The sequence below is a fragment of the Vidua macroura genome, chromosome 1, assembly GCF_024509145.1.
Source record: "Vidua macroura isolate BioBank_ID:100142 chromosome 1, ASM2450914v1, whole genome shotgun sequence".
Taxonomy (NCBI): Eukaryota; Metazoa; Chordata; class Aves; order Passeriformes; family Viduidae; genus Vidua; species Vidua macroura.
The window spans coordinates 3,802,522-3,946,700 of NC_071571.1; the positions used below are offsets into that span (position 1 = coordinate 3,802,522).

The window sequence follows — 144,179 nt, forward strand, 5'->3', positions numbered from 1 at the left end:
CTTCATGTTGCTCAAGTCTCTGTCAGCTCTCTGAGACACCCCTGAAAATTCCTTCCATTATTCTACTGATAAAAGAGGAATATTTCACAGAATAGCATATACTGATAAGAGGTGAGGGCTGAGATGAAGAGGTGCCTTATGAAACCCAGTTAAGAAACACTTGGGTTATCTCAACCAGATGTTATGAAACTCACCACAGGAATTACTGGCTTAGATATGCTGGCCTGGGTTAGGAAGTGTTCAAGGCACATAATTAAAATGATCTCATTTAGCTTTAAAATCCACCTATTCTTGCAGCTATTGAACTTGCTAACTTCTCTGGAATGCATGGGACAATATCAGTTTCTACTATTTTTTTTTCAGAAAATCATTTGCAAAGAAAGGCTTAAAAAGCATCAAGAAAACAAAAGGTTCCCTATTCCTTTAATAATTTTCAAGTCAATATTGAAATCGGGAGTCATCTGCCTCAGGATTTATAAATTATATGAAAAGTTAGAGTTCTTACCTACCATGTACATTTTTATTTCATACTCATCCAATTGTTTCTGGACATGCCCAGCTATATCCAAGGAAAACTTAATTAATCTTGACTTAAGTCAAAACAAACAATTTAAAGCATTTTAAAATCCTCTCTGGGGCTCAGAAAAACAAGCTTTGTAACAGAAGACATGATTTCATTTCACAGGCTCTTACTAAGTTTTCTTCAATTTGCTTGAACATCTGCAGCGATTTTCCAAAAAGAAACCAACAAGTATTGCTTGTAGCTACAGAGCTTGAGTTCATGTCCCATCTGATTTTTCCTGACAGTCCTCAAGATGCTCCTGGACTTTTTTCTGTTTTATTTCCCCTACTCCTTCCTTCATATATAGCAAAGAGTCCTGGGAATTCATGATAGAGGGAATGGGGGCATCAGTTGCTTGTTCCCTTGAACAAAGAGAGTGTTCCCAGTATCCCAGGTGTGCATGGGGATGGCAGACCTAGGGTCCCCTAAAACACTGAGTTAATCTTGCCTACAGGTCCTTTTTGGATGAAGACAAATAAAATGTTTGGTTTAGGTTGATATCAGGAAAAAGTTCTTCCCTGAGAACATGGTGGGGCACTGAATGGGCTCTCCAGGGAAGGGGCACAACTCCAAGTCTGCCTGGTTTCAGGAAGCATTTGGAAAACATTCTCAGGCCCAGGGTGGGATTTTCTGGATGTCCTCTGCAAGGCCAGGAGCTGGATTCCATGATCCTGGTGGGTCTCTTCCAATGCAGCATATTTTATATTTCTATGATAATGTATTTTTGCAACCAGCTCCACATGCACCTGTATTTACTTAACTTCAAAATGAAGTCTGTGCTGAACATTGCTGGATAAAGTGTCATCCTCTATAACCTCTATAAAGTTAAATTCTTTACTCTCTTCAGAAAAAAACCCTCTGAAATTGTTAAAGACAAGTGCTAAATTCATTTCAGGGCATACAGAAGGTGATCTAAGTGGGTGGTTTACACTTCATTGAACTATCACACATCCACTGCTTAGCCTGGAAATATTTCCAAGATACACAGACCAGCGAGGCAGGATGGAGCAAGGAGGTATCAAAGAGCTCATAAGAGCTGGTCAGGGCCCAGGAAAGAGAGTGACTGGAGAAAGGAGCTCACAGTGAGGTCAACAAGCTCCCATCAGAGACCAGCAATGAACAGCAACTTCCAATCCCTCCTAGGGCTGATGCCAGTGTTTGGTGATGCCATTGGGAACCCAAAGACAGCCCTCAGCTTCATCCTTCCCATGTAGATAACAGCAGAAGCTGTCTGTGTGTTGTCTTGAACCTCAGTGTCACAACGTTCATCCTGTTCAATTAGTCAGTAGAGGGCCGTGACTCAAGAGGGAACAGAATAAGACAGGAAATCAGGGATATTAAGGGAAAAGTTATATCTACTGGTCTGTTCCTGAAAGGAAAAGGTTATGGAAACTGTATCCTAAGCAAAATGTGAGAAGAGGGAAAAATTATATTTTGCTTTTTTGTTTGTTTCCAAATATTAAAGGAAGAGAATTCCTCATTACTTTATACAGGGCTGCACAGTTCTGGGCAGCAAAATCAATCAACATTGAATTTTGGTGCTGAGGAAGGCAAATGTTTCAAAAGCTGAGAAAACTTCCCTTTAAAAATTCCGAAACAGTCTTAATATTTACCATGAATGATATCAAGATCATCAGAATAAGAGCCACAGCTCTTCTATGTAGAATCTTTGAGGCAGAAGAAACATTGACATATGACCTGTCCTCCCACCAGATTTGGGAAGGAGAAGCAGAATTCTTTTAAGGTAGATGAAATTTTCTTTTGGATAGAAGTCCACTTTCTGTTAGTCACCACAATGGAAATCTGGTGGAATTCAGCCATAGACAGTTGAGTTCTGCATTTCTTTACTCTTTATGAGTTTCTTCTTTATGTTCATTCCCCTGTTTGCTTGTTTGTTTTACTTCAAGACAACAATTTGCTGTCCTTTATTTCTTCATTATTCTTTCACTCAGGCATGGCTTTCTATTTGTTTCTCTTTATCATATTTGATCAATCTTCTGAAATGCTAAATTTGCAAAATTGATTTTTTTAATAAAAAATTCTTTTGAACTGAAGGAATTATTATAAAAATTAAATCAGGAAATACTTTCCTGGTGGTGTACATACACATGACTTCTTAGCTCTGATACTGATTCATTTTTATAAAATCTTTGATTTGAAAACTATTCATAGTTATAGTTCTGACAGATATGTGCTTGCTTTGTCTTTGAGGGTATTTTTTTTCTTTTTGAAAATGAACTTATAGATGGTTTTAAAATGTAAACGTAAAAGATGTCTATTAAAACAGAAGACGAAAATGTAATATGAAGTGTCCTGGTTCTGTGCCACTGCTCTATTCTGGATGAAATATCAGACCTAACATTGATTCTGTGTTATTTTTTCTTCGTGATAAGCATGTCCATGCCATAAAACCACAAAATTCTAACAGATCAATAAAATATCCCGCTGCAGAAAGGCTTTCTGTTTGGTGGAGCAGCAAACGCATAACCATTTCCACCACCAGCTGTAAATTTCCAGTGTCACAGGAATGGGCACTTGCTCGGGAACAGTCCACCCATTTATGCAGCCTCTCAAAGCCATGGCCTGTTCCCAGCCCGTGTTTGCTGTGAGCAGTGAATGCCATCCCTGTGGGGTCAGTGTCTGATGGGCCAGACCAAAACGCCCCTTGGCAGAACAATTCCCCCATGCTGAGATCTGTGCTGCCCTGGCTGCTCCACCTCCAGAACAAGAGCTGGCTTGGCTGAAGGTACCAGCTGAAAATAGGTGATAAATTCGTGCCGTGCCACCAGATGTGTCTCATTTACTGTGCAGGGCAAGACTTTGGAAAAATTCCCATTTACTCATTGAAAACAAGGTTTTATTAATGTAAGGAAGCTTTAAGTCCTCGGTGTTTCAAGGCAAGCACTGAAGATCTACGTAACTGCAGTGCTACAAAGGTGAGGTCTGGAATTCATAGAACCTGAAGTTTGACCTACATGTAGAGAAAAGAAAGAGAATGGGAAAAAAGTTCCTCATCCAAGCTGCCCAGGTACCAATTAAATATCAAACAAAGCCCTTTCCCTCTGTCATCAAAGCTGTCAGGAGCTGTTGTGACATTCTACCCAGCAGAGCTCCTGAAACAGGCTGTTAGCTTTGGTCATCCTCCCTCTCCTGCAAAACAAACCCTCCATCCTTGTGTTCCACTGCAGAGCAACAAAACAGATAATGGAGATGCCAAAAAAGGTCATTTTGTGTATTTCTTCTCCTTCCCGTTTCATGCAGCTTCTGTGAAAGATGCTGACAGGTGGTTTGAATAAAACATCCCACGTGCTTTCTTTTTTTTTCCCACCAAAGCCTGACAAAGGAAAATTTGTTTTGCTGCATCCCTCCTGCAATGCCTTTATTGGGAAAAGCTGCAGCAGAGGCATTTTTTGTCGCAAGAGTGCTCCCAAGCATTTCTGGGTGGCTGAGCTGAGCAGCAGGTGTGGGCAGACAGATAGATCAGACTGCTCTGATGCACTGCAGCCCAGCCACACCTTCTCTCCAAGCCAGCCGGGGCTACCAGGGATTCATTACAGCCAAGTCTTGGCCAGTGGGTGTCACTAAAATTAAGCTGCAAGGAAAATTAGGAAAAGAAAAAAAAAAAAAAAAAAAAAAAAGCATGGGGGCAAGATAACCTGAATTTTAAAAGCTTTCCAGACCTTATTTTTGGCCCCAAGCCTTGTTTTGAATCCTTCCTTTGGTCAAACAATGGCAATGAGATCAGAGCCAGGCATCCAGTGCCCGCTAATTACTAAGTGGACTGACGCTTGCAGGGAATTGCTGGTAGGATGCCTGGATGGGATGGGAAATGGTTTTACTGAGGCATCCCTGGTGGTGGTGGCATGTTTCTTTGTGGGTTTCCTACTGCCCTGTCCCTTCTGCAGTGGGGGGGACGCCAGCCAGGTGACTCACTGAGGTTCTGCCCCATGTTTACTGCAACAAACCTCCCCACAGGGAGTTGCTCGCTGTGCGCAGCCTGATTTTCCCAAGAACACCTCAAAGGGCTAATTTTAAATGAACAAAAGCTTTGGAAGGCAGGGAGAAGGGAAGGGGGAGGAGGGTTTCTTGCAGGAGGAAAGAGATGGCAGAAATAGCCTCCTTCCTTTTTCCTCTCTCTTGTCCAAGATAAGGAAACATCACACGCTAAAGGCAATTTAAAAACAACTTAAAAGGCAGATAAATTTAGTCACAAGTATTTCACTGGGTGGACAGTCAAGATACTGAACAAGTCTTCAGCCAGAAAGATTTGAGGGAAAATTATCAGTGGTTAAGGCAAAAGGGGCAAAAATCAAGGAAATGTGGTCAGCATTAAAACTACCATAAGACGAGGTCATAAATCCTCAGTTCATCCACCCACAGCAAAGGGAAACTGAGCTTGGATGTTTCAGTATACTTTGATTAGAGGTGTCCTTTTGTAAAAAGGGTGGAATGGCCCATGATGAGCATAAGTACGTAATTTTCACATGAAAGAGTTCATGTTGCTGTTCTATCAGGATTCAGACTCTTTCAGAAGTCCAAAAAGGGTGAAAAAACTTACAATTCTAGGAGATGAAAAAGGAAGGTGATGAATGGACATCACAGGCACTGCTATAGTCTGATGATCCCTCCATGAAAAGCTGAAGGGACTTGCAACTCTAAGGCAGGGAAATGCCACCAGAAAATGACACTGGCAACTGCTCACTTGAGGTTTTTCATGGAACCAAACCTGCTGGAGTCACACTCCAGATAAAATACAAGGATTATAATAAAGTCTCCTCCTTTTATGTCTCCTTTCAACTGTCTTTTTGCTACTTTATTGACTTTCTTCTCAGTGGTCTTTGGTTTATATGGAATTTGAGCCAACTTCTAAAGTTGGACGGGCCAGCAAAGATATTCTGTTCATCATTGTGGTGAGCATGTATCAACCACAGGTCAGCACTAGCTCGAGGACATCTGCACAATGCTCCGTTGCACTAAGCAAACATGCCTTTAATCTCTCTGTACCATCTGGAAAATAATATTTCTTTAATTTTTCCCTTTTGATTTTCTTTTTCTGTTGAGATTGCAAGTATTAAAAGGCAAGCCCTTTATCTGATTACAAAAGGATACACCAACACAAGCAGGACAAACAGTCCAGGACCTGTTCCTTGGCCCTGAAGGCAAGTGGTGTGATTCATCTTATGGACATACGGCTAAACTTTTGTCCATGTGAAAAAAAAAAAAAGAGTGGCCTCACCCACACCTCCTCCTGGGAACAGGCTCTGACCCGTGGTAGTATTTGAACCATCTCTGAGCATTTTCTGGGAAAGAGAAAAATGGCATGGAGTGGAAAATGTTTCAGGGAGTAGATCACCATGGAAGATTGCAGGCCCAGCCCTGGTCATCTTTAACAGCATAAACCCAGCTTAAGTGTACAATGCCCAAGACAAAAAGACACAAGGTTGATTTAGACTTGTAGGTATTACAAGAAAAAGAAAAGAAAGAAAGAAAGAAAGAAAGAAAGAAAGAAAGAAAGAAAGAAAGAAAGAAAGAAAGAAAGAAAGAAAAGAAAGAAAGAAAGAAAGAAAGAAAGAAAGAAAGAAAGAAAGAAGAAAGAAAGAAAGAAAGAAAGAAAGAAAGAAAGAAGAAAGAAAGAAGAAAGAAAAGAAAGAAAGAAAGAAAGAAAGAAAGAAAAGAAAGAAAGAAAGAAAGAAAGAAAGAAAGAAAGAAAGAAGAAAGAAAGAAAAGAAAGAAGAAGAAAGAAAGAAGAAAGAAAGAAAGAAAGAAAGAAAGAAAGAAAGAAAGAAAGAAAGAAGAGAAAGAAAGAAAGAAGAGAAAGAAAAGGATTATTTTCCCAATTTTGTTTTTTGTTTGGCTTCTGTTAACTCAAATCACGGTCATGAGCACCTCCAAGCAGGAAAAATACCGACTCGAAGGCAGCAGGCAGCCCCTACACAATCCAAGCACATGCTCTGGTGTGCTCCCAGCCATTCTTTACTTGGTTTTCCAGCCCTGGAAATATGTGTTTCCAGCAGAATATTTTACACCAGTTCATGAGGTGGAAATGTCATTAAAGAGCGTGACTCTCCTGACAGAACAGTGCTGGTGTGCATTGCTTGGCTTGGCTGTGGTGCACTTCCAAACACACAGCAAGGAAAGAATCACCCTCTCAGATAATCCTTCCCAAGTGCAGCGAGAAGGAACTGCTGGTGCCACAGAGCAGAAAGATGTCCAAAGCTTGGATTCTAATTTCCTGATCTTTAAAAGAAATTGCTCATCTGCAGCTAATCATGTTTGCGCCTTTCGCCGGTCTCCAAGAGCAACATTTTTCCAAGGTGCTTTTAATGAACTGAACAGCCTCCTAAAGACTCAGGAGAGACAGAGAGGCTGTCAGAGACAAATCCCTCTATTTGATTAGGCTTCACAGGATCTTGGTACATTCCTAACCGAAAAGAACACAACAAAGATTGATCCTCCTCCCACCCGAATCAGTTGGACTTTCTCTCCGAGGCAGGACCAAATCCAGCACATATCAATTAGAAATGGTTTGGATGAAATGTTGTTCTGTAGTGTGATGCGTGGAACCAGGAAAGCAGATTGGGTTGCAGGAGAGACATAGCTGGAGGTGACTTCCAAAGGGAAAAGGACAAGGTGGGCAGGTTTGGACCACGAAAGACAACAGGGAACAAGAAGGGGCAACCACACAACGAACCTCACCTCTTGTTTGTGGGAGCTTGGCCCCTTCTGTGGGACACAGTGGTGTAACCCCACCTACATTCCCAACTCTGGGCCAATAGATAAAGGCATTTCTTCCTAATGAACTGCTTCATGTGCCTTGGCAGAGAAGCACATAGCTGGGAGCAGTTGGGAAAGCGTTTTGTCAGAGGCAGTCTGGCTGAAGGTTTGCTTGTAGCACTCTTTGCTGCAGTTCTGTTGGGATACATTTCTCATTTACAATCTGTTCTGCTTTTGCTGCTTCGTTTTTCTTTAGATATTATTTCTACTCTATCTAAAAGAGCATTTTTCCCCAAACCCAGATGGAATGCTCAGAATTCTTAATGTAGTAATTTTGTGAATTTAGTGGCAGATTCTTGCAATTACCTGCACGTAACACAGTCTCATAAACACCTTTGACAGAAATCACAAGGCACATTCTGCACTTCTAGGCAGAGTCTGTGGTTTGCCTGTCAATTTATCTCCCACTTTTACACTCTTTTTCTGGATGCCAAATATTGCAGAAAATTTGAGCGCATAATTTGAATCAGCTCAACATTAACTGAAATGTTGTCAAAGGTTTATTCACAAGTTATAGATTCAGTTCTAGAGAAAAATAGACTTGCCTTTCTGCTCTGTTCTTTTGATGATAATCTACTTTTGAACAAATGAAAACTCACTTCAGTTTTCATCTGTAGCTTTCCTGACATGTGAAAAATTGACTAATTCCATGAAATAACATTTTCTTACATATTTTCCTGCTTTGGTACAACTGAGATTTGGCCAGGACACAACACCAACCTGCCAGGATTCTGCGGAAGGCGTAGGATTTGTGGTATTTCAGACCCAGTCAACACAATTAAGCCAGCTTTGTTCTATTTTAAATTCACAGAACATGGCAATCACCTCAGAAGGAACTTCCAGAAAGTTTTGATTTGTTTTGTTTTGTCCTTAAACGCAAGTTCTGGGCTGATTTCCAGGACATTTAAGTTTCAAACTCGAATAATCAACTTCTGAGGGATCACCTGAGCTGAACCTGCAGGTCCTTGACAAGAACTACCTGTTGAGAACGGACAGATCTTCTCTGCACACAGAGCTCTGTTTAGCTTCAGACCTCCCTGTAAGATCTGTAACTGCCAAACCATATCTTTCCAGAAGTATCTAGCAAAAATCCTCAACGTCTCTGACCAAACCTGTTGGGTAAATGAAAAAGGAAATAATCTATAAAGCCCTCCAATGTTCCAACAATGCTGGTCTATATGATGCAAAAAAAACAAACCAAACCAAACCAAAACAAAACAAAAACCAAACCAAAACAAAACCAAAACACTCAGATGCCTACATTAAAAAATATGAGCCATTATTCTATTTTTGGTTTCCTATTTGATTGCAAACTGATCCAAACAATACCAGGTTAAATCTAGCTCAGTCTTTTCTGAGCTATGATAACCCCAAAGCAAATTGCATCCTCAGCTTGCTGACAGGAGTCTTAAGGGTCAGAACTCTAAATTCCATCACTTAGATTGAGTGCCAAGTAGTTTGGAAAGAGAAAAAAAAAAAAGAATCAAGTAATCTTTGCATGCATGTTAACAAATGCAAATAATTTTAATAAAACTAAAGTGTTGCCTGGGACTCTGCACCCTGGAGTCACATTCAAGTTTTATTTTGACATGTAAAATAAAACTTAATGAGAAGTTGCCATTGATTTATGGGAAGAGAAAGGGATTTTTTTTTTTTTTTTTAATTTCCAAACTGTTGTTGTGGAGCCAGTAATGGATAAGAGTGATCTGTGCTGGATACCATGGTGTAGTTTAGATTGTGGTTATTGAATTTTGGTTATGACATCGTATCAGCAGAGAGACATGGAAAAGGAAGAATTTTAAGGCATCTTCTGGGCTTCCTGTACTCTTAGTTTCCAGTATGTTTTTTTGTATTTGGTATGAATTTGAACATTATTTACCTACTCCCATCTAAGTTGTTAGAAAAGAAAAATTTGTGACATTGGGATTCAAAATATGAAACCCAAACACTCAGACCTCACTATCTGTGAATAAGATCTTGTGCTTTTACAGAATCACAGCAGAGTTTGGGTCAGAAGCAATATCAAAGATCATCTCATTCCACCCCCTGCCATGGCAGGGACACCTTCCACTATCCCAGGCTGCTCCAAGCCCCATCCAATCTGGCCTTGGACACTTCCAGGGATCCAAGGGCAGCCACAGCTTCTCTGGGTAATGTATTCCAAGGCCTCACGACCCTCACAAGGAAGAATTTATTCCTAATATCTCATTTAAACCTGTCTGTCAGTTTGAAGCCATTCCCCCTTGTCCTGTCACTCCAGACTCTTGCAAGCAGTCTCTTTCCATCTTTTCTGTAGCTTCCTTCAGGCACTGCAAGGCCACAATGAGGTCTCCCGGACATCTTCTCTTTTTCAGGCTGAATAATCCCAATTTTCCCAGCCTTTCCTCGCAGAAGAGCTCCTCCATCCCTCTGATCATCCTCTGGACTCTGTCCAGCACCTCCACATCCTTCCTGTGCTGGTCCCAGGGCTGGAGCAGCTCTGCAGGTGGGGTCTCACCTGAGGGGGCAGAGGGAGAGAATCCCCTCCCTCAATCTGCTGCCCACACTGCCCAGGGTATGATTGGCTCAGCCTAAAGATTCAGTCATTAGAGGGGAAGGTGAAATCTGCATCATTTTTTGGAAATAAAATAGCTCTGGCCATTATTGAAAGCTTAAGGCAGCTATGTCATAACTGAGACATCTCAAGTAGAGGTTAAAATGGAAATGGGTTCAACCTGGTCTGCTGTTTCCAAGCACAAAATCAGAAAGCAAAGGAGTTCTGTTGTTACACCAACAGTCCCTAAAGCTCCCCTCACCTTGACATCTCTAAAATTGTGAAAGCCAATTAAAAATGTGATTCAGTTTTCAGAAATATCTTTTAAAAGCAGGAAGCTGGGATGTCTTGGAGATTCCAGTATTAAAGTGAACCGTGTGCGACCAATTCCTGCCTCTTCTCAGTCCTGACTCTTACAGAATAAGCCCAAGGAGGTCGGTTAAATACAGAGAAATTATTCTTTTGGCTGCTTGGCAAGAGGAGGCTCTGGGATCATCCACTCCACACAGCTTCCCTAAAAAGGAGACGAGGAGCATGCACTGTAAAAAGTGCTTCCCAGGGAATGTTGAGGGAGTGATTAGGCACTAATGACCCTCCTGTGCCTCCTGGGGCACGGAAAGGTCCCGGTTTTTCAGCTCGTTTGCCTTGGAAGCAGCACTGCTTCTTCACATCCCTGCTTTCTGTTGAATCAGTGATTCGGTTGTTTCAGTTCCAAGTTTTCTTAATTTTTTTTTTTTCCCTGCTAACCTTGGTAAACAGTCCTTCAGTTGTCAGGTCCTGACTGATTATCTTCACCTGGCTAAAGACTCTGCATTTTTCCTTCTTTGGTAAAAACTTCATGGGGGTAGATATTTATTCCAAATTAACAGATAAAAAACAAGATCTTTGTGTAGCCAAATGGTTGTACCTTTTTTTTTTTTTTTTTTCATGAAGTGAATGGAATTTTTCTGTTTAAGTCAAGGCTACATTTTGTCTGGAAATCTGTAATTGCTCACCCAGTTAATTAATCTGAAAAAGACCATATGATTATTTTTGTAAGAAACCATCCATCACTGACTTAGCACTGAAAGTGCACCATTGCTATAAAACTCCAGCTGAAATAGGCCAGCCCAATGGAATAACACACAGTCACTTGGTTTAAGACTATTATACTTATTTATTTTGTGCTTTGGGAGCTACCAATCAAGAACCTTTTCTCAATTATGGATTTCTGTTTGATTCCAGACACCTCAAAGCCTATTTTTAGTGAAATGCTATTCATTTTGAAATCAAATCATATTGATTTCAGCAGGAGTGGAGTTTTAAATCCTTTTAATGGGATACATTATCTTTCACACTGAGTTTCCTTCAATCCAATGCTAAAACTTTTCTCCTCAAAGAAGTGATGGGTGGAGATCAGACTCGTTAGCTGGGAATTTGGAATTAAGAGGACAACGAGGCTGGAGAGGGGCTGGGAACACAAACCCTGTGAGGAACGGCTGAGGGAGCTGGGGGTGCTCAGCCTGGAGAAAAGGAGACTCAGGGCTGACCTCAGCACTCTCCACAGCTCCTGAAAGGTGGCTGTGCTCAGCTGGGCTTGGGCTCTTTCTCCAGGAGCTGACAGAACCAGAGGACACAGCCTCCAGCTGCACCAAGGGAAGTTCAGGTTGGATATCAGGAAAAAGTTTTTTACAGAAAGGTGATAAAGTTCTGGAATGGCTGCCCAGGGAGGTGGTGCAGTCCCCATCCCTGGGTGTGTTTAACAAAGCCTGGATGTGGCACTGGGTGCCAGGGTTGAGTTGAGGTGTTGGGGCTGGGTTGGACTCGATGATCTTGAAGGTCTCTTCCAACCTGGTCATTCTGGGAATTCTGTGAATGTCTAGGCCTGTAAGGGCCTGCTATGAATTACTCTAAACATCTTGTGCCAGTAGGGACAGAAGGCCCTTAAGACACGATACTGGTGGATACTGAAAAGTATTAAAGGCAAGACAGAATTCCCTGATTAATTCTGAGAGAATTCCAAAATGTTTTGGGTTGGAAGAGATCTTGAAGATTATCCAGTTCCAATACCCTCCCATAGCAGGGACACCTTCCACTATCCCAGGTTGCTCCAAGCCCTGTCCAACCTGATCTTGAACTGTTCCATTTCTAATTTTACAACATCCACTCAAAATCTCAGGGGATTTTAATTTTATTTTATTTATTTTGCAATGGGATCTTGCATGTTAGAGTACAAAGATGCCAGTTTTGTTCTCAAACTTCATGCTGTTAAGAAATAGGAATTGAAAAATTAAACTCAGTCAGTAAAGATTTCCCTGAATATCCTTAAGCATATTAGGACAGAAGTAAACAAAAGACAATTGGATGAGAGCATTTTATTTGAAGTTATTTGAAGTTTTGAAGTTATTTTCTTCTCCCAATTTCCCTTCCCCTTATTGCAATCATATATTGTTGTTGTCATTATATTCTTTATTTCAATTTCAAATTAGAGAAGGGAAGACAGGACATTTTAAGTAGTCACTTTTAATTTAATAATCACTCGATGTCATTTACAACATGGCTGCTTTCAGAAGGATGTGCAGGCTAAATTGGGGCTGCCAAATACTGCTAATTTTGGACAAAGCAGCAGTTTTACATCCAGCTCAGGATGTTGGAGCATTCACCCTTCTCACTCCTAATTTACACAAAGGGCAACTGCACCGTGTCTGAGTTTATTTGTTATAGCAGCAAACATCTTGGCACAGGTTGGCACTGGCACCAAAAGCAGAGAAATGTCACCAGAGGCCGTTTCCTACACACAGCACTGGGATTGCTCAAAAATCCCCACTGGAAAAGAGCCAGCTGAGCCCTGAGATCATAAAGGGCTCCTCGTGCGTAAATGACACCGATCCTGATGCTGGAAGAAGTGGTTAAAGACTCTGCAAGCTCAGAAAGAACACAGAGAAAATGTCTCTGAAGTTATGATTCATCTTGTGTGCTGTGCTCTGCTTTTGTGTACTCCCAAGGCAACTCCAAAAGCTGGGTCAGGATGGGACATTTGTCCATCTGGCCCTAAAAAGTTGTGTCAGGTGATGAGCTCTGACAAGACCTTTCAAGGATAAAACTAAAATGGACAGGTTTTACCTCAAAAGGAAAGCACCATTTCACACAGTTCTGATGTCCAAGTTATCAATCTATGTCAGGGTGCTCAGAGCCCTGACACAGATTGTCAGAGCAGCTCTTCAAACACATCCTCACAGCCCAAGAGAACTTTATGTTTGCCAGAAGGGATGGAAAAGTAAAGCTCTTCCCCTTGTTTTGTCCCATTTTTGGTATAAAAAGGAAAGTAGACCCGTGCTGCAGTAAACAAAATGCAACTTTGCTTCAGCTGGAAGGGACACTTGTTTTTGAACATAAAAGTGATTACAAGAAATAGGTAAGCTAAGATTTTGACTTAAACCCAGACAAAATCTCCTGGATAATCACCATCCTGATCTGAACAGTTTTTTTTCCTCCAGTTCTCTCTTTTAACACTTAAAATTTGTGTATGATTTGCAAACTTTAATAGCACAAAAGGCACAATTAGCCATGAGTTTTCCCAGTAAACCCTGACTGAGATAAGTTAATGAGCTTGTTCATTTAAAAAAAGTCCATTATTTTTTACAATCCTTAGCAATAAACTGAAAAGCACAAACCACCACCACCATGCAGTGGTGAAGAGCAGGTAAGCACACCTAAGCATAAAATATTTCTGAAGATAAAGAACAGAAGAAGAGAGTAGGTCTGCATTTTCTGTAAGGCTCTGGCAGTGGTTTGCCTTTGGATTTTCATCACAGATCAAAGTTATCTATAATATAAATTCTCTTTGCTTGTATCTGTTTAGATGTTGAATATTTTTTGATAATGAGAATATTTTTATACTAATTGCCATTAAAACTCACAGCAAGGAAGAATCTGGTATTAGAGTTTCACTGGGGTGCTGTGGAGGTAAAAATCAGTAACAAAACTCTGGTTCAGACACCTGGGATTTAATCTTGGATTTGTGATTGGATGTGATGTGACTGGATTGGATGTGAGGCACAACACACTGGTTTGGGATTTCATAGCTGTTCACCTTTATTATGGAAAATAAGAGAGGAAATATTAAATCAGAAACCCACTGGCCACAGAATCACACATAATCCCAGAACAGCTGGGTTGGAAAGGACTTTAAAGCCCATCCAGTTCCAACCTCTGCCATGGCAGGGACACTTTCCACCAGACCAGATTGCTCCAAGCCCTGTCCAGCCTGGCCTGAAACACTTCCAGATCTGTAGAAACATGGGAGAAAAAAAATAATCTGGATTGTTTGGCAAGCAAAAAGACAGAGATGATCTCATGGAAGAGGAAATTTGAAGCTCCCCCCGACCAAGAGTGGTGGTGATGTGACTTTGATGTATGTCTGCAGTGGAATGAAGGAGCAAAGGAGATTTCCCTGAGTTGCTGAAGTCAGCACACAATGTCCTGCAGGAACATCCAAAGTCCTTTCAGGAACATTTGTTGATGGAGCTACAGGTTCCCATCCCAGAGATTCAGAGCACAGGGAGTCCTCAGGGGGTTGGAGCTGTCCATTAGAGCTGTTAAAACCTTACAAAAGTATTAACATGAAATTGATTTCCCTTTTTAAGAAGAGCTTGAAGTAGGTACCCGAAAGCTTGGTCTCTCCCTTGGGGACTCACACCATGACTGAAAACAAATCACCACAAGCACCAAGGTTCAGTGAGGATCAGAGGGAGGATGATGGGGACCATGGGTCAGGATGATGGATGTCAGAGGCATTTGGATCTGAGATCCCAGTGGATGTGAGTTGGCCACAGCTCCACATCCCTCAGCCCTGCTTGCTGTGAGGTCATGTGTGTGTCCCCACAACCTCCCCAGAAGCTGCTTGAGACCTTCAGACCCTCTGGTAGCCAACTTGCCACCCTCTGGCCCCTGCAGTATCTGTCCCAGGGCCATGGTCTCTGCCAGGCCCAGCTCACAGTCCTCTCCCCTTGACTCCAGCTGGGCTGAAGTTCTCTCAACAAACCAGGCACATCCACGTGTGCAGGAGTGCAGTTCCTCAGGGAACACTCACAGCCTCCTCTCTCCAGGGCCTGGACCACACCAGCCCTGTGAGCCACGGCCCCTTCTCCAGCTGCTGGCCCTAAGACCCCACACAAACCTGTTGGGGTCCCTTGCCCAGGAAAATACCTGGAAATGGAGTTTAATAAGGAGACAGGGCAGATTGAGCCAAGCAAGAGCAGAGGCCAGCCCAGGTTTTTTGCATGTTCTACATATTTTATCCCCTTATCTCTCTGTTTTCCCACACTTGCTCCTCCCCAAGCCACATTGATTGGTCCTTCTCTAAATATCCTACAATAACTTTCACACACTCTCACAGCTCCTGTAAAATCATCTCACTGTGAGTTTTATGTAATCTCCAAATGCTCCTCCCTTGCATCCCTGTTCCTGTGAGGGCAGTAAACCCCACAGCTGCCAGGATCCCCTCTGGGAGCATTTCTTTGGCCAAGGCAAGACATCTTAGTGGGGCTCAGCTGCTCACCAGCCCCAGTGTGACTGAGACAGAAAATCCCATTGGCACCAATCACATTATTGGGGTTTCCTCCACCTAATTGTAGTTCCTCAAGTCCTTGATGAGCCTGTGGGTTTATGGTGATTAGCTGTTAATCACCAATGCTAATGGCTTAGGGAAACATTCTGCTGGGTTTATTGCTCTCTCTGGCCAGCCCTTCCATGGCACCAAGCATGACTTGCACAACTGCTAATAAAAAAAAAAAAAAAAAAAAAAAAATATTCCCAAGGTCTGGGGAGCCCTGTCTGGTGAACATCTTGTGCTCTCTTCCTTTCAGCCACCCTATATCAATCAGCAGCTTCTCTTTACCCACATTTGTGAAGATCTGAGATCCTATAAACCTCTTCCTGACAAACAGCTTCTGTTCTATTTGTTGGTGTGTGCCTTTCCCTGCAGCTCCCTCCCTCCAATTAAGCCACGACTTTTATTTCTGAGTTTCCTTCTCATTCACTCTGAGCCAAAGACATGTGATGCTGACAGCTGTGGCCCATTCACATCCCTCCTCAAAGCTCCTTTTCCAGGGAAAACTCACCAAATCAGCTGGTGAAACGTTTTCTCCACCCCACTGTGAGATAGAAGGGCAGGAATGAGGAGATTGGTGAAAATCAGCAGCAACTGCTTTATCAGAGAAATATTCTAGATCTTTCAGGCTGGTTTTAAAGCAAATAAATCAATTTTGAAGCAGGGCCCACATGAAATATTTTTGCTTTTCTATAGCTAAGCGTATCTCTTCCTTCCAGACTCACCTCAGCAGCCACAGAACCACAGGAGGCAAAGAAAAAGATCCACCTGCCTGAGCTGCACATCAGAAAATTTAGCAGCACCCCAATATGCAGCCTTGAAAACCCCAGTAAGAACAGATCGTTCCATTTTCCCTTTACTTCACCAGCCACTCTAGGACATATTTTTTCCATACTCTTTGATGCTTTACTGGAGCAGGGACTCTGCTCTGAAGGTGTGGCCATGGCACAACTCAGAGGATTTACGCAGCTTCAAGACCTGGCCCTGGCATTTTACCTTGGCCTTTCCAGCATGCTGGTTTAATTTAACCCAAGGCCAAGAATTAAAATATTTAAAAAACCCAAAAAAACCCCAACAAGTCATGCCTGGTTACATTTGTGCTTGTGACCTACGCCTGTTCGAACAGGAGTTGGACAGGACAAAGCACAATGCACTTCCTTGCTTTTATTGCTCTCGTTCACTTCATGTCATGCCAAAGAAGGTTGATTTAGGAAGTTCTAGTAATTAACTGCTGATGTTTTTGACTGCTGTTCCCAAGGGACTCACAATGACTTGTAATTGTTGTTCTGTAGGAAATGCTTTCTGGAACGATTGTAGATAACATATATTCTCTCTATGGCTTTACTTTTACTTGATTATTTTTTTAAGCCAGGAACATGATTTTCTTTTCCTTTAAGCAAAAGTCACCTGTTCTCTGCATCCTGGAAACCTCATAAATCACCTTTCTCCCCGCAGACCATACTTACATTTTGCTGTCCACAAAATAAAGAAGCTTCTTATTCCAGTTACACATTAAACATAGAATATGTGAAGTGGAAAAAGACAAGGAGATAGTAAAAATTAATGCTGCTTTTAAACTTCAAGTTACAAAGTGCCTTTCTTTGCTCTTAGCAGCTGAGAAAACTCGAAAGGAGGAGGCACAGAGACAATGTATATTTAGAGAGCACCAGTTTTTACCAGAATTTAAATCCAGGCTGGTGCCATTAGGGAAGGCTCTAACAGAATCCTAGAGCGGTTTGGGTTTGAAGGGACCTTGAAGATTATTCAGTTCCAGCCCTCTGCCATGGGCAGGGACACTTTCCACTATCCCAGGCTGCTCCAAGCCCCATCCAGCCTGGCCTTGGACACTTCCAGGGATCCAGGGGCAGCCACAGCTTCTCTGGGCATCTTGTACCAGGGCCCCACCATCTTCACAGGGATGGATTTCTTCCTAATATCCAGTTGAAACCTGCTTTCTTTCAGGGTGAAGCCATTCTCCCTTGTCCTGTCACTCTACACCTTTGTAAATCCTCTCTCTCCATCTTCCTTGCAGGCTCCCTTCCCTTCCCTGGAAGGCTGCAATTAAGTCACTCACTTCTCCTGGCTGAATAATCCCAATTCTTTTAGCCTTTCCTCATAGCTCTCAATATAGCCTCTCACTCATCATGATATTTCCCCATGTTTTCACTCGCTGTTCTGTTAAAAATTAATTTCTGGGTGCCTTAGCACAATTGCTTTGTTGAATGCTTATATAGATTCTACTAAAAATGAAAATAAATATAATAATTATAGTTGTAATTCCCCTTTCTGTGGCCCCTGCTCCTCATGCACACAGACACATGGTGTGATTTTTGGGGTGTCTTGTTCAGGGCCAGGAGCTGGACTTGATCCTTATGGGTCCCTTCCAGCTCAGGAGATTCTGTGATTCTGTGATTTTATGCATTTCTCAAATACACCTATTGAAAACCTATTTTCTCTCTCAGATGACTCAACAGTTGCATATCCAGAGCTATATAGCGTACTGAAAAAAAAAAAAAAATTCAAAAGCCTAATTTTCAGATTTTCACTTATTATATTCCTCTGCTACTGACCGAAAACCAACCCCAACGAACCCTGAGCAGATTCTACTGCTGTGTTTGCCAGATTTGTGAACTGGAATAACAATTTGAGAAATGCTGGATTGTGTCACAGGACTGACCTGAGCAAGAGAGACTCAGGAAGGATATGGTGATAGGAATTCAGCCCTGAGAAGGATGTCAGTCATAATAAAACTGCTCTGCATTGAAGTGCTCGTAAAAGACCGGTTTTCTTCACACGCCATGGCAGAGCACTCATTCCTCATTTGTCACCCTGCCTGGGAGTGACATTTACCAGCTGCAATTTGCCATTGTGATATTTTTCCCCTTTTGCTTCCATTGACCAAATGTAAACAATTCACGATAGCAGATCTGAGGTGGCATCGACCGCGTGCTGCAGCCACTTCAAAACAGGAACATGCCCATGTGTCACTGACAATAAAACACAAAGGCACAGACCATGAAGGTTTTTCTCAGCCAAGATGTCACAGCATGCAAGGGAGTGATCTTCCATCAGAAGGAGAAAAATGTGGAGCCCACTGAACACAGTGTTTAGCTGACTTCAACAGAAATGGGTCAGATTGGAAGGGAGCACAGTGGATCACCTGGTCCAACCTCCAGCTCCAGCAGGGTCATGCCAGAGCTCATGGCACAGGATTGTGTCCAGACAGTTCTGGAATATCTCCAGATCTACACTTGGAATGAGTTTGGCCCTAAGGATGTTTTTCTCCTGACTTTAATGGTCAATAAAGCAAATGAAGCACAGGCCTAAAACTGCATCACAAATTAAAAATAATCTGAGTAACACAGAAGACAGTGATTGGTGATATCCTGTACCTCAGAGTAAAACAATTTGTATCATCTTCCATGCTCAATGTTTAAGTGTGGTAAGCACATTTCTCTTTCTCTCAGGATTTTTTATAGAAGCATACAGAGAGAAAGAAAGAGAAAACAATTTCTATTTCTGTTCCTTGTTTTTCTCATGTGGAATGTACTTAGAGAATTGTTTACCTGGGGTGATTGCTTAATTAGATTCTGGTGAGGATTGTTTGAGTCTAGTGGCCAATTGGATCCACCTGTGTCTAGACTCTGGAGAACAAGGTCACAAGTTGTGAGTAGTTAGATATAGTAGTTAAAGAAAGTAGCATGTAGTTTTTAGTATCCTCCTTTAAATAGTATATTAATGTATTATAACGTAGTTATAATAAAAAAATCATTCAGCCTTCTAAACTAGAGTCAGACATCAGCATTCTTCCCATTAAGTTCACTTGCATTTTACAACATTTAAGGTGGATTTTTCTTTCTTTCTTGAGATACTAAAATTAGTTTACTGTTGCACCTTCCACCCCCCACCCCATGACGATGCTTTTATAATGTTTGGGATTTAATACCTACCAAAACCCCACTAGTGTGACCCATGACATGTTCACAGCTCATCCACAACCGAGTGGCTGCTCCCTACCTGTGATCTTCACCTTGGATTTTACATCTCTTGGGAAACAGCCCTGCAGAAACCCATCCATCCTCAGGGGAACTGACCCCACAGACCTGCACAGGTGGAGACCCTGGACTGCTCCCTTCCCTCAGCCACAAGGGACATTTTTCCTCTCTCCCTGCAGCAGTGATTCAGAACTCAGGGTCTGGCAACCTTGGCTCCCATCCACACCACTCACCAAACCAAGTACAGCTCAGCAAAAGATATGTTTGTGGAATGTAACTTTTAACCTCCTGTCCTTTGTGTATTTTACAGAGAGGAGCTGAACACTTTTATTCTTTTTTTGGTTACACATTCTTCACCGGTGTTCTGTCAATTAATAAATATTTGCTGAATTCCAGTGCACGGAGTAGTTTTACGAATGCCCAGAATATTTCTTAGATTAATTCAGAAGGCCTTGCCAAAAGATAAGATGATGATAAGGAAGTAAGCAGAACACCCACACAAGGTACAGTTATCTTGGGTGTTTTATCAGGATTTTATCAGGATTAGGGCTGTGACACAGCCCCAGTGCTGTTCTACAAGAAATCTGTGCTTACAAATTCTCACGTCCAGGACACCTTCCAGGTCCCACCTCTGATATGGCTCCTGTGTGACCACGTGAATAACCTGATTTATCAGCAGCTCCTTTTCCAAAAGCTGCCAAATTCCTGCTACTCAACCCTGTTCTTTCTTCCACAGAGGTGATTCTCTGTCTCACAGGTGAAAGCTGTGAAGACAGAGGTGAGGATGGTGCAGGAAGAGTCTCTGATCCATCATCTCATTCACTTGTTCTGCCAAGCTCCAGAAACACAACTTCCTTCTTTTCAGGCTTTGTCATTCCCACACAGTGGGATTCATTTGAATCACTCATCCTGGACTCCTCTAATAATCAGTACAACCTGTGGAGATCCAGAGAGCAGCAAGCAGGGAAGAGAAAAATGCAATTCCTTCTGTAGCACTCAAACCAGACCAGGTGGCTGAACTCCACCAGTGCCTGTTTCTCACCAGTGGCTTTCAAGATATCCTTGGGTCACTGGTTTAGATGGAGATATCCACCCTGCAAACATTTGTGAGGAGATATTTTGATGATAATGATGACATTTCCAGGGATGGAGCAGCCACAGCTTCTCTGGATAACCTGTGCCAGGGCCTCACCACACTCACAGGGAAGAATTTCTTCCCAATGTCTCATCCATCCCTGCCCTCTGGCAGTGGGAAGCCATTCCCTGTGTCCTGTCATTCCATGCCCTTGTCCAAAGTCCCTCTCCAGCTCTCCTGGAGCCCGTTTAGGCACTGGAAGGGGCTCTGAGCTCTCTTGTTCTTTAAGACTTCTCCTGGCTGAACAACTCCAAATCTTTCAGCTTTTCCTTAAAGAAAAAGTGTTTTATTCTTCTAACCATCCTCATGGACTTGCTCCAGCTCAGCTGGAATTCAGCTTCAGAGCCATATTAAAGTCACCCTGCAGATTTATCACCTCTGAGTATCTCTGCAAGATTCCATCTCAGCTGAAGGTGTCCACAGCCAACTCACTCTGCTCTGTTTTTTCATAAATTGCCCTTGAAAATTGAGGCACCCAGATCCAGGGGTTGCTATAGGACATTTTAATCAGTGTTGAGCAAGGATGTGGAATGTATGGGATGTGCACATGGAAAACACTGAAACACCACCTGAAACTCACTGTGAGGCCAAGAGACAAAGATCAGAGAAAGTGTTTTAATGTGAGGGTCTGGAAGAGTCTCAGTGCCATCATTGCATGGATGGATATTTGAGTTGTGCCTGTAAGCACAACTTCCTGAAGGATCAACAGCTGGAGTTATCCATAATTCCTTCAGAAAAAAAAAAAAAAAAAAAAAAAGAAATTTAAGAAAAAGCCTTACAGCAGATGAAACAAAAAAATGTTGAAGTAATTATATGTCATAATTATTTCTCTTAGAAAAAACCCCAACATTTTCCTTGTAAAATCTGTGCTTGATTCTTTGCTGATATAGTCAGCAACTATTAGTGAGGGATGTCACAGACTCTGGTTGTTTTCCACTGTACCAACAATCCCTCCCCACTCTGTTTGAAATGACAAATAAAACACCTGATTAAGCCCTTTTTCCTTTTCTAGTTTTATAAACAAGGCTGCTAAGGAGGAACTGCTTCCTTATTTCAGAGCTGGTGTTGAATTTATTATTTTATAGCCAATGAAAACAAATCAGTGAAGAGTGTGAGTGTACACAAAGTGTCCTTAATGGAGTGACTTTTCCTTAGGAGGTGCAGCAGATGGGATCATACAGAGATGCAGGAGCAACCATTTTCATTCCATTAAAAAAAACCCCAAAAAACTCTGTTTCCAAATGATCTTTTTGATGAAAAAATAAAATAAAACTATGCACATTAAGGCTTTGATGCTTGATTCTTAATTTTGACATTTCTGAAAACACAAACTGAAGAGACAAATTATCACAGGACAAACTTGGGTGAGGGTTAAGTTTTTGTCATCTAAAACATAACTGTGCATATCCCACGTATTGACAATGTGAAATTCAGGGCAGTTCCCTTCATAGTAAACTTACCCTGGGACAGGAAAATAAAGCAGAGTTACCAAAATAATTGAAATCCATATTTTTTATTATATTATGTTATTGCAATTATACCCCAAATCATGCAGGCCTTCTGAAAAACTATTTTACTGCTTCAAAAGACTGGTGCAAGTATTTTCAGGAAAAACCAGTGGTTTGATGTCTTTGGTTTGTTAACGCAGCTCCCAACCAGCACCAGAAAAAATCTTGCCTTCTCCCAGTACTTCACTTTCAGCAACTGAACCCTCAGAGCCCCTAAATCACTTCTCCCTGATGAAAAACTTGGCTAATAGTGGTGTCATTCTTCCAAGCTCTTCAGCTTTCCTTGATTACTGAAGTGACCATTTCCTGCCATTTCAAATTAGCCCATCAGATACATTGCAAACACAAACAAATAGAAATCTGCCCCAGGAAAGTGAAAACTTGAAAGCAGGAGACTCAAGTTGTCATTTTTAGTTTACCTGGGAACCAAGCCCACAGTGACTGCAGGGATTCATTCAAGGGATCAGTCATTATATCTTAAATATTTTCCAGATTTAACCAGAATAAGGACAGGCATGTAGAAAACAAACATCAGAAGGTCTATAAAATTGTGATTTTTTTTACCCACAACCATCCTTTTTCATTCTTGCCATTATTTTTCCACTGAGCTGGTGAGGCCCATGAAACATTGATAACTCAATCCCCTAGATTAATTTTCACTAGCAAATCAATTATTAAAAAACGAGGAGGAAATCCGGGGGTTTTGCCTGACCATCGCTTTAAGTGTTTTATTTGTATGGCACACTCTGTACGAGACAAAGCTAAATAAACATTTTGGAAAAAGTGGTAGATATGCCAAAATAGTAACTCTGCTTCCATATTCATCTCCATACACAATAAGCCACATTTGTTATTAGTTAAGGGGTCAATTTTCAGCACAGGGTGCACTTTTTTTATTCCACAGAAGAAAAGAGAATGAAATGAAGACACCATGCAGACCTAAGTGCCAACATCACTGGTGCCTTTTAAAGCTCAATAATCAAATGATCACTGCTTTGTTCACTTCAGGAAGTCACATCATTTGGGAAATGAAAAAATAAAAAAGAGAAACAACGAAGAGGAAAATATAATTTAGAAAGATTGGATGCACGTAGTGCACAGGACGTGTTTTTACACAGATCTGTGCAAAGGTTTTTGCTCTGCCACACAACATTTTGCATTGCCTCGTGGGATTAACACAAAAAGCTCTGCAATGCCTTAAGGGAAATAACTTTATATTGAATAAAAATATACAAGTCTTGATGCAGGCAGTGACCAGGCAATGCTCTGGCATTGCTTTTTGAGAGTATTTTGATCTAAATGAGTGTTCTGGTTGCAGATTCCTTCCAAGGAGCCATCCCTTTTTGCCTGGTAAGGACACTGGGCCCTGGAGGAGGAACCTGCTGCTCTCAGGTTCCAGGAGCAAGGCTGGTGGAGGGAGCTCAGCAGTGCTGAGGTGCCCTGCCCAGCTGGTGGCTTGGGGAGGTGGTTCAGGTTCAAACAAATAGGCAAGGACACAATGACAGGTAATAGGTAAGAAAAATCTGTTTTAACAAAAAATATTCTCATAACCAGCAATGAAGGAGCCTCAAAATTCTTTGGAGCCTGTTTTAGAAAGAGGGACAGAGTTCATGGCCTGTCCTCATCTTTGTTTACCCTCCACAAGAACCCAAAAATCACATTTCCAGCCAGTCTATCCTCTTTCTCACACCCTAAAAACCTTTACATATTCATGGGTGTGATGCACTGGAGACAATCCTCTTGGGATCCCTTTGTAGGAACAACCCTCTCATCCTAAAACCAAGCTCCACCACACCCTGGTAATCTCCCCTCCTCTGGACAGAGAACAGATCCCCTGAACACCCCTGTGCTGCAGACATCCAGATTTCAGTCAGATCAAATCTGCCTGTCCTACAGCAGCTCCTCCTGCCCCAGACCAGCCCTTATCTGTGCTGCTCTGCTGTCTGTGAGTGGGAGGTTATCTCCAACCTGACACAGTTTAAAGCTTTGAAATAAATGGTGTGGGTTTACTAGACTGGAAAAACCAGAAAGGAATTTTTTTTTGGTTCCAAAAATCTTCCGACATTTGTCACCTCCACAGTATTTTCTGTCCAAATGCACCCCTCAAAATGTTAAATTACAGATACCCTGCGAGGCAGGTGGGAAGATCAAACTGTATTTGTTTCATGAGACAAAGTGGACTACAGAATAAAGAAATTTTGAAGGGAGAAAAAAGGTTTTATCTCTGGGAACTTTGGCTGTTTGGGACTTCCCAGAAACACTGAAGCTCAAGCTGAGGTATCTTAAAGACATTATTGAATCCACCTGCAGCTGACAGCACAAACACATCCCTAAATACACAGGGATGGCAGAGCCAGCAGTCAGGAATGCCATGGATCTGGTGCTGATGATGTCTCAGAGGCTGAATCTCTTTGGGAGATCTGCATCTCACAGAGCTTTAAGTTTATCTGTCTGATCTAAACCAAACAGCTTTTATTACACTGAAATAAATAAAATTAAAATAACTGCAACCCTGAGATGCTTTACTGCATATAATGGCTTTAAACTGAAAGAGGGCAGGTTTAGATTAGATATTGGGAAAGAATTGTTCCCTGTGAGTGTGGTGAGGCCCTGGCACAGGTGCCCAGAGGAGCTGTGGCTGCCCCTGGATCCCTGGAAGTGTCCAAGGCCAGGTTGGACGGGGCTTGGAGCAGCCTGGGACAGTGGAAGGTGTCCCTGCCATGGCAGGGGGTGGAACAAGATGATTTCTAATTTCACTTCCCACCCAAACCATTCTGTGATTCTGTGACAGTTTCACGTGAATGAGAAGCAAAGGGGGAGGCAGATCTTCATCCAAAGGTCATCTAAACCTTTCTGGCACTCCTTTGTAACTTATATTCAGGTTGGTTTTCAGATCTAACTCCAGCACTAATTCCCTGAGATCTCCATTTGCACAGTCAGTTTGCACCCTACACCCAGAACAACATTGAATTTCTGCTGGAAATTGATTTTGCACTCATTTTTCAGGACCCAGAGGAGTTTCCTCACTGACTAGGAAGAAGGTGCTACAATAAACATCAGGAAGTAAAAGTCCTTTATTGAACTCTCGTGAAATATTCACTCTCAAGAGAGGAATACCTCTAGAAACACCATTTATCTGCCTTTTTCCCTGAGCCATTTTTTCCAACCTTCTGTACAGTAACTTGCCCCAATTTTGGTAAAGTGTTGCTAAAGCAGAATTAATCAGAGTACAAACTGTGGCTTCAGTACCTCAGTATCCATCTCCACAGTACCTCACTCCAGCACATGCATTTTATTTAACCATGGAAACTGGTACCTATCACAGATAGGCACTGTTTGAATTTCAAAGCTAACAACTCTTCTGTTTTCTTGTGGCTATGAAGAAGCAAATCCCAGATCTGATCTGCCACTTGGGTGTGAATAAACCCTTGTGTAGAAATAAGGGCACAAATGTAAAGATACTGATACAGCTGCCTCTTACCAGAAAGAAAAATGAGCTATATCAGCACGAGGCACTGTTACACACCAGCTGCACCCAGCACTAGGAGAGAACTAACGGGATTATTTTGGTAAAACACAACCACAATCCTTACTGCAAATTTGTGACACAACAAGAACTTGGTATAGGCCAGGCTTTCCCCAAAAAGCCCAGATGGTCACCAACCTATTTAGGCTTGCTAACACCAGGTAACTAGGTGAATATATGTTCCTTGGATGATGTTTTATAGTGGCACTGGAGTTTTTTCGAAGAAGAACAAGGCAGGGCAGAGAAGGCTGTGAAGTGAGAGAAATCTGGGTTCAGCATCTCCCATCAGATGCTTCCAAACAATTGCAGGATACAGAGTGGATCCAGAAGGAGACCTCAAGGGGACGTTGACGACTTCAGTGCTTCATCTGTAACCTTGATTTGGTGGTGGGAACCCAGCCTGCCCTCAGGAGCTTTATGCTGAGGGCAGTGACAAGGAATTTACGTCAGTGTTGTTTATATTAAAAGCAAAATATCTGAAGCATGAGGTGACTGAGGTGAAACCCTGCCAGCCTGTAAACCTTGTCATTCTTCCTCATCTCAAACTGCCCCATTTCCTGTATTGGTGGGAATAGGAATGTGCTCATACAGTCATTTCCTTTTGGTCTTCCCAAATGAAGTGCAGGTCAGATCAGTCACAAGATGGGTTCTGTGCCGTTCCAGTCGATGACAGCTCCTTGCCACCTAGAAATGAAATCATTCACATCTATCAGTTCATCACTGGAAAGGCAATCCCACATCCCTGGACCACTCAAGCAAGCTCAGAGAGATTGGGATGGACATGTTTGGGGTAACTAATCCCATCCCAAAGGGAATGGAGCAGAAGTGAGGGAATTGTACCCCCCAACTTTAGGTGCCAAGGTTGAAGATCTCTGTTCTGACCCTTCCTCCAGCCTCTCTGGGCAACAGAGCAGCAGCTGATTCACAGCAGAGACCTTCATGCTGGACAGAATAATTAGGGAATGTCCAAGGTGGGTACAAGAATTAACCCTACATAACCAAAATACTCGCTCTCAGCTGTCAGTAGGCAATTTGCTTATTTTGTTATTTTTGTTTAGCTCTGATGAGGAACTCTCTTACTCCGAGATCCTGTGCCTGGATCACTTCACTGAGCACCTATCTTTGCTCCTGACCTTGGCTCCTCCAAGCATTCCATGGCTCACTTTAGTGGTGATGTTTTGCTTTCCTAGTGCTGAGGTTCTGCTTTTCTCTGCCCTTATTCCTCCTTCAGAATGACCCTGAAGATGTACACTGAGAACAAAATGATTCTGGAACCTTCCACGTTTCTCATTCCTGGCTCTGCACTGGCTGCCACAGCTCAGCTGCTCACCTCAGGAATGTGACCAAATGCAAAGGAGGCATCAGTCCTGAATCTGCCACAAAATGTGTCTTCAAACCATGGCAAAAGACAGAGCTCTGACCCAAAACCTGCTGAAAGCAGGATGATGCTCTCCAGTCACCTCCCTGAAGTGAGTGAACTCACCCCTCATGGTGTGGATTCACCCTTGGCCGTGGCTTTTCTCATCTGCAAGGTCATGGTCCACATTATCTGGGAACTAAACTGTTGCATTCCCAGTGCTGAGGATTTAGATCTGTTTTGAAAATCTCTCTCAGAGTAGTAAGACATTGGGGAGGGAGTGGAGGGAACAGTGAGTTGCCAGTGCCACATTCTTTCAGTCACCGAGGACAGGATGTGTCAGCAAGGGTATGGCAGCTCAGTCCTTGAGCTGAGCAAGCCAATTAAGTGTAAAACAAAACCAAAAGCTGAATTCTTGCAGTCTTCAGGGCAATGTCTCAAAGGAAGTGACCATCTGAGGGCTGTTGTGAAATTTTTCGTTCTGTTTTATACTTTGCTGAGAAAATTAAAATCAAAAATTGCAGAAGGATTGTCTCGATGCCAGGAATACTTAGCAGGAATACACAGCAGAGATGCCCCACATCTTAAATTAAAAGCAGAATTTGTTTCACCTGGGGTTATTCAACCTAAGCCTGGCATTTGCCAGAGGTGAGAGCTGTCCCGATCAGAGGTTCAGAATGTCACCCTTAAACAACCAAATGGAAAAAAACAACTGCCACCTTCTGTCCCCACTGGATTTGTCAGGTAATGCCATCAAACCATCCCTTGTCTTTGAGTACAGTCTTCCCAAGGTGCAACTTTCTGTCTCACAGGGTGATTAAAGCTTTGAGAGGGATCCACAGAGGCCAAAAACTACCAGAGGAGCCTGCACTGTGCCCTGTGGGATTACTCACCTTGCTGACACCATTTCTGCTGTTGGTAAAGTTATTAATCACTGTGCAGTGAGGAACTGGCCTTTTTTAAAACTGGCTTTCCATAAAGAGCTTAAACAGAACATAATTTTTGAAGCAGGACTGAAGGTTACTTTCAGAACAAGCCTCATCTCCTGGGTTTATTTTCAAACCATTTCTTAGACCAAAAAGCAGCCTTTGGCTGTTTGCTTCTATGAGACAGGTCCAAAACTTTTTTTCCACTCTTGCATCTGCACAAGAAAAGGTGTCAAAGAGTGAGGAATCTCACTCACATACTGAAATAGTATTTTATTTACACACAGATACAAAACTTGCCGGACAATGCAGGTGATCACTTCCCCAAACTATGCTGCCACAGTGTGATTGCAACACGAGGCATTTTCTAGCTGCTGATTCAATTATAATTTATCAGATTAGCAAAAGGAAAACTACATTTGACCCACCTGCCTCAAGTACAACCTCACCCAAGGGTCATGCAGTTAACGGGAACTGAAGAGGAACAGGTCAGGCCCTGAACAATGCTCAGTCTGGAATAGCACTCAGCATCTCCCTGTGCTGACAATTTGGTATTGTTTTGGAGCACATCAATAATTCAGGGTGAAATGCCCAGGCTCTGCTCTTCTCTCATCCACCAAATTCCCTTTGGGTGTTTCCCTTCACAACCAACAGGTGAACTCATGGATCCCACAGCCCCACTACCACAGAGGGTTAAGAAAAAATACTGCTAAATTCAGGTTCTAATAGCAGATGAGAGTTTGGTCCCCCTCAGGCAGAGCTAACAGATGTTATTTCCTCCAGTGCTGAGGATCAGGACTGTGATGGAAGAGTATTCCTCCGGGAAGAACAGGATAAGTTGTCTGCACGGCATCTCCAAAACAAGGCAGGGATGCACATTCCACACATCCCTGGGCAGAACCCGACTGCTGCCACAGATGTCTGGGGCTGAGAGCCACAAGAAAAGCCCTTTTACTTCTCCTTTTTCTGGGGGCCTGCAGGTTACACTGATACCTGGTGGTGACTGGTCATTCCAGAGCCAGCTGAAGGGTTCCCTGCTCTTAACTCAGAACTGAACTCTTCTGATGTTTTACACAACAGGGACTGAAAACAGGAGCCTCCTCCTCCTGCAGAAGCAAAACAACACTTCTCTTCTGATAATAATAATAATAATAATAATAATTATTATTATTATTATTATTATTATTATTATTATTATTAAAAACTAAATGCAAAACCAGTCTATTACCAGTGCAGCTTTCCCTTTAGGAGAGGGTAAGAGAACGAAGAGCAGGCAGACGTGAAGCACAGAACTCAGTGTGTTACAGGATGGTGGTGCTCAGGTATTGGGTTAAGCAACGGGCTTACTTTAATTAATTAAATTAATCTATTTAATTTAATCCATTGTCATGGATTAAACCAAAACTGAGGCATTTAAATGAAAGGAAAACTCTCAATTAACAATAACACCAATTAATGATAGTTTATTGTCTCAGCTCTGCCTGTAGAATTCTCCATTCTGCCTGAGAAATTATCCTGCATTTTTTGAAGAGAGAAGTCTTCACCATGAATTCTTCTTCAAAACAAGTAACAGCTCTTTGCTTTATTAAAAATTAGTTCAGGGGAATTTTCCACAGTTGTATCATAAAAAAACATTCATTTTTTTTACTCCCTAAACTGCTAAAAATTAGTTTATCTGGGTTGGTTCTTACTTTTCCTTATATGCTGTTCTGTAGTTGGAAGAAAAAGTTTTTAAAACAAAAAGGAAAAAATTTAACATGAAAAACCTTTTGCAGCAAGGCCACGCTTAAATAAATACCCTCAAAGCAAAGGGAGAAAACTGAAAACAAAGAGCCAGCCTGCCCAGGGTAAATCAGACAGTGCTGAGAATGCTACAAACAAAATGAATTGACACTGGAATTTGCTGGTAATTTACATTTCAAGCAGATTAAAGCAGGGAACTTAAAATAAACAAACAGCAGCAGCACCAACACTGTATAACTCTGACACAATGCCAGGAATGGAAGATATTCTAAGATTTAAAGTAGTTGCATGCATTATTCTCCCCGTGGGGCTTTCTGAGGTTATGCATTATTTATTTCAGTTTGCAGTCATGCTGATGTGTCACTGGAAATGAGGAATCAATAAAATCTGTATGTGCAGGAAGGCTGGACTGATGGCACTGCTGTCACCTTGCAGGATGCCTCTTCTATCTTTCAGTGATTTTCTGATCAACACACTGGCAGCCACTGTTCTTATTTATTTATTTTCTGCTGGCTTTTTTTTTTTTTTTTTTTTTTAGTTTTTTTTTTTTTTTTTTTAGTTTTTTTTTGGTTGGGTTTTTTTTGTGGTTTTTTTTGGGTTGGTTTGTTGTTTTTTTTTTTTTTTTCAGAGCAAATTGTAGCAAGGACAGGAGGGAAGCTGCAAGAGAAACCTGAAGCTGCCTGGCTTGCTGATTTAACAAATGTTATGCTCTCTGACAATGAGGCTTTCACTTCTTGCTCCAGAGATATTCAGATAGTAACTTCCAAAGCCATGCTGGAATTGATATAAAGCTGAATTTTCTGCCCAGTTAAACTTCTCCATTTTGCTTCTTTCATGTCTCACTGAGCTGAAAATGTTCCCATTAACTTCAGTATGATTTGGATGAATTGCTTACATAGGCCTCAAAATGGCCATGAAAATCCCAACACAAGAGGAATTAGCCTTGTCTGTAAGGAGAGAATATGAGCTAAGGCCTGTCAGGAATGACTGCAGAAAACCTGATTTTTTGTGGTCCTGGCAAACGCTGTGCTCTCCACAGAAAACTGAAACAGTTCAATAGGGCTTCATGCACTGAAAATAACACCCAGGTCCCCCTTTTTGTTCTTCAGAAAAGACTGATGAAAATGGATTAAATGGTCTCCTTTTCTCATTATACCTCTGTAATCAAGCACTTTTGGGAATTAGATTTAGATTTAGATTTTGATTTTGATTTTGATTTTGATTTAGATTAGATTTAGATTTAGTTGCAACCAAGCTCCCTGGCTGAATTTGGCTCAGTCAGTTCTTGGTGATGTAAGTGAAGGTTCCTCTAAGAATGAACACCTTGGACAGTTCAATGTTAATTACAATAGTACAGAATTAAATGTGTAAAACATATTATCACAGCCTGGCCCATTCAGACCCTTTCTGATTTTTAAGCATTAATTTTTCAGCTTTACTCGCTGAACCTTTTTTTTGACACTCCAGCCTCACATATATTACTTGTGTCAACAACTGAATGTATCTGTATTAAAAACTGTAGTTTCACTTACTTTGTCCTAATACAGTGCTCAAGTGGAGGAGTAAGATCATTTTCTTTATTTTCAGGGCACACCTGAGTTGTATCTGCAGAGACAAAACAGACATTGTTAGTGCCTGGGGAACCTTTTCTTCCTACAGAACCCCACAGAAAAGACCTCTCAGATGGTTTGAGTCCAGCCACTGCCACATCCACCACTGACCACTGTGCCTGAACCAGGTCAGATTGCTCATACAGAGATGGTTTCAAGGAAAACCACAGATCAGAAAATGAAATCATGTGCTGCAGGGCTGTCATGAGGCTTTTATGTTGCAATTGATGTTGTAATTACTGAGTAATTTTGTTACTCAAACGCTAAGGACAATGGTGGTGCTACAACACTTGAACAGGAAACCCCAAGTCCAGTTTGAACTGGGTTAGGACTATTCCACCTTGGAAAAGAAGATTGTCCCTTTACTGCTCAGCAAGCCATGCACAGACAGGAGAAGAAGATGCTGTGTGGGACACCAGGGAGCCTCCCCAGGCTGTGAGCATTCCTTGGGGATGGAGAGGCCATCGCAGTGTTCCGGGGAAAACAGAGCGGTCACTGTCTCAGGCACGGCATCTGTCAACAGTGAAAGTAGAGCTGAATGTCCCAGGGACAAAACATCCTGCCACCAGCTTGGATGTCAGGCTGCTCAGCTGTTTCCTGTTTTGGAGTCTAACATTTAAACTGCAGAAGACCAGGTTGGTTTTTTTTCTTTTTTTCTTTCTTCTTTTCAATGGGCTGGCTGCGAGCGGCGCACGATGCCAAGGCAGGGTGCGGGATTTGGGTCTGCTTCAGTGAGACTGATGGAGACAGGATGGGAGGGGATTGTCCTGACCATTCACAGCTGCCAGTCTCAGATCTATCTGGCTCTCTCATGTCACAAAAAGGACCTGGCTCTCCCTTGTGTGTTGATCTGATGGGTACAAACACATGCAGAAAACTCTGGATGACTGCAAGGGTTGGAGCGGAGGGAAACGGACAATATTTAAAAGTACATAAAACACTGGTGGTTTTCCTCTAGATCCTCAGGAACTTGGAGGCACACAGAGATCTTTTAAGTTTAAAAGAGCCTTTTTAAAATAATAATTTTGAAGAGTTTGTAACACAGAATTTTAGAATAATAAAAGTTAAAACCTCTAAGATCATCAAGTCTAACCATAAATCCAGCACAACCACCATGTTCACTATTAAACCATGTCCCCAAGTGCCACAACTACAGTTTTTTGAACACTTCCAGGAATGGTGACTCCACCACTTCCCTGGGCAATCTGTTCCAGTGCTTGACAACCCCTTCTGTGAAGTAATTTTTCTCTAAACCTCTCCAGGTGCAACCTAAGACATTGTCCTGACCACAGCCCTGGTAGCAGGACAGGCACTTGCTGGGGCTGCCTTTCCCACTCATGGCAAACTTTGATGAATTTTGTTATTTTTAGACTTGAATTCTTCCAATCAAAAGCTTGGAATGGAGTGTTTCCATTCAAAGAAACAGGAAAAAAAAAGTATCATAAAGGTGTATCTAAGAGCAAAAGAAAAGGAATATATATATTCTACCCTTAACTAGTGAGAAACTGAGTGCCAGCCCTGTTACAGCTCTTCTCTGCCTATCCAAAATTTCTACCCCAATGGAAAGATTTATTATTATTTTCCTCTCTTTATGATGTCATTAACCTGCTTTTATGAAGGAATTTTATGTTTTTTGTCTACATTTTGGCAAATGGTTAAGTATGAGAAGCAGAGCAAATTCTCAATATAAAGCAGCTATTGCTGCTACTCCCAAAATATAATTCTACTCTTCTGTCTTTTTTGCTTTTCTTGCCCAGTGCAATTTCTTCAATATTTCCTGAAATGTGACCTTGATGGTAATTTTACCTAATTATAATCAAGATTCCCATTTCAAGGAAATCAACTTTTTGCTCAAATAAAGCAAACAACTTTGCTACCCAGCAGCAGGGAGATGGGGCTGGGGCAGCACCCAGCTCCTCGTGCTGCATCTCCAGGTGACGCTGCCTAAACATCACCTCTCGTTGGGATTTCCACAAGGGAAATACCAGCAATATTTAGCATTCTGCTATTTCCATCTGCTCCTGTGTGCTGGGTTTAGATTTTTGGCCAGTGTTACCTTTTTGGATGTAAAGTAATTACAGTTTTCTCCAGACCTAGCAAGGGATTACTGCACAGCCAGAACTAAGCCAGCGTTTTTGTGGAATGATGAAAGTATTTGCATTTTTACTGCCTTTTGCAGAATGTCACAGATAACAAAGGATTTACTGGGACACATCCCTGGAAGGGGCTATGGCCACAACAAAGAGATATCTACAACTCCATGCACATTTTGGCTTTGAGGAGAAGCACAAAGGAATGCCATGACAGGTTGGACAGCAAAGGAAAAAATTTATATGTGCTCTGGGGAATTTCTCATCCAGGGATCTTAGAGGGCTTGGCAGCTCTTGCTTTTGGAAACATTCCTGGTGATGGAAAGACACATTAGGATACCTGTTTTGGACCAGATGTTATGTGATACAACACAATAGAAAAAATGTGTCTCTAGTCCTGTGCTGAGCTGTATCATCCATGTCACCTTTATCTGGGATGTGGGAACCAGCTGGCAACCACAGTCCTGTGAGAACTGATCATTTTTGGAGCTAATATATCATGTGACCCCTGCAATAGAATGACAGGGATTTTCTTTAAAATAAGAGGATAAATAACAGGCAGAAAGATGATTGAGCTCACTACCAAAGATCATGAGGGGCTCAAACCCCCAGCACTCCCAGCATAGAAACAACTTTGCCACATGGACTCAAGAAGAACATACAACACCCATGGTGTGCAAAAACCTGGATGTTGGTGCAAATAAGGAATAGAGACAACTTATTTCTGAAGAGCAGACTGCAGTAGAGTGGCTCCTTAAGATTGAGAAGGAATTTGGTTATCAAAGTATCACAGGCAAGATTGTACAAATGTACCAAAGGAAAGAAAACAAAAGGTGAGTAGGATATTATTAGCAAACTGGGATTTAGTGGTGGAGAATGTATTGAAGTAGGTGCTGTCTAAGGATCAGAATACTCATCCAAGTGCCTTCCAGTTGAAGAATATTTACTGTAAAAGCAGCTGTGTAATTTGGCATGGCTTCCTGAAAGAAGGAGCGTAACAAGTTGGAAGATCTTTCGCAGGCTTGTGCTTCCAGGCAGGTAAGAGACTAAACTTTTTTAGCAGAGTACTGGCATCTTCTTGCCTTGGAGGCAAGGATTTCATGTTCCCTCACCCTCTCTGCTCATTTTCACACAGGCATTTAGGGTGAGGAACTGGAGACCTGCACTTTCTGCCTGTAGAAATGATGTGAGATGATGTGAAGGAGAATGGGAGTAGTGAAATGTATTTTGTAGTCCTGGTAATATGAATAAGCCAGAGATCACAACCTGCTCCTTGGGAATCAGTGCCACTGGGATTTTTGCCAGTGTGTATAAAGTGACACATGCTCACTGTTAACCCTTCCAAGAGCTTATCCTCAAAACTTCCTTGCGAAATGCAATTAATCACCAAAACTAATTATGGGAATTAGGCAACATCACACAAATCAACGTTCACTGCCTGCAGCCATCACTGTTTGTATTACTGGATCCTCCTTTCTGCCCCCCCAGAGGTGAAATGCAGAGTCAGGGAGCTGCTCATACCCACTGTCAACCGTATCTCTTCATCCTGGTTGGCCAAGCCATCGTAGTAATAGAGATCAAACCTCCGTCCCGTCTTCCAGTCGCTGAGCAAATCCTTTTCCAAACAGAAAAGCACACTGAAGTGGCTTTCACTGCAGACCAGCCAAATTGGGTACTTGGGGGTCTTCAAGTAACAACCGACCTAGAATTAAAATACAAAATAGCAGACCAGCACTGGGGTTGGGGGGAGAAACAATTTGTTGTGGAAAACATAAAATTTGTAAGATCACTTATTTATTCTCGTCTACAAACACTAATGAAGGCTCATTAGAGACTGTTGATGAAGCAGACCAGTACAGCTCTGGTAAATCATGGAGCATATAAAGCAAATATTAGCAAAGCTGTGGCAGGTAATGAAATGCAGTTGTAGTGCCCATACAGCTAAAAGATCAGATCCCAGATGAGCTGAACCAACAGAAGTATGCCCTCTGCAACAGCTGTAAAACCACAGGAATACAGCATGGGATAAATGGGAGGCTCTGCTGTCACTCAGCAATGACTGGAAACCAGGTAAGAGACTCACAGGATCTCAAGTGCCCTGAGACATCCCTGCCTGGGCGACTCAACTGAGCCCAAAATCTTTTGTTGATTACAGAAAGCAATGTATTCCCTTCACTTTATCACCTTCTAGTTCACAGTCCAAACATGTATTTTCAGCTACAGAAGAAAGCAATCACAGAAGCATTTTTTGCTTCATTATTCTTAAAAATGAAATATGTTCATGGGAAAATAAAACTTTAACCAAAGCCTTTTCTAAGCTTTTGTCCTTCTTTTAAAAAGTATATTTATAAATAACCTGAATATTCTCTAAGAAAGTGCATAAAACTTTCATATTCATTCATAGATGTTTTAAACTAGAATAGTCAAGAGATTTAATCTATAAGGGATGGAGGAAGGGGATACCAGCAGCACTGCAGCTGGGTTTTCTACCTTTGAGAAATTGCTTAGGGAAACTGAAATCTGAAATTAAACACTTTGCTTTCAGTGAAATCATTTTGCTTTCAGTCATTTTGCTTTTCACTGAAAAAGCCCTAGTGGAAACTGAGGAAATTTAACAGAAAAATTCTCATACATGATTTCTAGATATAGATTTGTGGATGCAGCTCCTACAGTGCAGCCCTCAGTTCTTTACCCTGGGCACAGGGGCAAATGGCAAAAGCCAAAAGGCAGAAGCCAACATTAATTATGTTGTAATCAAAACTCTAGCCAGCACCCTAAGTGATAAGCAGATTGTGTTTTCATCTTGATGGACATTTAGAATTTATATCTGAAGTGTTACAAGTGCAGATGCCTTCCACAATGAGAATTTCTTCTCATGTTAGATAACAAGTCTCCAGCTAATTAAGTAACTGTTCCCTGACTCATTACTTTGCTAATATCTATTTAAAACAGCCCTTTTATACAACAGTTTTGTTTTTTATGTAAATTCTTGGCTTAGAAGCAAAGAATTTTTTACAAGCTTCCAATAATACTCATAACAGGAGTTACCAAAAAAGAAAATATGCAGTTTCAACAAAAGATGGCAAATTAGAGGGACACAGATGAAAAGATTCAGTCTCACAAACATGCATATTTGAATATGCAGATAAGTCAAAGCCAAAAAGAACAGCCAGTCTCCTCCTAAAAATGTGCTCTTCCTACGTTTGTCTGCAAAAGCAACTTCCCAGCTTCATCAAACAACATTTGACAAAGATTAGAGAGATGCAGAACTTTCAAAGCCACGTCCACTCCAGCTCTCACTCACACGAACCATCCCCCTGAAGCCAGGACAAACTGTTCAGATGATTGAGGGCTGCAGGAACATTCTCCCAAAATCTGTAGTTTTCAATTACAATCTTTGCAGAAGGCAGCGAGGGCATGAACTTTGAGACAACTCAGTGAGTCTAAAAATATTGTAGCTCAAATCCTCCTCTCCCAGAAGAAGGGAGAAGTCTTTGTTTTGGTCACATCAATTTAACCAGCTGAGGATTAGCTGCTGCCTTTGACACCAAGATGCAAAACATATTTTGTACAAAATATAACGTGGAACCATGCTGCTGACAAGGAAAAGACAGCCCTCACTGTGAGGATTCCTTTGGCTGCTTCTTCAAACATCAGTTGCCATGTGGAGAAGAATCACTGGGTCATCTGGGTTGGAAAAGACCTCCAGGACCATCGAGCCCAGCCTCTGACTGAACATCACCTCGACAACCAGACCAGAGCACCGAGTGCCACATCCAGTGGCTTCTTCAGTACTCCCAGGAATGAGGACTCCACCACCTCCCTGGGCAGCCCATTCCAACATCTGACCACACTTCCAGTGACAAAATTCCTGCTGATGTCCTGCCTGACCCTCCCCTGGTGCAGCCTGAGGCCGTTTCCTCTCGTCCTGTCACTTGTTGCCTGGGACAAGAGGCTGATCCCCATCTCACCACTCCTCCTGCCAGGGAGCTGTAGAGAGCAATCAGGTCATCCCTGAGCCTCCTTTTCTCCAGGCTCAACACCCCCAGCTCCCTCAGCAGCTCCTCACAGGACTGACTCTCCAGACCCTTCCCCACACACAGAATTATGCCCTCATTTATCTGCTCCAGCTGGTGACACCTGAATGCTTCCTCAGCTGCCTGACCAGCCTGGTTGGTGGCAGTAACGCTGGATAAAACCTGGAATAAAACCTGGAATAAAACATGGAAACAGGACAGGGAAGAACAGGCACGAACACCCTGTTTGTTGTGTTCTGACTCCTCAGGAAACCCCTCAAACTCAGCAGAGTGTCTGTGTCATCCAACAAGAGAACCCTGAGAGAGAACAGGGCTGACTGAGACCCCTTCTTTCCAGTGTCTCCCTACATCTGCAGTGCTGAATTCCAAAGGCAAATCAGGGATATGTGACTTGCATCCTTTTTATGAAGTATTTTTTTTTTAATAAGAGCTCAATGGCTGTGTTTTTATCACTATTCAAGTGTTGGTTTTCCAGCAGGCTCATTACTCATTTTCAGGCAAAAGGAAAGTAAGGGGGGAATGAATGAGGTGTCCTTTTGTGCTGCATTTCTTCAGTTCCTATGGAGACTCCCCTAACCCTGGTCCTCTCCCTTACAAAGCTCTCAAGAATGCTCATAAATTTCAGGGACATCATTCTGATCTTTGGGAAGCACCAACTTTTCAAAAGCAAGCACCTTCAACGGGCACATTCTCCCATCTGATATCTCTGTGTATTCACACAATGGTGAAATTCAACCTACAGACAAGTGTTTATTGCTGGAGAATCATCCCAAGAGATCTACCAGAGTGAGTGGATGGTACCTCACCATTCAGCCCTAATTTGCCCCTTGAACAAGGCCAACTTTTTGCCATTTGTATTCCAAAAGAAACAAACAAGAGAATGTGATACCCAAACCAAGCAGGATTACTGAATATGGCCAATGTGATGGCATTTTTCTCCAGGAGTTTTATCACTTGACATAATTTCACCTCTTTGCTTGTAGGGCTTTACCATTCATTTTCTAGTTATAATCAATCATTCCTTGTTTTATGTTTCTTTCTCTGAACACAGCTGCTAGAGATGTTTCTTTGAGAAGTAATCACAGAGTGTAATGGTTCCACAGAGGGCTGGGTTCTGCCAAACTGAGGATTTTCTGGTAGGATTGACAGGCAAAAGGATAATTACACCAAGCCTTCAGAGTTACAGGCAACAGCCCATTGTTTGCTCTGTCAGTGTTTTATTCCCCACAGCTGCAATGACCTTTTCTGAATGAATATTGAACAATGTTCCAGGGGTGTTAGGAGTGAAGTGTCAGTGGTGTAAAATCAGACACCTTTTCAGCAGCCCTTGGGGGAGCAGTGACCTCACTGACCCAGGTCACCCCTGAAACACCAGCTCAGCCACATCACTGCTGTATTTGCAGATAATTAAGGGACACTGTGAGGGTGAAGTTATTGCCATCGCCAAATACTTGATTTCAATCAGATTGAGAAAAATAAAATTAATGCTTATGAGATCTGACATTCAGAGTATGAACTGTGCCAGGTGAGACAGAAATTGAAGAGTTTTTAGCCATATAAAATAATAATAGCCATAAAAAATATTTTTAGTCATATAAAATAATAGCAAACACTACTGCTACTCTGGAGCCTTAGGTAATTTCTCTGCAGCTTTGGATCCTGTATTTCTTTTCTTTTTTTTTTTTTTTTTATTTTTTGTAGAAAAGAACATCTTTCTGATAATGAACTGGGAGGAACAAAGGACATGACTGAAGAAGAACAGAAAGAGATGTGTGTTAAACCCTAGGGCTCCCAAAGCAAAGAAGAGACTCCTGGAAAGCACTGGCTTCTGATTGAAGTTCCCTTACACTGCCATGGTGTAAAAGGCAGCAGATGTGGAAAGGAAAAGGAACACAGACCTCAGGGTGCCAGGCAGCCTCAAGATCTTCTCTTTATCCCTGTCTCACCCAGCTGCTCTTCTGGAATGTCCCAAAAAATGAAGAAATTTTGAGGGAGATTCAGACCCTCAGATTTCAGCATTTTGCCATTTCCTCATGACACAGAAAGTTTATAGCCCACTTCAGGGAGTTACACCTCTGCAATGACAAGGACAGGGCAGGATTCGGCCCGCAGAACACTTCTGCATTTATTGCTAGGCCCTCTAATGCAGCTTAGCCCTTGGATTTGGCTGTAAAATCAAATAAGCAAGAGATGGGTATTGCCAGAAATTTAGACCCTCCCTTTCACCCGTGATGCAGGGAGTTGGCTGAACTCTTACCTGAAGCATTATCAGCCCCAAAAGCACCTACAGTGAGATGAGATAAATCTAGATCCAAATGCAGGTGTTTGTAATTGAGAGAGCCATGTGGGAAATATGTGACTTATCATTTTCTGCTTTACCTGTTTGCAAAGCATGCAGAGCTCCTCTGAACATGTGGGCTTTGTTATCCTTATTGTCTTAAATAAAAACTCTGTGATTCTGATTCATTTGGAAGGAGGTTGACAGGGAAGCAATGCCAATACCCCAGCAACAGTGACTGGCCTCTGGGAAAATAACTGACCACAACTCAGAGGACAATAGGACTTCATTAAAGAAAATTTCAGTTCCAGGCTAGAAAAGGAGATGTAAAAACAAGAATGAAGAACAGATTTTCTCAAAGGCCAGTGCTTTGTCAGCCTTGTTTCAGTCAAATTTGAATGTACTCCATGTTTTTGCCCACAGTGGTGCTCACTAAAGTCTTACATAAATAGCAGCTTCCTTTGCTGCACCTACAGGGCACAACATTTACCCCTATTCCTGAAAAATAAATGGAAAATTGAAGCCAACCATCAGTTTCCATTTTGCACTTGTGTGTTTTTGTGGTTGGTTTCTCAGAGGAGGTGGTTAAAACCCTCTTTCCAAACTTTCCCCTCCACAACCCACCAATGGCCTGGCTTGAACCCAGCCCATCTGATGGGGAAAAGGGATTGTTTAGGGGACACATTTCCTTGGGAAGAAGGTTACAGGGGAGACATTCCACGGGTGAGGTGCCAGGAGACAGAGCATGTGTGCTGAATTTCATCATTCAGGCCCTGTCATAGCACAGAGTGGTTTCTTCAAAAGAATCAAAGCTAATATTTCCCATCTGTGGAATTTTAATGAATAAATCCTGTTTGTCTCTGTTGCTTTGCTCTGTCTTTTTGAAAAGAAATAGGGAAAATGTGTGAAGCTTCTTTGTCAATGTCCTCCCCGTTTTCAGAGAAGCAAAAACTAAAAAGCACCAGGTCCCTTGAATTGCTGGGACAGTCAGGAATCAGAGTAGGGTGAATCTGGGAGGTCAGACAACAGGAGGTTCAACTGACAGGACAGCTTAAAGCAGGAGAGAATTGGTGAAAACAAAGACAAATCACAGAGAAGGCTCAAAAGAGACAAATAACTTCGAATATTTCCATTTCTTCACATACAACAGCACATACCTAAAGTGTTTTCAAAAAACATTTCAGAAGGATGGTGAAATTCATCAGCCAGCACCACACTGCCTTTAAAATGAGAGATTCAGACCTGTACTCATCCCAGTTCAGCCAGGAGCTTACTGGGTGACTCACTGGGATGAGCACTTTGACTTTTATTCACCTATTTGCGCTCTGTGTAAAGTGGAAATGACACTTGCCACTCTTGCAAAGCAGAGATCTGCTAACAGGAAATGGCATGTAAATGCTATATATTATTGTTATTATTATCATTATTCAGGATAATTAGCACTGTGGTGTTTGTTAATTGGTTATTAATATTATTAAAGAACTAGCAAGTTATCAATGATAATAATGATAATAATCTGTTAAATTATTACCTGAGAATGCAGTTTATTTTTACTTTTTTTCACTGTAATTTAATGACCTGGCATCAACATGAGGAGCCTCTTCTTTCATCTCTCCCTACTTTTAACATCTCAAAACATTTTGAAAGGAAGAATTTCGTCATTCTCGGTCTTTTCACCTGCAATTTTAATGTGGCATTTAGGCCAAAGGCTCTGACCCAAACACAGGGATTTTCTCACCCAGGAGTGCTAAAATTGATCCTAACCACTCCTGTGCTTCATGCCCTTCTCCAAGGTCTTGTCCCTGCTGAGGAACCACTCATTTTCCCTGAGACTGAACTGCTGCATGCTGCAGCCCAGCAGTCAGAGCAAACCCCCAGCAGTTTCACGTGGAAATGTTTCTATTGCTTGACATGCTCTAAAATAAATCCCAGGAAACACAAAATTTCAACTTGGGCTTCTAAGTTAAATGTGTAAGATCACATGGAATTGATATTGCTTAGCACAAAGAAAAGAAACACCAAGATGTGTAACTTGCCTGCTGAAAATTGGACTTTTAGCTTTTCTCCCCCATTAAAATCCAGAATCTCACTGTGGAACTAAACGTTTGCACATGAAACAGATGGAATGGATCCATCTGTCATTGTGAAACAATTTGCAGCAAGTAATTACACTGCAAAAACTCCACAGAGTGTGGTGATCTGTCAGGACTGAGAGTGATGACTGAACATGAACAATTCCAGACAAATTACTCGGGGCACACGTTTTTCTCATCAGCAAAGATAACACAGGATCCACTGGAGGAGATGGGGAACAGAGGGATTCTCCAGGCCATCACTGGAAGGAAAGGGATGGGTCATTTTCTTTGGATTTGCCACTGTTGGAGTTTGAGGATTAATTCACGTGCCCTCACAGTATCTGCAAGTCAGAAGCCATGCCAAGGGAACTGTGGATTACACACAAATGCTCCACATATCAGAAAAATGAGATAAAATGCTAGAGAAGTCTTCTTTCATGTGGATTTACTGCATCTGGCCTGGAATCTTGAACATCCCATCCTAAATGTGTTGGTAAGTTGGAACAAGCCTAGAGCAGGGAAATACAAACAAGCTTTGGACAGGATGTGCTGATAAAAAAGGGAGGCACTGTTACATCAGCTGCAAATGCCCAGCGGATGGGGATCAATTGTTTAGGGGGCAGGTTGGATTATGAGCAAAATTATAATTAGAGGAAACTAAGTAAATGAAGAGTCTGATTCATTAATAGTATTTCCAAACACAGGCTGTGTAGTAGATATGAAAACCTCCAAATTCACAAGGACCTGCAAATCTTTATTTGCATTTATTCATGTTTTAGAGTAGAGATGGAGGAGAAGAACTGTAAGATCACAGTTATGTGCACTAACATCAATGAAAAAATGGCCATCTGAACAAAAAGATAGGAACTTCATGGATACAGATTTTTTAAAAGAAACCCTGCTATATAACAGGACACAAAAATATCCTGAGTTATCCCCTGAGAGATTGGCTGGATGTGACCTAAAGGGAGTTTTCTGACTCCAGTGTCTATGATTCACCATATAGCACACTCAGGATTTTCTTACTCCTGGAAACAAAAAATAAACCCAACCAAAAATGACAGTCCTTTTCCATGGCTGGCTTCAGCTACCAGCCTCAGAGCCACACTGTAATTGGATGCTGAGAGGAATAAAAGAGTCACTTTGAAAGACAAATTCTATTCTCAGTTCCACCTATGCAAACTGCCACTGACATTTCTTTTTCCTGAACTGCTCTAAATTTTATAACAGGAAGCAGAATCTGGCCCCTCACGCAGAAGCCACAGTGGAGACTCCCCAGTTTTGGGCCAAAATCCACCAGAATCTGACTTTTGTCCCAGTCCTAAGCAGACATTGCCTCGGAACTGAAATGCAGAGAACACCCAGATGTTCTTAATAAAAACCAGGACAATCTGCAGCAGATGCCCAACTAATGTAGACTCTTAAAAATAAAGAAAGGAAACTGTGTCTACTGGAGTTTCTGTAACTGATTAAGTCACTGGTTTGGAAAAGCATTTCCCTGCTCATGAGTCCAGCTCCCCTGCAAGAGCCCAGCAGTGGAAAGAGATCCCCTCTACCATATAATTTGCAGAATAAGTGGAAAATGGTGTCTGAATCTCTGGGTAACTTATTTTATTTTTAGAGGGCAGGTGGGTAAGAAATAGCTCTTACCTGCCCTGACCTCATTTACCATTTTGCTACTCCCGAGTCATTTTCCTCACTGGAGAATGGAAAAAATGCTGGAGTGATGCATAACCATTTTTTGAGGGTTTAAATGTCACAATGTTTATAGAAAAGAAAAAGAAGTGTGAACTAGATGCAGAAGCTTACTTATTTTTAGTCCACTGTGTTCTGAATTAATCTGATTTGGGTACACTGATAAGCTGCCTTGACTGAATTCAAGCCTTTTGTAATCCTGTGAATAATGTAAATGATTGTGTTAATTAAAAATAACAGAATTTGTATTTTGCCAGCAGCAGGAGAATGTAGCTGACTTCAGCCACATGGAAAAGAGTTAAAATCAAGCTTTGTTTTCAGTCACACATTTATATCAGATCAGTGAAAGCAAATCCTTTGGGAATCACTTTCAAACTTTTATAGAGGTGCTGCTGCTGCAAATGCAGGTGGGACTGCTACAAATATCTAAAAAAAGCAAGATAATTTCAAATAATATTCCTGGAACAAACACAAGATTGGCTATTTGGGACAGAACTTGTCTTTAGGAAAGATGTCCACCCTGCCATCCTCCATCTCCTGTTGATGGAAAACTAGTGAAATCATTACACAGGTTTTTCCTGAGGTAAATTAATACCTCAGGAAAGTTTTAATCTATCTTTTAATTTTCATGATGACTACGATTAAAATATGACTATCAAAAGCAATTAAAGGGAACAATCCCATTGCATTAACAGCTATTTTAATTGTCTTTAATTTTTTTTACTGGTAATAGAACCACCACTACAGCACAGAAAAGACAAACTGAACCAAGCCAGTAATTTCTTTGCAGCTTTACTTACTCCAAGCTGATTTTAAAAGTAATTGTTTTCTTTTTAATTACATTTTTAATGGAAAGCATACCTGACAGACATCATAGTGCTCAAACAGGGACAGCAAACCAATATCACTGCGACTCGTGATGCCTTTCAAAATGGTGATATTGCCATTCCCAGAGTCCAGCTCGATCACATTGTTGAAAACATTGGAAACAGCTTTGCCAGTCAAAAGCAAGTTCACCAATTCCTGTTTGAAATAAAGAAAACAAACAAACAAACAAACAAACAAACAAAAAAACAGTAGTTGATCACCACAAGTCTGATTCAGGGTTGATGAAGTTACACATGTACATGACCCCAATTCCCCAATTTATGGAGTGGATTTAGGTTTATGGTTAGGATTAAAATTGCTTATAAAAAGATTCCAGTTATTTTGGTCAAAGTCTCCCAAAGTAAAATGAGGAAATGATAAAATCACAGACTATCCTGTGTTGGAAGGGACCCACAGGGATCATCCAGCCCAGCTCCTCCTGGCCCTGCACAGACACCCCAACAACCCCACCCTGTGCCTGACAGCATTGTCTAAATCCTCCTGGAGCTCTGGCAGCCTTGGGGCTGTGACCATTCCCTGGGGAGCCTGGGCAGTGCCCAGCACCCTCTGGGGGAAGAACCTTTCCCAGCTGTTGGTTGGACTTTTTGTCCAAAAGAACTGATGCCTCAGGTTTTAGTTTTTATATTTTCAGATTCTGTGCTGCTTTAGTGTGTGGGTCTGGGCTTCACATCAGGGGATGGTGAGCTCTCTGCACAGAGCAGGGAGACAAAACAATTCCTGCTCCAGCTGGGCACCAAGGACAAATGATCCAAATCTCAGGCCCAAGAGCACAAACAGCGTGGGCTGGAGAGAGAAAAACAAGCAGGATGGGAGTGCATGGGCTAAAGCTGGAATGGGACAATGAACTGCAAGGTGCAAATGGAGCAGAGCTGATCCCAGTGAGAGCCCCTGGGAGCGCTCGTGCATTTTGGGACCATTTTGGTTCATCTTGGGTGCAGCCCTGGCTGGGCTCTTGTGCTGCCCAAGGTGGATCCATGGAGGCCTTTTAATAAATCCCTGCTTTATTCTTTAACTCCATCTAGTCTCTGTTCCAGGTCAGCCTGCACAAGGCACCAGGATGCTGTGAGAGACAGTATTGAAAGTTTTGCTGAACTCCAAATATTAGAGATGTTTTCAATTTCCATCCCTCTGGAGGAAAACTGGTGATAATTTATTTACTCTCACATCCAGCTCTCAAACATCTCATTTAAGTGTTGTTTTGGGTTTTTTTTTTTTAATGAAAACATTTTGGTGTCCCCTCTTCTCTACCATGAAAAGTACAGCATGGAATGACATAAACTCAAAGCCTGTCTGGTACTACATGGCATTTCTGTGTGTGCTTAGTGATGTATTTTGTATGTTGGACAAGATTTGTTACATTATGATTCTTTTCACTGATTATTTCTGGATGAATTTAAGTCTCCTTCAGTAAGACATTTACCCATATGGACCCTGATCACTAAGATATTGATATTTCCTAGAGATGATTACTGATGATTTCCTCTCCAGATGAAGGAGGGGTGTGTCAGAAGCTAAATACCTGTGAGAGGGTGGGTGCCATTGGCACATGTGAGAGTGCCTGAAGTTCAAGAACTTGAATATGGGATATCTTTCTCAGCTAACATCCCACCAGGGCCAGCTGGGGTAGATGAAAGCAGAGCTAACAGCAGACTGTGCTGCAGCAGTGAACCAGCTCACTATTAATAAATAACATATGGCTAAAACCAGGAGGGGAAATAACAAAGAGAAAGTTTCCAGAAAAAATACTGCAAATGACCATGCCCAAACACATGAATAACTCTGGTATGGCCAGTTTGGAACTGGTTTTAAAAATACTGCACACAATTACAGCCCTGTGTTTCTCCTGAAGGATTCCCCAGACTTTATAGGCTTTTACTGATATTTTTAGCACTTTTATTCACCATCACTGATGTTCTACCACCTTCCTGAGGAACCATTGTGTGGTCACAGTGCAAAAGTCCTCTAGCAACAAGAGAGGAACATGAAGCTTGTCTTGGGCAGCCAGAAGGGATCCTGGAAAAGATGGGATCCTGGAATCACTGAGGTTCTGTAGGATCAGACATGGAACCTCAGGCACCTTTCTGAGAGGGCAGGGAGGGAACACAGCAATATTTTAGCACTGAAATCAACCAAGGAGTACCAGAGAGGCAGATGAGAGGAGTGTGAGGACATGGACACACAGGTACAGGCACATGCAGAACAAAAAAACAGCCTGCAAAGCAGAACCTCTGAAAGCAAAGACAAAAATGTACCAAAACACAAGGAAAAATAAAGGATGAAGGTGCTTGAGGATATGGGAATAAGGGAAAAAACAAAAGGAAATTGGTGGAGATTTTATTGCAGCATTTCCATACCTAAAGGGGCTGCAAAAGAGCTGGAGAGGGGCTTTTCACAAGGGCATGGAGTGATGGGACAAGGGGGAATGGCCTTCAGCTGAAGGAGTGCAGGTTTAGCTGGTATTAGAAAGAAATTCTTTACTGTGAGGGTGGTGAGGCCCTGGCACAGGTGGCCCTGAGAGGATGTGGATCCCCATCCCTGGAGATGTTCAAGAACAGGCTGGATGGAGCCTGGAGCAAGCTGGGATAGTGGAAGGTTGGAAGGGTTGGAACAAGGTGTGCTTTTAGGTCCCTTCCAACCCAAACCACTCTGTGATTCCATGACTTTCTGACTCAAAAATAAGAAATCCATCTCTTCCCAGAGGTCAGTTCACAGCAGAGGCACAGGACATGCCCAAAACTGGGCCTTTAGCTCACCTGGGTGCAGTAGCCGTGGCTGCCAATCAGGCGGTTTGTGAGCACATCGAAGTCATTGCGCACCCTGAAAAGGAAAACACAAATTTAAAACCAATCAAACGTCAATACAATTGCTTCTTTTCATTCTTTTCATCTCTAAATCTCAATGAAAAACAAAACCAAACTGTTTCCCAACCATAAATACAGCCCTGCATTTTCTGAGTCCCTTCAAGGTGATTTTTTACGTGGCAAAAAAACCCCAAAATTAAAATCTCAACTAAACCTGTGGGTAGCAGAAGTTTGGTAGAGCTTGAAGGAAACAACTGTTGAGGAGAAAAGAAGTCATTGTCACCACTAGTTAGAATTTTAGAAGTTAGAATTGCTGCACTATTTGTGTGACAGAATCACAGAATGGGTGAGGTTGGAAGGGACCTCTGGAGGTCCCTTTGTCCACCCCACCTCTGGTACCTGAAGCAAATTTCCCAGGTCCACATCTGGATGGTTTCTGAATCTCTCTAAGGAGACAGACTCCACAAAGTGCCTGAGTATTCCAGTACTCAGATAAGATCTGCTATTTGCTATTTCCTACCATAACTACTTGTAATATATCTGTACAGTCTATACACTACACTGTCCATGAAAAAAGAAGGAAAAAAAAAGAACAAAAAAACCCCTCTAGGTGTACACATTTATAATGGTGCTGTGTGGCCCCTAATTATATGTGTGACACCAAAGAGAAAAGTCTGTGAAACTGCATTGCTCATAATTATGGAGTAATGTGTCTCCAGACTAAGTTCACTATCTCATCACTCCAGGAATTACTGAATTAGTGATTGGTTGATGGCCTAAAACATAAAGGTTGTAACTTTGATCATTTATTATCCTGCAGATATAATGGAATTGCAAACATTATTTTATACATGAATGAATGTTTAATCTAGGTTTGAGGAAAATCAATGTACTATGTTCTGGGAGAGCTGTGGCAATAAAACCCACTGATTATTTCTATGGGTCATAAAAATGCTATTTTCCTTCAGTATAAAATATGCTGATCTCAATTGTTTTGACTCCATCCTTATTTTGATATTGCCACTGAGGTAAAAGGAATGCCTGAATAATGATCAATTAAAACTTAGTTATTCTACACACATTCAGGCTCCTCATTCTCATTTGACTTGCCAAACCTATGCATACAAATATCCATGTTTCTTGACAATTGGCACAATTAATTTTGTTTTAAAAGGAAAATATTTTGTTTCTGACAAAGCAGGAGTTTAATTGATGTGGTCAGGGTAAAGCTAGCTGGAAATTTCCCCTTAACATTGACACACATGCTCCATTAAAAATGTATTTATTAAATAAAAAGCCAGAATGTTTTCTGTCTTCATCCCAAACTTTAGATAACTGTTTTTCATAGGTTTTCTTTGAATGCCAAAATCAGAATGTAACATATAATTTCGAGGTTTACAGCCCTAAAAGTATTTGAAATAATTAAAAAAAAGTCATAGTCGTGGAATCACAATTCCCAAACTTTAGATAATTATTTTCTCATAGGATTTCTTTGAATGTAATGTATAATTTTGAGGTTTACAGCCCTAAAAGTATTTAAAATAATTAAGAAAAAAGTCATAGTTGTGGAATGACTATTCCCTTTTTGAAAAATGCATTTTATCCCTTTTGTAAAAACGTATTTCATCCCTTTTAAAAACACTTATTTTAAAGACAACTTACAAGTCAGTGTCAGACATAACAAAGTGCCACTGACGTCTCTTGCCCGTGTGAAATCAAAGGAAAGGCTGGGGAAAGTGTGCCCGTGACACGGAAAACTCCCTCGTGCACCACTGCAAGGCATGGATGGGATGATAAAAATCTCTGGATTTTGGCCATTTTTCAGTTTTAGCAACGGCCTCATCTCGCCAGCGCCGCGGGCAGAATGTCCAACATGCGTCAGTCGGGGACGAGGGGACATACGGCACACACAATGGCAGGAAGCTCTAATTCCATCTGTAGGCACAAACAATCTGGGAGTCTGGAGGTGGATCTCGGCTCTTGCAGAAGAAGGACAACATCTGCCTTTGCAATCAGCCCCGCTGCTGAGGAAACCGACGTCAGGCACGCGGCCGCGGGATTTACACCTCCGCTCTACGCGGGATTTACACCTCCGCTCAACGCGCCTGGGGCTCCTCCTCCCACCTGCCAAAGGCTCCCCAGCCTCTCTGCAGGTGTGTTTGCTGTGCTTCAGGTGCAAGTGCACCTCATGCTTTGTAAAAATATCAGACAGTCACAATTCTGTGGGTGGTTTCTGCCAGGGGTGTGGAGATGTTCATTGCGGATAGGCAAATCTGAAGTGTCTTCTCATTCTGCTGTCCTGGCTAGCAGATGTCAATGCAGACATAATCTATAAATCACTATCACTAATATGACTCCCCTAGCATGGAATTTTCCATTTATAATTTTTAAATCACTTTAGGACAGAAAGAAAACCCATTAATTTGAAGCCAGGAGTCTTTTAAGTATCCCAGTGAATCATCAGACAATGATTTAAGGCTTGACTCCCTGAATCCCTTTTTAATTTACAGTTCAACACTCCATGTGCTGTTGTAACAGAATCACAGATCAGTAAACAGACACTAAAAATCAACAGTGTTAATGGTAAATATTCCTTTCTTGTGCTGTATTATCACTATTTTCCAGTGTTGTGATAGTTCATATCCCAGCTGGAGAGTGAGGTAGGAAAATGTTGGCTCCTAGAGCAGAACAGTGGGGTTTGCCTCTCCTGGTAATATTATAAAGTCTTTAAAAGAAAGCCTATAAAGTGTTTAGAAATAAAAAGTGTTTAAAAAAATTATTTAGGCAGAAAGCAAGATATTGATTTTTAAAATCTCCTGGATAAAGATTTTAAATCAAGCATGTGCTCCATGTGCAGTTTCCAGCAGAAATCATTCCCTGTGCTGATAGGAATCCAAAAGTTGACAACGAGACTTTGCTAAATTTCAGGTCACTTGTAAGATCTCCCAGTTTGGTTTTCAGTTTTAGTTGTAATGTGTGTGATGTGCTTTATGCCTGCATGAAACCAGGGAAGACAGAGTTTGGATTCTAAAATACGTACAGAATGTGGATGTGTTTTAATATGCTCACAGAACTTAAATAACATGGCAAAACTCAGCTCCACATGATTTACTCACTCTGAGCTGTTCTTTTAGAAAAGATTTCTAATAAAGCCTTTCTCCCCACAAAAAAGAGCAATTTTGACAAACATTTTTTTTCTCAAATTATTATCACACAAAACGAGCATCATTATGTGGTGAAACCAAAAGATGTGTAAGGTGGCTTCAGAGTAAAAACTTAATTTATAGCAACTGGAGAAATCTCCTCATGACAGAAATCACCAAAATACAGCTGGTGTGAATTATACCTGTATTTTAATGGTTTTTAATGCTGCTGGGTTTAAGGCAGGGATGCCTGAAAGTAGTTCCAAAAAGTATCTTTATATATTATAAATTCACTTCCTCTCCATGCTCCTGTTGGTGAATCTGTGTTTATCTTCAGCCTGGTTGCAACTGTTTGTTTCAAATTATAAATAATGTGTTTATAAAGGATGTTAAGTACTGAAGGTGGACAGATGTTCTGAGCCAAACCTTTGACTGCTCTGAATTGTCACAGCCATACTGACACCTTTTGTTGACTTCCAGGCAGTTATTAGAAATCTGCCAAGAAATCAATCCATTCTGGGATATTAAAAAAAAAAAAAAAATTAAAAAATTAAAAGCTAAAAACAGATGGACCAAGCCACACTTGATAGAAGAAACTGTAATGTCATTTTAAACCTTAGCACTGATGGTGCATTGATAAAATACACTTCAGTGATCTGCTTGGACTCAATAAAGTTTTAAAAGTGCATAAATACAAATCCAAAATATAAATTTTTTGAGCATTGGAATCTCCAATATAACATAACCTGCAATCAGATGAACTTCTCCTTACCAAAAACTAACTGAAATAAATGTTTTTCAAATGCTTCACATACATTTTCTCTCAATTTACTTCCAGGAAAATTCTTGACAAGTCTTCAATGGAGAATAATTAAATATTGAATACAAAAGTCCCAATGCAAACTGCAATAGGAATAATCCCAGAGAATCACAATGTGAGTCAGTTCATGCCATAGGTATCACTGGGCTTGATAACAGAACAAAATGAAATAATAGAAAAAAATAATATAAAATAATAAAATAATATAAAATAATAAAATAATATAAAAGGAAAAAGAGTGCATTTCAGTAAGTGCTGGTTGGTTTACAGTCCTGAACTCTGAGGCAAAGCTGCCACAGAAAATTGGTGACCTCACTTTGTTCATGGCAACAGACAGTCACATTAACAAACACACAATTACAAGTCTACTCCCAAAATAGATTTGGGGCAGGGAGGGAGCAAAAACTCATCTTCAAGCATAAGGATTTCAAATAATTACAATGGGGATATGGAAAATGACAGGATGGGTGACTGCCTTATTGTGTAAATGTTCCAGAATATTTCTTTTTTTTTAATACTGGCACATGGCAAAGGTTTCAAATGAATGTTCAAAGAAGAAGGGAAGAGCCTCTCTTAAAAAAAAAATAAAATATTGTTTGGGATTCAGACCAGGAGAAGCAAGGAAGTGGCTTCATTCTTTATTTATCATTTTTGCCACATACCTGCTAATTTCACAAAGTCCTTAAAATGGTCTGAGGTACTCATGCAGGTTAATGCATCAGCTCTGCTGCTCCATAGTTCTGACAAAATATGTATTTATATTTCACAGGGATAGATCTGATGGGAAAAATGATTAATCTATTGGCATATTCAACTCACTATTTAATTTTTTAAAGAAATTATCTTTCTGACTGAATGCAATGTCCTCCTGAGTGCAACAGAACAAGCAAAGATATTAAATCTGTATTTATCTCACCACATTTACCCTTCAGCAAATACCTGAATAATCTGAATGTGTGAAAGTAACCTGCTGAAATTCGGCCAAAATCCGACAATTTATTTGTTACTGCACCATTTTGCAGTAGAATCACACTTACTCTTCCACACCTCTGCAGTCTTTTAATCAATATACTTTATTTCCCTGAAATCAAAAGATGAACACATAAACAGGCAATCACTCTGGAATTCTTTAGATTTGTATTCATGGAGAGAAACTGCTACACCCTGAAGGCAATTTAGGTGACCTTGCTCAGGTAATTTGGAGAGTAGAGGAAGAAACTTCAGGAAAATTCTTTTTCTCCATCTGATGAACACACAGTAAAAGGAGCCTGCCACAACCTGGCCACGGAATCAAATTTCTAAATACCAAGGACTGGAGGGATAAATCACAAATATTCTGGCACTGAAGACAGACTGAATCTATTTTTAATTTTTTTTTAGATTAAAAGCTGAGAAGTGAGAGATAAGGTTGATCTAGAGATAAAACCACCCTGTAGCCATTCTTTAAAGAAGATTCCTCATTTGGACAAACCAATTAAAAGTTCAATTTCTTTAAGTTAACTTACTACAGATTTTAGCTCAACAGAATCTGAGCATTTGGATATTGTAGGATCAGAGGAATTTCTGATGGTCAGAAGAAAACACAGTTAAAAACTGGAGCAGTTTTCCTGTGGGAAGGGGCTGCAGAGACCAGGATCATTTCACTACAGCAGGACACAACTGGTGGACTCCAAGGCAAGGAGATGATTAAAGAATATTTCCTCACTGTTTTTTAAAACTTGAATTCCACACCACTACTCAAACTCACTGGGCAATTCAAGGAAAAAAAAAATGAAAAACTCTTTCACAAAACATATTTCTGCAGTGGGGAGCTCATTGCCAAGAGTTTGTGGAGGGCAAAAGGATTAAAGGGTTTAGAGAAATTTGTGGAGGACAGGTTTCATCAAAGACTAATAAACCCAGTGAGCTGGGCACAACTGGCAGCTTGGGAAATCCTGGAATTACTTCTGGGAACATGGAGAATATTTCAGCAGAATGATCCTTCACTGCATTTCTTAGAGAGTTTCTTGTCTTTTCCCTATCAAACACAGGCTAACAGGCTTGCAGAACCTTCCCTTGATCCTATAGGGGCAATTAAACCCCCAAATCTCAGGTTCTCCCCAGGAGAATATTCCATGTTGATATCAGCCCTGGTGTGGATTACAGCCACATCCCACGCTGGGATAAAGCAGAGTTGTGGAGAGGGAGCAGAGAAGATGATGTTCTCTGCATGTGGCAGGTAAAACCCAGCCATCCTAGTTACTCTCTTTCACAGAAATCCACAATTCCTGGTTGTTTTCTCAGCTTTCCATACTTTTCTCAGTGGTAGCTCAGGATCCTGGAATCTGCTCATGCTTTGATGAGGTTTACTGATGCCCTTCTCTCTGTACACTCATCTTTAAATTAAATCACTTTCTCTGCCTTTCTTGTTTATTTACAACCACCACCATCCCAGTTTTTAAAAAATAGTTATGTTCCACCTCAAAATTTCCTTTTTTTAAGGCTAGAAAACATAAAAACTTTTGTTCTTTTAGAATTCTTCTTTGACAAAACAGATTCATTCTTACCCTGGTCTGTGCTTTTCCTATACTTCCCCCAGATTTCATGTGTGAACCCAGCCTGCCATGGTGTTTCTCAAAGGACACATCAGAGCCTTGCACAATCCATTAACATTTCTTCACCACCTGGAACTATTTCTGCTGATACACCCTCAGAGCAGATCCAAGGCTATTTTTTTTAATGCTGGCTCAGAGTCACTGTGTGCTCTGCTGCTCCTCATCCTGCCTCTTACAGCTGATGAACCCCCCAGTACAGTAGTAGAGCAGTCTCTGTTTACAAGACCTTGCACTTTCTGTAGTGAAAATAAATTCCTTTTTTATTGCCCTCGTCAGGAGGCTGAGCCAATTCTTTTTTACAGCACAATTTGTTCTCTGTATTGACAGGGCCTTTCAGCTTTTCAGTCATCAGGTCACTTCATCAGCATACCACTCCCTTTTCCCAGCATTATTTTAGGGAATAAAACATTTTTAATCCCAGACTAATCATTGACAAACTCCATCAGTTACCTTGCTCATGCTAACAACACCTTTCTGAGTCTCTTTCCTCATCACCTTTAGAATTCTTAAAAGATGTGTTATTTTCACATTAGTAAATGATTTTTCATTTGACATATCAATTAAAAACCTCTTATTAGATCCCCATTAACTAATTTTATTATCGGTTTTTTTTTTTTTTTTAGTTTAACTAACAATTCTCCATTTGCTCCTACAACTGCAACTCCAGTTACTCTAGATTTCAATAAGGCATGACAAAGGTAAGCTTTTAGGATCAGGTCCATTCATAAAGTCTGAGAAAGAGAAAGCTTGAAAGTGCTGAATAAATTTAGGAATGAGGTGTAGGTACAACGATACCTGCTTTATTTTTTCCTTCCCTTTGTGTAGCCATCACCACTTTTTCAGGTTAAATTCCACCTCCCACAAAACTGAATCAGTTATTATGCATGAATTCCAATCAGCCATGCTGACTTTGCACCGTGTTGCTCTCCTTACTGAGAGGCAGAATATTAATTTAGACTTGGAGCATTCTTTCCATTATTCCTGATATTAGCCACCTCCACTCTACAGAAACCTCACATCTTTTCCTGATAGCTCTGTATTAATATGATAAGGAAATCACTTGTTGTTTCATTTTCTCACGTCTGACCTCATCTGAACCACGTTTTCTCTCCATTTTCCAACACCAGGACTCAGATCACTGATGACAGAGAAGGTTGTTGCTCACCACACTTTTTTCATTCCTCTGCACTATTTTAAGAAGTCTGAAAACTCCCCAGAGGATGAGCTAATAATCTTCCCTTTCTTCAGCTCCTCAGCTTCTTGATTTATCCTCATCTGTTCCACAAGGAGCTGGATGTGTCTGTTGGAGCAATCTGTTTTTATTCCCACAAGTGACCTTCCTGCTGCACATCCACACCAAATTTGCTGTCACTCAGTCTCTAGTCCTCCACTTCTGTTCTGTGAACCCAGCTGGTGACACAGCTGAAATTCCTGAATTTCCTTACCAGAGGAACAAGAGTCACATGTCTCAATTACCTGGGCAAACTCCACGTTTTCCTCCATTTATTATTTTTGGCATTGTTTCCCAGTTCCCCAATCCCTTACCTATCAAGATAACAAACAGAAGCAGCAAAAAAACATCTTTGTCTTCTTGATTCTGCCTTTTTTTTCTGAGTTGGGTCTCATTTACTCATTTTTCTTTACCACTAACTTTTGTTCCCTGTCCTCCAGCACAGCAAACACCCTCAAACCTAATTCAACCTTTCCTCTTCTTTGCCTTTGTGGTCACATTTCCACTTGGGTCACATTCCTTACCTAAAATATTAAAAAGCTGCCTTATATTCAGATTTAATTTGGCAAATCCTACATGTTTCCCTAGAGTGAGACTCTACTCTCCTTTGCTGTGTCTTGTCTTCCAAACCCCCTTTTCCCACCACCTTTTGTCCCTGGGTCCCCTCTCTCTCAAGCATTAGAAAGTGACATTTCACACATCAATATATTCCACTGCCTATCCCCTTTTGAAAGCACAAATCTTCAAAACTTGGTCTCACATCCTCCCACAATTATTGCTAAAGCTGTCACTGATTATCCCTATATTCTTGCCTTTTTTTGAAGGAAAAACATTAAATTCTTTCAAGCAAACTCCCTTCTTTATTACCTTTTAACAGCTGCATTCATTATTCTGCATTTATTAATTGAGTAATGTTCCAAGCAGCTCCTGCCCAGTGAACCCTTTGCTTTACAAGAGCCTCTGCCCAATTTCTACTACAGAACCTCAAAGGCAGGGAAGATCCTGAAAATTAGGAATTGCACGCAACCCATCGAGCAGGAGGCACAGAAGTTCACTCACCCCAACAAAAAAGGGCTCAATTCTTCCCCACCAAGGTCTGGATCCCACAAAATCTCTCCTATTTGCTCCTCCCCCTGTTCCTGGTAAATCTAACCTGCCTCCCTCAAGTTGCAAAATCACAAATGGCTCTTGGACAGCTCTAAGATTCTCAAACATATATATATTTTCTTTTTTTCAGTTGTGTCCAGCTCCTTGTTTTTTTAGCACTGTAACATAATTGACAGCTGTTTCCCCTCAAAACCAACAGCTTCCCTGTGTTTTTCAAACACCAAAAGCTGTAAAAAAACCACGATGACATCTATTTATATTACATAACTGCAAGCCCTGAGTGCAAACTGCTCCCAGACACAACTTCCCCCTGTTGCTGCTCTCCCAGGCACTCTCAAGTGGAGGGGAAACTACCTTTAAAAAGGTTTTCTCAGAAAACTAGATGACAGAAAAATCTACTTCCATCAAGAGCTGAGAGTGCCCCAAGTGACCGGATCCTTCATGAGACGCTGGAATTGGAATTTTCCCCTGGCCCAGCCAAATGAATATTTCACAAAAAGCCTTTCTCCAGCAACCAAACAGCATCAGGAGGGAAGGTGAATTTCAGGGGAACTCCAAATTAGAGATTGGCTCTGGGACAAGAAAAGGTGTCAGCAAAGGAAAGTGGATTGAGGGTGGGGGACCCTTTGTTCCACCCACAGCTCATGAGCCAGCAGAGCATCACTTTCCTTTTTCGAAGTCCTGCATGACTGAAAGAGATTTAAAGTCCAGTAACGTGTCAGAATTGGGGTTATTTTACAGTAAATGATACAGAAAGGAAGTTAGGAACGGATACAGAAAAAAAAAATGATTACTGCAGTAATGATCATTTCCTGCTACTAAAAATAATAAATAGAATAGAAATAAAATAGAATAAAAACTAATAGAATAAAAAACTTCCCTTGATGAGTAAAGGCAGACAGAACTGTTAAAATTACAAAAAAGAAAAAAAGTAAAAATAGTTTGCCAATAGACCAGAAGAGGAAGATTCTTATAGGATTGCTTGAAACCAGACAAATGATTGCAGAAGTAAACCCAAGATGAAAAACAGATACATTTGACCATGGTATGACCAGGGCATAATAATGGGCAGCATTTAACATGATTTGGTGCTTCTGCATGTTTTTATTTCAAAGATGGAGCAGAATGGCAGATGAAGAAGATTTAACTTGTCCAGTTAAGTAAAATGTACCACAGGAATGAAGAGTAAGTGCACAGAACAACATAATTTTAATAATTTGATTCCCTCAAGTGAAAAACTGTTCATTAATAGATTTCAGAGAATGAGGTGAATTGGTAATAATCAAGGACAGAGTTATTGGGTGTGAGAAATCCTACACTGATAAAGAGTCATAATGTGATCTATTCAACTTAAAACCAACAGACTTTTGAAATACACGCTGGCTTTTGAAATAAATAAATTAAATAAAGAAACACACAAAGCAACCAACTCCAAACAACCAAAATTCCCCAACACCAAAACGGGAACAGCACAGATAATTTTGAAACAGGTCTGAACACCCTGCTCTGGAGCAGTAAGAACTAGAGAAGTGCAGTTAACAGAGCTGTGGGATCATAACAAGGAAGAAGACGTTGACGTGTATTTTCCAAAGTTTACGAGCAGCCAACCTTAATGAAGTACACAGCCTCCTCCTGACTTGCAAAATCAGTCTCCTTTTTTTATTTTTCCCACAGCTTAAGCCATTGTTTTACTTATTCTCACAGCAACACCTGAGAGAAAACATGGAAAAGCCACCCAGTGACCGCTCCTGACTGGAGAGCGACACGTGACCTGCTATCAGTAAGTGATAAAGAATCCCCAGGTCACAAAAGCAATGCAAACAGTGGCATTTTGAGTTGTGAGCAGCACAGTGAGCCCGTGTTCCAGATCAGGCTCTGTGCATTGTCTCCAGGTAGCCTGAAAATGGCAATACGCTGGTTTTCCACAAAGGGATTCCACCCAAGGAGTTTTCTTGTTCCACGTGTTCTTTGCTCTCCTGGGTTCTTGTAATGATGATTTTATGCAGTAAGTTATTGTGGAGGAGGTTTTACAGTGGGTTCTGTGAGCCAGAGAGAAGTTTGATAAGAGGATCCATGTTAACCCCTGAAAGAATTTCCTACCAAGGTCGTTGACACAGAAACCAAGGAAGAAAGAAGGATAAATAAGAGAAACCTGCAACTGCCCGTTCCAATGAGCATTTTGTTTGTCTCTGGTGATGAATTAATAAAGTGTAAATTTATGAGTTTTGTAAGAATGTATAAAAAGCGTGCATGCCAGAATAAAACCAGTTTGAAGCCTTCTGAAGATGGAGTGTGCTGCTTTGTATCGTCTCCCTCTCAACTGCAACTGTCTCACCCACAACAAATTATTGCAGTGATTAGGAAAAAATGTGGGAACGGGATTGGTGAGGAGCTGGAATTTAAAGAAAGCTGAGGATCCACTGGGTGCATCCAAAGGAGCCACATCCCACTCCAGGTATGGCTTTGCATGAGTAAGGCACAGCAAGGAAGGGACCAAGGGTTGGGGGAGGATGAGGCAGAACCCAGCAGGGAAAGCTGTGCTGCAGTCTCACTGCAGGCTGGAAATTCAGTCAGATTGTGGGGATCACTTGAGTCCTCACTAAAACCACTCCTGAATATTCACAACCTTCCTGCACTCAGTGGTGAGGCTCAGTGGGGGCTTGCAGCCCAACTTTTGAGCTCATTCTCTCTCCCATGCACGGAAAATATCCTGTAGCTCTCATCGACGTCAAGATCCCAGCACACATCTTGCACACTCAGAAAGATTAGTCCCTTGAGCTGCTATAATATGACTTTTTTTTTAAAAAAAAAATTTGCTGGTTGTTAAAAAAAAAAAAAAAAAACAAATTAAAATAAAAAAACAGGTAACAATTGTTAGGAACCAGAATTCCTTCCTGTACCAGAAGCAACAACGCGTTCTCAGCAACTTCCTCAGGAATTCTCACTCCTCTCTGGCCATTTGTTATCAGCTCAGGCAGTGATGATCATTAGTGCTTGGAGCATGAAAAACTCATTACCCAAAATCTACAAAGAGGCACAAACTCCTGCATTTCCTGGCATGCGTCCCCCTGAAATAAAAATGCTTCAGACTGCCCGTGATCCTAGAACAACTGCCCAGCAGACCTGGCTGAAAGCTGGAATTTCCATTTGCAAGGGAAGATCTGTAACAATGTAAAAATTATGGAGCTGGACCAAAAAAAGCAGCAAAAGCAGCAGCAAACATCAAGGCAGAACACAAAAATGGGGGACATGGAGACAACATCAAGGCCAGGGGTTTAGGGATGCTGGAGCCTGCAACTTTCATTAACTGCTCGAAATTTATTTGAACCTCTTGATACTTTTGGCCTCCTCATCTCCCAGTACTGAAAGTTGTTTATGCTGTGGAAAAAAAATTAGAATTATGCTTGTTTTAACATCAAAGCCTGAGTGCTTCCCTGAGAGCACCCAAGCTCTTGGACTCTGAGGAATAATGTATTCAACCTTGTCATGAGTGCCTGATTTTTTATTACTTCCAAGTTATTCCTCTTTATTGGTGAAGAAAAAAGTTTTGGTTTTATCTGTGCAAATTAAAGGGAAACTTTGTTTTTGTCTTCCACTTTGTTCCAGTACTAATGTGACTTTACTGGCCTGGGGAGACAGGACTACATGCAAAATGAAATTGGAAGATCATATATTTATATGAAGTCATTAATGTGTTTTTATTCTGTTCTCAACTCTCAACACATGATTTATCTCCTGTCTATCACAGAAAATTGAACTGATGTGTTCAGATAATTAAATTTCCAGTGGTGGTGCCAGAATTTCGCTCCTTTTTTTATAACAGCTTATTTAAAGCCCATCACTAGGTGAGTACAGTTGTAAGAGTGGTTTTTTTTAATGTATAATGCTCTGCATTATTAATGTTTAATCTCCCATTTTTCATTGACCTGTCACTAAAAACCAGATTTCATTACACAACTTGATATCTACAGTGTAAAATTTCTTTATGAGTAGGTTATTTAGATTTTCTCACTTTTTGGGGGAGATAACCAAGCACTTCAGGAGATTATTTACGTCATTCTAAGACAGACATCTAAAATAAATGAAATTAATCATGGGGTTGTTTTTTTTTTCCCTCTTTTTTTGAGTTTAAAGGCCTAAATGCAAATAATACACAGAAAGTAAATAAATCACTGAATGCTGCAATGGTTTGGGCTGGGAGGGACCTTAAAGCCCATCCAGTGCCACCCCTGCCATGGCAGGGACACCTTCCACTGTCCCAGGCTGCTCCAGCCTGGCTTTGGACACTTCCAGGAATGAGGAGTCCACAACCTCTCTGGGCAATAAAGATCATTAAGATAGATAATAACACTCAAAATAGGAAGAATCTAAGTGCTGTCAACTCCTCAACTAAAATTAAATAATCTTTTTTTTTTTTTTTTTTTTTCAGTGCAATATGCACACAAAAATCTGGAAAACTGAAACTTCCATGGAGTTTTCTGTTGTAAAAACCTGCTGATTTTTCTGTTAAAAAACAACCCAAAAACCGGGGCAGAACAGTCCCAGGGGGATCTATTACTGGCTAAAATTCCATCATCTAAACCAACTCTTGTTTGTCTTCAGCTGTTCATCCAGAACTATGCCAGTTATGTAAATAATTGCTTATCATGCTGGTAACACTCTCTGAATTAGTTCATATTTCTTGAGGATATCAGCACTGAGTTATTTGTCTTGATATTTTTAATATCCTAAGAGAAGCAAGGTGACATAGGCAGCTAAATTGATTGCTGAAGATTACATAAACAGTTTGCACTTCTTAAAAAAATTGTGCAAGGGTCTAAAACCACTTTCCATTGTGTTTAAAAACAGAAAAATTCCCATTTCTTGTAAAAAAAAAGGTACCAATGCAGTGTCTTACACAGTACAAGCTAGAAGAGAAACAGTACTTTAAAATGAAGTTGTGAAAAAATCATAGCAATTCCTCAAAACAGAACTGCACTTCATAAACTATTCTGACATTGTGCATCAGATCTGTAAAAATATTTAGATAGTTTAAAATTCAAACAGGCACCAAAAGGAATTGTCATGTTCACTTTAGACACAGCTCCCACAAATAAAAACACAGATGATTGATTGGCCTTGTCATAATCCATCTGGCAGGAACTGGGAGGTGATGAGGGAGAATATATATGATTAAAGAATATTTATCATTTTACAGCAAGCAAAGCAGTGCAGACAGCAGCAATTATGAACCTACAGATCATTACTTGCACAAGTAACTTTACTAATCTGAACCTCTCTGTTGTAACTAGCTCAGAAAAATGAGAAAAAATGGCATGTGCCCTGAAATTATCACATCATTTGTGTTAGACTACAAAAGTGGAGTCAAGCCAAGGGCAGTAGTGTTACTATAAGCAAAAGAAAAGAAATTACAATAAAACCAAAAAAAACAACTCAATCTGCAAATCCTTGCTGGGATCCCAGCAGGTGAGAACTGATTGTGGATCTCAAATTTGGACTAAGTTGCTGTTTCTTGTCAAGACAATGCAGAGCTGTAAGAAATAAAAGCTTCCATAAATCAGCCTCGTGCTGCTTTCAAGCGCAGCTGCTCTCTCCGTGTCACTTGTTTATTGCAAACTGGCAGGGAGCAGCTTCCCCTTGCTCCTGGGGATTTTCACAGCAGTGAAAACTTGACTGCACGAAGGAAACCTTTATCTTCTGACCCACTGACACCCACAGCACCACAGAAACACCACCAGTCTCTATAAAAGCTCAGCTGAGTGCCACTGTGCCTGGGCAAGCCTCAGGGAGTTTTTAAAAGAGGTCATGATGACTTCCCACGAGCTAGAGCTCAGAATATTCATCACAGCAACAAACTGAGAGCAGATTTGTCATGCATTACTTACAGCTACCTAAAAATGAGCTGCCTCACCCATTTTATTTCCTTATCACTGACAGAGAGACTGGGGAAGTCATCACAGTGATACCTGAAGTGTGTGAAATATATAACCTTTAAACAAGTCTTGCTTAAACTGCCAAGGTAGAGAGGACAAAAAACAACCTCAGACATGATCCCTAATGTTTAGATGGAGCATTTGATATCAGATGTGGTGGACTGATCACAACAATAGATATAAATATATATATATATATAATTATACACACACACAAGTGTGTGTATGCAACAAGAAAAGCCAAGGTTAGGTGGGTAAATCTGCACAACTCCCCCATATTTTTCAGAGCAAACACCAGGACAGAACTAAAAATGCCAGAGATTGAAGCACACCATGGATTTCTCCCTGTTTTTCCCAGCTCGCTTTGCTGTGCAGTTTATGAAACAAGGCTAGAGAGGCACTCACAGGTTGATGGATCTTGACAAGATGACAGACACAGTCAGGAGGATGCAGCCATAGGGACCAATTTCAAACTGAAAAAAGAAAAGGTGTTAATTTGGTGTTATTTTGGTTTTTTTTTTTGTTTGTTTGTCTAGGATTTTGGTGTTGTTTGTTGTGTACAAATTTTTTTTGCCCAGTTCTCCAGAAATGCAAATGGCACTGAAGGCAGAAGGAATTGCTGTGATTTATGCTAAAGCTGGATTTGTTGCTGTGTTTGTTAAAATGCAAAACATGTCCATAGAGTTGCAGAAACAGTGTTCAGAACACATTGTGTGAGACTAATAGACACAAAGGCTGGCAGCTGAACCATAATTTAATTAATATATAATTAAGCACAGTACCTGGTGAATATTCTGCTGTAGAAATAGAATCAGGTCCTCATATCTCGTGGCACTGTGAAGTATCAGCTGGGAAGAAATGCAAGAAGGAAAAAAGGTGACTTAAAAAACAGCAGCTCATTTTTATAACCTGAAAGCTGAAATGAAGGAGCCAAAAATTTCAAATTGCCTGGAAAGATCTGAACTAACAAAAAAGAAATAAAAATCTAATGAAATCTACCTCTTTCTGTTGTCATTTGGCATTGAATTATATCTCAGCACCTGATATATTCTGAATTTTTCAAAGCTGCTCTTTGATGATTTTTAAGTTTCTCAACAGACACTTTGATTCAATTTTAAGCATTATCTATGGAATGAAAAACAATTCCTAGAACAGAGGACTACTGCAGCTTTAGAAGACACAGGATGGGCAAGAAGCTCAGGGGTGAGGCATTTACCACACTCAGAGAAATGAGTATTCCTATTTAACATGAAATCCAGGAGAGCTCACAGATCCAGGCCCTCACTTCAATATTCTTTGCCTGTTTTTCCATCTTCAGATTTTTTGAGACATCCCTTCCCTCTTTTATGAGGCCAAAAACATTTCCTGCAACCACTAAAGCCTGGCTGAAGGCACCACTGCTTGCAAAGCCATCAGAAAGCCTCAGATGGAAACAAGGCATAACTGGAAAGTGTTCTGCCATTTGGAGCTTCTGGAGGGGGAAAAAAGGCAAAGAATTCTGTGTAAGACAAGAAGAAAATAGTGCCTTTTCATGCTCATGCTCAATTGGAGGGGCCCATGTTCATTTTCACTGTGTGTCATTAAAAGCAGGCAGAGTTTTTAGGTTTGTAAGGTTAATAAATTAAAAAAAAAAAAAAAAAAAAAAAAAAAGAGGATTTCAGAGAGCCCAACTGCCCACAGCCACTGGGACAACTCAGAGCCAGGCAGGCTATGGGATTTTATCTCCTATTGGGTTTTGGATCATTACTAATTTGATTTTAAAATGTTAGGAGAGCAACAGAAATCAGATTCATTGAACTGAAATAGGGAAAGCAAGAAAGAGGATCTGGAGAATGGGAGTCCCACAGAGCCTTACAGTTTCTAGGATTCCATCTGCCTTGTATTTCCCTGTGGGAGTGAACTGCTGTCTTCCTGATGGCCTGAAGGGGATATTCAGACAAAACTCACGTTAAAAGGAAGAAAATGGCATTAAGGAGAAATCAACATGTTATATGAGCTGAATGATGTGCCAAAGATTTGCATTATTATTACTTTTAATGACTTTAAAAAAAAAAGATTTCTTGTAAGTAAGTTTATATTGCAAATCAAACTTCTGTCAGTGAAACAAGCACTTTATCTGTGCTCTGCTCTCTCAGTCTTACATGAATTACAAGTTTCTCCTTACAGAAAGAGGATAAATACAAGATGTTAACAACAGTTTTTATTGAAAAATATTTTTAGAGTAATGACATTCAAACAAGCAGAAGAACATATGTAAAATATCACAGAGGAAGCAGGTTTGAGATGTAAAACATGTGAAATATCATTTGAAATGTCTTTGAATTTGCTGCTTCTATTTCAGGTTTATGAAGGATTTCTGTGTCCCAAAGCCTCTCTGTTATTTTGCAGCTATTTTAGTTGATCTAATAAAGGAAATTAATTATGATCACAAAACCTGACTCACTTAAAAATGTCATTTAGGTTCCAGTGCAGCCAAAGCTGGGGATCTAAAAGTTGGATGTTTTGTGTACCAGCAGCCCAATTGCATTGCATAAACTAAGCTGGCAAATACAGCAGAAGGAGCTTCATTCCTGCCATAATGGAATATCCTGCAACACAGGAGCAGAATGCTGCACATGGAAAAATAACTCTTAATAAGATGATTTTGGAGGATGCCTACAATCAATTAAATCCAATCCATCAATTAAATAAAGATCCAGGATCTTTCACAGCAACTTCAAAGTGTTTTGTCTATTCTGTCCCAGCTACTGGGACAGCAGAAATTACATTTTGCTTTGCTCCTCAGGCTGCTTTAGGTGGCATAAATGCAGCTTACAAAGCATTTCTATTGTAGATTATGTAGATTTGGGACAGGTAGAGGTACAAGAGGTGTGTACAGGGAATGAAAGTGCTTCTCCTCTACTCACAGTGCCACCAGGGCTTTCTCGTGGCCCCCCGCACGCCACAGAATGTCAGCGAGAGCCAGGGAGAGGCACTTGGTCCTGTGAGCTTCTGAGGGCTGGAGACAACTGCAGTCCAGGAAATAAAGGAGAGAGACAAGCAGCAAAATGTGAGGGCAAACAGATTCAGGGCAGGTTTTTCCCTAAAAGAACAAAAGCATCTTCAGAGAGAGTTTTAAAATGGTTTATAACAAGGCTCCGGTGAGCTGCGTCAAACAGTCATTATTTAGGTACCTCAGTTCTTCTACAACTGAGAAAGAGACAACCTGGACAGCCAAAAATGCTGTGAGTTGGAGAGGCAGATGGTATTGTCACTGGGGAGACATTCCAGGGGTGAAGGTAGAGCTGAACCCCACCTTTCTCTGAGAATGAACAGCAGAACGAGAGGCCACGAGAGCACCCAGGGCACACCCTGTGCTGAGACTGCTCAGCACCTGCAGAGGGAGATGCCATTGATGTCCCCACTGGGCTTTTTGGAACCATTCCCTGAGGAGAAACCTCACTTCAGGCATTTAAGAAGGTACTTTGGACCCTGAAGATAAGCAGACCCAGTGAAAGGAACTGTAGGGAGAAAAATTCTCTTTAGATTGCTACAGAACAAACTGGGCAAATTGGGTGGGTTTCTTCTCAAGTCAGAAGGAAAACAGGCATTGGAAGGACATTAATTCACCAAAGTCAAGTGTTAACAGCTCTGTGCTGCTTTTTTGGGGGACCTCTATGAGTTTATGTTGCTCGTAGTGAAGGTTATAAATAATAATTGTGAACTTGGTATCTCTCTGTGCTCTGACACTGCTCCTGTCACACAGGTGAATTTAAGTGATGAAATTCACAGTCTTCACTTCTAGGAGACCATTACTTATGGTGGTGTCTGATTAAAATGATTAAAGGAATGATTAAAATAAAACTGGTTTTATCATTAAAAGCAATGGATGAAAATCAAGAGAAGAGTAAATAAGGTATGATCAACAACAGGAACTGGTTAAGCACAGATCTGTTACCACACCCTGAAAGAAAAGAAAGGATTCTTCATCTAAAAGAAAGAGTTCCTCTTCCAAAGAACATATTTTTAATTGTTTGGACAAAAAAGAAGGTAAATGCTTCAGGGAACAGTAGTATATTGGCAAATAATGGACAAGAGAAGCTACCTCATCTTTAAATCTGTAATAAAGCTTTCAATATTCTCAAACAGGATTGTCTTATGTTTTAATTATGATTTTTAGTTTCTAAATGCATTCATACTTAATTTCTTTCTGACGTTTTTACTTAACCCTTTTAAAAAATCTACACCATGATGTTTTTACCACAACTAAACTTTCTCCAGAGTACTATCTGCAATAAATGCTGCTTGCATTTTTTTTAAGATAAGGTGTGCCCCAAAGTCAGGACCTAAAACATTACAGGACCAAGGGACTGAAAGTCACAAAGTGGAGAACTGGCAGATTTGAGAATAAACCCAATATCCACGAGACTGAAAAAGTGGCCAAAAGATCCCATACCCCTAGAAGAACATAACTGGAGTTTTCTCTAGTGGCTCCAAGAATTGCAGTCTTTGAAATTCAGATTTTATCAGTTTTAGAGTGCTACCAGCATGGGAGATGAGGGCAAAACCTGTTCCCATTGTTTGAGTAAAAGATCTAATAATTCAAAAGACTAAACAAGAAACACCAAACATCAAAAAAATTAAACAGACTTTCAAGTTCAATGTCTGCCTTGAAAATAATGTTAATTTAGAGAATGTTTCCCTCTCTGAAGGATGTGAGATATGGGAAATAATTGATGAGAGTTTTCAAGTGAAAAAAAAAAAATTATAATCACAGCTTTCTCTTATGTCTGCCTGAGTTCTAATACAGACACCCAGAAATTCATGGGAATCACAAGTAATTTCTGTGTCTGAGAGAGGCAGCAGAGGAAGAAGGAGACGTGATAATTCTTTCTTGAATGTCAAAGAAGTCTGAAATCAAACACTTCCTGTGAAGTGGTTGATAATTTGAAAATCCAGGTTAGAGTTAGGAAGGAATATCCATCCTCTCATTTGAAGCTCTGAGGCTTCCCTTCCCTTCTGCCTGCTGAAAGGTTCTGCCCATGGCAAACACAGCATAAGAAAAGTATGTTTATCTCATGAATAAAAACCAAAAATCTTTCCAAACCATGTGGATAACAAGAGGGGTAAAACAGGAGAGGCAAATTCTGCCAAGTAAACAGGATTTGTTGGAGATGGCTCGAGTTGGGAGAGCCAGTTTAAAAAACCTGGCCTCCATCCACTTATTTGGGTGCCACATAATTTTATTTCATTTATGATCTCTGAACCATGCTGCAAGAGGGAAATTATCATCTCTGTTTTCACCAAGGATGACCTGAGCCACAAAGGGACCAAGGAGCAGATGATCAAAGGCTGTCCTCAAAGCTGAAAGAAATTCTTGGTTTTCACGGCCAGAAATAATTCTTCTGTGGAGATTCCTGGTCATAAAATCTAAGAATGCACTGAGTTTCCTGCAAGAAAGTTTCTGAGGTTTTTCTTTTATGTAGACAAGAACCTTGAAAAGTCTGCCCTCATTATAATCTGAATTAGAATCTTAAAGTTTTGCAGGATAATTTCTGTCACTTCCCATCCTGGATGCTCTACAGGTACCTGTTTCTTTCCAATATTGATAAAAACAGCCCAAACAATGAATTTACATTAAGGGTCAGGCAGCCAGCACTGAGGAATATCAACAGAGACCACAGAATTTTCCTACACAGTTCCAACCAGAAAAAGGGGTATTTAAGGCCAAAATTTAATACAAGAGGAACATTTTTATATTGTAAGGTAATGAAGGATCTCAGCATGAAGCTTCTCTTCATTCTAAATTGAGGTCAGACTAATGGAGGTCACAAATAAAAGAAGGTGATGGCAGCACAAACCAGTAAAATAATTTTCCCTATTAAACATTCTGTTCCTTTAAGGCACAGGGAGGCTTTGTGGAATTTGTCTTTTGTAAAGGACTTAAAGTCTTATTGAAAACAAAAGGCAAATACATGAAAACTGGTAACAAAGTCATTTTTGAGGCATTATTTTCCAGAATTTAATTCAGTAACCCATGATCCTTTAGCAACGTGACAAGTGCATCATTATTATAGCAGTCCAAGCAATTTCCTTGTAAGCAGCAACACCTAACAAAATTCCTTTAAAGCAAGTAGAAAATACACAGAATATAAATTCAAATTCCATTAAGGAGTTTAAACAGGAACGATCAAAAGCAGTTACAAGAAAAAAAATCATTATAACTTTAATTTTTCAACCCTGTTGAGATTCTTAGTGTCAAAACAGTGGATGAACTTCATGGTCTTTCAAACCTTGATTACTTTTTTGTTTGAAATCCAATTTCCATGAGGACCCCGAGGCTAAATAATTTACATTGGCCTCAATTCAAGCTGTTTGCTTTTTTGTAGAGGTTCTTGGGTTAATCACAAGCAATTACACAAATAAGACACCAACTTCTACATTCCTACAGTTCCACAGGAAGTAAATACAAGTAAATTAGAAGCTGCTTTCTTTCTCTCTCTCTCTCTGAAACAAAAAGAAGTTCAGTAAGTTCAAACTCAAAAGGCTCCTGAATGGCTGCAGCAGAGAAATAAAATTAATAACACTAAAATTATTATTTTTTTTTTTTTTTTTTACTTCTGTAGGCAAAATTCCTGAAATTTCACTGCCTTACCGGGTGTCTTTGTTCCTGTTGCTGTCTGCAAAGATCAGCTGCTGCAGGACACAGGCTTGGACAGCAGCCAGAACCCCACATGGGCCACCCTGGGGGAAAATGGGACACTCCATGAGCAAAAAAACTGATGGATGCTGGGGAAAATCCCTGTGAGCCCCCACCCAGCCCAAAGCCATCCTTTCATCCCTCTCTTTGCAGCCAGGACTTTACAGTGCTCTCTCTGTGGCTCTGGGGTTTTGTGCAAGCCAATGAAAATCAAGGTTTTTAAGTGTTTTTGTGGTTCCTGCCCATTTTTCCTGAATAGACCAAGACATCTATAATGTTAAAAGAAACGTGGGGTTTTACTGAAATCTGGGATATATGAACTAAAAACCTCCTGATCCCTACTGAGCTGCAGTTTAATTTCCAGAGAGAAATCAAATCTGAGTGTTTTCCGAGGACTGAAAACAAGCCTTGCTCTTGTACCTCCTCTCAGCAACCTCCAGCTCCCACCTGCATCACTAAACAAAGATTTCAGGTTTCAGGACAGCCCTGTGCACCTCAGATCCTCCCTCTCTCCCTCTCACTGGGGAAGAGACAGAAAACCAGGAAAGCCTGAATCCTTCCAATTATCAGTCTCAGAGGAAATAAATCACAATACCAAGAAATGCCATATTAAGTTTAAATTTTATGGATTCAGAGCTGGTTTTGGGCAACATGCAGGACAGAAGGCTGACATCACAGACACCACAATGTCACCCATCAAACTCCTCTCAAACCCTGCAGGAGAAGGGGAAGGGCAGCCAGCCCTGCAGTGTCACTATTGGACACAAAATGATTACACAGAAGCTTGGTAAGTTCAAAAGAGAAAAAGAGAGTGTTTTATTCGAATATCTGTTTTTTATAGAATTCCAAAGCTGACTGTGGATTGGAGGATGGAATTACTACTTCTCTAACCACACTGGTCAAACCAACAGTCCATCAATTCTCTCCTCTCACAAAGAAGAATGCAAAACAATCATTATTTACATAACAGTGCGTGAGAGCTCCAGTAGAAGTATGTAAATATTATCAGAAGGTTAAAGAAGTTTTATGAGAACTTTAAAACTTTCAAAAGAGCTATAAATGAAAAGTTAGCACTTTTAAAAATCAGGGCAACACTGCAGTTTTCACACAGCAATGTGATTAAAGGATCAGTTTAATTCTCTGATTGTCCTAAAATGCAGCACCAAGGGAAGGGAACCTGCAGGTAAACCAGTATGGAAAGCAGTATGGAAATTAGAATAGCTCAGATATTGACACCTTCTCATTTCTCATTTGTATTATACATACTCTGCTTCCCTAGATTTATTTAAGTAACTGAAGAGTGAATAATCTGAAATATATCAAGGAAAACAGCAAGGTTTGTGTCAGTCCATCAGGCCTCTCAGTGCAAAAAGAAATAATAGGATTTATTCTAAATATCCACTTATAGCACCACAAAAGCTTAACATAAGAAAGAAATGAACAGTTGTTGAGCTGAATTGAATTTTGGAAGTGAGGAGGAAATATATTAACGATCTGAATCAGGCACAATTTCAGCAAAACACCATTCCTGCACTGGAATTCATGGTGGGGAATTTAATGGCCAGTGAGTGGCTGGAAGTGATGAGATATCCTTTCTGCAGGCTGGAAACACCAAAGTGACTTTTACTGTGGGCCAGTGACCAGCACTGCCACGGTTCCTTTTGGAGTTTAAAATAAGTTTTAATATCTTCTTTTTCCGCTAGGCTTTGTGAAATAAGCAGCTTTCTGCTGAGATCACCAGCCTAATGAAATATTAAACTAGATGAGGTAAGTTAATTAAACATCTTAATGACATGTTTATTAGCCATTGTCCTTGCCTCAAAGCCTCTCTTCCTCTCATTTTTGTATAATGGTCCACTTCTCTCAGGCCAGATAAAGATTTTCTGCATCAGCACAGAGGCTTTAATGAGTGTTTTGGAAAGAGGAGCCTACAAGTATTTACTGAATTCCTCAGATCCCTGCTCCTGAGGGGAGAGACCTTGTGTGGACACCTCAGGAGCAGGTGCACAGCCCCAGGGTGGCACAAAGGCATCACAAAGCTGGGGAGGATCCATTCTTCCAATCTGGTGGGATCTGGTGGATTTTTGTGGAGGAGGTTTTGCAGGGACTTCTGTGAGTCAGAGAGAAGTTTGATGGGAGGATCCATGTTAACCCCTGAAAGAGTTTCCTGCCAAGGTCATTGACATGGAAACCAGGAAAGAGAGAAGGATAAATAAGAGAAACCTGCAATGAGTACTTTGTTTGTCTCTTCTGACCAATGAGTAACGTGTAAACTTAGGAGTTTTTTAAGAATGTATAAGGAGCATGCATGCAATAATGAAAAGTGCTTGAAGCCTTCTGAAATTGGAGTGGGTTTTTTTGTATTGTCTCCATCTCAACCATGACCATCTCAACCAGGACAGATTTTGGGGGCAGCTCCATGACCCTGGGCTGAGCCTGTGAAACCAAGGTGAGCAACACAGAGCAGAGAGAGGTCAAGCACTGTCCGGGAGCCAGGTGCTCAGACAGGGCTGAAAGGGAGAGCTCAGAGAAGTCGCTGGATGCCCTGGATCAGAGAGCACCAAAAATCTCTCTGGATTGGGCATGTGCTGGCCAGGCTGGCCCAAGTCATGGCTGGGTGGTTTTACCAGCTGTGGTCATCAGGGGACCTGCTGGACATTCCAGATGTGTCCCCTTGCCGGACATTCCAGGTCTGTCCCCCTGCTGGACATTCCACATGTGTCCCCCTGCTGGACATTCCAGCTATGTCCCCCTGCTGGACATTCTAGATGACTCCCCTTGCTGGACATTCCAGGTCTGTCCCCCTGCTGGACATTCCAGATGCGTCCCCCTGCTGGATGTTGCTGGATGTTGCCCCAGGGCTGGCACAAAAGCATCAAGCAGCTGGGGAGGACCCATTTTTCCACGGGATCTGGTGGATTTTGGGGGCAGCTCCATGACCCTGTGGCACGAGGGTGGTCCCTGAGCTGAGCCTGTGAAACCAAGGTGAGCAACACAGAGCAGAGAGGGGTGAAGCACTGTCTGGGAGCCAGGTGCTCAGACAGGGCTGAAAGGGAGAGCTCAGAGAAGTCACTGGATGCCCTGGATCAGAGAGCACCAAAAATCTCTCTGGATTGGTGTAGTGGTTTTGGTTTGCCAATTTGAGATTTCCTGGCCAATGCACCAATGAGTGTGGTGGGGTCAGTGCTGGCCAAGCACCAGTGCACTCACTAGAATGTACTAGAATGAACTAGAAATACTCATTTCCTGCTGTGAGGTAGGATTAGGAGAAAGGCAAAGCAGGGTCAAAACTTTAAAATGGTATAAAGAAAAATTTATTAACAGTAACTAAAAGATAGAGTAATAAGAATCAGAACTAAACTTTTTAGGACACTTCTCCTCCCTCTACAACTTCTTCTTTCTTACTGACAATGTAAAGAGATAAAACTTAAAATTTTCAGTCAGTTTAACACTTCTAGAAGAGTCTTTTTTTAATTAACTTAGGGAGAGAAGTCTTTCTTGTTAATATCGTGTGATGCAAAACCAGCACAATTGGGCATGTGCTGGCCAGGCTGGCCCAAGTCATGGCTGGGTGGTTTTACCAGCTGTGGCCACCACGGGGACCTGCTGGACATTCCAGATGTGTCCACCTGCTGGACATTCCAGATGTCCCCCTTCTGGACATTCCAGATCCATCTCCCTGCTGGAGGTTGCCAGAGAATTGATGAAAACCTCGCTGTAGGGAGGAGCTGGGATCTTGTGGCTGCAGGAGAGGTGAGCCCACCAGCAGTGCCAGTGTCCCAGGGTGCCTGCAAGGTGTTCGCTCCTTTTATTTTAGGACTGAACCCCATCACCTGACCCCAGCATCCTCAGGAAGTAAAAATCTCCATGTGATTTTCCAGGCAACACTTGCTACCTCTCATTTTGAGTCAGATCAAGCTACATCTTTAATTTGTTTGGCCCCACAGATAATTTTTCTCTTACACTCCGCCCTTGATTTATGCTCTTTTATTCTTTTACCACCACTAGATTTCAGCTGCAATGGCTCCTCCTCCTCCTCCCTGTGAATAATCCCCCATCACACACACTCAAACATTTGCACACTTTCTGCAGCTTTTTCACATTTTCCTCCATCCATCTCAAGTCTCCCATCACGACTTGAAAAGGTGACAACATCCACTGGTAACCAGAATTTAAAGGAAAAGAAAAGTCTTTAGAAAACTAATTTTTTTCACTGCTGACACACAGCCTTTGTAAAGTCAGTGTAAAAAGCAAAGATCACTGTTAGGAAAGAATTTACAGTACCTTTTTCTGCACAATGCCATATTTAAGCTGTGGGATATTGTTAAATGTAAAACTCTGGATTTTCCATTCTTCACTGAAGCAACAAAGACTAGAGCCAAACAGAAGATTTTTTAATTCCTATAAAAGAAAGAAAAAAAAATCTCCTTTTAAAAACAAATCCAAAACACTGTAATTTGTAGAAAAGAAAGGAGGAGTGTGGAAGGATAATGACTAACTGTACAACCATCCTCTTCTGTTTTATCCATACTGTAAATAGCAACACCCCAATGAAAAGGAGCAATATTTTCCTTTTCCTGCCATATTCCTTCCACTCATAATGCTGGGAGCTGCTCAGCACTGGAAAATATTTATGTCTAACGTCTGGGGCAGAGTTTCCCATGCAAACATCCCAGTACACTGCCTGAAATTTAACAGCTGAAAGAGCAACCAATGGTGACATGAGGGAGAAAAGGACCCTCTACAAGATAAATGCTAATTAAATGTTTGATTTCTGTATTTCAGGTGGCACAACTCCACCTGTTGGCCTTGAACAACTGCAGACCGTGGCCAGCAATAGCCACACTGAATAAACTGCATTCATGCTAAAGCAGAGTTCAGGAAATTAAAAAAAAACTACTCAGGGCTGGTAGAGTTACTCCAAGCTCATTGATCTAGAAATAAATTGGAAGACACCCACCCTCATTATTTGGTCTGGGTTTTTTTCTCCTCTGTCTGAATGGGAAAGAAAAATATTTAATAATTTCATCTCTGCTCAAAATAGGGGAGATAAGCAAGGCAGAAACAGTGAGAGGGGAATAATGAACCACTGTTAAAGGACTGGAGAATAAGCACATGAATAACTGACTACGGGCATTAAGGAAATAATACAAGCTTAATTAATTAAAGCTATCATCTGTGCTTCAAGTGGGCTGATGCACGAAGGTATTCTTCTGAATTTAGGCATCCCTAAATTACTTTGTCACCTGGGCAAGGAATAGACTCAGGAATACAGCACATGTTCAAAAGTACAACACAGAGCACCCACTGCAGCTTTGGCTAAGGAAACTCAAATAACAACATCACAAATCTATTTGTATTTATCATAATTGGTCTTACTTTTGCAAGAGAAATATCAATTGCTTTTGATACTATTTGAAGCATATAGAGTGTTGAAAGATCTGGGGTCTTATTAACTTCTCCAGTTGTCTCTTCATCCTCAATATCGACTGAAAGAAAAAGAAAAATCAAGTCTTGGATGGAAAGAATTGTTCTCCCCAGCACATTCAGTGCTAGGGGCTCATCAACATGAAAATTAATATTTACTGTCTTTATAAAAAGGAAAATACAGTTTTAGCCAGAAAGGGCAGATAAAAGTACACCAGCCAGCCTTTGTCTGATTATTTCTTACTGATTTGTCTATTTAGAAATTTATAGCAAATGCAATTGCTCTACATCAACTAAGAGTTACAAAAGAAGCCACTCCTATGTATTTATTTAGCCACAGCTGCCCTGAACAACACAAAACATAGCAAAAGCCAAACTGAGACTTGACATAACTTACCCAAATCTAGGACTTCTTTCATCTGGTCTTCTTTACAGCCAGTGGATGTTGGGGACTTCCTACATGAAAATTAATCAAGAAATGAATGACAAAATGTTCATTTTAAATGAGAAAAGGTGTTTGAATCAACAACAAGAAATAGGGAGCATTCCCACACAAGGATATAACTCTCTCATGTGTGTGTGCATATACATTTATTTATTTATTTATTTATTTATTTATTTAATAAATATATGGTCTAAGAAATAAATGGTCTTAGAGAAAAGCCTTTTTCAGTGGAAGAAAGCTGCACTCCAGGAGTTCATCAGGAAAAGCAGCTAGCACAGAGCAATGCCCTGTGTTTCATTTGGGATTTCAGTCCTGTTCCAGCATCAATCTCATCATCTGCATGATATAGCAGATCAGATCATAAAATAAAATTTAAATCCCTGACAGGGATCAGGGTAAGATTCAAATTAGTCATTAAACTACTTGAAATATCCAAACAATAAAAGTGGGAATAGGTCTTAGACTGGCTCCTTTACCAGGGTATATTTTTAATCCATTAAGAGGGATCAGTTGTTCAACTTCTCTTGTGATTTAATTGTATAGTGCACAATTAAGAGCTTAAAATTCTTATGAATAACTGCTAAAAGGACTAAGTATTTAAGCTTGGCTGTGGAGTCAGAGCTGAAATAAAATGTTAGATTATGGGAAATGAAATGGGTTTTATTCTTCCTGTTGAAATCACACCAAAATGAATTCAGAATCAAGGAAAACTTTTGAATAACTATTTCTAAAAATAGCAAAAATTGACTTTTTTTTTTTTTTTCTTTTTTCCCAAAAAAAGCAATACTGTATCATTGACTTTTGCTTTGGAAAAAAAGGAATTGCACTGACAATCCTTTCAAAAATAGAATGGAATAGTTTCCTCAGCAACATTCTTTGTATGCACGATATTACAGCAACAACTGCTGTCATGTCACATATTTTCCATGAGCTTAATTTCCTTTTCAGAGTATGAAATAATAAAACCAGAACACAGACATATCACACTCAGGATTTGCCCAGTTTAAAGGCATTTTGGCAGCTTTCTCACAGATAGTATTTGATACTATAAGAACAGAAACACTTCTCTTTTTAGCTATAAATAAGTTAAAGGACTGAGGCAATGAAATGTGGGTGGTCCTGATTCAGGCCAGACAGAATGGAAATGAATCACCCACATTCTAGGAACTTCAGGTAAAAATAAATGGGAGGCCCAGCAGGTCAATAAAAATAAGAGGACTGAGAGCAAATTTGTGTAGTGGCATAAGCAGCACTGAGCTCCCACTGAGTATTACTGTATTTTTATGTGATATAGAATTGAATAGAGTTGACTGTGGTATATTTTACAACACACTCAGATCTCCCTTTGGTGTTTCCTGACATGAATTTCAGCTGAGATTCCCTTCCCATAGCTGCTTGCTACTATTTTCCTCTCTCCTGGTCAAAGAAAGGGTCTTAATGACAATAAATTCACCAATAAAATACTTTTCAGCCAAGTCATGTCACTCAGGCATAACCAAAAGCCACATTTTTGGTTTGTTTGAGATTGCACATTATTCTCTCTTCTCTTCTAGTGCTTCTTCCCAGTAAATCCCTTCCTATCTAATTTTGCAAGATTTTAACACCTTCCAAGGCCAGGTTGGACAGGGCTTGGAGCAAGATGGTCTAGTGGGAGGTGTCCCTGCACATGCCAAGATGATCTTTAAGATCCTTTCCAACAAAACCATTCTGTGACTTTGTGATTCTGTGATTCTGTAATTCTGACACTTAATGCAGCTCTACAGTTTCCATTTCTAAATGAAAATACAGCCACCCATGGTACAATTCACACATAGCTCTCCTAGCACCAGTTTTTGTAGTGTTAATTCTCTCTGGAAAGTCTAAAAGATGTTGGTTCTACACAAATTCCAGGAAGAACCAAGCCCGGGATGCAAAGCGCTCGGAATTCTCCAGGCTGAGAATTCCCATCAAGCTGAGGAAAGCGCTGACATCCAAGATTAATGTTGGGTGTTTTCTGCTTAAGTGGGGTATTTTTGCAGGTGGAGGTTCCCCTCCTTGAGGGGAACTTGTGTTTCTCAAAACAGCCAGGACATTTACTGCAATTTCCATTTCAGCAGAGGGCTGCCGTTCCAGGAAAATTTATTGGAGGTGTAAAACCAATTGGTTGGAACACTTAGGGAAGGGGGAAGTCATCCATCATGGCAGGAAAACAGGGCAGGAAGAAAATATGTTTCATTCTAAATATATTGTACAGCACTTTCTCTAAATATTTGAACATTCCTCTCTGGCCTCCAAGCATTGTAGGAAAATGGATTTACAGAGAAGAGCTGAACTCACAAGAGAGGGAGCTCCTTGGCACAATAATGGATGTGCATTCCATCATTTCCTATTTACACCAACACTCACAAGAGGTCAAATAAACCAAGGGGCTTAAAAATTAAACATCAGTGGCTTTAAGGTGACTGTGGTGGTAAAACCCATTTTCAGTGCCAGATTACAACAGCTTTTCTACTGGATGTAGAATAGGCAGGCATATCCAACAGTCTTGGAATAGTGAGTAAAATCTGCAGAGTAGATAATTAAAAACTAGCCTCTATAGCTGTTTGCAAAAGAGTAAAAAGGGCCATTCTGTGTGGTGCAGCTTGTCACTGCTTTGGGGCACAATTACAAAATCAGAATTACTAAAAGAAATTGCAAAGATGCAAAGGACATGATCACAATCAAGGCCAGGCAATATTTTTCTACAGGAAAAAGGTCTTGTCATGAGAACTTAATATAAATTCTATTATGTTGGCAACACTGGTTGACAAAGGTAACAGAGGCTCATGCACTTAATTTCCCCTAATTTCCTTTTTAGTAAAGACCTGCATCTGATTTGATTTGAACACTTGCAATATGAAACATTAACTGGTGAACAGGACAGATAGATTTGTGAAAACTGACAGATATAAAAGAGGTAAATGAGAAAGTTGGGTAATTTTTAATAGAAGTGGTCACTTCTGATAGAAATAGATTCCCTCACACATGAGTCTGCATTTGTCCTGCTAAATTTTACTAACTGTGACAATGTGAAATCTTTGTTGGGAAGGTTTGTATATAAAAAAAGAATTACTATAATCACAGGTTGAGCTACAAGATGGTTTGAGGTGCCGAATAAGTTGGGCTCACAAATGAACACAATGAACACAAAGCTCATTCATAAGCTATGAAAGAATATTTATCTCCAGCTACAAAATCAGAATTATAATAAAAATGCAGCTTTGTTCCTACTGTTCTCCACCAGAGATTTTGGAGTGTGAAATTCCCACTGGAATCTCCAAGGAGTTCAGTACCACCTGTGTGAACTCACCATTATGTTCAGCAGCTCTAAACTGCTGTCAGCAAAATAAACAAGAATCAGTAAAATTTTTTGTAAAAGATAAATAAATAAATAAATAAATAAATAAATAAATAAAAATGCACAACACCCACAAGACACTACATAAAGCACAGGAAAGGCTTCCTAGATTTTGGCACTCAATCAATTCACATTCCTGGAGATAAATCCAACCCTTTTCTCTGTTCACCATCCATAAGGTACCCACTCTGTCTGGTTTTGGCCTTCAACCCTTAGGCCATTTAATTTTTAAGGATGTGGAATATTTGTGGTCTTCCATTTCCTGTCAGAAACCTCAGATTTTTAACAGTCCAAACCACTGCAACCTGACAGGTATCAGCAATATAAATAATCTTCCTCAAAACTAGTATCAACTGTTAAAGATACACTGAAGATGGGGTATTCTGTTATCTCATATGATTATTAAAAAAAAGGTGAATTCAAAACACAGGTTACAGGTGAGACCACAGAGATTTTACCTCCTTGTAATCTTAGGGGTAAATAGGGGTAAAAAGAACTCCTTGTGCTACCTGCACACAACAGATTTTTTTAAGGAGCAAGTAATTCCACAGAGACATGGAACAGTCTGAGTTGGAGCACACCTCCACAATCCTCTAATGCAAATTCTCAACTGACTGAGTGCATTTCAGGCAACAGGCTGGACCACTCCAGATTTACCTCCTTTCCAAAAATAAAGAAATGATACCGAAGCCATTTGTCATTTCCAGTAATTGCAAAGTGCCTCTTCCTATGGAGTGCTGGAAAAATACTAGAAGGGCAAATGGCATTCCCACAGATGTTACACCGTGGGCTCTGCTGCCATAAATCCACTGGCACCACACAGAAGTCACAATAGTTTATAACTTTTATTTTAGGCCCTTTTTTCCGGTCCAAGCATTATGTTAGAAAAGGTGTTACGCAACTCTGGGCACTTGAAGGTTTTCACTCCTGATTTGGCAACCACGAGCAGCTCTCTTTTCGTCCATGGGCGAGTTAAGTCCATGTTCCCCACGGATGAGCCCGTTTTGTTTGACAGACATTCCTCTGCTGCCAGTTGGATGAGTCAAAGCCAGGCTGACCCCCTGGAGCAAGGGATCAGAACCCCTCCAGGAGGGTTTGGTTCCTCTCTCCAGGAAGGTGTGGCTGCACTGCTCTCACCGTGTTTCCTACCTCCAAACTCACTCCAAAGGACTGGGAGAAGCTGGAGATGATGCAGAGCGTGGCTGAAGGACAAAGGTGGAAGGAAATGTGCCAACCTAACTTACTCCTGGGCTGCTCCAGCACTGTTCTCACCATGTTTCCTGCCTCCAAACCCACTCCAAAGGACTGGAGATGATGCAGAGTGTGGCTGAAGGACAACACAGAGATTCCAGACAAAGGTGGAAGGAAATGTGCCAACATGATTTACTCCTGGGCTGCTCCAACACTGTTCTCACCATGTTTCCTGCCTCCAAACCCACTCCAAAGGATTGGGGGAAGCTGGAGATGATGCAGAGCGTGGCTGAAGGACAACGTAGATGAAGGTGGAAGGAAATTACCAACGTAATTTACTCCCAGGCTGCTCCAGCCCCGCATTCCTTTCCGCTCTTTCGTCTGGAACTCTGACTCAACCCCTACTTTCTAGAAACGCCACCCCAGCCCAAGGCATCCTCTTCCTCTCACAGTGGGAAAAACTGAATTGATTCCTCAGGCATTGCTCACACACACACTGAGAATCCTGGAATAATCTGGGGTTTTCTGGCTGGTTTTAAATGAGATCAAGTCCAAAATGACCCAGCCGTGGGAGCTCAGCCCTCATTCCACAGAACAGGCTATCCACGTGCTGAGGACTTTTAGGAACTGCTCACAGCTCCCAGGATCAAAACTTCATTACTCACCAAATTGCCAGGTATTATTTTACAGTGCCAGCCCATCCCACACACCGGTTTTGTGCGTAACACTGAAATATTGCAGCCCACCAGGCAAACAATACAGAATATTCCTAGAAAACCTATTTTTACACCAAAATGCACAGTAGGAAAGACTGAAGCCAAGCAAATCTGCTGGGTAAATAATGTACATTACGTAACTTTGCTGAAACTATTTTTCCTTTCAGTTGGAGATTCAATTTCATTTTAAAAAAACAGCATTAAAACTGGGACGTTAATTAGTATTCCTTACGAAATGAGACATTCACATATTAACCTTCAACAGGCATTGAATTCTGATTCACTATGTCAAGAAATTATCAGTGCAGTCCAGAAACCTCCTGAGTTGCTTGTGCTCTGCTTTGTTGCTTACACTGACTGAGGGAACACCAAATCCTGCTCAGGACTTGCTCAAAAACTCATGGCCAGTGTTCTCTGCCAATCTCCTAATGCAGATCAGGCCAGACTGTGGCTGGGGATGATGCAGGATAAAAAGATAGGAGAGGATATTTACAGTTTTAGGCACTCAAAGATCTATAACTGACAGGTATTGGCTCAGTCTTCACATGGAAAATAAGCTTTTTTTATTCCTGTTAATAACAGAGAGCATGAATATCAATCCTTTAAGGACCATAACACTTTCAAAATAATATTTTGAAAGCATAATGGTCCTTACAATATTTATACAATAATATTTTGAAAGTGTCAGATATGTAAAAGAATAAAAAAACAAAACAGCTAAACAAGCCTGAATATATTTTTAAAGGATTGAAGGAATTTGTTTAAAGATCTGTATTTTTTCCCTTTTTTTCTTTTTTTTTTTTTTTTGGAACATATGAAAGAGAAAAAAGCAGAATTTTCACTAACACAATGGGTTCACCTGTATTGTGATTTTATAATGCTGAGGACCGGGCCAGGAGTAGAAGGTGACAGTTCTTGCCCTGTTATCTGAGAGTCACAGTGTGACAATGTTAGAGACACCCCTAAACACATAGGGGAAATATAAAATAAATCAGTAAAACCTAACAGAAAAACAACAGCAAAAGTTCAGAGCAGGAAAGATAAAAATATTTAGCAGACAGTACAAGCTTCAGACAAAAAATGCCTAAAGGAACATGAAAAATATTTAAAGTATTTTAACAGAGGTGAATATCTAGCAAAGAACAGAAACACCAGTCAAAAAATCAACTCCGGTTATGGATAACAGGGTACAACATAGCAAATGGAAAGTGAACACAACAAAAAAGAATCCTTATAATAGGAACTGCTAGAAAGTGGAATGTATTATCAGGGGAGAGGTGTCACCTGAGTCATTTAAGACTGGAGCAGAAAAAACTTGGAAAAAGTATTACAGCAAATATAAATATATATAGCAGTGATTAATCTGCCATAGAAAAAAATGACCCTAAGAGTTCTTTTCCATCCATAATTTCTAAGATTCTATGAAATATGAGCAATGTTCCACTTGGTGTCTGTGGCACTTCTCTAACCCAACCCCATCTGTGTTAAAACACAGGACGCTGCCAGAAAAAGGCTTCTCACCAAACAAGGAGGGATATTTTGGGAATGGGAAGCACTGAAAAGTGCCCAGCTGTGGTGAACTCAGCAGAGAGACTGTGGCAGGAGGAGAAGCCCTGGCTCTGAGCTCACGGGCACCTTCCTGGTGGTGGAGCCACAGTGCATGGGAGGGGCTCAGCTTTGGGTTGGAAATGATGCCTTGAACGGAGACTGGACAGAGCTAAAGAATAAAGCAGGGATTTATTAAAAGGCCTCTATGGATCCACCTTGTGCAGCACCAGAGCCCAGCCAGGGCTGCAACCAAGATCAACCAAAATGGTCCCAAAATGCACGAGCGCTCCCGGGGGCTCTCACTGGGATCAGCTCTGCTCCATTTGCACCTTGCAGTTCATTGTCCCATTCCAGCTTTAGCCCAGGCACTCCCATCCTGCTTGTTTTTCTCTCTCCAGCCCACGTTGTTTGTGCTCTTGGGCCTGAGATTTGGATCATTTGTCCTTGGTGCCCAGCTGGAGCAGGAATTGTTTTGTCTCCTGCTCTGTGTAGAGAACTCACCATCCCCTCATGTGAAGCTCAGACCCACACACTAAAGCAGCACAGAATGTGAAAAATATAAAAGCCCAAACCTGAGGCATCAGAAAAGGCACCTGAATCCAACTTCCACAGGCATAAAGCAGTTCCTGGTGCCTGGAATACCCCTCTGCCCTGGCAGAATGCTGGCAGGAGGGCAGCAGCACAGCCAGGCTGCAGCCAGCACTGGTGGCCAGGCACGATCAGGTAAGTGCAATCCAGGGGATTGTTCACAATGGAAGGATGAGTGCAGAATCAATTATCCTCCCTGCTCCTGGAACTGCACACATCTCTGCCTCTGGACAATGGGATTCACTGCTGCATCCCTCTGCTCACTAATGGCAGCAGGAAATTTTTATTTTGACGTCATGATACTCCCAGTTCTTTGTGCCTTTCTGATTCTGAGCCATTCCCTTGAAGATCCTAGGAAATATCCTCAACTTCAGGTCCTTTTGTTCCCTTGGTCCAGTTTTGCCCTTTTTTTCTGATTTCAGTGCTCTGATTTTAATTTTATGCTGTTTTCCTTGGAACTAAGGGAGGGAAGTTGGTTGGCTGTGGATGTGAAAACCAGAATTTCAGGCATCACATGTTCTTCTTTGTAACTACCAGAAGAGAAATGGAGCTGTACAGTCCAAACCTGCCCATCTAACTCAGCAAGAGGTGGTTGCACCCCACTGCAGAACTGCCAGCTCAGATTTACTCATCCAAAAATTACTCAGCTGACAACTGGAGGGTTTTTCCCACAGCACCACCACGCTTTGCACTGATAGACTTAATGGAAAATTAGGAAAACACTTCAGGAGCAACAACTGCAGCACACCTCTGTAGTCAAGACAAAAGAACTGTTTCTCAACTGTTTTGAAGTGGGTTTTTCTTGCCTTTCCCCAGTTTTGTTTGCTCAAGCTGTGAAATGGGGAAATCTTGACCTTCTAACCCCATGTAACCTTCCCAAAAAGTCATTATTCATCGTGTTTTTTTTTTTTCCAGAAAAGCAATAGAAAGTCTTGAATGCAATGACAGTCATCAACTTCAACACCCATTTATTTCTTTACCATTTCTAAAGATCATGAATTCCATTCCACTCATTCTTTATTCTGTGTGCTGAGACTAATGTTAAATATTTGCCTCCAATAGGGGGTTCAGCACCAAGGAGAATCACAGGATGATTTAGAGGTCACCTGGCCTAACCCTACCTCAAGATATTGAAGGAAGCAGAGAACCTTTCCTTGCTGCCATCCAAGGCTCTATCCAGGATAAAAGACTCAGGAAAGTCTTTATTAATTTGCTCCCGGTGACCTGAGTTATGTTCCCTCAACATCATCTCTCCCAAGTTCCTACAAATCTTAAGAAACCACACATACAGCAATTTTTAGGTGGAATCTTGGATCAGTCACTTGGACTGGGTACTTTTAAATTTAGGTTTTTATTCCCTTCAAAATCTCTTAAAAATAAATAATCCACATTTTACTTGGCCTTACACACAACTGAGGGGAACAGGGACTCAACAAAAAAAGGGGAATACTCCTCTGAAGATGAACAATAAACAAGAGCATCAAAATTACCTGAAAGGGGTTTCAAATTTTCCACTGAAGTGTCACTGAGACATAAATGTAATTTTTAATTTGTTAAGTTAAACAAAATTGCTGAGAAGGAGCGTGGAGGAATTACTGACATATTTCTGTATAAATGTGTGTGCACTGCTTGCACAATATCACCACGTCCCAGCATTTAAAGCTTGGCTCCAAATAAGATGGAAACTCCCTTTTTCCAAGGAATCACATGGAAAAGACAAGCGGCCATGGGTACAAATTACTCCTGGGGACATTCCAATTGGACACAAGAGGAAACATTTTTCAAGAGAACAATCAGCCATTGGAACCATTTCCCCCAGGGAAAAGTGCTGAATTGCCAAAGCCTGGGCACTTTTAAGATTTGGCTGGACAGGGTGCTGGGTCACCTTGTCTAGACTGTGCTTTTGCCAAGGAAGGTTGGACCAGGTGAGTCTTGAGGTCCCTTCCAACCTGGCGTTGTGGGATTCTGTGAATTGAGAAATTCAACTGGCTGCTGTCTGCTTACAGCTGAGGAAAAATGAAGATTTGCTGCCACCTACATATTGCTTTTCCCGTGGATTAATTGAAACAGAAATTCTAAAATAAACCCCACCTGTAGAATCTGGGTAGGTATGCAACCTCTACAGCATGTTGTATTTTTTAATTAAATAACCCTTCATGACTTGGCAAAAAATATAATCATGGCAATAAAGAACCATCATTGACCCCTGTAATTTCTTTCATTAAAAGGTGTGAGTCAAAATGCTGTGCATCTGCACTTCCCTAGGATATTTTATGGCCAGGTATTCTTTTAAAGCTTGGCAGTAGTTTTACTTCCAGTTTTTTCTCATATATTTGCACAGGATGCCTTCAGTTTGCATGTTTTTACAGCACATGAAAAACAAGAAAAGAGACTCAAAAAGTAAAGTAAATGGAAGGAAAAATAAGATTTGTCTTTAGTTTTCTATGGGAGACAAAACCAGAATTGCAGATGCTGTGAATGAATGAGTGGTTAATCCTATGGAGGCTCTCAGCTGCTCACCTAAATACTTAGATTAGGATTTAGTAACAGAGAATGGAGGAGGATCTAGACAAATACTTGCTGGATTTACACTGTAATTTTTCACTGCATTACCACTGGAATTTTTCATTCTTTAAAATGCTCAATCACTTTGACCAGAACCTGCAGGGCACCCAAACACAGCAGGATTTGGCTGAAGGGAAATAAAAGTTTTGCAAGAGCCAGGCCTGATATTGTGGGTGTTTATTTGGACTCTCTGTTCCTCCCTCTGACCTCCAGGAGTCCCAGCAGCCCTGCTGGGTTCTGTGGGTGCTTCCAGGAGCCCGGAGCTCAGCAGGGATGCAAATGCTCTGCTGGCTGCAGCTCACACTGCCCGGCAGGAATGAACTCTGGAAAGGGCTCTGCTTAGGAAAGGGCTCCCTCTCCTGCTCCTGCTGAGACCAAAGCAGCTCTGTGGGGAAAGGGAATTGTTCCCAAATCCCTCCCTCCCTGCAGGGATGGAGCACAGACAGGATGGCAGCACATCCTGTGGGTCACCCCCCTTCCAGCCCAGCTTCTCCAAAGGTTGGGAAGTGTCAGCTTGTCCCAACACATCCGAGTGAACCACAGAATTACAGAGTTGTTTAGGCTGGAAAAGATCTCTCAGATCATCGAGTCCAACCATTACCCCAGCACTGCCATGTCCCAAACCCCAAACCCCCAAGGGCCACATCCACACAGCTTCTGAGCACTTCCAGGGGTGGTGACTCCACCACTGCCCTGGGCAGCCTGTTCCAATGCCTGACCATCACTTCAGTGAAGAAATCTTCCCTAATATCCAAACTAAATCTCCCCTGATACAGCTAGAGCCCATTTCTTTTCCTCCTGTTCCCTGGCAGCAGAGCCTGACCCCCCCGGCTGTCCCCTCCTGTCAGGAGCTGTGCAGAGCCACAGAGTCCCCCCAGAGCCTCCTTTTCTCCAGGCTGAGCCCCTTTCCCAGCTCCCTCAGCCTCTCCTGGTGCTCCAGACCCTTCCCCAGCTCTGTTCCCTTCTCTGGACACGCTCCAGCACCTCAGTGTCCTCCTTGTCATGAGGGGTCCAAAAGTGACTCCAGGATTTGAGGTATGGCCTCTCCAGTGCTGAGTAGAGGGGACAATCCCTGCCCTGGCCCTGCTGCCACATTGCTGACCCAGGCCAGGTGCCACTGGCCTTCTTGCCCACCTGGGCACTCCTGGCTGAGTTCAGCCACTGTCACCAGCACCCCCCAGGTCCCTTCCCACTGGGCAGCTTTTCCAGCCACTCTTCCCAAAAGTGTGGGGCTGGCTGGGATTTGGGATTGTTGTGACCCCCATGTAGGACCCAGCTGCTAACCAGTGAGGTTTGTATCAGACTTTTCACTGGTTTTTAGCAACACTCTTCCCAGGGAATTCCATCCAGCCCACCACACCTCTGAGGCTCATCCATAATGAGCTGTTCATTCATTAATTAGCCAGTACCAGGAATACACTCAATATTCTCAGCTTTGCTGGGGAGCTGCCAAAGGCCACTGAAGCTTTCTTCTCTACCTCAATTAATGCTGAGAGTGAGGAAAAAATCATCCTGAGAGTGGAAAGGATGAAGTGATGGGGCAGCACTGCCTTTTGGGATCAGCACTACCTTATAGGATCAGTCAAGCTGCAAGAAACCCGAGTTTTAAGACTTTACACTGTGGTACTTTGGCCTATTGCATGTTAATCTTTTACAAATTAAATGAATGTGGAATGCTGGCACTGTGGAATGCTGGCAGCTCTTTTCAGTAAATTTTTGGTTCCAGATAGGAAGCAAGTGCCACTCCTGGCCCATCTGCAGCTCCAGCAGATCCCCAGTTTGATAATTCCCACAGCCCCTACATTATAAATGTATTTATACCTAATGTATAATTGCTTCCTTCTCAATAGGGTCTCCACATATGCTATCTCCATAAGAAATTAAACTGGAAAACAAAATAGCAATAATAACTTTAAGAAATCAGTGTTACGTGTATAAATTAAAAAAATGCTACGCCTCCCACTCTTACATTTTTTCCAGAAAAAAAAAATAAAAAAACAACATCAATTAAGAACATAAGAGAGAGAAAAGCCAAAAATATATATTTGGAGTTCACTTCTAAAACTTTTATATCATGAAATAGTGCAGAAAAATAATAAAAACTCTGTTTCAGCACAATATCCCCAGAAACACTCTCACCTGTGGCCTGACAACCGACTCTCAGTTTTCCTGAGGGATCTTTCCTTCTTTTCTCTCCCAGCCCCTGAATGTCTGTGAGGGGCACTCACTTTAAGGCTTTTTTCACTGCTGTCTGCACCAGAGCTTGGAAGAGATTTCCTTTCTTCTGTCTTGGCCCTCTCTCTCTCAGACAGCAGCTTGGAAGAAAAGTCCTCTGGATCTTTGGGGCTGTTCCTTGGTTTTTCAGAGGCAGAACTGGTGTGTGAGCTTAGCAGAGCCTTCGATGCAAATTCCACGTGGGATTTTGGTGGAGATGCTTTGCTTTCCTGCAAATCAGGGCTTGGGACACTCAGGTCATGCTCTTCATGCTCCTCACCCCTGGGCTGGGCTGTGCTGCTGATGCTCGTGGATCTTTTGGAAAGTCTCCTTTTTTGGGGATCCTGGAAGGAAGAGCCATGAAAGGCACAGATTAAAATTTTAGCATCTTTAAATAAACGCAAAAAGCAAAGGAAAGCTCTAGCACTGATTTCTGAGCTAAGCTATTCATTCATTTTTAGGAATCAGCTTCTAGAGTAAATCATTAATTTTTAAAAATTAATCATAATTTAAAAAAAATCATTATTTAAAAAAAAATCAGTAATAAAATAAGCAAACACTTTCACTTAAAATTTGAGCAGTATTAAGGATGCTACCTACCATTAAAACATGTTTTCCATGGTTTTACCAAGAAAAACAACAAATTACCTCCTAAGAGCTTAATTTTGGGGCTGTATCCAGCTCAGGACATCAAGACATCTAAAGATATTTTACTGGTATCTACCATTATGGGTATCTAGTCTTTACTTCTAAATCAACGATATTTACAAATATCCAGCTAATTAATTGAATTCCCATATGCTCTTCAGTACTACCTAAAAGTCATAGTTAAGTATTTTAATTTCTCATTATCACAAGCTTAATTTTACATTGGAAAAGTCCCTGTCGTTATATAAAAGAAGCATAAAGAAAAAAAAAAAAAAAAAAAAAAAAAAGTAGGCAAGAAATTTTAATTTTAAACTGTGCTTTGAAAGCACTTCTTGATGGAATATGGTCTGATCTGATCCATTCAGAAACTTATTTTCAACTGAAAGCAATTTTCAGTTCCAAATGCTCCTGATTAAACGTGGGGTCTTGGAAAAAACAGAGTGAAACAGATACTGTGAAGGTAACAAAGCAATTTTCATAGGAAAATGGAAAACTAAATCTGTCAAGAGGTTTCAGGAATGGGGAAGATTTATAAAGTGATTTATAAAGTGTGCTCTCAGTGACCTGAGAACACAGACATGCAGGGGGTAGTTGCCTGCAGTGGTTATATCTGAAATTCTGAATGAAGCACAACGATTTCCCTAACTTAGCACTTCTTTTCAGCCTGCAGAGTTAATGCAGAAGCCATTTGAACATTATTTGCAAGTGACTTTTTTATCCCAGCAGGCTGGATATAAAATCCATGGGCAAGCCAAACATTTTTGAAAAGTGTTGGGAATCACCTCTGGTGGACTTGCCACTGGTCCAGCCATCATTCCTCTGGCAATGAGACCAGCCCTGGGCCTTGACTTCTCCTTCCCTGTGGATTTCAGCTCCTCAGAAATCACAGCTGCTTTTAAATCCTCTCGACTGTCTTTTAACTTCTTGTCCCAAGCACAGGGTAAGTTACTGCTGTGGGTTGTCCCTGTGTGGCATTTTTCACTTCTGTGCTGATGTTTTCTGGGTGGAGGGATTTTATCCAGTGGATTCTCAGCATCATACCTAGAGGGAAGAAAGAGGAAAAGCTTGAAAGAGCAAAGTAATGCACAAGTAAATTAATAAAACCAGCTAATTAGAGCACTGTTGTCAAGTAAAGTTACATTTTATCTTGAAATGGTAATCAAATGCAGTCACTTTTCACCTGAACATCTGGATGTAGGACATCAGAACATTATTTCATCATTATTATGTGACACAACTGGTTATAGCATGGGTAACACAATCCCATAATTACTTATTTTGTTGTAGAAGGGGTTCAAACTGAGAAAGGGGAAATTTAAATTAGATATTGGGAAAAAATTCTTCCCTGTGAGGATGCTGAGGCCCTGGCACAGGTTCACAGAGAAGCTGTGGCTGCTTCTGGATCCCTGGAAGTGTCCAAGGCCAGGCTGGATGGGCTTGGAGCAACCTGGGACAGTGGAAGGTGTCCCTGCCATGGCAGGGGGGTGGAATGAGATGAGCTTTTAGCTCCCTTGCAGCCCAGTCCATTCTGTGACTGTATGATTGTACATCATGGCAGAAAGTGCAATTTATTTGTGATATCAGACAGGTCCTAAGCTACCACCAGCAGCTCCCGGTCCTTCTCCATCTGTTTGAAAATTTGTTAACACTTTTGCTCACATCCTCTGTTCTCCTGTAACTTAGCCTGACTCTACTGACTCTTCTCACTCTTTGTTCAACTGTAGAACACTTACTTTAGTCCAAAAACAAAAGCACTTTTGTGATGGAAATTATTTTACTGAGTAGTCCCCAGCTCCATGTCCATTTATAAATTTATAAATTCTGTGTAACTCAAAAACACTCGCCTTCCTTAACACAAGGAAACAAATCCCTGAACTTGTTTATCCCTCTGGGATGCTTTCCTCCATCCTGATTCATTGTAAAGTTGAAACATCTTGTACCACAAAACTGTTCCTCTGATTTAACCCATTTTTCCAGGAGTGTGTCTCGTGTGGTGAGGACACGCTGAGTATGATGTGTATGATGCCTTGTGAAGGCTGCCCTAGAAGAGAGACTGGACAGAGCTAAAGAATAAAGCAGGGATTTATTCAAAGGCCTCAATGAATCCACCTTGGGCAGCATCAGAGCCCAGCCAGGGCTGCAGCCAAGAGGAACCAAAATGGTCCCAAAATGCACGAGCGCTCCCGGGGGCTCTCACTGGGATCAGCTCTGCTCCATTTGCACCTTGCAGTTCATTGTCCCATTCCAGCTTTAGCCCATGCACTCCCATCCTGCTTGTTTTTCTCTCTCCAGCCCACGTTGTTTGTGCTCTTGGGCCTGAGATTTGGATCATTTGTCCTTGGTGCCCAGCTGGAGCAGGAATTGTTTTGTCTCCCTGCTCTGTGCACAGAGCTCACCATCCCCTCATATGAAGCTCAGAACTACACACTGAAGCAGCACAGAATCTGAAAATATAAAAGCTACAACCTGAGGCACCCTGTATGTAAACTGAAGGGAGCCTGATCTGCCTCTGGAATCATCAGGAAAAGTAAGGACTGCTACTCCCAACCCATCCCCACATCACCCCTCACTGCCAAGGGCGCTGGCTCAGAGACTGTTTTAAGTTACAGCAACCTCCAGTAGCAAAGTTAAAAGCAAAGCAGAGTCATGAATAAGGAACCAGTGCAGAGTCCTGTCTGATTCAAGTCTCCACCCCTGAAAGCATCGTTAAAAGTTACAGTAGTTGAAAATAAAACTGATTTCAGGCACTGGCTGGCTGACCTTGGCAGTCCCTGGTCTTCCCTTGCCCAAAGGGGATGGCAATGGTGAGGATGAGCCTCAGGGCAGAGGGCAGGGTTAGATGGGATATTGGGAAGAAATCCTTCCCTGTGAGGATGGTGAGGCTGACACAGGTTGCCCAGAGCAGCTGTGGCTGCCCCTGGATCCCTGGAAATGTCTAAGGCCAGGTTGGATGGGGCTTGGAGCAAGCTGGGATAGAGGAATGGGATGGAATGAGATGATCTTTAAGGTTCCTTCCCACATTAACACCACTGGGCACTGCTGTTCCCTCCCAGAGCAGTGTCAGGGACTCCCCTGTGGGAGAGATCCATGAAAGGGAAAGAAAAAGGGATTAAAAATACAAAAAGAAGAAGAAAAAAAGAAAAGGGGAAGAAAGCCTTTGCACTGCCTCTTTTTCAAGTGCTGCTTCTGAGCTCAACTTAAAACATCTTGGCTTTCTTCCCCTATAAGAAATGACTTCATGAGGTTTTTTTCATGCACTGATTTGGCTGCTTTGGGCATGTTGCATTTAGGATGAAGGACAAAACCTGATTAGTTCCCTGAGGGTGGAGGCTGGGAAGCTGAAATACACTTCTGTGCCCATTTTAAAAGCTCTCTATGGAAGTACAGGACTGTTAATCCTCTTTGAGGCACCAATAAATGAAAAACTTGGTTATATGCTGTTTTCAGGTACTCTGCAAGGTCTGAACCTACATTATTTGTAACCACACTGAATTTAAGACAGCAAAACTTGCTCTTTCCTATGTAAGGCATGAATATACCTGCAGTTTGAGCACAGGTGGTTTGTTTTACCTCCAAACCTGCTTCAGTTTGAGTATTCCCAATGTAAAAGGCATGAAATCTCCTATTTTGATGTGCTTCAGTGACTGAAAGACGCAATTGAGGTTATCAGTCTTCATAATTGGCAGGGAACATAAAAGATCATTTTTGAAGGGTGGCTTGCACAGGAAATTTTAATAATCTGGAAAATTAAGCTTTGTGTTATGAGGAAAACTAACAAAAGAAAGTTGAGCTCAAGATATAAAACATTTAACACTCTTTCCCTTCATTAAGAAAAACTAAGTGAATACACAGGGCAAAGAGAAATAAATCAGACTGTACCTGGAGGCCTGAGTTTTGCTCTCATCCAGAGCACTGGCATTCCCATGATCCTCATCCAGGAGGTCGGGTAGGTGGGATGCTGAGCTCTTATTCTGAGGAGTTGCCAGAGCAGAGCTGGAACCAGAGCTCCTGGAAGTCCCACGGTGCTCCAGGAAGTAATTAGTAATAATTTCCAGCAGTGTTTTCAGCGGGTTCTCTTTTGCCTGGCCAAAAAGAGAAATAAAATTCTTGGTGGCTGTTGAAATGCTGTGTTAGTCTGGCTGCAGGGCATGATTTTTATAGTGTACAGCTGAACATTTTCACTCTTTCCTGGAGTTACCTGAGGGTGTATCCCAGGAGTGAGTGTACAAACAATCCAGGGAAATGGAAGATGGCAGCTAGAGAATGTCAAGAGCTCAAAGGTGCTGCTGTGTTAAGTGAAGGAAGCATGACACAAAAAAGCAACCTGTCACGGAGATTTCTGACTCTCGTTTCAGCTAAATATTCCAAAGTGTGGAAACTGTGCTAGAATGCACCTTTTCTACACTGGGAGAGGGTTTTTTGAAGTGGCATTTATAGACTTACGTGAAGATACCAAAAGTATTGTGGTGCCTCAAGTTATGAGTGAAGTGTTTATATTGCATTTCCAAGGATCATTGTTGCTATTGGACACAAAATGAGAACACAGAAGCTTGGTAAGTTCAAAAGAGAAAAAGACACAGTTTTATTCAAATGTCTGGTATTTATAGAATTCCAAAGGTGACCGTGGATTGGAGGATGGAATTACCACCCCTCCAACCACACTGGTCCAAAGATCAATCAATCATTTCTCTCCACCCACAGAGAAATATGTAAACTATTCTATTTCTACATGAAATTGTGTGGGAACTCTGACTCTCAAATACGTAAACATTATCAGAACGCTAAAGAAGTTTTATGAGAACTTTAAAACTTCCAAAAGAACTGTGAAAGAAAACACTTAAAAATCAGGGCAACAGATAATAAATGCTACAAGAGTAATTTCCATCTGCTGTGCCACATATAAAGCTGCAAATGGGTATGCAAGGATACTTCCACGTGGTGCCAGGTGTTCCTCACCTTGTTCTGTTTGTACAGGGAGTGCAGGTGCAGGACATTCCTGAGCTCATTCCTGTTGCTGATGCTGAGTGCAGAGCGGGGAAGCTCCTGGTCCATGGTGCTGATGGTTTTCTTCAAGCCCTGAGAAGGAAAAGTGTCAGACCCCAAAGCTTTTACTCTGGGTTTTGTTGGGTGGGACATGAAACTTGTGGGTGGCAGCAGTTTGCAAGCAGGAAATCCTCAGAACCTGTGCTGTAATGGTACAGCCTTGAATTATAGCAGCCCATGGAGGTGAAAATAATTAAGGTGGCTACATGAGATGGAAATTGCTGAACTGAGAAAAACAAAAACCTCTATGCAGCTGACTTCAGCTGCTAAACAGCCTCCTAAGACTGATGGTCAGTATGAAAGGCCCTGAGCTGAAGTTATTCCAGGCAGCCTCAGGCTGGAAATCAGTCAGATCTCCATGGCATCAGCTGGTTTGGGGTCTTCCAACTTCAATTTTCATTCTGTGGTCAGCACCCATGGGCACCTCAGAGACAAAACCCATGGGCATCTCACTCTCTGGGGGGAGACACTGATTTATTGTGAGCTGGATCCCAAAATAATTTAAGTGGTACAACACCAGGCTACTATTTTGAGAGAGAAAGCCCTGATTCCTTCTGTGGAGGGTTATTGTCACAACAAAGGATTTATTTTTCTGCTGACAGAGCGTCTGGCTTGGATTTATGAAATTAAGGGCGAGTTGTGGTAAATAAAAGATCCTTATCCCTGCAAGCTTTGATGTATATGAAAGATCTGGGGGAAGCAGAAGCACAAAGGATTGATTATCAGTGTCCCTCGTTTTGAAAATGTAAATTTGGAGATGGGATGCAAAACATGAGGTTTGTGTAACACTCAATGTGGCAGTGGCCGCTTAATTTCTGATATAACTCATTCCTGACACAGGGGGTACAACATCAGCAATATTTCCTAAGGATTGAACATAAATACAAAGTAACAGGTGCTGCTACATAGAAATGTGAAGGTGGTTTCCAGTCTGCTCAATCCCACACTCCCTGCATGTCTGTGTAGTCCAAAATTCGCTTTATAGTATTAAATTTCTGACAGGTACAATAGCCTCGTTTCTCCCCTTACCTCAATTCCTTTCCCCCGGCCAAAATAATGGGGTTTCTGTTGAGTTATTACTGAAAACTGGAGGTGGGGGGGAAATGCGTATTACCAGTTTATCTAAAACTGTTACCTTTTGCCTTAATTTAAAAAAGAAATTAAAAAAAAAATTTAAAAATTAGGCTTTGTATGCCTCTTGCAAATAGAACGACAACAAAACACACAATTCGTGCAGGAATAAAAGAAAAAAAAAAGTTAAAATTAGAAAAAAAAAAAACAAAAAACTACAAGAAAAACCAAACTGAAAGTGCGTTTCTTGATTTAATTTCCAGTCTCGCAGGCGTGTGTGGGTAAGCATGGGCTTGCCCTGAGCAGGAGGAAGCAGCTCCGTGGCCGGGAATAAAAGGGCACTGTGGGAGATGTAGTCCAGCTGCTCACCCCCGAGCCTCCCCCCCTTCCCACCCAGCTGCTTTCGGTCCGGATAAATCCCCCGGCATCCCTGAATCCCCCAGCCCTTCCCGTTTTCCCCGGCGCCATCCCCAGCGCGGCTCGGCTGCGAGGAAACTCACACAAGTTTACCTTTCTACTGAGAAACTCTCTCACCAGTGATGCGGCCACTTCTTCCACGAAGGCGTTGTCCATGTTTCAGCCCCCAAAAAAGCGGATTTGGGGTGCGGGGATGCTGCTCAGGCCAGGGCAGCCCCGCGGCATCGCCGCTGCCCGCGGTGATGGGACGGAGCCCGCAGGGATGTCGCCGTGGGTACCATGTCATCGGAAACCGGGACAACTCCTCCCCCTGGGGAGGGAGGGATGCAGAGAGGAAGGAAGGAAGGAAGCCGGACAGAAATTTGGGATGGAGGGAAGTTGTAGAGAACGGGAAAAAAAAAAAAAAAAAAAAAAAAAAAAAAAAACAGCAAAACTTAAAATAAATTTGAAATAAAAGAATTAAATTATGAATTATGTGGTAAAGAACAAATATAGGTGTGAAAAATGCATATTTTATGATTGGCTTTTTGCAAATGTTACAATAAATATTATATGTGTAATGTTGGAAAGTTATGCTGTATTAATTCTCTCAAGTAGTGTTTTGAATGTATTTTTAGGTTATAACACAATGTTAAAATAGAAACTATACTATGTAAGATACTTTTTAACTAGCTCAAGGAAGAGATGGGATAATCAAGGAATTCTTCGCACAAAGATAACAATTACAGAAACCCCTACATTTTCCAGAGGAGAGGAATTTATGGCTTTCCTTATCAACAGAAAGGAACTTCTTCAAGCCTGACTTAGACTCGAAGGCGCCTGGGAATTAACAGAAACTTTTTGACAAGTACCAGACGAATTTCTTGTTTTAAATAAAATATATGCATAATCATGAAGTGTTTTGTATATGCAACAGGCTGTTGCTTTTAAGGTGATTCTTTTGTTCACAAGGCATGCTTGTCGTGGCTTAAGTGCCTGAGAGCATCCGGACGTCCATAATTCTTTGCTTTTTATTGTCTTGTAATTGTCCTGACTCTAAATTTTTATTACTCTAATTGTATTACTATTTTTTATAACCATTTTATTATTATTAAACTTTAAAAATTTAAAAAACCAAGTGATTGGCGTTTTTCACATAGGTATTGGCTTTCGCATTTATGTATTAACTTTTGTTCTGCAAGTTATAATTGTGAAAAACAGGATTCACTGCTTAGAGTTTTAAAGAGTTTAATAATAATAATAAACAAATAATAAAATAATAAAATAAAATAATAATTAATAATAATAATAATAATAATAATAATAATAATAATAATAATAGTAATATAGTAATGGTAATAGGATAAAAAAAGGACACTATTTCCAGTGCTGGGGTGCTCCTGGCCAACAGCCAAAGCACACACTGGTGTACACAGACAATGTTATCTTTCTACTGTTACATCACTAAGATACAAGCATATTCACGTGTTTCATGCATTATTCAAGCATTCTTTCAAACTTTCTGCTGTTTTGGGAACCCCTTTGTTTCACTTTTTCACTCTCGAGCTTATCTGCCTGAGATCCTGGGTGTCAGGTCAATATATTTTATTTCTTCTTGTGTCTCCATCCTGATGTTTCACATCCTCTGATAAGATTTTCGTGTGTCCTCCTGAATTTTAACGTGCTATTCTCTAATTGTGCTCTGCTTTGTGTCAGGGTTATCACCTGGACAGGTTGGTCAGTGCATGGCCTCACACTGGTTTTAGTTACACAAAAGCCTTTCTCACATCTCGTGTTTCCCTAAAGTCTGTAACACAGTACATTCATCACACTATTGTTTCCATAAGTGATACACAGATATTATATTCACTACACTATTTCTATGAGCAATACACTGCATTCCTAAACTGATAGATTATATTATACTAACATGCAGCCAAAAAGATTTATAATTGGTACTATTTCTAAATACTTATAAGCACTAACAACATGCATAGGTTAATACATAAATGTGAAATCCAATATTATCTGGCCATTTTTCACATTATTGATGACAAAGATACTAATATAGTTAGGATATTTTATTTTTATTTTTGTTTATTATTACTTAGTTTAATTTTATTATTACAAATAATAAAATATAATTTATTTATATAGAAAATTATAATTATTACAAACAGTAAGTTGTAATTACTGCTTTTCGTTATAGACACATATTGTAATATTGGCTTTTTGCAAATATTAAAATGGATTTTATTTGTGTAGTGTTAATGTAACTTTGTTTTAAAGATATATTTTTTATTTCTGTTGTTAATTAAAGTTAGATGTAGTAGTTAAACAGCTGTGCTTGTGTTGAAATGCCTGCTGGGATGGGATAACACCCAACGAACACAGGATGAGGACACCTGTACAGATCTGCCAACCATCAGCACTCACTGACTTTGGTGTAGAACCAAATCCTAAAAAACTGGAAATGATAAGACTGGACTAAAACCACAACCAAAGAATACACATGTTCTGGAAGAGAGGATCCAAAGAAGAGATCTGTTAAACAGTTCTTAGAACATGTAAACTAGGTTTGGGGAAAAGTTTACCATACATAAAGGTCTATAAATATGCAACAGGCTGATGTAATAAAAAATATTTAAAAGGTATCCCCAAAGATAACAGGGTGGTCTTGACTGAGTGCCAAGATGCCCCCAGCCCTAATAACCTTTACAGTCCTTGTCTCCTATTGTCCTTTATTAAACTTTTTAAATTTTCACAACAGAGTGAACGTGTTTTTCACATTTTGATATAGAATAATCTGTCAGTTTTATGTATTCACCATACAGCTTTTATAAATAGCAGTGTAATAGATACTAATTTAGACCACAGCATAATGGAGACTGTGAAATGTTGAAATGCTTTTTCATGTAACTAACTCAGAAAACGGTGTAAAATAATTAAGTGATTTCCCACATTCGGGGACTATCTTATCTTATCTAAAGATAAGATAATGGAAACAAAAACCAGAGCACCAAAAAAATGAGGATTTATTGACCTTCATTGTCAGGGAGTGAAAATACAACAGGATGGAACCACAAAAAGAATTAAAATATAAAAGTATAAAAGTTTATAATAAAATATAAAAATATAAAATATAAAACCAAGCAAAAGAACATCTAAACTCAAAGGAGTGTTTGAATATGTATAAACTCTTATGATTATGCATGTACATATAATGTAACAGTATATCGAGAACAGGATTTAAGTTCACAGTGTGCTTTTGGCAAATAGCCAAGCACCCCAGCACTGGATTTTATCCCTTTTATCCCGTAATAACCTTCTATAAAAAATTTAAATAGTGAGCTGTGTTTCTGACAAATTATATCATTATAGTATATTATGCTATTTATTATATTATATTGTGTTATGTTATATTATATTAATAAAAATAATAATAAAAATAATATTTAATTAAGGAATGTTCAGCTCTGAGATAGGGAGTGGATTTATGATGATTTCTTTCTTTATTTTTAAGAAGTGTACATAGTTACCTGCAGTCAATCCTCCTGTGCTAATTCATCTTTTAACCATGTGTGTACCTTTACTAAAGCAGCGCTCTCTGAGTAAAACTGTATAAACCAAAAACAATTTGCAAAAAAGCAAAGAACAAAAATTGCAGCTGCTAAGTAAAGCTGAATTTCTCACACTGGCAGTGTCTGGAGTGGGAGATTGATCAGCTGAGCCTTTCCCTGTAGTTATACCTGCATTAGGCAGTAATATAACGTGATCAAGGCTGAGATTGTGGTGCCACTTTTCAGCCTGGGGAGCTGATTAAGGTACCCCTGATTAAACAGCCCCTGGCTGTTGAGATTCCACAGCCTTGCCAACCTCTTCCAAAATCTGGCTGGTTTTGTGTGCGTAATTTTCCCTGTCTGTTTCAAATTTCCCCTGCTGTGGCTCCTGGCTCTTCTGTCTCACCCCTCTGACATGAATCTCTGTTTTACTCTGTGTTTTACTTCCCCCACAGCCAAAAGCTGCACACAGCCTATAAAGCCTTCCCAAGTCTTTTGTTCCACTTTTTTTCACTCCATGATGCACAGACTCTATCCAAATCCCTCTGATGAGCAGAGGATCAGGCAGAGTTTGAGGTTTTATAGGGGTTGCTGCTCCCATCATGTCAGGTACAGGCTGGAGCTCTCACTGCAGTGTACCTGACCTGGCTCGCTGTGTCCCTTCAGAGTTCCCTAAATAATTCCAGGTGTGTTGTTAAGCTCAATTACTTTTCTTACTTAAGTTTTGGAATACAGTAGGTGTTCCCAGTGTTGTTTCATTTATCTCAGAGCTGTGGCCCACAGCTTCTTACAGCCTCCAGCCCTGGGAAAGACCTTCTGGAGGCCAGGATGTGCAGATGGTCACCAGAACTGAGTCTTCTGGCAAGTTAAGCTGAGTCTAAGGGGTTCAATTTTCTGCAGAGCTGATGTGGTGGACTACAGGCTTTGGTGTTAACCACCTGCATGACTTTTTGGAGGTGAGATTCACATTCTCTGAGATTCCCTTTCTCCAAGGCCTTCAGGATGATTTTTGGTTGCACTGGGTAGCAGCATCTGCCGAGGTTTGATGCTCTTGGGGCACAGAGGTGCCTGCCCACCTCATCCCTGTGGTGCTAAGATTTGATTATTCTCCTTCATGTCAGTGACAACCCCTCCAGTGCAGCAAGCCCAATTTGGCAGCACGATGCTCTGTAATCCACAGACAAGAAAACAGGTTTCACTGAGAAAAAAAATCACTTTTTTCTTAACCCACCACCTGCATCCCACCTGCTCCAGTTTCCCAGGTGCTGCAGAAGGTTTCCTGAGGCACATTTCCCTCATATCCTAATCTCTGTCTGAGCAAAGGGCTGCTGAGCAGGCACACTCTGGGGACGTGGCACTGCTGTCTGTGCAGGTCTGATAATCAACAGGAACTGGGGCTGCCTTGTGGGTTTCTGCTTTTAATCAATCCTGGAGCTCACAAGTGTCCCTGTCCCTGCTCCAGGGTGGGTGGCAGTCATGGCACGTGGAGCTCACCTCCTGTCACTCAGCAGCTGCAGCTGTAGGACAATTTGGCTGGTTCAGCATCACCAGCTGCTGATCATATGCAGTCTAAAAACATTCTTCTGGTTAGGGGCTAAGGGAGGTGCTTCCAGAAATTTGACAGTTCCAGCAATCCAGCAAATGGGAGGTCTGGAAAGACTCTTTAAAGTTTTCTTTGAGCATTGTGGTAAATACCATTATTTTCCAGAGTGGGTAACACTCAATGAGTTCAATAGCTCTGGCTTTTAAGAGGCACCTGTAGTTGGCTGACAACTTTTTGGTAGAGGATTTAGAATACAACAAAGCCTGATACTAATGCAAAGTAATTAGAGCAAAAGTAATTATGTATAGCTTGTATAATTGTACACAGCTAGGTGAGTGCTGCAGTTTGTTGACTCCTTTGTTCTCTGCTCTGTGCTTTGGAGAACATAATTGCACTTAAGCTTGATGTTTTATGCTCTCTTTAAGGTGATCTTTATTTGTCTAGGTAATGTTCCTGTGGTTTTTTGTAGAAATGCAGAACATTTCATTGTATGTACTAGCGGAAAGTGAAAGGTATTAAAAGAAATTTAAATGTCAAATCCAGCAACTTTTTGTGAACAAAAGGCATTTTTGTAAATAGTAGGGTTGGAGAGTGGCTGATTTCTACAGGAAAGGAATTGGCTGGTATTTGTGGTGATGAACAAGAGAGTTGGTTGATCACCTTGTGTTGGAACCTTGGCTGCTGAGAATTTGAGACTTTCTGTGCTGCCAGTCACTGACCCCCAGGAGAACACTGCATTGACCTGAGGCCGTGGAGAAGCTTCCAAAATGGAATGACAGAACTGGGATTGTGGGGGTGGAGTTTGGATAGAAGTGTGTGACATCACAGGGTGGGAAACTCAGAGTTTAAGGGTTTAGAATACAGTAATATATTTAGAGCAAGATGGAGGTTTTAGGGTGGAGGCTGCTCCTTCTTCACCTTCTTCTCCATGGGTTTGGGTGGTTTTGTGAAACCTTTTTGCCAAAACATTTTTTTTTTTGGTCCACAATTGTTTCTTTTTCTATTGCCTATCTCTTTTCTTCACCCCTTAGCTTGTTCAGAGGAGTTGGGGGGGAAATGAGTTGAAAGCACGAGAAAGAAGCAGATGAGCCAGACCTCTGAATATACACAGGGCCATAGAATAGAAACTTACCTGGGACAGTAATTGGAAATAAAGCTCCATGAGGGCACAGGACAGGCTGCACTGGCCTGGGGCACAAAGACAGACAGCCCTGGCCGCACACAACCAGCCCCTTCTAACCCCTGACCTTTCTCTTTTCCTTGTACCAGGGTACCAAAAATGTGTGTGACATTTCCCCTGCACGGATCATGGGGATGTGACCCAGTGTGATCTAAACCCCTCAGAGCCAAGGGGGTGAATAATTCCCCTCAGGAGTTTTTCCTCAATTCACAAGCCATGCTTCTTTTGGATGCTGCCAGCTGCCTTTGCTGCCAGGACACATCACTTGCTGACTGCTAAGACCTCCATGTCCTTTCCCACAGACTATTCCCAATCACCACCATTTCCTTTGTGCAGAAATCTCATTTAATCATTTCCCCACAAACTGACGGGGAGCTGAGCAGTTTGTGGGGCCCTGGGTAGAACTTTTGGCCTCTTTTTGAAGCAGCTGAAACATTTGTCTTTCATCAGTGACTGAGGACCTCCCTGGATGCCCACAACTGTTGAAAGATCCTGGACAGCAGCCTTGCCAGGACCCCAATCATGGGTGTGAGAGAAGCAGCACTTCTCTGAGCCCTTAAAATCTTCTACAAACTTGAAGTGTGGGTGAGCTCTGGCTTTTCTGACACCAGCTCCACCTGCCTTGGCAGCGTTTCTAAATTTCTCCGTTGCACCCTGCAATCTATCACAGAGCTCCAGTCATTCAGGCCTCTTGTGTTGATGTTCTCGTGGTCTCCCTTGACCCATGTGAAGGAGCAGCAAGTGCCCAAGGGCTGGATGAGCCTGGCAGCTTCTTCTCAACATCCCTGATCCAAGGCCAGGGGAAGCAGCAATTCTCCCTGGACAGGGAGGTGGTTCTTTGTCATCTGGCTCTGCTTCCAGACCCCAAGGCAGGAGCTCTGAAGTGATTTGGAGTCCTGATCAGCACTAATGTGGGCAGATAAGTGGTTTCATTGGCCACTTTCTGAAATGTCTTTGGAAAGAGAGTGAAACTGCCCTTTCAGGCCTCATGGGAGAAGCTGGAACAGATTGCCCAGACAGCAATGGATGCCCCATCCCTGGAAACATTCGAGGTAAAGTTGAACAAGATCAGCTTGATGTGGTTGAAGATGTCCCTGATCATGACAAGGGTGTTGGATTAAATGAGTTTTAAAGGTCCCTTCTAACCCAAAGCATTCCATGATTCTATGATGCCTACGTTCCCTGGAACTGGGACTGACCTTCCCTTGTCTAATTGTCACAGAGGTGGGTTCTCCTGTGGAACCTGGCAGTGTTTGTGAGCTTGTGTGTGTTCTTTGTGTGTGTTCTTGGTCATTTGAGGTCTTTGGAAGGAAGGATTTGGAGCTGGGCTTTGACAGTCTTTGTGGGTCCCTTCCAACTCAGGGGATTCTGTGATTCTCAGTGTATTGACAGTAAAGATGCACCTGAGTTTTTTACAGAGGTTTTCTGGATGGCTTGGTAGCATCTTGACTGACTGGACCAGAATCTGTGGTAAGCCAGATTCTTTGCTGCTTAAAAAAATCTAAATTATTGTATGTAGCTATAGTTTCACCCTCAATTTAAATTTCCTTCGTGTCACCTCATATAAAGGATTGATCTTTGCATGTCTGCATTTTATAGATACAATTTTCTCTCCTCTGTGATTCATGTCCTTTATTCACATGAATAATTTTCTCCTTGTTCTTTATTATTTAATGCAAAGCTACTTGAAATGCTCCATTTCAAGCCTTAAATTAACCTTAGATGTGAGACATAGATTGGCAACATTGTACTAGTGAAGAATCTATTAAATAATTGACAGAGTCTTTTAAAGTGGTGCTTAATCTCCTGAAGGCTGTGACACCCCCTTCAATTTACAGAATTTGGGTTTGAGCAAAATGATGCATTTAACTTGAACTTGGCTTGTTAGTGCTGGTATTGATTAGAAAAAAAATCCATTTCAGTTTTGCAACTGTATATTTTATTTTAAATGGACAGTAGTTTGTGCTGACTGTGAAAAGGAATACAAGAAATGCTGTTGATACAGTGAAAAAGAAAAAAAAAGAATTAAAAGAGAGAAGGTGTTTTTGGGGTGGGTCACCTACCCTTGCTAGCAGCTTTGCAGCTTCATATTGCAGAGAATGAGAATCAGTTCTGGGGTTTTTTTTGATAGCTTTGGTTTGCTCCAATATTTTTAATTTACTACAAAGTATGTCAGAGATGTGGGAATCTCCCCAAGGTCTGTGTCACAAGACCCCAGTAAAGAAATTCACTGGGTGTTTTTGCTATATTTTCTCCATCAAGCATTCCTGGTGATTCCTTAGCTGGCCTCCTGCTTTAATGCTTTTCAAGAACTTCTTACCATGCAGTTGAGTGCCCACTGTAAAGGGCTGTTCAAATTAATTTCCATCCTCTTCATTTCTTGTTTCGCTTTGACCTGCCATGTTTTGTGCTTTTCTGCTCTTTGCATGTGAGCAAGTTTTCCACTTCTTTAAATTCTGACCTTTTCCTTCAGCCTCCTGAACTCCCTGTTGAGCCAAGCAAAAATTAATTGAATTTTCTTTATTCCTTTTTTCCCCTTTGGTCTGTGTTTTATCTGACCTTCTAACCCAGTATTCTGTGTAGTCTTTAGCATGTTTGTAGATGTGACAGTTCCTGCTTCAGGAGCTGTTCTTCTCATCATTTTCCTGTCTAATAGCTTTGTTTCTACACTGTTTCATTTCTTCACTTTTTTTTTTATCTTGTGCTTTTTTTTCAGCTCTTTTCTACAGCAACCCAATTTTGTTGTGAGCACCACTGGAAAACAGCTTTTCCAGTGATTCCACTTGAACTGTTTTCCAAGCACCACTTGAATCTAAATTCAAAGCAGCATCTTTTCTATGGATTCCTGTATAGATTCTTTGAGAAGTTTTGGGTTTGCATCTCATTCTGAAGAACTGCAGACCTATTTTGGGTATAGGTGATTTAACTGCTCTCAGTCCAAAATTCGCCCTTTCTGTGCTCAGCGTTTCACTGTCATTGTCCTGATAGGGACCTAGTTCCAGTGCTAAACTGGAATTAGATTCTGGGATTCCTTGCCTCAAGGCTTCTTCCACACTTTTCCTGTAACACTTTCATGCTGTTACACTGCAGACATATATAATTCTCTAGTAATTCAAGCAAAGCACAATTTGCCTGTTTGAGGCTGCTGCAGCCCCAGCCCTGAGGGCCTGCTCTGGCATCTCCCTCCAGAGAATCTGTCATTTCATTTCCAAGATTTTCCAAGAATCATCTTGTTGCCTGTGTTTATCAGACCTACCTTCATTTAAGTGTTGAAAATCAAAGGGAGAAATGACTGGAGGAGTAAAACAATAACAGCAAGAAATTACATAAAGCTTTTCAAGGCTGAGATGTTAAGCTGACTCTTGAAAGCTGTTACACTGCTTTCCTGCTCAGGAATGCTGCTGTGAATCAGTGCTGCAAAAATTAGCCTGTCACAGTGAGACGTGAAGAAAGCACTCTTAAGGAAAAAAATACTAAAATACCTGCCACTCTCTGGATGCTTCAATATCAAGGTGATTTTCTGCTCCTGTGCTGACTGAAACCAGCAGGATCTGCCTGGGCCACGCATGGTTTCGGTTTATCTTGTTGTGTATTGTTTAGTCAGTGTTGAATCACAGAACCACAGAATCTGGGTTGGAAGGGACCTTAAAGCCCATCCAGTGCCACCCCTGCCATGGGCAGGGACACCTCCCAGGCTGCTCCAAGCCCCATCCAACCTGGCCTTGGACACTCCAGGGATGGGGCAGTCACAGCTAAGCAGGACCCCTGATGAAGCCTCACTGTCTGGAGTGGCTGGAATTCCATTGTCCTGCTCTTCAGGTGCTCCCCTGCTGACTGGAACCCCTCTCCAGACACTGAGCATCTTCAGCTGGATGTGAGGAATGGGATGGATTGAGGTTTCCCTCTCCCAGCAAGTTCAGTTTAAAGCTGTTATTATTATTATTATAGCCCCTGTTTTTTTTAGACCCTATTACTAAAACAAATCCAAAGACCTGTTTTGATAACTGCCATGTTGGTTTGGATTTCTCCAGTGTGCTTTGGCTAATAATTTCCTTAAGAACTGTTTTGATGCTGGATTAGAAAGCTGTTTCATTCTGTAAAAAGGAAAAGGCATGGCACCAGGCTTTTTTTTTTTTTTTTCCCACCATTCTTCCCTCCCCATCAGTTTAAGGAGGATTGGGAACAAAGGACAGGCCTTCAAAAACCCTTCATTTTTGCACTGCCTGGTAGCCTTGGCTGCATCTCTGTGCAGTTCTGAGTATTTCAGAATAACAAACAGCAAGCAGGTAATCACAGAAGTGCCAGCCACAGTTTGAAATACAGCATCACCATCCTTTGTATAACTCATAAACTGTGAGCTGTGGCATTGTTTCAATCTGGAGCTTCATCCATCTTTTTGTCTCGCTCCTCTGGTGAAGGAAGACTGGTTTAATGGGAATCTCAGCTTTCTATTACAGAAAAGTTATGAAACACAGGTAAAAATTAAATTTCTTAGAAGAAATGAAAGCAAACAATATGTACTTGCCCACCACTGAGTTTTATAATTGCAACCAAGGCCTTGAGAGGAAGCAGCTGTGTAATTTATAATATTGTTGTAGTATTTCAAGTAGGAATATGATGGATGCCTTGTTCTTCCTGAGCCCTGTTGTTAAGGAACTGCTGGAATCCTGAATCACTGTTAACTATAGCCTGTGTGTAATGACAAGTGTGTCTTTTAGGTACAATGCTGTTATTAGTTTCCTAATATCAGGTTGTCATATCCCCGTGAACACTGCATTTTAAATAGTTAAAAGCTAATTTAGTCAAATTCTCTGGGGTTTTGGATCTCAGTTTGCTAATGCAAGGTGTTAGGGAGCAGGAGGCAGAGACTGTTGTTTCACCTTAATGCTTGGAAAATAGTTAAGAACAAATGTTGGCCATGATCCTGCAGGAAATATGGAATCAATGCAGCTGCACAGTGGGGCTGTGCTTGGAGCATTCCCACAGCACCTGCAAACAGCAGAACTTGCTGCTCTTTCTTTGTGCAACCCTTCCCTGGTAGCTGACAGCCTGGGGTTTTTTGTGTTCTCCCTGGTTTTATTCCATCCTGTCTTATGGGGGACTGTCCTGATGTCTGCTGAGGCTCTCAGGGAAATCCAACCATCCCTCACAGTCCTATTTCTCCACTTTTTCACTGTTGTTTTTATTCAGCAGATTCTAATGTTGTGTCCAGTAGTTTTTCATGGTCTGTTCATCTGGCCAAACCTCAACCCAGTGCCCCAACTTCTTACAGACCTCAGCAGAAGCACTCTGAGTTTGGTGGCTCACATAATTTTCTTTTTTTATAACATTCTGCCCCTCAAAGACCCACAGAAACTTTGTGGGAAGATTTCACTGCTCCTGAATTATCTCCAGTACCAGACAACGTGGCTGCATGGAAAATCAAGAGTGTATTTTGGTATTTAAATAGGAACTGGTGCTGTTGTCAGGAAAATAATTAACTCCAATCCAGCAGTGAACCGTAACATCTTTTGGCACATAGACTGAGAAATAAACAAAATGCAGAATAAATTAGAGGGACAGAACACCCGCTCTGGCTGTCAAGTTGGATTTCAAACATCCTTTTTCTCTTTTAAGGTTTTTTCCCTCAAGATACAAGATATGTTTAATACAAGAATGTGAATCACAGGAGATGTTTTCTTTTTCTGTGCATATCACTGTCAGCAGAATGAGATGTTTCCTTGTCCTCATCATACTTCTGCTGGCTTTGAGGGGATCTGTCAGGCCCCCACACTGGACTAGCCTTACTCTTACATCTCCTCTGTAAACCTTTATCCCTGAGCATCACTTCTTACAGTGTCCAGTTGTTCTAACTGTGATAGAAATAAGAAATTTTGATCTGAGATTTAGGTCCTTTTTTTTTTTTTTTTTTTTTTTTTCTTTCAGAGAGGTTTTTAAGACGGAGATGGAGCAACCACCTACCTTAGTCTGAGGTCATGCATGAATTGAGACTTTCCTATAAATCCCACATGACATAAATGCTTTAGACTTTTAGCTGTTGCTTTTCTTCCCTTTCCTTTCTTCTTTCTTGTGTCTTAAGCTACAGAGTAAAATCCTCATTAACAATTTGCTAAGGATTGTCCATGGTAAATGCTGCTGTCCTTGGAGCCTGCAAAATAAACTGTAATTTATTGATTTGATATTAATTAATTGGCACCAAAAGGTGCATCAAAACACTGTTAACAATGAACCAAAAGCCTCTACTTCCCAAAGTTTTGCCCTCAAATTTCTGAGTTCATCTCAAGCTTTTCCTCCTCCTGTGGGTTTTGAACTCAGGTATGAATTTTCATCATTATGCCAAGTTGTTGTTGCTCTGTTTGGTTTATACACGGTAACACCGAGGCATTGGCACACTGAGTGTTTTTCTTCCTGGTGCCATCCTGTTGTGTTTTTTCCAAGGGAAAGTACACATTTCCTGCATCTTTGGGGCGTTTTGTCTCAGGTAAATGCCGATGTTCCCCCACCATCTCTGCAGGGTAGCTCTTCAGTGCTCTGCATGCCGCAAGACACTGTTTTCTTCCCCTAGAATGTCCAACCATTTTCTGACTATTAAAGAATTCACCTGCTGTGGTGAATTGCCTTTTTTTTTTTTTTTCACTCAGCAATAAGCAAACTGCAGAAGATTTTGCATCTGTCCTTAAAAAAGTTGTCTTTTTCAAAGTTGTCTTTTTGACCATCCTTTTTTTTTCCTTTTCTCTCAAGATTTGCAGCCCAGTGCATACTTCTGTTGGAATTTAAGTGTTTGCTGTCTCACTCCTCGTGGTGCTTTCTGTCCTCTTCCTGAAGAAGGTCACTTTGCCAGTTTACAGGGGACAGGCTGTGTAAAAACCATTTTTTTTTTCCCCTCTAGGCTGGTCTGCATGATCATGGAATCCCAGAATGACAGAATGCTTGGGTTGGGTTGGGTTGGGTTGGGTTGGGTTGGGTTGGGATGAGTTCAGTTGGGTTGGGTCAGGTTGGGTTTAGGTTGAGTTGGTTTAGGCTGGGTTGGGTTGGATTGGGTTAGGATCAGTTGGGTTAGATTGGATTGGGTTGGGATGAGTCGGGTTGGGTTGGGATGGGATGGGTTGGGTTGGGTTGGATTGGATTGGGTTGGGTTGGGTTGGATTGGGATGGGTTGGGTTGTGCTGCGATGAGTTGGGTTGGGTTGGGATGAGTTGGGTTGGGTTGGATTGGATTGGATTGGGTTGGGTTGGATTGGATTGGATTGGATTGGATTGGATTGGATTGGGTTGGATTGGGTTGGATTGGGTTGACTTGGCTTGGCTTGGCTTGGAAGAAACTTTAAATCTCATCCCATCCCACCCCCTGCCATGGCAGGGACACCTCCCACTGTCCCAGTCTGCACCAAACCCCATCCAACCTGGCCTTGGACACTTCCCGGGATCCAGGGGCAGCCACAGCTTCTCTGGGAACCTGTGCCAGGGCCTCACCACCCTTCCCTAATATCCAATCTAATCCTGCCCTCCTTCAGCTTAAAGTCATTCCCCCTTTTTTAGTCCCTACATGCCCTGGCTTTGACCTGTCTGCCTAAAATATGTTGTTTTATTGGGAATTAATATTTAAAAGGCACAAAGAGGAGGAAAAATTAGAAAGACAGCTGCATATAGGCTGTATTTATGTAAATGGATTCATTTCTAAAAACCAGGTCATGAATTAATTGAGATTTTTTTGTCTCAATTCCACATGAAATGTTTCAGATTTTTAGCTGTTGCTTTTCCCCCCTCTCATTTCTTCTGTCTTGTGTCTTAGATTAAAATCCTCACTAACAATTTGCTAAGGATTGTCCATGGTAAATGCTGCTGTCCTTGGAGCCTGCAAAATAAACTGTAATTTACTGATTTGATATTAATTAATTGACACCAAAATGTCAATTTTGGCATCAAAACACATCAAAAATGGGAGACCCAGATAAGGAAGCTTTTGTTAAATACTAACGGAAAGAAATCAGAGCTTAGGCAAGGAATTTTTTTGGCTTTTATGCAGACAAGGTGCACAGAAATATGATTTATGAAAACACCAAGTAAAATATGAAGGATTTTTTAGCTCCTCTCTGCAGTCTGATATTGAAACACTAGGGAGAGCTCCTGATTCATGGTTTCATTTTTCCAGAGACTTTTTTGGAGAGCTGAGCCTCCTCATGCTCTCATAACAGTAAATAAAAGAGAAACTTTTAGCAGAATATTGCCCTTTACTCCATATCACAGCAAATTTGTGGCTAGTTAAAGTTGAAATGTAATTTAATACAAGAATTGACAATTTTCTCAGTAGTGAATTAACAAAATACTGATTTTACAGATCTTCATCTACTGCTTATCCAATTTTTTTTTTCTTACCAGTAACAGTTGCAGGTGTTGGGAACCCACTTAACACAACTTTTTTTGTTTTATGCCACTCTGAGAATAGCACAGGGGTTTTACTGCAATATTAGAATTTTGATAATGCATTTTTGGAATATCTTCCCTGTCGCAGTGGTCCCAACTATTCTAAATTTCCTCTGTGGTATTTGGGACCGTTTGGGTAAATGAACCACAAGCAGTAGCAGCATTTCCGTTCCTTGATTGGATGAGCAGCTCTGGCATGAATCACATTCTTGTGTGTGTACAGATCCTCTCTGGAGCCTCAAATATGCACCCCTGAGAACTCCAAACTAATTTCTTATGAGTACTTCTGCTAAAAAAAGGAATGCCTGGATGTTTGCTGAGAGCCAAGCTAAAGTCTATCTGTCCCAGGCTCCTGCAGGAATCCCAGCCTTTTGTTACACAGTAATTTGAATGATTTCCAGCCCAGCAGTTTACAAATAAATTTACAACAAGTTTACAAACTTGTTTGGGTTTGGTACCCAGGCTGTGTGACAAATTCAGTTTATTGAGAGCTGCAGAACTACAAAATAATTGGCAATGGTTAATGTTTGGATTGAGAAATAAGGCTGAAGTCAGACATAAATGTGCAGGCCTTGTGTATGTGGTCATGTGTATGTAGAAGTTTTTAAGAAAAAAACATTTTGTGGTTGCTGTCCTGGCCATTTTTTTCAGCCCTCAGCATTGCTGCCATCAAAAACAAGGCAATTTTACTCTGTATTTGCACCCCAGCCCTGGAGAATGGCAAGTTCCCATATGGTCCTCTAAAATATATTTAATTCACAATTAGATTAACTGACCTAGACCTTATTGCAGGTGTGAAGTTCAACTTTTGAACTTAATTCCATGTTTTGGAGTACCAAGAGAATAAAATCTTGGGGTTTAGACTAGATCTACCCAGGTCTGGTCCAGTGGCAGGTGTCCCTGCCCTTGGCAGTGGAATTGGAACTAGGTAATTTTTAATGTCCCTTCCAACACAAACCATTCTGTGATTCTATGTTTCTGTGGTACTGGATATTTCAAAAGAAGGAGCAAGCAAATCTGCAGTGCACAGGCCTGGCTAAACCTTGATTATCTTCTCAAATTTTAATGGCACCCAGCACACCTCATTTCCATTGGATGCTCTCTTCTTAACAACAGTTCTGGTGGTGAGGACCTTCATCCATGCCTTAAAAACAAAGACTCAGAGAATTTGAGTAAGGAATGAGTTTAATGAGACCCATGAAGGGCACATTATTTGAGCTGGAGTAGAACTTACAGTTCATCCCCATCTCTCCTGCACCAGCCTGGGTCAGGCAGGTTTTGCTGCACAGGTGAGCCTCAAGAAGAGGTACCTGGTTTGGATGTTAGCATTTCACCAGTCCCTTTCCCCACATTTTAAGTCGGAGAAATCCTCATGGAGCTGAAGCTCCCAGTGGCAGAGGCTTCCCAGGAGCTGGAGAACAACACTGCTCACGTGCTTCCAAAGAGGTGCCTGTGGCCTCTTTGTCTTCTCCTATTGTTTGTGGGTGTTCTCAAAGTTTAATCCTTTATTTATTGAGGCACGTTTCCCTCCTAATGTTTATGCATGAGCAAATCTCTATTTACTCCAGTGTGACTGAAAGGTCACAGTTGTTGCTAACATGAGTGTTGCTTCTTTTGATTGCTCTGTTTCCCGGGGTGTTTATTCCCCTCTAACAATGCTCTTCCTTTTTTTGAACAACTGCTCTCATTAGCGTGGTGTTGTTTAATGATAATGTCTAATTGTTAGAGCCTCTGCTTCCCCCTTCCAGATGTGTGGAGAGGTTTTGTTTGTGGTACGGGATTGTTCAGTGAAAACATTCACGGGAGTGGTTTTGGATTGGGAAATGGAGCAGGGATTGATTGCAACAGGAACATTCAATTGAAATTAGGTACAGTGAAATTGCAGGGGAAAGTAAAAATTATTTTTAATGGAGATTCTGGAGAAGAAGCAAGGCCAAATATTTCCCCTACAGTTAACCTACAATTAAAATGTTAATTGGCCGATAAAAGCATTCATCCTCAATGATATCAAACTTGTGTTGTCTCCAATGTCAGTTTTGTTCTTCCCTCCTGTAACAGACTGTCCCTGGACCTTGAACCTCTTTCAAAATTCAGAGGTATTTAAAATTTGGATTTAAAATGTATTATGCCTGAGGGCTGTTCCTACTTCACATGTTCATCTCATTTGAATGAAGACCTTAAGGTCTGCCCAACCATCAAAGGTATTGGAATTTGCTCTTCTGGAGAAACATTAGAATTTTTCACTGGGGGGAATGGAAAGGTAAAATTCCAATGGAAATTGTGTCCTGCCTTTCCAGCAGCCCTAGCGAGCATTTCTCATCCTGTTTCCCTTCCTACTGAAGGCATGCCTTCCATATTAGAAGCCTGTTATAAATTACAAACGTCCAGAAGGAAGCTTTGAAACATTTGTGGCTCTACGATATTCCTGTGCTGTCTTTAGGATCATCACTCAAGCTTTATCAAAAATATCTACGGTCTTATGTTCATGTTTTATTGAGGGAAACTAATTATAGATACTAAAAGCTGAAGTGAAGGAGGGTTTTTTTTGTTGTTGTTGTTGGTTTTTTTTTTTTTTTTTTCCTTTTTTTCTTTTTTCTCTTTTTGGTGGAGGCACCGAGCCAAGCTCCTCATACAAGGCTGCACAGTTTGTTGCCTGTGTAGGGAGCAGATGGAGGGAGTTATAGGGACTCTCTCAAGTAGAGCTGGCTGGGAATCTGTGCATCTGCTTTGTGAAAAATAGGGATGATTTGGAATACGTGTGGCTGCCAGTGTGGAGCCATAGGGCTGGTGCTGCCCTGATGGATGGGGAGAAGGCAGCTTCCTGCAGCAGCAGCAGCTTTGCTGTCCAAGACAAGCTCTCAGTGATGTCAGATGCTGGTTTTGCAGCAAGATTTGAGCCCAGGAATTGTTGACTGAAGACCCCATAGAGGGGGGATAAGGAGAAGGGTGTTTGCATGTGCACCTTGGTCTAAAATGATTGTAGCTACTTTTCCTTATTTCCCAGTTATTTGAAAGCATGCTACTAAAGCCTAAAATTTCACAGGGGCATGTAGGGACAGGACAAGAGGGAATGGCTTTAAGCTGAAGGAGTGTAGGGTTAGATGAGGATATTATTTAGAGATATTAGGAAGAAATATTAGGAAGAGATAGTAGGAAGAAATTCTTCCCTGTCAGGGTGATGAGGCCCTGGCACAGGGTGCCCAGAGAAGCTGTGGCTGCCCCATCCCTGGATGTATCCAAGACCAGGTTGGAGCACCTGGGATAGTGGGAGGTGTGTGGTCTTTCAGGTCCCTTCCAACCCAAACCATTCTGTGATTCTCTGAAAATGTCACTGAAGACCTGCTCTACCCATGATTTGGATAAACTCTGGTTCAACATCAACTTCAGATGCTGAAGGATTTCCACAGTCCCAGTAGGAGAGATCCTGTTCCTGTGGTTTCAGCGTGACACAGTGAAGGGTCTTGCTTGGATCAACCTCACCTCTGCTTCACAAGGTTGTAAGAAGTACAGAATTACAGAATTGCAGAGCTGAGTCTCTGCTTGTTGGAATGACAAAGCCATTTAGGTTGGAAGGGATCTCTGGAGCTCCTTGGTCCAACCTTGGTTTCCAGCAGGATACACTTCCCAGTCAGATCATGCGGCCTGAGGATTTTATTAGCTGAGTGCTGAAAATCCTCAAGGACAGGGATTCCACAGACATTCCAGGCACCTGTCCCAGTGCTGCACCAGACTCACATTGAGAAAAGCTGTTGCTTATTCCTCCCCAAATTCCCCTTGGTGCAGTTTGTGTCCATTGCCTCTTGTCCTTTTAGTCTGGTTTTATCTTCCCCATAACTTCTGTCTAGACAGCTGAAGGCAGGAATTTCATTCCTTGCAATAGTCTTTCTAATTTGGTGCAACTGGGACAGGAAAGGAGGATGACTGCAGCCAAAGGATCACTCATTGCAAGTTGGCCATATATTGATGGATATTTCCCTGCTGACCCAACTCACCCCATGGAACAGATTTCATCAGCACATCCCTGTCCCCCAGGTTAATTCCTCTAAGCAACACACCCCAGAGATCAGAATTTTCCTGCCTTTTTTATTTTAACTGCTCTAAATTAGATAATTACTTAGAGCCCTGACAGATTTATAAGAGTAATTGTCTGATTTTATGATGCAGCACTGCTGAAAACAAAGATTTCTTGATTTAAATCAGGTCTTGAAAAGGAAAGTCTCGCTGGAAGTGTTTGAATAATGCCTGAAAAATACAGTTCAGCTGGACTACAGTTCCCTGAAATTCAGCTGGGCACTGGGGAAGAATCAGTTTAGATTCTGGCCCAGCCAGCTCTGGGGAAGCAGCACAGGAAACTGGAGATGCTCGGAACATAAAACCCCTCAGTACCCAGAGAAGTGTAGGACAAGTGAGAGGACACAAGTAAGGAGATCCACAATAATGATTTAAAGACCTTGATGAGCCCTTTATCAGCAAGCTGAGTTCAATTTCCAACCAACTTCTTGGGGTTTTTTTCTATTTTTCTCTCCACTTCTAGTCATTCAAAACAACTTCTTGTTCCAGCAGTATCGACCCTGGGTTGAATTTGATTCACTGTCCTCTTTCATTTTGACTGGCAGCATTTTTGGGCTCTCTAAACAGTAGGATACTCTAGAATAAGTGCATTTATTGGAAAACAAAATAGTAAAATACAGAATTATAGGAAATTTGTCTCTTGCCATTGTTACATTCTGCTCAAGCATTTTTCTGACTATCCTCACAACTGTAAAATGTCAAAATGGCTGTGTAAATCAAACAGCAGGGTTTTGGCTTCTCTGTCCCTTCCTGATGTGCAAGTGAGGGGTCCCAGTTACTCCCTACACGTGGCATTTTACTCCCCTTGCAATGAAATCAGCCCCCAGCTCAATGTCTTACTGTCTTTAGCACTGCTTTCCACACATCAAAAGGGATCCTGGAGCCAGGTGGTTTTATCAGAGTTATAATTTTATTGTGTTCAGTCACTTCAGAATCCCTTTTCCACGGGCATGCTGGGAGATCTAAGAATGAGCTTTCCTGCATGTCCACGAGATCTGTACCAAAACCAAATCAAGAGGGCTTTTATTCCAAGAGACCCTGAAGGCAAGATCTAAAATCTGTGTGGGTGCTGCACTCTCCCTGCAAAGTGAATCCAGTGGGTTGATGTCAGGGCCCTCTTGTTGGGACCCCAACAGTGTGGAAGTCCTTTTCCCAGCCCGACACAGCCAAAGAAGGAGCCTGGAATGCGTCCAATTGCGTTTTCAAGGTTGCTTATTTTTTCTTATCTAAAAACATTCTTTCTCTGACCTGCTGAGGTCTGTCCAGAAAGGAAGCCATGGCAGTCTGCTGTGAGCCTTGGGCCGCTCCCACATTATATACTCAAAGCTATGTGTTATATCTTTACAATTTTGTGCCAATTCCTATCACCCATGTTAGACTGTGAACCTCTACCTTAAACCAATAGAAAAGTGCCACCATCACACCAAGACATGGAGGACAACAAGAAGGAAAATAAGGCTAGGACACGCCCAAATTCCTCCATCTTGACCCCCTGAATTATATTCTAAAAAACCCAAAATTTCTACTTTTCCACCCTGTGTTAACTCAAATATCACACTACTCAAACCCTTGTGGCTTGTAATTCCTCATACAAAGTTGGCACTTTTTTCCCACAGGCTAAAATTGAAGCCACAGGTGTTTTTGACTTCTTGCCAAAGTCTCTGAGACCCCTGCAAGGGTCTCAAGACAGCCAGGGCAGCCAGAGGGATGTCCTGGACTCTGACATGTTGAGGACATCACAAATTCATCAGGTGGCTTAGGGGGCTGGGTGGATTTCTTCCTGCAACAGGAATCATCTGACTTGGAACAAGGTGCTGAATTTCTGGGAGGCTGAGCTAGGTTGCCTTGCCAGTGCAGGAGGAAGGTGGGATCTGGTGAGGGATTTGTGCCATCTGTTCCAGGGTAGGACCTCAAAAATGTGGGATGAGGCACCTCCTGGAGGTGCCAGTCTCCCCATTTCCTGGAATTGGAAACCTGGACGAATAGTTGGGATCCAATGAGATACACTGTGCTAACTGAGCAGCTGGAGCTTGCTGTCCAGCTTAAGACGCGTGAAAATTAATGAAATTGAACCTTCTTGGCTCACATCTGAGTTTTCTTACCCATCTTTGGTCAGACCAAACAATCAAACAAGTAAACAAGGAATCCCAGAATGGTTTGGGTTGGAAGGGACCATGAAGAGCATCTTCTTCCTCCCTCTGCCATGGGTAGGGACACCTTTGGCTAGACCACACCTGGATGGATCTAGTCTAAAAAACATCAAGATTTTATCCTCCTGGCACTCCAAGTCATGGATTTACCTCCAAAAGTTGAACTCCAAATGCCCTTTTTTGCTTTTTGAGCATAAAGGCACAGATGCAAATATTTCCACAGCAAGTAAAATAAATCATAGAATCCTGTAATGGTTTGAGTTGCAAGGGATGTGAAAGATCATAATTCTAACCCCCTGCCATGGGCAGGGACAACTTCCACTACCCCAGGTTGCTCCAAACCCCGTCCAGCCTGGCCTTGGACACTTCCAGGGATCCAGGGACAGCCACGGCTTCTCTGGAGAACCTAAAGGAAGACCCAAAGCTTGTTGCAGAAAGAAGAATCACAGAATCAGAGAATAAACTGAGTTGGAAGGGATCCATCGGAATCATCGAGCCCAACTCCTGTCCCTGCACAGACACCCCAACAATCCCAGCCTGTGCCTGAGAGCATTTCCCAAGCACTCCTTGAACTCTGTCAGGCTGTGACCACTTTGATGCAAGGTGCTGATATGTTTTTACTTTCAGATACTGACACTGCAGCTCTTTTGTTGCTATTTACTGTGGTGGCTCCTCTGCTGAGCCAGTGGTTTTTTCAGTACCAACCATCCCACTGCAAATTGCTATGGCAATAGAAATCAAGCACAAAAACAGTCCTGCCCAAACATGTAAAGATTTATTTACCCACATTATTGGACTGCATACTTTCTCAGGAATATTTTTGGGGTATCAGACTCAGAACAGAACGAACTGAAAAATCGTGTTTAGTATGAAATATATGGATGGCAAAATGACAGCTCCTAGATGCCCAGTTATCCCAGGAGGATTGACTTGCAGAAAATAGGTATTTCAAAAAACAAGAATCCTTTCTGTTACAACAGGGCCACTCAATCCCTGATGGTCTTATTTACTTTTTTGTAAAAAAAAATCACTCCAGAGTCCGCCACTCTAATGAAGGACAAGTCTGCCCTGTTAACCAACTTTGCTCCCTGCTTTCTCTGATCTGTTATTGACCATGCTGCTTAATTCCCAGGCCCTCTAGCAGAGGCAAAAATCAGCTCCTTTGGGAGTGAAGACTTTGGTTCATTCCAGGATTTCTGCAATCAGTAGAGACAGATCTCTGTATCGTGTGTCCTCCAATTTACATTTCAAAATGATTCCAGGAGAAAAGCTACTCTGGCCATATGTGCCAAGGACTGTCAAGTGTTTGAAAGAATTATGATTTTTTTTTAATGGAAAAGTAACAATTTCTCGTGGAAAGCTGTGCCAGGGGAGGCTTAGATGGAGCAGGAGGAAGCATTTCTTTACTGGGAGAGTTTTCAGCTGTCCATTCACCAGGGGCTTCTCTGGGACCCTGGGGTTGCTCCCTGGTGTTTGCTCCTGCATTTAGCACAGAAGGAGGATTAGGATTAAAGGGAAAAAATCCAATAAAAACCCACCAAAAACACCTCTTTGTGTTTTCAGACTTCCTAAAGCCCAAATGTTTAAACAGAAGAGCTGCCTTTTGGAAATTCTGTGCCATTGCTAAAGTGAGAATTCTTCAGAACACTCTGCTGTATTTTAGATGTGTTTCCCCAGCCCCACTTTGAGTCCTGTAATTCACCCCATATTGTCTGAGTGCCACTACTGAGCCACAGACTGAGACTTCTCTTTCCTTAAATCATACCAGAGTTACTCTTAAAATGCTTTCAGTACATACATTTATGTGAAAATAAATAGAGCTGAATTAAGTGTGGCAGAGCACTTTCTTTCCAATTAAATCAGCCATTTAATTTATCACTGAATTTTATTCACAAACTCATATTTCAACAAGTGATTTTTCATATCATCTTTTAATTAAAGCTGATTTACATCCCTGTGGAGAATCTTAAAATGAACTACCATTATCACAAGTCCATAATCAATCACTTGTAGAGTGTTAACAGACCAGTAACTGTAGATATTTTTCCCCCAACTATTTATTAAGAAGCATTTGTTAAATTTCCTTATTTACAAGCATCTCTCTGTTTTGGCAATCAATCTCAGAATCAAACTGAGTCTAAACATTTGTAGTTTACATCAGTGATGGTGCCCTCTGTGTTTACTGGGAAGTGAATTTATACCATACTGAAGCACACTTTGGAACCAAGAGTGGAATAATTTTGTGACTCGATTTTCTGCTAGGAAAATATCTTCTGGGAGGAGCAGAGGAAGCTTTCCATGAAGACTTGAGGATGTGGAAAGTGGAAGCAGCTGGTTTGGAGTGAAACATAAAATGAGAGGACCTGCACTTACCTGGTTGAATATGCAAAGAGAGGGAAAGGTGAAATTACTGAGCAACCAAAATGGTGGAGAGGTGTAAAAAGCTACAAGAAGCTGTGGGCTCTTTTTAAATTCCTGTTTCCTAGGTCACAAATCAGGTGTCAGCTAAAACATGAAAAGATATAATTTTGATATTTTTGATTTTTGTAATATCATCAAGCTGGTGAAAGGTTTAGCCATAGAATCTTAATGTGTTGCCAAATTGTGGTTGCATCTCCTCTAACCTCACCACTGCCAGGGCTCTTGCTAAGATTATTGTATCTTCTTTGTAGGCAACATGCAGCCAGGTGCCACCATCTCCTTCGCTGTGCTCCAGAACTAAAATATTTCTGGCTCAGACTCATTTTTGGATGCTTTATGTATCACACTGGCATCGACTGAATTTCTTTCCATTGCCTTTTTTTTTCATCACCACAATAAATTGACAGCAAAGTGAAGATGGAGGAATGAGTCTGATTCCAGGAGAAAAGCTGATCTGGCCTTATGTGCCAGGGACTGTCAAGTGCTTGAGAGAATTATGATTATTTTAGTGAAAAAGTAACAATTTCTCGTTGAAAGCTATGCCAGGGGAGGCTTAGAGGGAACAGGAGGAAGCATTTCTTTACTGAGAGGGTTGTCAAACACTGGAAGAGGCTTCCTAGAGAGATGGTTGGTGCTCCAAGACCATCAGAGTTTAAGAAGCATTTGGACAATGACCTTAACATGAGTTTTGGTCAGCCCTGGATTGGTCAGGCAGTTGGATTAGAAGATCATTGTAAATCACCTTCAACTGAAATGATTCTATTCTATTCTATTCTATTCTATTCTATTCTATTCTATTCTATTCTTCTGTTCTATTCTATTCTTCTGTTCTGTTCTATTCTATTCTATTCTTCTGTTCTATTCTATTCTTCTGTTCTGTTCTATTCTATTCTATTCTTCTGTTCTATTCTATTCTATTCTATTCTATTCTATTCTATTCTAAATTTATACAACAATATTTTAATATAATTTGGGAATGTTTTCTTAATCACAGAATGGTTTGGATTGGAAAAGACCTTAAATTCACCCAGTTCCACCCCTGCCATGGCAGGGACACCTTCCACTATCCCAGGTTGCTCCAAGCCCTGTCCAGCCTGGCCTTGGACACTTCCAGGGACTGGGCAGCCACAGATTCTCTGGGCACCCTGTGCCAGAGCCTGCCCACCCTGACAGGGAAGAATTTCTTCCCAAAATCTAAACCTGCCCACTTCAGTTTAAAACCATTTTTCTATGCCCTTGTTAGAAGTGTTTCTCCATCTGTCTTGTTTTTTTGTGGGGTTGGGTTTTTTTTTTTTTTTTTTTTTTTTTTCCCTATCTGTTAATTCTTAATATCCTTATTAGGATGACATGAATTCGAAGATGATGCAGGAAAGAGACCTGAAATCTTTAGCATTCCTCCAAGTTCTGTGAAAATCTGTGAGAAGTGCTGTCCCCAGTGTGGGTGCAGAAGATCAAATCCATTTCCAGCCTCAGGAGATCCTGTGTGGGAGAAGAACCCCACAGATGCCCTGACAGCAGAGCTCTGACAGAGCTGAGAGAGGCTCGAAGCTCAGCCTTGCTTGGAGCAGGACAGCATGGATGGAAGATGTAAAAATCACAATGAATATTTTTATTTCTATTTTTTTTTTATATATAACCTTGCAAACTACTCTGTTTCTCCCTTTGGGATGAAGTCAACAGAGCATGTTGAGAGTGGGCAGGAACCTCCTCTTCTCATCTCAAAACACCAAAAAAAAAAAAAAAACCTACCCCATAAAAATGAAGAAAGCATCTACCCAGGGACTGCTACTTGCATTTTCTCAGCTGTTGTAGAAGTGTGCCAAAAAGATGCTGTGCAGCCTAATTGAGGGCAATTCATTTAAAACGAGTAAAGAGTCCCGCCCCTCCAGTCAGCTGGGTGTGCTTGGAAACCAGAAACCAGAGCCTGTGTCTGCAGCTTTCCTTGGCTGCTTTCATAATTTAATGAATGAAATGATGCAGTCAAAGGCTGCAATTGTGAGCTGCTGAGTGATGCCTTGCCAAGCATACTGTAATAGTGATTAAGACACAAAAGGTGGTAAAAATGTTTATAATTACATCATGTGCAACATGGCTTAATTGTTCTCTGCAAGAGCCAGAGGAAATTTCCCCTGTGAAGTGTTATTTGCTTGGATTGGAGATCCACTCTGGTTGTCTTCTTAGTAGCATATTCTGATCCCTTCAAGAAGGGATGTCAGAGAACAGTGACTCCTCCTGGGAAAATCACATTTTTAAGAAGCATTTCTTATGAAAATCGAAGAAAACCATCAGTGGCATCTGTCCTGAAGCCCATGAGATGAAACATCCATTTTCCAATATTTTAATAAGGTCAGTCATTAGCAAGTCTTGCTTGGCTTGAGGGTGAAAACACCACAATATTGTTTTTTCTCCTGAACCGTGTCCTTCCATGATATATTTCCTGTCACTGCCGTTCTGCCTTGTGTTGATCTTGGCACCTTGAAAGCCAACAGCAGCTTTGTTTTGCTGCTACAAGTCCTGTAGTTGCTCTTGTCAGTAAAAGCCAGTGAGTAGTTGGTTTATTACCCACATAATGCAATAAAAGAATTGCTAATAGAGGCTCCCAGGAGTTAAGCGCTTATGGCCACGGGCAGAGAGCAGAGGAAGGTGTTTTATAACTTGTAGCTTCTTCCTGAGCTGCTGTGCAGAATATGGATCTCTAATTCCTGGGTGAGATCTGATCCTGTGAATTCTTTGTTTCTCTTTTGTTTAAGCTTGGGATTAAATGCGTGAGACGGTATTTCTTGTTCGGGTTTAGATGTTTATTAGTTTTTGTTTATATTACAGCCTCACAAACTGTGAGTTCCAAAGAACTTCACTCTAATGAATTAAAATTAATAAATAAAAATGGAGTCATATTTCTTTCTTTACAAAGTTTTTTAAGGATAAACTGTTTAATTAAGAAATTACACAAGTTATTTTTACTTTTAACTCAATAACTAACTACTCGTGACTCATAATCTGGATACTACTTAAACTCATGAAGAAGAAGGTGAAGAAGGACTAGCTTCTGCTCTAAAATTTTTATTTTGTTTTATATATATTACTATATTTTAAAACTTTAAGTTTCCTACCATGTGATATTACACACTTCCATTCAAACTACACACCCATAATTTTGGTTCTATCATTGAATTTTGGAAGCTTTCTCTACAGTCTGAGGTCAAATGCAGTGTTCTCTTGGGACTCAGTTCCTGTCAGCACAGAAAGTCTAAAATTCTCAGCAACCAGGGTTCCAACATGATCCTACTGAATGCAGGGAAGAGGAATTCTTGGCTTTTAAAGCCCTTTGCAGAGCAGACCTCGTTCACAAATGGGATAATGTGATTCCGTGTGAAGTTGTGTGTGAAGTGCAGCAGCAGTTTCTGGAGTGCTGCTTCTCCCAGGCAATCTGACCTCAGCTGGAGGCACAGGGAGAGCTAAAGGATGCTCAGGACTGTAATTCCATCTTTCTTTGCTCCAGCCCATGTGCCAGCAGGCTGCCAGCTCAGTGTGTTATGGTTTAACCCTGGTTGCATCAGGAGCAGACCTTGCAGTTTCCCTCGGAGTGTTTGATTTTATGGTTGCTATTACAGCAGGATTTAACTGGAACTTGGAACCACAAGTGATCAACTCAGATGAGAGAATTATTTTTAATTAGTTGTAATTGAATGTGGAAAGGATTACATCAGTGGTCTGAGATGATGAATCACTCAGAGCAGCTAATTTTTCTGCTCTCCTGACTGCATTATCAGAATTTGCCTTCTCTCTACTACTTTTTTATAATAATTGAGACTGGGACAATGGAGAATTTCCAATCTGTGCCCTGGTGAGAAGCTGCAGGAGCTGCCTGACACAAAAACCTGTGTGTGCCTCAGGAACTGTGTTCTCATTCTTGATTGTGTGGTTATTTGGTGTGAAAACTGCCCAGACTGGGATTGCCTGCCCCATGCAGCTGGCAGCTGAGCACAGAGAGCACAAGGGGAGCTGGATGAGGTGGAAAGTGAGTCAATTGAAAAGAAAAAATAAAGGCAAGGATAAACCAGCCTCAGATGCACTAACTTAAGCACAGAATCTCTCTCCTTGAGATCTGTGCTTGTTTATCACCTCTCAAACTGTGGCATGGCACAGTAGAGTAGAAATTGTGAGACAAGGTTCCCTGGTGGAACAGTTCTCAAGGCTGCATGAGAACATCATTCTGTGGATAACCCTCCCTTGCCCTTGTGATAATTTCTCAGTGAGAACAAAGAGGGAAAGGCAGGTGCAGAAAGAGAAATCTATTAAATTAATTTTTCTGCAGCTTGCTAGAGCAGAAAGGAATGGACATTGCCCAATTTCATTCACTGGAGCTTGGGCAGGATGCTGGAAGGTCAGTCCTGCTGAGGAGCTGCAAGGGTCACAGGCTACCCCAGCACAGCCTGTTGGCCTCTTTCTCCCTCTGCCATCCTGCCCTAGCATGGGGACTTTTTGACCTCTTCCACCCTGCTCTGCTCTCAGCCAGGCACAACCTGGGAAAGGAAATGTGGGTGTCTCCATTTCCCCAAACCCATCAGTTTTCTGCACTCTCCAGTCTCTGGGAGCCTGGGCAGGCTTCACAAAAGAGCTGTTCCCCTCCAGTGGCAGTATGAAGTGTTCTGGTTTGAAAGCAAAACCAGTGAGAGGTTCTAAGTAAGAAATACAATTTATTAGGAAAAGGGAGAAAAAACAAAACAAAATACATGCAATAACACAAAAGAAAAACCACGGACAGAGTCAGAATACAACTTGACACCCTGTTGGTCAGGGTGTTGGTAGCAGTCCAAATTGGAGTGGCTGCAGTCCTCCTGCAGTGGCTGATGTGGTTCTGTCGGAGCAGTGATCCTGTAGAAGGGTGTAGTCTTCCTCTGAAGATCCTGTGGAAAAAAACCCAGCTGTCCCTCTGGGAATCCAGTGGAAAGGCTGAGCCTGGTGTCCCAAAAACTCCGATTATATCCAGTTGGGAATGCTTGGCTCCTCCCCCTGGGCAGAGCATCTCCCAATGGGATGCTGTAACTTTTATCAGTCATGCAGTGACATTCAATAGCCCATTAACAGCAGATGTCTCCCCTGAGAGAGGATTGGTTTGTGGAAGAGATAAAGAAAACTGCCCAATGAACAGAAGATAACTGCCCCACCTCTGACAGATGGGAAATACATCTTGCCTTGCAATCTAGGACAATGAGGCTGCTTTTCACACTGAGAGGAGTGTGAATGCACCCATGTGCAAGTGTGGGAGAAGAACCAGCCACCTGAGCTGGCCTCTGTGTGCTCAGAATAACCCATCTCCACGCTGCCCTTGTCACTGGTGGCTGTGGGGCCTGGAGTAATTATCCCTCTGGGTTATGCCCTTTGGGATGTGCCTGCCAGGAGGGGATTCTTGGGTGGGTTGTGACAAGCTGGACATGGTGCCAAGACTGAGCTGCACCCTTGGGGAGGGTGGGTGATCTCTGCAGTGGGTGGTTGTGGCCCACAGTGCCCTCAGAGGTGTTTGGGGGGCTGTGATGCCTTGGAGGGGCTACCTGAAACAGAGGCTAGACAGGATTAGGAGAATAAAACTGAGTATTTATTGAAGGTCTTCAATAGGTTCACCTTGGGCAGTCCTGAGAGGGGCTACACCCAGGATGGACGATGGTCACGGGTTTTTCACACAATTATAAGTTTGGTCCATTTACATACCAGAGGTTAATCCTCCAATTACAGCTTCAGGTAATGAAGTTATTTACTGTTGGAATCCGAAATGCAGGGAATTCTCAGAACTTTGGAGCTGTAAGCCAAAGCTTAGAATTAAACCCAGGATTTGATCTGTGACCTTGGAAAAGGCTTCCAAACTGAGGTGCTAGAAGAGGGAATGTGGATTTATAGTTTAAAGCAGAGACAAGTTGGGCTAAGAAGAGGAAAGTTTAGAGTTTTAGAGTTTAAGATATAGAAAAAATAAAAGTAGTTACAGAGGTAAACAAGGAGATTAGAATACAATACTGTAGGTTTGTGTGTCATAACAGGATTGGCTAAGAAAGCTCACATTGTAGCATGGGTCCATAAAGTGAAATAGTTAAGGATTGGGTCAAAAACCCAAATATCCTTGTTGGCAGTGTTTTATTGATTAATAAATCCTTAAAAAGTCTTGTAACTAAGGGTCTTGTGACCTTCTGAACCATGCAATGAAGATGTGACCCGAACTCACTCTTTCTTCCTATGTAGAAGATAAGAAAAATTAATCCATCATCAAAACCAACTCAGAGGTCCCATCTTTAACTCATTCAAAACACCCTCAAAAATCCCCATAATTTACTCCAAGTTTTCTCCCCCAATTCACTGTTGTTTACATCTCTCAGGGCCCGAGACAGTCCTTGAGTTTGAGGCCCAGAGAGGAATTGTTTTGTCTGACTAAGACAGGAGAACAGTACCTGACAGGCTATGGAGTTTTAGAGCTGTACCCTAAAGCAGTACAGGATCTAAAAAACAGAAAAGCTAAATCCTAAGGCATCAGCTGTAGTGCCCTCCTGCTGTTCCCCCTGCAAAAATAAAACCCATTGTGCATCCCAGCCTCCCAACAAACAGAACAGCAGCACCTCAACCCACACACAGGGAAAGGGCCTGGCAGTGGGAATGCTGCTGTGGAGTATGGAAAGCTTCCCCCAGAATGTCATATTTTCATTGCATTGTTGGCACTGGGGTTTTTAACAGCAAACAACCACTTGGATGCTCTTCCATCACTGTGTAATAATTTTGCTGCTTTCTCTCAATGGATCTCGTTTTGTTTTCAAGCACTGCACTGAAAGCAGCCACTTGGAGTGGAACCGTTTCATCCTCTCAATTATTTCTTTTGTCTGAGGCATAACTGCCATCAATTTTGTCATAAACGTAAAAAGCTTGTACCTGGGAACTTAGGAATTACAGAAATCATGTTTTTTAATGTTTTGAAACATCAGGCTTCATCATCCTTGCTGCAATTTTCTTTGGCTGTAATGTTTTTCTTTCAATGCTATTTGTGCTCAACAGTGTTTTGAGAGAGAGGAATGACTGGTTTAAAAATTGAGGGTTTTTTTGGGGTTAATCTCCTTAACATGTCTCATTTCTTCAACTCCTTCAACTGTTTCATCCCCAAGTCTGACATTTCTGTTTGAGAAACATGTGTTTTCCGAATATTTTATATCTTGGTTTGGGTATTATCATACTCACATAATAAATAGGAACTACTTGTGGTATCACTTTAAAACAATCCTGTTTATGGTGGGATGTGGTCAAGTGAAATGTTAATTTGGCCAAAAAAAGTTTTCTTAATGCCACATAAACCCTCATTCTGCTCTAGGGCTTCTGTGTCACTTTTGAATAGATGTAGAAAATGAATGCCCGGGTTTGCATCGAGGGGCGAGTTAGGTATTTTTCTGAATACAGTAGCTCAAACCATTCCGATGAGGGAGAAATAATCAGATTTCTAGTATGGTTCTGAGGAAATTTGTTGTTATAGCTCAGATTTCAGTACAATTTTGCTGCTGTGAGGTGAGATAACTCTCAGGTTGCATTAAAAAAACCAAGGAGGGGGAACCTACTTACAACCTTGCAAGTATGAATTGGTGGCCAATTTCTGATTGAATTTGGAAGATCAAACTCCAGGTTGCCTGGAGAGCAATGACTACAAAGAGGAGAGGAAATGACCAGCACTAATTCAATTGCAGCTCACATTTAAAGGTAGGATTAGCGCCGAATCAGTTACAAACCCTTCCTCTGCTATCCCAGACCTAAAAACTCAGAGGGTCACAGGGTGGGTGCCAAGCAGTTTTCTCCTGCAGAGGACTTTGAGATGAGGCTGTGGCTGGTGTGTGAAGCAGCACTGGGGTGATGATGTTGCTGGGGCTGTGTTGTGGCTGCTCTCAGACACTTCCACGTGTTGTATGGAGGCTTCAGGCTGTAAAAGAGAGAATCTTCTGTCTGACTTGAGCAAAAACAGAGTAAGAAAAGCTTTTCCAGGTTGGTGCCAAGGACAAACAGCCTGTAGCTGTGCTCTGAAGAGACCAAAGACATCTGGACTCTGTTCTCAGCCTGAAAGATTTTTTTGGTGACCCTTTGCAGAAGCCTTTTAATCATTTTGCCCCTTGAGTCTCCCAGTATAAAACAAGAATAACTGTCCCTGTCTCGCTCTCCTTCACTCTTTTCTTTTGGCACCATTTCCAAAGGATGCTACAGCAACCTGAGCAACAAAACCCCATCTCAGCAGGACCCCTGATGCTGACATAATTAACAGAATTATTGGATATTTTCATCCTTCCCCGGAAGTGTTTAGATTTTGCTGCACATTTTGGAGGGGACCTTCAGACAGCATTGGTTGTTTTTGGGGGGGGTTTTGGGGTTTTTTTTGTATCTTTTTAATTATATCAGTTGTTACCAACTTTTTTATTTTAAAAGAAGTTTTGCCAGGTATCTCAGGGCACCAGTGCTGGGTGTAAAATGGACCAACATCGGTGGAAAACCTTCAGGCTGAATGAGCATGGAAATGGTGAGGCTTTTGCTTTCAGGGAAATGTGCTATTTATTGCACAGAAATTTTTAAGTAGCTCTAAGAGCAGCTGTTGAAGCACTTATTAAAGGCCTCAGTGCTCTTGGTGCTGAAAAATCAGTCCTTCTACCACAAACTGTACTGGACAGAGACAGAAATGATGCAAATTCCAGGTATCATCCTCTCAGCAAGGAAGGTTAAATAGCTGCTAAATACCTAGAAAATGGAAAAAGAATCAATGCAGTGGCTTTGTTTTCAGCAGATGTGTATAATTCTGCCTTAATGTCAATATATAATAATGAGTTTCTCTGAATTTCATTTCTATTCTTTCCTAAGTAGCTACCTAAATATATCTTTTTAAAATTGCTTATTCTTGGGGAGTGAGTGCATTCATGGCTCTAACAATGTGTGGGGTCGGTGTAATTTCTTGTCCTTGTTTTAAAATAACTCAGAAAAAATGGAATATTAGCTCCACCTTTCTACAAGGACAGGATGAGAGAGTTGGAGTGGTTCAGCCTGGAGAAGAGAAGGCTCCAGGGAGACCTTGGAGCTGTTTTCAGTGCCTAAAGGGGCTCCAGGAGAGCTGGAGAGAGACTTGGGACAAGGGCATGGAGTGATGGGACAAGGGGTAATAGCTTCAAACTGAAAGAGGAGAGGTTTAGATGAGATATTGGGAAGAAATTCCTCAGTGTGAGGGTGCTGAGGCCCTGGCACAGGTTTCCCAGAGAAGCTGTGCCTGCCCCTGGATGCCTGGAAGTGCCCAAGGCCAGGCTGGACAGGGCTTGGAGCAGCCTGGGACGGTGGGAGGTGTCCCTGATGGTGGCAGGGGGTAGGACAAATGAGTCTTTAACCTTCCAACCCAAACTGTTCTGGAGGGAAGCAGTCAATAATTCAAGGACTGGTTCTATCAGTGTTTCTAGGGAAATGCCCTGGTGCTGACACAAACAAGACAGGTGTGGGCCACCTGGGCCACTCCTCCAAGAGCAGCTGGCAGCAGGGACAAAATTAAGAGCTTTTAAGTAGCAAGTTAAGCTTTTTCATGGTTAAGACTTACCATAATCTTTCACAGCAATCCCATTTTACAGTGCTTTTGGGTCGTGGTGACTCTGAATCCAGATGTTCACCCAACCTTGCCCCGGTTACATGCACAAACTTAAGGTCGTGTTCCCCTCCAGGTGGCTCCTCACAGTGGGACACACGTCAGATTCAGGACCCAGCTGTCTGCTCCACATTATTCTTTTACTTTGCACATGTTTCTCATCCATTTCTAGTTTTAAAAAAATAATACTGTGCACTTAGGGCTCAAAGGCACACGGGAAGTTGGAGTTCATGAACTTAAGCTGATTCAAAAAGCAGGATGGAAAGTTAAGAATCAAGGTGATGATGGGGAAGTTGCTGGAGTGAAATTTGGGAAACGGAGCTAATTCTTTATCTCTTGCTGCCAGGAATGGGTAGAGGAACCCCCTTACCCTGCATTTTGTGGTTTTTTCATAGCAATAAAAATGCCTTATTTTATTTTAGCTGGAGTCTGTCTTACCTAATGGACTTTTGAATTCATAAAGCTGGAGCCTTCACACATCTGTGGTCATCATTTGGAAAATCATGAAACTCTTTGGGTTGGAAGTGACCCTTAGAGTGTCTGTTCCCAAAATCTTGCCCAGAGCAGCGCTGGCTTCTATCCCAGACAAGGCTGCTCAAGGTTTTAGTGCAGTCCTGAAAATCTCCAGTGATGGATTGTGCGTTGTGGCTGAACATTGGAACACGTTGGCTCAAGAGGTTGTGGGGCCTCTATCTTTGGAAATATTCAAAACCCATCTGGACGTGGTCCTGGGCAACCTGTTGTCACTGCTTTAAAAAAAAAAGGGTTTGGGCTAGAAGGTCTTGAGAAATTCCTGCTAATCCCAACCAATCCATGGGTCTGTGGGGTTTCACAGCCTCTCAGATGCTCTGTTCTCATGCTCCACCACTGTATGGCAAAGCCAGTTTTAATTTTTTCAGCTGGGAGTTTGATTCCCTTCACCCTGGAACTGCTGTTTCAAGTCCATCTGCTGTGCCCTGCTCAGCAGTCTGGCTCCTCATCTCTATTTTCCCTGACTTGAGAGGTAAAGGAAATCATTCAGATCCCCCTTGACCTTCTCCAGGCTGAAAAAACCCTTCCAGGCTCTCCTCATGCATTACATCCTCCAGGCTGGTAGACCCCAAACCACCTTCATATCCCTCACTCAAACTTCTCACCATCTTCCTTGTGCAGGAGGACACACACAACGTTCCAGAAGTTGTGTGCCACGTGGAAAGGAATAATAACTTTTCACAGCCTTCCCAAAGCAGGCAGCATTTTACCTGAGCATCATTTGCTGTCAGATCCTGAGATGTGAGTTCAAAGGTGGCTGAAGCGAGGTGAAATTCATCTCCATCTCCAAAGGAATAATGCCAGAGTGATGGAGGAGAAACTGGACCCAGCCCAGCATCAGCTGGGCTGGGTCCAGTTTCTCCTCCATCACTCTGGCATCTCTCTGGGTGTGCAGGGTTTACCTAACACACATGTGCAGCCCAAGGCAAAATCCTGATGCTGTCCTGTGACAGCTGGTGAAAAATCCAATATATCCGGAAAACCTGGATATAATGTTGGCATGAGGAATCAGAGATAGAGGGAAATTGCTTCCAGCTACAGGCAAGCTCGTTTGCAAAACATCTGGGGGAGAAGGAAGAGTAATTTATTGAGTTATTTCGTTATTGTTATTATTATTATTGCTGTTGTTCTTATAATTTCTACTATTACTGTTATTTATTTGGCTGTATCACAATGCTCATTTCTACTGTGCACACCTGAACCACTCATCATTTTTTACCTACACCTCACAGCTGCTCCCACAGCCCACCTTGCCTGGGGTGAATCTGCTTTGTGGGTTAAGCTTTCTTGTCCTGTGAGAGAGAGAGGGAAGACCTACAGAAGGGAAATTGATAGGTCTGAGAAAGCCAAGCTTGCCCAGCAAAGTAAACTTTTTATAGTGCTTCTGGTATTTCAGGAAGGAAAAGGTTTGGAAACAATCCAGATTTTTCCAGCTGTAAACAATATCTGCTGAGCTCATGGAGGAGTGAGTTGATAAGCACAGGCTTCCTCTGGCAACTGCTGCCCAGTGCCTTGACTGAACATGGAATTTGTGGAGTGATAAACCAACCTGGAGAATAAATCAGGATGCTAAAACCCAGTGGATCTTGGTACACTTTCATTAGCCAGGGTGGATCTGGTTCTAACCTCCATACCACAGGCTTTAATGCCATTAATCATAAATCAAAGCACTGGGGAGAAGATTGACAATTTCAAAATTCATCGAATTAGTTGAATTTTGAAATGTGAGTAATGCCTGCAATATTGCATAATTTGCTATATGCAGGGGAAATGGGGACCTCATGAAAATCACATTTTTAAGCCTGTTTCCTGCATGTGTCCGCTCAGGACTGTGATTCCTTCAGGGTATCCATGTAGGAGATGTTAGATGAACCCTCTGGGCCAATATACCAGAACACCATTGCAAAAGTTAACACAGAAAACAAACCCTTGAATTATGGACAGTCTGGAGCTGTGGGCAAGCAGGTTCTGACAGGGCTGCCTGTGTGGTTCAGGCTCTTGGGGTCACACGAGGATTTTCTAACATGTAAGGGCCTGCTGGGGTCAGTGGCCCATTTCCAACATTAATGTGGAGTCCAGGATTAATGAGGTATCTGAGGGACTAAAGATCATTTATTCTCCCCCCCACATCTCCACTGCACACTGACACACAAGTCACTGCCACCTGCCCCAGGGTCTGCCACTTCCACACAACAGTTTTAGACCTAGAACTTGTGGGGGAAAGATCAGAAAGATACCTGCTGGAAGGTAGACCTTAACTCCCAAGTGACTTCAATATTCTGGACTTTTCACCTCTTTCTTCTTCAAGAGTGAAAAAATCCAGTCCCACCCACCCCCACCCCAGATTCCAGTGGGATTTCATTCCTGCTGACTGCTGAGATGAAAACAGGCTGCCATGGATTTGGCTGGAGCTGGGTTTGTCTGTCATTAAGTCTAAATCTGCCCAGAGGCATCTGTGGCACTTAGATAGCAGAGCTCATCCCTGTCACAGTCTACTTATTCAGAGATTGGCCCTCAAAGTAAGGCTAACTGATTAGGAATGGGTTTAAATACTTATCCATTAGAAAGAGGAATTAAAACTGAATGTTTCGGTGTTCTCAGACGTCTGAGAAATTATACAAAGCCAGAAAATTCTTCAGTCCTTGACGTAGAAATAATAAAAGATTAAGAAACACTTAGCTCAGACGTGGTGAATTGCAGGGATACATTAACATGAAATATAGAGGAGCTGATCTTCATCTGGCAAACCTAGATATGGCTCCACTGGGTTTTGGGGAGCTGTTTCCACCAGCTAAGATCCAAATCAGGTTTGATAGAGGCTGGAGTACAGGTTTTGTAGCCAGGAGGTGTCTGAGGGGCCACGTTGGGTGATGGTTAAAGCAATAAATTCAACCCCACAGTCACCCTTTGTGTTTGTGGCTCTTCCAGGAGCAAGGTGGGAGATGCTGCACAAATCAGTGGTGCTGCAGTTTCTCACTGTGTAAATCAAAAGATGGTGCCCTTTACTTGAGGGCTGTCGTTGAGGTCTCCTGATAAAAAGACAGCTTATAAAAAATTAAATGATCTTATCATTTCTTTCTCATAGCGCGTGAACATCTGCAAAACTTCACTCTGCTTTTTGTGAATATCACAAGTGCACCTTAAACACTTGCTGTGTTTCTCAAATTTATACAAAAGGCAGGAAGAGACTGATCAATTTTGGGGACTAGAGCTCTTGGAATTAAGAAAACTCCAAAGATTTAAAATCCCTGTCAGACTCTCTTCTTACATCAGACTTGTGTATTTTGTGCAGTTCTGTACTTCCAGTGCAAATTTGAGATGACATTGAAGAGATCAGATTGTTTCATTGTTGTTTGAGTGGTTTTTTTTTACTCATTTATGGAGCCCCTAGTTGCTCTGACCATAATCAAAACCCACCACGACATTTCTAAATACACTTCACCAAATTAATCCTGAAAACAATATGCTCCTGGTGCTGATTAAAGCCAAGCTCAGGTAATCCCAATTAACCCCGCTACCAGGACCTGCAGAGCACTTCCTTGTGGCAACCAGGTCCCATATTTTTCTTTACAGCAGCCTCAAGTCAGCTGCCAAGAGTAACTTCAGTTCCCATCTATCAAAGGTGAAACAGCAGCCCTCTGCCCTTGGCTTTTTGGCTCTTCAGCTGTGCGTGGCTTTGAGCCAAACCTAGCAAACAGAAAGATTTGAGCCAGGAAATAAACACAAAATAGACCCTGCTGTTGCTTCAGAGGGAAGAGGTGCTCAGCCATCCCAGCCACGTGTGACACGGTGGCACTGTTGGGGACAGCCCCCGAGCTTGCCAGCCTCTGGTTTGGACAGGGGTGGGTGTCTGTCTGCAGGAGCAGGTTTGGGGGAGTGGACAGTGGCTGTCAGCTTTGAAGAACAGCCACCAACTGTTTCCTGTACCAAGCTGCTCACATCACCATCAGATGTGTTATTTTGGGATTGAGAGCTGCTCTCATGGGACCACCTGTCCCAAAGGAGCGAGAGGGGCCATCAGCCTGTGCCTGGTGGTGGTGGGAATGACCACTGGCAGAGGAAGCTGGCAGCCTCTGGGTGGAAAACAGTGTTAGGAGGAGGGTGTCAGCGCTGGCATGGAAATGTGCCCGCAGTGAAATCAGCTCTCACCCAGCTGGGCCACAGCCAGGGGGGCAGGTGGCTCTGTCCATGGTGTTGCTGCATGGAACTAATCAAGCAGGAGGGTTTGGCCATTGTAGACAGAAGCACTGACAGGAAAAGTGCCCTGCTGATGGGAATGAACAAGTCAGAACCCAGGAGATGCCCTTTGGTGTTTGTTCTACAAAGTGGTTGTTAATGCTGACACATGTCAGCAGTCGGTCTTGAGCCAGGGCCTCAGCTGGTCCCCTCCCCATAGCCGCTCTGACCTCCTGTCCTCACCTTATCCCTCTGTTTTCTCTGCATATTTCATCTGGAGTTCTTCCTGCAAGCCCTCTTCTTTAATAGCCTTCTTTTTAATCCTTTATTCCCTAAACTTCTCTTATTTTCCCATAATTTCCCTTTGTAGTGCTCTTTGTATGTAGAACTGTTGTAACAAGGAGGGATTGTAGATGTTGTTGAGGAAAAACGTGCTGGAAGAAATGAGGTCACAATATGGCAGGTGTGGAACTCTCTTTCCAAGCTCAGGAATAAGGACCTGGAGTATCTTTCCTGACCAAATGATGGCACATGGTGCTGGATGTTTCATTTTGGCCATTGTTACAGTGTTCAGAACTCTAAGCCATGTTTGCAGTTGTTCAAAACTTTACAAAACAATGTTGGGGTCACACGTTCAGTCTGGGGGGTTGGAATGAGATGATCTTTAAGGTCATCCCCAACCCAAACCATTCTGTGATTCTATGAACCAAGCTTTAAGCCAGCTGTTAATGTGGATTTCTGAACTGCAGAAAGATCTGCCTTTTTCCAAGACCTGCTGTTTCCAGGACCACCTTTGAGAGGAGGTCACTGGCCTGGGCTGGGTTGAAGAGCCAGCAGTTTGCCCAGAAATCAAAATCCAGACCAGGTGACAGCGTGTCCTCACAGGGACTGACACAAAGTGCAAGATTACAACTTCTGAAAGCCATTTCTCTCAGTTTAATATTTCACTGCACTCCAGCTAATACAAATCATTTAAAGTGTCTGTTCCTTTTACTGAGGGCTTTTGTGCCTTCTTCCTGCTCTGTATAATTACACAGCCATGAAGCCTGACATTTATTTATATAACTGCTTGCTGGAGAGGCACTGAAAGCAGGATCAAAGGCTATGTACAGTGAGCTCTGGAGCAAGGGCATGGTGTCTGCAGGGCATGGCTCAGAGCTTGCCTAATCCTCACAGCTTTGTCACGCAGTGTGTAAGGCTCTTCATCCAGATTTTACAGATGTCAGGAACTGAAATTCTACCATGAAGTACCTTGGCTGTGAACTCCTGGTACAGTGTTTTGGCTGAGCTGAGGATTTGTCTTCTCCTGGTGGATGTGGGTGTGCCAACTGTGTCTAGAGTAGGGAGAGATGAGAGGATGACTTTCAGTTCTGCCTCTTTAAGTAGGATCAAATTAACTTCTTAACGTTTGATAGAGAGGAGTGTAGGGCCTAAATGAGCCTTTCCTGGATTCCCATCCTGGTTGTGACTCCAGCAATGTGTGTGCTGTCTGCCTCCCTTTAGATCACTGAGAGGTTATCTGCTGATCTTTGCACTTTCCTCTCTAATTAGCCAGAGGCCACATTAAAAACTGCTGTTTGAATCAAGAAGTTTAGAGACAATACGTTCCAAAGATTTTTTTTTCCCCCTCTTTCCTTTTTCCTAAGTCTTGACTTTTAGCCACTCTTGGTTTTCATCTGGATTTTGGGGGGTAGTGGCTTCTGAAGATGCTCAGTCCTTGTGATGCTCTGAGAGCTGGAGCACCTCTGCTCTGGGGAGAGGCTCAGAGAGTCGGAGTTGTTCTGCCTGGAGAAGAGAAGACTCCTGGGAGAGATTATTCTGTCCTTCCAGTACCTAAAAAGGGCTCATAAAAAAGCAGAAGAGCAGCTTTTTACAGAGGCAGATAATGATAGGATGAGGTGGAACAGTTTTAAACTAAAAGATGAGAGATTTATGTTGGATTTTAGGAAGAAGAAGTTCTTTACCCAGAGGATGGTGAGGTCCTGGCACAGGTTTTCCAGAGAAGCTGTGGCTGCCCCATTCCTGGAATTGTCCAAGGCCAGGTTGGATGGGGCTTGGAGCAACCTGGGATAGTGAACCAACCCCCATGGAAGGGGTTTGGAACTGGATGATCTTTCAGGTCCCTTTCAACCCAAACTATTCTGTGACAATCTTGGCATTAATGGCCATGAAATAATAGAGTCCAGGACCCTAACAGAGCACACTACAAACACCTGGATTTAAGGAGAGTGGAATACAATTATACAAGTATAACTCTTTTTTTGTACTGTCTCTAGCTCTGGACTTTATCTACAGAGCTGATTTTTTTCTGTTAAAAAAAAAAAAGAAAACCACACACACACACACAAAAAAAAAAAAAAAAAAAAAAAAAAAAAAAAAAAAAAACACCAAAAAAAAAACCACACCAAAAACCCAATCAAGAAAGGAGGTCACAAACACTTTTAATTTCCCAAGATGTGTTTCTGCTCTCATGAGAGGGAGTGTGTAAATCCTGGGCTGTGAGCAGAGCTCCCTAAAGCTGTGAGACAAAACTGTTCACAGTGAGAGAAGCGGGCTAACTCATCCATAAATTCAAGTGGTGAGCATCAGATATTTCTTGAAACCTCTTCTGTGGCTGTGAGTTCACACATTTGTGCTTCCTTGAGCTTGCAGCCTTAGTGTGAAGTGAGTGGCCATGGGGATTAATGCAAAGCTAAGCAGGGACATTTCTAGAGGAAAGATTCCTTCCAACTGCAGTTACTTGTGATATTCTGAGGGTATTGTATTCTGGTTGCCATGGTGATGAGCAGATTATAGATTTATACAGGTAGATAAACAAAGTTAGTTTTGTGTTAAGGTGTTTAAGTGGCTGAGGAGCTGGGAGCATCTTTTATTCAATTATTCATTATTTATTCAATCTCAGCAGCTCCACTGCAGCTCAGTGTCCACAGAGCCCCTGTGTCAGAGCATCTCTGAAAGTGGATTTGGCCCAAACAATTGGAAATGTCACATTTTTTGGGGATTCAATGGGATGTATGACAGCATTTTTTGAGAACTCAGCAAGGACCTAATTTTAGAAGTTTAAGTATCAAATAATCTGGTTAACTATATGCCAATTTATTGGATTTCCAGCCCTGGGCAGAATTATGGAAAAGCTGATATGGGATTTGATTAATGAAGGCACAATGCAATTATGCCTTGTGCCAGTGTGGCTTTATTGAACATGGGTCTGTTGGACACTTGATCAAGGAAAATTGGAAAGATTTGTGTATAAATACTCCAAAGCATCTTTCAAATGCTTTTAATTAATACTGAGCAATATTTTGGGCAATAATGAGCAATAGATCATGTGAATAGATATTCTTATCCATAGAAGCACATTCAAATGATTAAGAACAAGGGCAACAGCATTCCTGCAGCTAATGAAATGACTTTTTGAGATGCTTTACTGGCACTTTACGAGATTGGCTCTGAGCCCAGTGCTATCAACAGGGTCATTAATGATCCCAAAGTAAATATGCAATCACAGCCTATAAAATTTTGGGTGCCAAAATGATGAAGCACCTATAAATAATAATGAAGACAAGACATTTAGAGAGGGGCAATTCTGACTGCTTGTCAGGGAGGCTTGTGCAAATGGTCTTTTTATTGCAGACAAATGCAATCTGCTGCCTCCAAGAATGCAGGTAATTCTTGGACAATAGAAAGTGTTTTGAAGACAATGACTCTGAAGACAATCTTGTGGGTATAAATCTGAGCAGTTCAGTCTGCCCTGGTAGTCACAGACTGGGAGTTTTTTGTGTGGCTTGGAGGGAGGTGTCTGATTGACCTTTTAGGTGTTTTGGGAAAGGAGCAGTTGAGTAAAAAAAACCCTTAATTGGGAGCACTGGTCAGACCCACATGATGTCTTTTGATGTCAGCATACGGATAAACTAATCAGGGAGGAGAAGCAATACATAAGATTATTAGAGGCTGGGGAAAGCACTTTTGGTAAGTGATTTAATGAGCTCAGTCTCTTCAGTTTGTCAGAGAGATGATTGAGAGGTGACCTGATTGCAACCCAGGACTGCAAGTTCTAAAAGAAAGAGCAAAGTATTTGAGAGGTTATTTAAACTAACAGAAAATAGCAAGATCTGTGGCAGCAGCTCTCTGGCCACAGAGAGCAGGCACAGACTTTCCCAGGCATTTTCCTGGGGAAGGCTGTGAGAAGATCAGAGGAAATAATGAGAAACAATTCTTATCTCCACTTGCTGCACCTGCTGTTGTGCACATGTGGAATGTGTCATGGAGATTTGTTTACCAAAGGGTGATTTCTTAATTGGACACTGGATGGTGTTTGGATGGATTGACCAATTAGGTCAAAGCTGTATCAGACTGGCTGTAAGGGTTACTGAGTTTCTTAATGAGTTAGTATAATATAGTTTAGGATGATACAATAAAGCAATTGATCAGCCTTCTACAATCATGGAGTCAATGCTGATTATTACCCGGCTGGGGGCCTGCAGCGACAAAGATCCAGTGTTGGATGGCAGAGAAAAACTCAGGCAGCAAGGTCCCTGGTTTTTTACCTCAAAAGAAAAACATTATCATTGCAGCCAAAGAGCTGAGGGACTGAACTCCTGAAGTCTCAAAACAAACTCCAGACACTCTGTGTGAGAAATGCTGCTCCCAGGAGCTGCTGGGCTGTGACCCAGGGCAGCAGTGAATTGACAGATGCTCGGAAGTGACAGGTGATGGGTGATGGGTGACAAGCCCTGTCTGCTGTTCACACTTCCAGAGCCTCTGCACTTCAAGTCCTGGCCCAGGATCCTAAGACAATATGAGTGGTTTTGGGCAATGTCACCAGTGCTGGAGCTGTAGCTTGTACAAAGAGTTTCCACAGGCCATTAAATTGCTTAGAGGAGTGCAGTAAACAGTTATATGGTCACATTTCATCATGAAACAGCTTCCAAAGCCACAGAGGGGGAAAGATATGTGTGAAGCACCTGCCCACAAGGAGCAAGCCAGTCCTGGGACCCTTTTTGCCCAGATGAACTTCCATAAAGCCTGACTGCACCCTCTGCAGGGCTGGTTTGGGGTGCAGCACTGCAGGCCTGGCCTTTGGACATCTTTCTTCTGCACATGTCCAATCCAGGTGCTCTCTCACCAGCTTGGTGCCCGTGTGCTGCTGCTTCATCTTCCCTCCAAAAGCAGAGAGGTTTTCAGATGCTATTTCATTTTATGTATCTGTGTAAAAGGCTTCTTTTTATAGCTGAAGCTGCTCAGCTTCACAGCAGTGCCAAGCTCCATCCTCCTATTTCATTGCTCCTTCCCCGGAGCCTGGATGTAAAACCTGCCTGTGAGCTGCTCTTAACGTAGTCACAGTCTGTTGCACTGTGTTAACTTGTGAATGCATTGTCTGGCAGGCTCGTTTTTATCCTGAAAGAGGAGAGGAAGGAGGGGAGGAAATGGTGTTAATGGAAGCAGCAAGATGGGAATGGCAGAAATCAGCATAAGCCATCTTTATTTGCTTCTGGCAAAACTGCCCCAGCTGTGGTTCAGGTCAGACTTTTCAGTGGCTCTGGTGACCTTTGGATGAGACTGTGCTGAGGCTGAGTCCTACATTCCTGCAGGTTAATCAGGCATTTGAAGCATCCACTCCACTGAGGGGAGCATCCACCTCTGCTCCCCTGAAGGGCCACTGGGAACAGCTCCACCCACCAAACATACCCTGCTCCAGCATAAAGGCTGTGCTCTTTTGAGCTGGAGATAGCATAGAATCGTGGAATCCTGAGCTGGAAGGGGGCCAGAAGGTCGAGTCCAGCTCCTGGCCCTGCCCAGGACACTCCAATAATCCTGCCCTGTGCATCCTGGGGGCATTGTCCAAATGCTCCTGGAGTTTTGGCAGCCTTGGGGCTGTGACCATTCCCTGGGGAGTCTCTTCAATGCCCCACCACCCTCTGGGGGAAGAACCTTTTCCTGATATCCAACCCAAAACTCCCCTGACACAGCTTCAGGCCATTCCCTTGGGCCCTGTCACTGTCACCAGAAAGAAGAGATCAGAGCCTGCCCCTCCTCCTCCTCAGGAGGGAATCACAGACAGAGCTGAGGATCAAGGTCTTAAACATGGGTTTGGAGAGAATTGCAAGAGGACAGTGAGGAGGACATCCTTGATGGTGTCTGCTGCTCCTCACAGGCATCCAGGGAGCCAGTTGATGCCATCCTGTCATCACCTCCATCTTCCTCATCTGCTCTCCTCCTCTTGGTGCTTAGAGGACAAGTTTGCCAGGGTTGGGAAGTATTGTAAAATGCAGGTGAACCTAATTGGGAGAAATGATGATGTTTAATATCAGTTCAGAAGGCTGAATTATTTCTTTATTATAACTATGTTATAATATATTAATATACTATATAAAAGAAGATACTAAAACTACAAACCTACTTTCTCTATCATATCTAACTGCTCCCAACTTGGACTTTGTTCTCGAGAGTTCAGACACAGGTAGATCTGACTGGCCATCAGGCCTAAACAATCTTCACTAGAATCTAATTAAGAAATTACGTCAAGTAAACAATTCTCTAAACACATTCCACATGAGAAAAACAAGTAGTAGAAATAGAAATTGTTTTCTCTTTCTCTCTGTGTACCTCTATGAAAAATCCTAAAAGAGAAAGAAGTGTACTACTACAGGGAAGAAGTCAGTGGGGCGATACCACAGCTTTAGAAGGTGAGTGGAGAGGGGAGGGAAGCAGCAGAGCCAGGATCAGAAGTTCAGGGAGAAGCCAGAGAGAAGAACCACAACTGGGAACATCCAAGGTTTCAACCTGGAGCAGAAAAAATCTCAGCCAGCAGCTGAACCCTCTATCACAGGCACCTTCAAGTGTGGCGGTAAGAGGAGAGTAACAGCTCAGAAGAGGCCAAACCCTTCCCTCCATCCCCCAAGGAGACACTGGGCCATGTGTTTACAGCTTAAAAAAGAGGATGGAGGAAATGGAAAAAGCTCTGAGTGATTTCAGTGGATCAGTCCCAGAGGCAGTTTTAGAGACACATCATCTGCAAAGACTTCAAAGAGCAGCGTTCAGGAGGAGCTCATTGCACACAGCTTTGGCCCCAAGCTCTCTGCAGGCTGATCCAGCAGCTTTATTGCCTCTATAGCTCACAGGCAAGGCTGGGGCATTGTCATAACCCAGCCCAGGGTGGACTTTTATGTGCACCTTGTTGGGAAGGGGCCAGTTCTCCCAGCACAGCTCCAAAACAACGAGTCCCTTCGGCAAAAACTTGGCTCTTACCACTCTGTTATTTTTATTAGTTTCCTAAAATACTGAGCACTTCAGAGGAGAAACAGATGGGCAAAGATACCCGGCGCTACAAGCTCTCATTTTAATGTTAAATATAATGCATATTTTGGAGAATGAGCAGAAAAGACAGCTTGGAGGGTGCAAAGGACAGTCTTTGCAGGAACATAACAACATCTGTGTGCCGTTGCTGCTCTGTCATTTTATCCACTTAACTACCTGCTTTGTGTTTTTCTAATTCACTTTAAGCCAAAAACTACAGGATTTTACATTGAAGGCTTAAGGTCAGAGAGCTACTAACAGAGACAGCTAATTTATACCCTCTAAAAATGACCTTAACATGGGAGCTCTGAGACAGGATATAGTTTAGCCTTTAGGCACTTAATTTTCCCCAGAAATCTTTCTAAAGCTGGGATGGTTATAAAGGTATTACCAAGGTTCATGACCTTTCCTGAGAAAGCTGCATCCAATTTGAAGCACACCTGGGCTGTTCAACAGGTTTGCAAGAAACTGGAGCTCAACAGAAAGTTCATGATTCTTATTAGCATTGCCTTTTGGAAACCTATCTCTAAAGGAAATCCTAGTAAATTTTTTTTGTGCTAAAAATCAAAGAAAGTGCTAACACCAAAACAGATGAATGTAACTATAACTTACATACTCCAGACTTCCTGCTTTTAACTTTGGGATCCAAAGTTTTTAGTGAATTTTGACTATTTCATAATATTATTTATGAATCCACTACAGTAACATGTGTTTGACAGTTAAGGAAATTATATTCTGGGCAATACAGAGAGCTGACAACTATTTCCAGATGGTTCAAGGCACCAGAGGTGGCATTTCCCCTAAGATAGAGGGCACGCAGAGATGAAGTGAAGCTTCCCAGGGTCTCACACAAAAATCTGTGTTAGGTTTGGGAGTTAATTCTGAGTCTGGTGTGTTAAATCCACTGGGTTGTTGTCAGCTGGAGTGTTTGTGGCAGGCCAACGTGTAATGTGGGAAGTCTGACATTTTCAGGAAGGATTTGGTTTAATTCTCACCTGCTGTCGACAGATCCAGCATTTCTGGTTGTACTGAGCATCAACAAATCCACAGCTGTGACAAAGCCTCACATTCCATTCGGTCAAAAAGCCCAGGAAAAATCTCAGGGCATCTCCAGTGAAACCTGGCCTTGATCAGGGCTCCATCAAACCTTGAGCTTTGTTTGCCAAAGCAAAGGCATCAAGATATTACAGGGGGTCACTGCTGGCGCAAAAGCAGCCCCATCCAGCATCTCATCTGTGTACCCTGCTGCTTCACCTGCCATTGCCAGTGGATGCTGCAATTCAGAGTTCTTGAAGCTGTCAGAGCACTCAGTGCTGAGGTGCTTCAAGGACTGATCAGCTGGGACTCTTCTTTTTAATTGGTTTTGTGCTGTGTTTTTAAACAGCTCTTTGCCAGGCCGTGGCTGTTCTTGATCCCAGGTGGAAGCTCAGCTCCCAGAGACAAAGACAGCAGCCTTGTCCTCTTGCTCACAGCCCTCTCTCCTTGTCTCCAGGCAGTGTTGGAGATTGGCAGGCAGAAAAGTGCTGGGCTTGGCTTCACACCAGCAAACCCAGCAGCCTCTGGGGGATTTGTTTTGTCCCTGGCCCTTCAGGAGTGCTGCAGGGGGCTCTCAGCAGCCTCAGGGCTGCAGCAGAGCCTTTTCCCATCACGGCACAAGCACAAGCCCCACAGTCCATAATAACTCTGGGAAGGGTGTCAGAGAATCAGAGGACCATGGAATGTTTTGGGTCAGAAAGTACCTTAAAGATCATCCAGTTCCAACCCCCCTGCCATGGTCTGGCAGTTCAGCTGATCAGATCTAAAGATCTGGTTTAGGATGAGCTGAACAGGGCTGCAGGTTGCAGTGAGATCAATTCCATTACAGTCAGTACAACCCGAGCTCGAACATGAGTTAGGACAACCTGAGTGGCACTGAAAAATCTTTAGGAGTGAAGTGGAGATAAAGAGGAAATGGATCAAACACCTCTCTCTAATCTACATGCCTAATACCTTTTAATCCTGAAGCAAACCTCCTTAGGGGATTTCAGAGGATTGCATAAGGACCACTTGAGGGTCAGGGATGCCTTTTAGCAGTTCAACACATCCCTTTTAGCAGGTCAACACCTCCTAAATTCAAGTCTGGACTCACTGGTGCCTCTGGTCCAGCTCTCATACAAGTGTCCATTTGCATGGCATCACCTTCCACTCATGGGGAAAAGGATGAGGAGGAGACAGCTCTGTGCTTATCCAAATGAAAACTTAAAGATCTGAGCAGCAACAGGGAGCTGAACTGCTGAACTGCTTTGATTCTTGGATTGATTTTTGCTCCTCTCAGTACTGCCGCTGCTAAATTCCCTGAGCTCTCACTGCACACAGAGATTGATGCTCTGCCCTTTCTTACCTGCTCTGTTCCAAAAATCTGAGGGAAAGCACTGGCTGTGGAAGGGAGCTGAGCAGTGCCCTATAACACCCCTCAGTGCTGGTTTATGGTCACCTGTCCTAATCAAGGTTTGTCCCTTGATGCTGGACAGTGTTTTGCTTGTGCTTTAAAAGCTGCTTCTCTCCCAGATTCTCTTCCTTTTGCAAAGTTGAGTTGGTTTCTTGTTATTCCAGCAGTAGTAATTATGTGGCAGATATTAAGGAATCTCAGGGTAACACACCTTTGGGACAGGAAGGAATAAGAAAACACAACTGGAGCTGGAGCAGTGGTACATCCACAAGAAATACCCCTTTTTAATGGGGTTAACTAATTAACTCTTCATTTTCACAAGAGGTTTATGATGCTGGTGTGTCCTGACAAGAAAACAAAATGCCAAAGAACTTCAGCTGTGGTTCATGATGACAAATCTATGAGTACAAATGCTCTTTTCCTGCAGGACACACTTGGGAGGAAAAGGCAGGTTATTTTCAGGGAGCTGACAGTAAGTGAATTTCGTTGGATGCAAGAGAAGGAAGAGTTTTGCACTTAAAATTAAAGGTGTTGTCTTGAGGGGTTAGAGCATCCAAACATTCCGATCCTCCCACTGTGGCCTTCTGGAATTAACACCCAAAGTGACTTGATCCTGTTTGCTGTTTTTCTTCTTATTACTCCACTGACTTGACCAAGAGATTAATTTAGTCCAACCCCCATTATGCCTGAAATCTGTGCTCTGTAGAGGCATAAAAAGATGCCATATGGGTCCTTTCTCACTTTCTGACCTCTCTGAAATTCTGTGCTTTGCACATGCATCTTCCAGTCAATTTGTTACAGTCAGATTTTATAGATGTGAAACCCAACACAAGATCAAAGAGCTTGAACAAAATGGCTTGTTGTGATTCTGGTAAAAACTCCACAAATGTGGGTAAGTTCCATCTCAAAGTGCTTGCAATGAGGAAATCACTGAACAAATACATAATGACAGAGCTTGGATAGAACTGGAAGGTGGTCTAAAAACTGAAACTGCTGTTGTTAATATTAGAGTTGGGATATATTTGCAAATATGAGTAAAGTTGACTCCCCTTCTCCCTGTCTAGAATGTCACCTGGCTAGGAACATGACAATTCCTTTGTCTCTTTTCTCTGCCAGGGTCAGGATTAAATGTGTAAGATGGAATTTCTTGTTGGGACTCAGATGTTTATCAGTTCTTATCTCTGTCACAGTCTCACAAACCCTGAGTTCTGCAGCACTTCACTCCAACAAACTAAATATGGAGCCCCATCTCTCTCTCTGCAAGGCCTTTTAAGGATCAACTGTCCAATTAAGAAATGACACCTCAATTATTTTTACTTTTAACCCAATAACCAACCACCCGTGCCTGCAATGGGGACTTTTTTATCCAATTACACAAAACCACACAAACCCATGGAGAAGAAGGTGAAGAAGAAGGACCAGCCTCCATCCCAAAACCTCCATCTTGCTCTATATACATTACTATATTCTAAACCCTTAAACTCTGAGTTTCCCACCCTATGATATCACATACTTCTATCCAAACTCCACACCCACAATCCCAGTTCTGTCATTCCATTTTGGAAGCTTCTCCACGGCCTCAGGTCAAATGCAGTGTTCTCTTGGGGGTCAGTGCCTGTCAGCACAGAAAGTCCAAAATTCTCAGCAGCCAGGGTTCCAACGGGACCACAAATGTGTTTAGAGTTGGAAAGAAGGGAAAAAAATTCTCTTGGAATTAGGAACTGCCCCTGGATGCTTATACAAACTACTAAATTCTGAGTTATTTGGGGATCCTGTTGTGTTTGTCACAGAGGCCTTGTCACAGCCACTCCTGTGCTGGCAATGCTCCCAGGTGCTTCAGGGCTGTCTCAAACCAAACCAGAGGAGGTCAAGGCAATCTCCACATCTTGCTGTGTCCATGGATCCAAAAAGCTTCATCCAGCTGGACAAGAGGAAGGTGGTGATGGAACCCAGTTTCTCATTATGACCATCGCTCTTTTAAGAGCCATTGTGTCTATTTTGTGTGGTACTGGTTGTTTCTCCAAGGGAATCTAGCCCTGGCACAGGAGATCTCTGTCTTCTTTTGTGACCTTTCCAGAGATGTTCAACCCTCTCTCTAATAAGGTTTTTATAAGGGAGAACCCCTGGTTTGTCCTAAAGGAGGTATGAACCCACACTGCAGGTGGGCTGCCCATCCCAGTGCCATGGTATGCACATTTGGATTTGGCTCCACTTATAAAAAAAAAAAAAAAAACAAAACAACTGAATTTCACCTATCTCAGGTGGAAATGTTTGCTGCCAGCACCAAATGTCGACACAAGGCAAAGTGACAGCAAAAAAAAAATGCCTACTGCAGTTTAAATCCCCAATTTAAATGCACCCCAACTGTTTGCAAGCCCACAGTTAATGGGATGATGTTGAGAGGTGATGATGAGTGTGCTCACTTTGCTGAAGGTGCCTTGTTACTCATAATTTGTGTGGTTTAAGCCTGAGACAATATCAGTCAAGTTAAACATGTTGATTCAGTGGACTCTGGTAGCCAGCAGAAATGTATCTCTTGGATGAAGCACTCCAAAAATAAATTAACAGCTTTTCTTTGACACTGACATTTCCTGCTGGCTAATAGCAAAATCCAAACAATAACATTGGGTTTTGTCAGAGTGAAATAGCTGGCACCAGTGCAGCCTGAAAGGAATTTAAAAATGTTTTCCTTAGGAAAAATCCTAATGTTTAGCATTCATGCTTTTTAACTTGAATGAAAATTAGTATGTTGCAACAAGCCCTACATGCAAGATCTCTATTTACCTGGTGAATATTAATGTATTTGAATGCCATAATGGAATAATCTGATTTTATTAGTCACTCTGTGGAGAGTATGATAAATGCTGATGTCTAGCCAAGTTCTGTTAGTGCTGATAGGCTTATCTGGGCTTAGTCT

General features: G+C 41.8%; 1 protein-coding gene and 1 long non-coding RNA gene across 4 annotated transcripts; one reads left to right on the forward strand and one right to left on the reverse strand.

Moving 5' to 3' along the window:
• Nucleotides 1–25,156: 25,156 nt before the first annotated feature.
• MINDY4 (MINDY lysine 48 deubiquitinase 4) lies at nt 25,157–94,152 on the reverse strand. Of its 3 annotated transcripts, none has more exons than XM_053976100.1 (18): nt 93,997–94,152; nt 92,305–92,424; nt 91,228–91,430; nt 88,131–88,389; nt 86,626–87,044; nt 74,455–74,513; nt 74,010–74,119; nt 72,915–73,031; nt 68,586–68,674; nt 64,858–64,959; nt 63,807–63,870; nt 62,734–62,799; nt 62,357–62,424; nt 47,076–47,139; nt 44,296–44,457; nt 34,871–35,051; nt 31,182–31,254; nt 25,157–26,307 (listed from the first exon to the last, which is right to left on the reverse strand). In XM_053976100.1, the coding sequence occupies exons 1-18, from the start codon at nt 94,033–94,035 to the stop codon at nt 26,259–26,261; spliced, it is 2,244 nt and encodes a 747-aa protein (XP_053832075.1). In that variant the 5' UTR covers nt 94,036–94,152; the 3' UTR covers nt 25,157–26,258. The 3 variants fall into 3 exon arrangements, with proteins under 3 accessions (XP_053832075.1, XP_053832067.1, XP_053832084.1); XM_053976092.1 differs by having other exon boundaries at nt 93,973–94,152; XM_053976109.1 differs by lacking the exon at nt 34,871–35,051 and having other exon boundaries at nt 93,973–94,152.
• Nucleotides 94,153–101,443: 7,291 nt separating this feature from the next.
• On the forward strand, nt 101,444–118,773 carry LOC128806517 (uncharacterized). The gene is made up of 3 exons (XR_008436847.1): nt 101,444–101,611; nt 117,048–117,241; nt 118,548–118,773. It is a non-coding gene; the product is annotated as an uncharacterized LOC128806517 (long non-coding RNA).
• Nucleotides 118,774–144,179: the final 25,406 nt, after the last annotated feature.

Bases quoted from the DNA above. Each gene is read 5' to 3' on its own strand.
- MINDY4 (XM_053976092.1), bottom strand. From the start codon at position 94,035: ATGGACAACGCCTTCGTGGAAGAAGTGGCCGCATCACTGGTGAGAGAG. The intron at 88,390-91,227 runs GTACAGTCTGAT...TCTTCCCTCTAG, and splicing joins AGCAAAACTCAGGCCTCCAG to GTATGATGCTGAGAATCCAC. The intron at 44,458-47,075 runs GTGAGCTAAAGG...TATTTCAAACAG, and splicing joins GCCACGGCTACTGCACCCAG to GAATTGGTGAACTTGCTTTT.